The sequence below is a fragment of the Streptopelia decaocto genome (genome assembly GCF_964273445.1).
Source record: "Streptopelia decaocto genome assembly, chromosome: 4".
Lineage (NCBI taxonomy): Eukaryota > Metazoa > Chordata > Aves > Columbiformes > Columbidae > Streptopelia > Streptopelia decaocto.
Window position 1 is genome coordinate 62,431,748 of NC_138658.1, and position 144,179 is coordinate 62,575,926.

Below are 144,179 nucleotides of genomic sequence, written 5' to 3' on the forward strand. Positions count from 1 at the left end.
GGCAGTTTTGTCCAGACAAAAACAAGGCATTTGAACGAGTCTCAGCCCAGTTACCCAGTCTCAAAACTCATGTTTAAGTTCTAGTGGTTAGTCAGTATAGTAAAAGAGAATTGGATAAGAAAAGGCTGTAAACCTCCAATGAGGATAGGAATTGTACTGAATTAATGCAATGCATAACCAGGAAGACAAAAGTATTAAAGAAATACATATTTGCTTTGGTCTGAGGAGAAGAGTTTGTATGAATGGAGAAACTGAAAAAGTTGTGTACCTGTAGAGGAGCAGTTTTTATACATAATTCAAAAAATGCCCTGCCTTCCAAGCTGCCCAATGTGGCCCTCAGTCTGTGCATGTCTTGGGCAGAAAGGGCAGCTGCCAAGTGCAGCTTGGGGTTCACACCACGAGACCGCCAGCCAGCCAGTCTTCACAGCAATCTTCATAACCCAGCAAATACCAGCCTCGCACATGAGGCACCAGATGGTTCCCCCTGACTGCATGTACAGCTGGCTTGGGTTTGAAGAAGGCATTATCTGACACCTTCCTGCGAATGATTTGAGGGTTACTCCAGGATAAAATGGCAATTGCTCAAGAAAACTAAACACTACATATGGATACGCATGTATATTCATTTCTGCTGTTCCTTCTCTGGCTGGCTGATAGACTGTCCTTCCGGCTGCTAAACTGCTGTCAGAGGGTGGCACTTTTTTTCTTTTATGTTCTTTAGTTTAATGGAAAAAGGATTCTTTTAATTGTTAATTGACACCATGCCCCAAAGCTAAGACAAAACAAATGCAGGGAGGCAGAAGCTCAGTTAATTACAGATGGCACCGTTGTATGGCAGTGGAGCAGGATGGAGCCTGAGTTACCAGGAGACACCTAACTGCAAGGACTCGGCGTCAAAAGTAATTACTTAAGCTTGGCCTCTTTGGAAAGACTGGAAAGGTCCATACCATTATATTTCATAAAACTTTATTGTCTATGGTTGCCTTTCCAAGTGAGTAGGCTGTTGGCTATATGCATTTCCTGACCTATACATAAGTTCTCTGACACTAATGGTAACAAAACGTAGCTGGGAACAAAATATAGCTGGTAACTTTCTGAAATGAAACATCTGCTTCAGAACAAACAAATCACACTGTCACAATTAGCTTGACTCCTTAAACCTGCTGAGGTAGCGTAACAGCACTGACCAGAATGAGCAACTTATCTTAAAAAGATGGAACATTTCTTTTTGTTAGCAGAAAAACCTTTATTTCATGTATTCAGAGATGTATCAGAAAAGCCAGAAGTTTAAGTTAGGGACTTCAGCAGGCAGAGCTGAAGGTTTTAATGCTCATCCAAAATCTCCAGGGCATGCTGCCGTGATGGATGCCCACTGCTACCTTTGTGCAACTGAGTATTGTCACTAACAGAAGACTGGAGATCAGGTCGTTGGGGCCCATGAGTATCTGGGTTTCAAATATACAGGCGTTGGGGAACCAGCTGTCACATGGTGCCATCCCAAAGACAGCCTGAGTTTACCTAGTGGTTCCTTGCAATATGTGGTGTCCATGAGTTTTTGTTCTTGGTTTTTATTGGAGTTCCTCAAGCAGAAGGTGCTACAACCTTATGGTCTCTTCCATGGTGGTGTGGATCTCAGTATCCATCCCTGTGAGAGAGATGGCAGCTGCACAGCCTGGCTGCTGGGGCATTGCACCGGGAGGAAGAACTTGGAAACTCTGCTCCTTCCTGCCCCACTGCCTCCCAGCAGAGCTTGGTGCCTGGGTGGACACACAGTGTGGATGGAGAGAAGGTGCTGGTGCAGCAGTGGGGAGCAGCCCAGGACTGGCTGGTGGGATGATAAGGTTTCAGCCAGGCCATGGGGACGACAGCCTGTGTGCTTGGCCAGATAGTGTCAGTGGAAAAAGGAGTGGGAAGGAGAGGAGAGGAGCTTTCCTTGCTGCTGCTGGGAACAAGCATCTCTGCAGCTCCACCACCCCAGGATGTGAGACAGCCCCTGCCGGAGGCTGGGTCCCCCCTCTCCATCCCCTCCCAGCCCTCTGGCTCAGCCTTCACTGCTGGGAAATGGAGGAACAAAAGTAATACAAAGAGCAGGAAGGAATTTGGAAAATTGTGTGATAGGGTAGAAGTTGCAGTGTTAACAAGCTCAGAAAGCTGCAAAGATCATCCATGGCCCTGCCACATTCCCAGCCCAGGCAGGGGGTATTTAACCAGCTGCAAGGATGAGAATATGGACCCTGAGATGAAAAAACAGTCCTGCATTTGGATATGGAAGTCTAAAAAGAAAAATACAGTCTTATATACCCTTATTTTTTTTATCCTTTTGCGTGTGTTTCCTAAGGAATTGCTAATTTGGTCCATCTATAGCAAATAAACAGATCAGTATTCTGGAATCTGTTTTTAATTACAGTGTTGTTTCTTCTCAGTGTTGAAAAATTAGGATATCCTGTCCCATGTGACCTGTTTTCTATAGGGTAACTATTTAAAAAAATTTCAAATATCTTTCTTTTCTGGTTCCAAAATGTCTCAGTTCTCCACCCCTTATATTTCCTGGACAGCATTTTAACTCCACAGTAACTAATTGCACTGTGAATGTATTTATCCTTGCAGATTTGAGAGAGACCTCTAATTTCCATAGTGCTGTTTTCCAAAGTTTCTTAAAGCTTCCCAAGTGACTCCAGCCAAACAACGCAGGAGTAATAGTGCTGCAAGGCAAAAGAATTACATCATTAGGAATTGGTAAGAAATCAGACTTAGTCTCTTTTTTCACTAATGTCTCTTGTGCCTCTTTGTGGCATTTAAGAGGGCTCATTAAGGCTTGCTCTGCCAGGACAGAAGTACCTGAGTAGACTCACAAGTATGAGGCTCATCTTTGGGAGACAGAATTACTTTGGTTCCCAAATGGTTCTAAATGCAGAGAGCAGGACCACAGCTTTAATTATCATTCTTTGATACCCTCTGCCACTAAAATCCTGTCTTTAGTGTGAGAATGGAGCATCTGAAAATGGGAATGATTTTTTTTAGGGTATTTGGACTGTTTTTATAGAATCACAGAATGTTGGGGATTGAAACGGGCCTCAAAAGATCATCTAGTCCAATCCCCCTGCCGGAGCAGGAACACCTAGATGAGGTTACACAGGAAGGTGTCCGGGTGGGTTTTGAATGTTTCCAGAGTAGGAGACTCCACACCCACCCTGGGCAGCCTGTTCCAGTGCTCTGTCACCCTCACTGTGAAGTTTCTTCTCATATTTAAGTGGAACCTCCTGTGTTCCAGTTTGTACCCATTGCGCCCTATCCTATCATTGGTCGTCAATGAGAAGAGCCTGGCTCCATCCTCCTGATACTCACCCTTCATATATTTGTAAACATGAATGAGGTCACCCCTCAGTCTCCTCTTCTCCAAGCTAAAGAGACCCAGCTCCCTCAGCCTTTCCTCATAAGGGACATGCTCCACTCCCTTAATCATCTTCATGGCTTGGAGTTTTTAAGTAGGTATTTCTCTCCACTTTCTAAATCTCTTTTAAAGATCCTCCAAAATAATTTCTTCCAAGAAAGGAGGGTAAAATGCTTTTCTCACCTGCAGGTTAAACCCCTGGAGGTATGAAACTCTGAGCTGTCCTTTGGGATTTTAGGAAAACTCCTCTCTTGGCTACCACAAGCTGTCCCTGCAGAGGCTCTCAAATGCTGCAAACGACACACGTTTGAGGACACGTGGTGTCACAAAACTCACAGGGCTGTAGAAAGGCATCTGGCCCAAACTTTTGAGGGAAGCAAGGAGGGATCTACACGAGTCAGAGCCACTTTTGTGCTTCAGGAAACAGAGAAGAAGCAGAAGCAGCAAACATGGTGTTCACCTGGCCCATGTCCAGCTGCTGGTGAGGCCACCTGGGAGAGTCCCACCCACACCACGGGGATGAGAGCCTGGGGGGAGAAGCGCACCCCACATTCGCAACTGTGTGTTCCCCCCTGGGCTGGCTGGGTCCTCCAGAGCCAGCGCCACAGCCTGTGGTACCTGGCACTGCTCTGCCAAACCAAGGGCCATCATGCTGAGGGACCCCCACTCCGGGTCCCCTCCTGATGTCGGGTGCAGGAAGAAGTAACCATATTCAGAGGTGAGCTATCAAAGGGGTTTGAACATCACTTGCTAAGAAAAAGGTATTTTTTTTTTCTCAGAACTTCTTGGTTAAAATTAGTATTTTTCCCTCCAGCATGACACAAGGCGATGATTACAGATTAATGCACAGAGGAGCTCTATACATTTTGCTAATCACACCAAGAAATGGAGCATGTCTTGACCTTTCCCCTTGCATACCAGCGTATACATAAGAAGATAACTCTATGTGAACACTTCCCTGCATTTTCCACGTGAGATAGACTACTCTTTCCCTCTCTACGTTAGAATTTGTGTGTGTGTGTGATTATTACCCACAAACAAGGACTCTGCTGTTTTCAAACATCCCCATTTGAAGCCTTTCACTATTAGATTAAAAAGTCTAGATAATGTTTTTGCAGATCATGGATTTCTTAGATTCAGCTGCCAATCTGGAGAAGAATTGGGCTAGACTGCTTTGAAATATTTAATGTTGCTTTTCTCTTTTTTTTTTTTGAGCAAGAACAAATGCAAAAATGGAGGAGGAGTGAAGAACAGTTTTGAGTTGGAAAAATAGATTTAATTTTGAACACTGATATTGAAAGAAAATGAAACAAAGATGTGACTGTCATGGAGTGTAGGAGACCAACTCCTTCAGGGGATCTGAATCCATCCCTCCAGGAAAATATCCTGATGTCCAGCCGCGCGGATACTCTTGGGTGGATCCTCTGAGTCTCCCTGACGTAAGTTCGGCTTTACATAGGCTAGGTTAATATTTTCTCCGTTGAAGAGAAAATTATGTTATCATTGAGAGGGTGAGGGCACTCCCCAGTCATGGGGGAGGCTCCATTTCCCAGTCAGTCTTTCCATGATTCAAAGCAAAATCTCAGCATGAGTTCACAAATTGTCATCTGCTGCTTCAAAATGATTTTCTTTCAAGAGTAAGCAATTTGTTTCCCTGCCTCCTCCCCAAAGAAAAGACAAAGGAAACAGAATACTCTTCTTAAGTGTATTCCAGATAATCTATCTGTTAGCTCAGTGGCTACATTTATTTTAGGAAAAAAAAAAAAAAAGTGATCTAAAGGTGGGAACTGCTTTTCTCACATTTGAAATCCATGGGCAGAAATGGTCAAAGCAGCCTTCCCAGGCCATTCATGGAGGGAAGTGTTGGCCATGGAGCAATAAAGGCAAGTCCCTCCTTGCACAGATGCGTTGCATCCGAGAGGGAAGATCTGCACTGCTGTGCTTGGGGCAGGGACACTGTGGGACACAGGGAGATGGGGATGTGGAGAAGAAGGGATGTGGGGACCTGGGGATGCAGGGATGTGGGGAAGAAGAGAGTGTGAGGAGGTGAGAGCCTCCTTACTGACATGGAAAATCCTCCCAGGTCCACAGATATATCTGCACTGTGTGCCTGAGAATGAGTCCAGTTCCCTCTGCAGCATCAGTCTCCACAACAGCCACCTAACCAAGTTTTCCTTTGAACAAATTAAAGCCAACACCGTTAGGAAAAAAAAAAAAAAAGGCAACAAACTGGCAGCTGTGCTTTCTAGCAGCTTGTTTGCTGCAACAGACAAGAAGGGGTTAGGAACATGCCTCACCTCCATCCTTAAGGAAACTGGCAGCGAGTGAATCTGAAGGGCTGGACTCAGCCCCACTGCCTGCCCCGGCCGGCCCAGCCATGGGGCTACAGGGGGCTCTGGGTACCCCGGGAAAGAATGTTCTCCCTTTGCTGCCCAGGTGCAAAGCAGTCTTTACAAAGGCTTGAAATGTAAAGTCCTCCCGCGTTCCCATACAGGGTAAGCAAAGCAAATCAGGGATTTATTTTTTTTTCTCTAAGAGAAGCCAAAGTCCATTCCATCCCCTGGAGGTGAGATGAAAAAGCACCCTGTCCCAGAAAGCCCAAGATTAGCCCGTTTTCTGCCTATTATTGCCCTCTGGTGGCACTTTTGAAAAGTGAATACCATTATCTTGTTACTGGGACTGTCATTTAGCCCTCCACTGCTTTTATTCTTTACACTCTTCCTTACAGTTTGTCTCTAATGTATTTGTAACGACCAGCTTGGCCAACTAGTGATACTAAAACATAACTGTGTGTCTGCCAAGCTCGTCTAATAGCTCCTCCTTCAACAGTAGGGATTTAGGCACTGATGTTCACCGACCTAACTGACTCTGGGTGGAAACTCCTACTACACCAATCTGTACCAGCTCGGGACATGCCCTTTGTGGTTTTGCACACCCTCTAGTGCACTCTTTAGGCAGTGTATCCCACTGGACAGGCTTCAATGTTCCCCTCATCCTGTATACAAGACAAGAGCATAAGTTGGTTCTTATTCCAGAGGCAAGTTTTTGTCCAATAAAGTTTGTTTTTTTTTTTTTTTTTTTTCTGAAGCCAGGATAATAAAAAACTGGTTGCTCTGGTGCATCAGTGTAGCAGGAGAGTTACAGCCTCCCAGTCTCATAGACCCTTCCATGTCATGCAGAGTATGAGCTGTTTTGCCTCCTGTTAAAAAAGGCATCTTGGCTGTCAAATGTTCATTTCACCAGTCCTCTCCCGAGGCAGTGGCTTGGCCAGCTGAAATTTGAGGATGGTGTTGCCCTCTCTACCTTTGCACATAGCGTTGCTGCTGCTGGAGAGGGTGCAAAGCCTCCAGCAAGTTGTTTGATGAGACCTTGTCTCTAGAGTATTGTGATAAATACACTAGAGGTCCTGAAAAGTAGTAACCCCAGTAAACCAGCTGGCATGGGGTCCTCTCTTCCTGCAAGCAGGCAGCAGCTAGCAGCCAGGCTACCTTGATGCACCAACATTATCCTCTGCTCTTGTGGCTGCACAGCAGATCTGCTCTGTAACCGACACAAGAGAGAAGAGCATTAAAAGAATGATTTACACCTGGGTTTCCAGTCTGAACCATTCGACCCAGCTATTCCCAAACTCAGTTAAACTCTTTCATAAATATTTTTAAATATTTGTTGCATTCTCTGAAGGAGGGTTCAGACCTAACAACAACAACAACAACAACCCAATAGAAAAGCAGAGCTTGGATCTGAGCCCTGCGTTATGCCAGCACAGAGGTGAGACAGGAGCAAGGCCAACCTGGCATTTCAGAGTCTCCTGCTGTTGGCAGTATCTTCTACATTTACAGGTCTCTGCAATTCCTTCAGATCAGAGAGAGAAAAGCACATTAAGGTGCCTTTCTGGTGGGAAGCCTTCAACCCCTGGGGCTGCACAGAGAGGAGAGAATGGACCAGGGATCATACAAATGCCTTCAAGGAGCAAGAGGCATCTGCTGGGCTGGGAGAAGGAAGCAAAGCAAAGCTGCAGAGGAAAGAAAAGGGAGACTTTAAAAGGCATTTAATGCACAGCTAAAGCAGCAGAGCTGAACCCAGGCACTAAATCCTCTGCTGCACTAGTAAACCAGAAAGTACATCTGTCCGTAGTCCCTAACACTATAGACTAGCCTGGGAAATTAATTCCTCATTATCGAGATGAATAGGCCAACAGAATGAGCTTCAGCTAATAGTGATAAAGAATTGGTCTTAGCGAGAATGCACTGGCTGAGGGATGGTGCTGAGTGTGCCTTGGGATGCTCAGGCACTGGCTGGCCACGCTCTGGTTCCTTGCACATGGGTGAGGGGATGAGGGCTTTATCTTTTGTACTTCTGCCTGGGGCTTTGATGGTGGTTTTATCTGATGAACCACATGGCTGCGTTCAAAGTTTGGAACTGGGAATTTTATAATGTCATCTAGAAGTCGCCTTTTTTAGAAAAACAAGGTAGGAAGAAAGCCAGAGCCTTCTGTCTGTTTTCAAAGCCCTTGTGCTCAAAGGACTACATTCTTCTCTTGTTTTGTTAACATCTCCAGTTTAGCTTTTGGAGATCTGAGATGTTAATCCCCCCTGTTATTTTCAATAGCAGCTGTGTGGCACACCTCTCTCCTGACGATGAAGGCTGAAGATGTAATTTGGTTTTTCGTTTCACTACAAGAATGGTCTTAGTGTATAACAGAGTTTTCTGTTTATTTTGGGATATACAGTTATGTGAATACAGTACCTGCTCAAGGTCTCTGCCAGCACCTGTAAGTCTCCTGAGTAGGATCAAATACACATTTTACTTCAACAATATCAAGCTCCCAGTACTCTGTTACAGTTTCTTCTTACAAAAATGTGAATTAGTAACATAACACAGAAAATTCAATAATAAACTTATTTGTGGAAGCAGAATTTCAGTTTGCTATCGTAGCTAATCCCTGAAAAAAACTCCAACAATTTGACCTCAAGGTACATAATTTAAAAAAAAAAATCTTTAAATGTAGAACAAGAATTTTATCTGCTTCTGGGGATGAAAGCAGTAAGACGGAAAAAGCAATGTGGATATCAGTTTATTGCCCATTTGCCGGGGTCAGGCTCCGGGGGAAGACAATGGACAGCAGATGCAGAGGAGACTCGCTTTTAGTGGTGTGCAGGACTGAAGCAGCTGTGTGCAGGCTGGGGAATAACCGTTTGGGTGCTGACGGGCCCATCGCAGCACGCAAACACTTAATGGACGTTAATCTGTTTTTCCTCATGACATCCCCTTTGGGAGTACCATACTGTTACCCTTATTATACGAATGAGCAGCGGAGACAAGATGTTTCACCTGTGTGGTCTGGCTGCTCTCTCCATGGCCACCTCAGTGCAGGTCTGCTGTGGGGTGGCTGGTGTGGTGTCCTACCTACTACCCCTGGAGAGAGGCTGTGGAGGTGAGTGGGGCTGAGCACACAGCCTGATGGGCATGGCAGCCCTCTAACAGCCTGGAGCATCCAGCCAACGTTTGGGGATTTGGTAAGGCCACAGGTCTTCTTAGGTGTTGAGCCACCCTTTACTGCTGGGAGAGCTAAGACCACCAAGTGAGTGACATGAATCTTGTAGCACTTGGCATGAGCTGTAATAATGTCCAGGTTGACACCAGTTTCTTCCTTTCTTTACTTTGGCGTGGTGGTGGGGTTTTCCAAAGTGTTCCTTGTTGACCAAGCTCACCTGTTGGAATCTTCGATTGTGGCTTATCATGTCCAAGCCAGCTGAGGAGTTGGAGGTCACAAGTCCTTGAGGATGCACTGAGAAAGCAGTGGAGACAGTTTTCTCGTGGTTTTGGCAGGTGAAAAATACAATAGTTGTCGAACTATTATATGATCTCTCTCCGAGACAATGTAAAATTTGTGAAAATACAGCTATTTTAGCATTTAGCTTAAGATAGTGGTGGAATTAATTAGTACCTGTAAAAGTCAGTCAGTTAAAAGGTATAAAAAATATACCCCAAACGCATCCTCTATACATCCCCAAAGGATCTATTAATTACAGTGAAAGCAGTGTTCCAATACCTTTAATTTCTGGAGCTAACAGGCTATTTTATGTTCAAAATAGGTAAATCAAAACTAGAAGAGCGTTGCGCAAAGGCGAGAGCTCAGATTTTACAGCAGCAGCCCGAGGTGAGTGGCGTGACTGCAGACGCTCTGCATCTGCAGAGCCAAACACAGCTCAGAGCCTCGGAAAATTTAAGGATGTTGTTTCTATTGTGAATCATTCTTTTGTTTAGGCTTTGAAGTGCACATTACTCCAGCAAAAAGACAGGCATTTGTCAAAAGAGGTGTCTGATTTTCAGCAGTAGATGTGCAGACCAGTGCTGTGCGTTTCATTTTTGTATCGAGCAATTGCTTTGGTCGGACATGCCTGGAATATATGATCAAACTGTCTGCAGTACCAATTTAAATGTATTTTCTGTCATTTTATTGTCTCTCTCACTCATCTGGTCATTTGGAAAGCTTTCATTTGCACATTTACAAGTAATTTAATTTTTTTTTTCCTTGCCTAAGAACTCGCAAACCAGATTTCACTATTGCTACTTGCATTTAATTTAGTCCATGATTATAAAAGGAACACTTCCAAACATTCAAAATTCGTGAATTCAGCTTTCCCAACCCAGAATGATAAAATGTTAAATACAATGGATGTGGGAGTCTTCATTTTCCTTCTGGCTTTTGAATCTTTAGGATGAAATCAACCCATGTTTTCAACCTTTTCTGTATAGCCAGGAGAGTTAAAGGCTTTTTATCCCCCAGCCCATTTTTCCCTCAGTTTTTCAAGCACAAATGCACACAGTAAAGAGCAGGCTGGTCAAAAAGTTGTTAAAAATCCTTGTGAATCATCTACAATCTCCAAGTAGAGCAGGAAAATAACCCTGTAAAAACTGTTACTAAATAAGAGCAGATTAGAAGCTGTTTAAAAATATTCACATCCCAAAGCCAAACACACTAAACTCACTGTTTGGGCAGAGAAATTTTTGGCATCTTTACTGAAAAGCAGCTTTTCTACACCGAAAAAGAAAGAGAAAAAAAGGAAACTCATTTCCCTATTGGATTCTTTCCTGCTTGTTGGAAAATTACATGAGGATGTGCCTTGCAGGTGTTACAGCTACAGCTTTGGTAAATTAAACAAACTATTGGGTTAAAGCAAATTCATTCTGCAAAAACAGGAACTGCAGCGGTTTCTGTTTTTGTCTCACAAACCCAAAATGGGAGCACAAAAAATATTTTCTCAGACACCCAAAATGGGAACACAACATATTGTCACATGAAAGCTTGGAAATGCTGCATCCCACTGAAAGATGTGAGTGTAGTGTTGGGCTGGAGGATGGCATGAGGACAGGGGAGGGCACAATATGCCCCAATTTATTCTTGCTCCTCCAGGCTGGCTTTTAATATAAACATAATTTATGGTGACTAAGGATGAGCTTTAAAACAGACAGGCTGTTGAATCCTGAGACATTTCCACCCACTCTGTTTTCACTACATAAATCAAAGCCTGCCTTTGTTCGGCAGCAGTATTGTAACAATGTCTAGGAGTTCAGATGGGTGGCTGAGTTGTCTTTGAGCTAGCTGCCCTGCAAAATATAAAGACTAGAATCCTCCAGAGTGGAAAGATCGTGTGCCACGCAGTGGGTTTGATGGGCACCATCTAGAGCTGCAGACATGGCCAAAGCCCCAATTGTACCAAAACAAAATCGCTCCATCTGCAGCTCAAGAGAGGGAGAGACCAGTCCACAAACAACACACTCATCAGCAAGTTATAGTGGCTGTACATAATCTGTAGATAAAAAAATACATGGGAAAAAATGTGTGTCTATGTTCAGTACAGAATAATACCAAAGTGAGGGCTCTTTGCTAAATATGAAGCAAGACTGTTGGCTTGTAAGTGGCCAGTTAGATAGCTGGCACTTCTCATGGAGCATCACAGAAACATCAAGGTTTTGTGGAGGAGGCAAAATATCAGCCAGGAAGTTACAATGGGGGGCTGTTCCCTCCTTCCTTCCCGAACAGAAGAGGCTGCCTGGGGAAAAGATGAAGAGAGAAAAGTGAATAACTGGTAAGGAAGGTCAGCATTGCTGCAGGACCAGAGGCTGGGCTCAGTGCTGCGGGAAGGGCGTTGCAGGGAAAGCATCCAAGCCTGTCTGTGCTGCAAGGGATGCAGAGGCTCTTCGGGTCCCCTCCTGCCCCTCTGGTTTATCTCTGGGGGAAGGACATTACCTACGCTGGCCTGGGGAGCCATGCGGAGGCAGCACGTCCTGGCCATGCGCTTGAGCACATGGGTGATCAACAAGGCAGCGTTGTGCTCGGTCACACCTTGACAATACTCTTTGTGGGTCTGTGGGCTCATATGGAGTCTCCACCTTCATCCAAAGTTCTCACATGAGAGGTGCTTTCTCTGCAGTATTTTTCACACATCCTGTGCTCCCACATTTTCCTCCATCTTCCCCTAACTCTCCACCCCTCTGGGTTTACTGAGCACCTCCCAAAACATAAACCAAGGAGCTGTCTTTCCTTCTCAGGTTGACAGTCTCATTTCAACTCCCATGGAAAGCCGTGAAACAGCAGCTGTTAAGGAAAAAGTGGCAAAAGCAGAGCATGAGGATGAGATACAAAATAATGAACCATATAAAGCAGCTGTTTCTTTTTCCTCAGTTGTCACAAACAGAGAAGGGGAGCTCTGATAACACTTTCCTGCAGAGCTAATGACTACAAGATACCAGTGATGATAAAAGCTTCGGGGATCAGAATTTTCTGATCCCACATAGATAGGGGCAGAAATGATAGGCACAGTTACATCCCTATAGGAATAAGGACTGAGACTACTGTCCTTCTTAGTTGAGCACATACATCCAAGGAACTAATAAGAGAGCAAAAATATTCTCCATGTATGCAACAAATACCATTGTGCCCACTGTGAAGTAACCAGTGTTGCCTTCTGGAGCACCTCATCTTGGCTCTTTGTTGAAGCAAGATGCTCAAGAACCCCTCGCATGGCACTGGCATGATACTGTCTTGTTCTGACTCTGTCTTGGTCCTCGGGAAAACATGGTCAACAAGTTTGTATTTCTTCACCCAGATTAATTACTTTGGTGTGTCTGTAATATAACCCAGGGACATCTTTCTCTCAATAGCCTACAAGATGTATATTTCTGACTGAAGCCAAGATGTAAGCCTTATGTAAAGCAGAAGGAGCAACCAACTGTAGCATGGTCACAGAAATGAGCATAGACTTCTGAAATATTTATGAATAACTCAACATTGAGTGCAAGAAAGTATTTTCTTTGCAAGGGCAAGTAACCCAGGAACTGTAAGATGAATTACATGATGAACTGTGACAATTATTATGTTTGTAGTGCCCATTCTTGTGCTGTAGCTAAATTAATTGAGCTCTATGATATGAGCAGGGGGTCTCAGGAATTAACCTAATCATTGAGATGTGACCTCTCTCTCTAATTCTCAGAAATTAGCAATATATCATTTGTTCTTTGAAGATCTGTGGTATCTTCCTCTCTGCCCAGTGCTTACAAAAGCCATGGTAATTGTGCAAAATTAGCAAAAGGAATGGAAAACACTAATCAGATCAGAACTGCGGCATTGTCACTTGACTCTAAAGAGACTTTGGTGTTAACTGAAGAGCTGAAAAGCTCTGCTCTTTTTCTTTCCTCCCTCCTAAAATTCATCAGCTTCTCAGGCCTGCCAGCAAAACTGCATGTGCTAGCTAGCTCTCAAAATGACATACATCAGAAAAACTCTAGTGTTAAAAGTCACCCACTCAGATCCTTTTGCTGGGAACAGATCAGTGTGCTGGAAGATCTGAGGATGAGCAGCCACCCCGCAGCGACCTCGGCTCCAGCCCGGACACCCTGCTGTGGCTTTCAGAGGCGCAGACGCTCCTCTGCTGCTCCGTGTCGTGTGGGGACCAGCAGCAGTGCTGGGACCAACCTGTGTCTCACTGGGAGGGTTGTGCACTTCTTGTGGGCACAGCCCCGTGCCCGGGAGGTGGCTAGATGCAGTCAGGTATCAGAGCCACGCTGGTCTGGGGACATCAGCTGGTGACACCTGTGAGAGAGGACAGGGCAGATCAGGTGTTTTAGTGCCACAATGACACATCAAATTGCATTTCATCTCTCTGGAAGCCAGTGTGGTTGAAAAAAGAGATTTCTCAAATAGCCTGCTTGTTAGCAGGGATCTTGGAGCAGTGCTCTGAGAAACCCAGGCTGGCACATGAGAGGTGTTCACTCCTCGCAAGACAGTGCATGGAGGGAAGAGTCCCTGCAGGGTGCACATGGGGCACAAGGTGTGTGTGTGTGGCTCGAGCTGGGCACCACTCACCCTCCTCGGTGCCACATGCCCAAGCCCAGCTCCATGCCAGGGCTCGCCGTGCGGTGCTGGGGGACCCCACCAGCCCTTACCTGTACAACTTCTTCTCGGTGGTGTTGGGCTGACACTGCCCCAGCCCTGGAGCAGCCCCTCCTGCTGCAAAAAGGAGAGGCTGAAATACTGGGGTTCCTGAGGAGTGATATTGTCTCATCGAGGCACGAGTGCAACCCAACCTACAGCAGCAAACCAAAGAAAATCTGCTTTTCTCTGTGCTGGAATTTTCCTGAGCTAGAGATCTCAGTTTGGTTTTATAACCAGACAGATATCAATAACCTACATCTCGCTAAAGAAGGGATTTATCTTCTCTTTTAAAAGGTTCTCTATATTTTTATCCAGGGGCTAAAGTAGGCAGAAGGGAAACATTGAAAACAGCAAGACAGAGAAGGCAATTCTGGATAAGTGCTATAAGAGCCTTCCCTTAGCTCAAATCTGCTTTTTTCCTGCCCTTTTGCTTCTGTACCCAGTTGCCTGACTTCATCTCTTCTTGGTGTATTTCACCAGAAATAAAAGCTGTCACAATATTTCCTCTCCAAGTGCCACCGTGTGTCAGGTTTCAGCTCCTGACAGGTGTATGAAATACCAGCTCCATCAGATGCACGCGGACATGGAAGCTTTAAAATGGCTCCGTGTGCCACGGGTCCATTTCACCACGCTGCATCACTGAAAAGATGCCTTTTCGAACATTCACTTGCAAAAGGAGAGACTGATCCTGGTGGTGACATACTTAAAACTGCTGAGTGATGCTTTCAGGAGCGAGCGGGGAGCACTGCCTGCAACCTGCCTCTGCAAGGCAGGGGAAGGGGCCACAGCTCCTGCGTCTTGAACTGTGTCAAATCACTGGTATCTTGGCTGAACTCTATTTTCAAACACTTTTATAATCCCTTTCTTGGGGGGGAAAGTCAAAACTTCCCTCCCTGGCTTTGATCTCAGATCCTGACGCTGTATTTCTGGGGCATTAGCTGGGAAACAAGCAAAGGTACAGAGAGATGCCGACCCTGCGGCGGGGAGCTGGGGCAATCCAGGTTTTGAGTCAGGCTTGTGCCCTGCAGCACTGCACTGCTTTCCTGCATATGTTCCTGTCTGTATCTATAAAATCCTTTTACTCTTGCAAGAATTGTAATGTGAAAAAGAGTCATTAATCTTGATTAGTGCAAACCCACAGAACCTGCTTTTCTGCTGCAAATGTTGGTATGTTCGTCTCCAGGTAACACAATTTATCCATCTTGACCCACTGCATTTTCTAACATTGCCTTGGACTTTGATTGCACTTGAGGATTTTTCTAAACAACCCATTATATATAAAGGCTGAAAAGCTCACTGATGGGTCTGTAATTCTGACTGATACGTTGTTCCTGCCACAGAGGAGCTTCAGCAAAGATGTCATAAATGTTGATGGACAGCAAGGGGGTGGACCCTGCTCCCACCACAGGCCAGCGGGATTTTGCCCTTGGTTTCAGTGGAGAACGTCGGCTGCAGAGCATTTCTAAAATACATATAGTGCCTTTCCCTAACATGGCCATTTGAGTCTGTGGTTCTACAATGCCTGATGGAACAGAATTCCTGTAGCACACAGGCAGCCGGCAGGGCAGGCACAGGGCTATTGCACTGTCCACCAGGAGATGGCAGTGAGGATGCTGAATATGGCTTTTTTTTTCTTTCCTTTATTTCAGTTGTACATACCCCTGAGAGATAACGGGTCCTTTGAGGACAACTGAGCTGTAACGCTTTCATTTCTCTTTAGTTTTCTTTTTTCCATTGCTCATATTTACATCCTTCCCAGAACTCCTGCTCCAGCACAATGCCCCCTGCACGCAGCATCTACTACTTACCTTTTCAACATGAGTGGCTCACTCCTACAGATAGGTGCAAAGCAGCGTCACAGAAGCTGAACAACGATATTTGGGGATGAAAAAGAGGAGGGGGGGTGGCACATTTTGGAGGTGGCAGAGAGCGTGTGTGCAGGCTGCTGCGCTGAGTGCACAGCCTTGATCTGGGTGGTTTTTTCCCTGTGTTTGTTTCAAAGAAAAATATGCCCTTGTAGCAAAATTGAATTGACATTTAGCTGCTAGGTTTTATCCTCGATGTTCTCAGCTGGCCAGAGGATGGTGGGAGACACATTTCACTGTCTGCATGAAACTCTGGTGCCTTTGGGCTGTGTAACTCACGGTGGTGCAAGTTTCCTGCTAAAGACTCTGACATTTTCTGCTCCAATGTCTTCCATCAGAGGGCTTCCCAAAAGGGTACATTAACATATGAAGTCTCATAGATTTTGGGAGGATGGAAGAGGACAATAGCTCAGAAAGGGACAGTTTTCTGGACCTGCCCAGCCAGCAAATCTCATGGAGCAGCATCCTTGTGTTCTCCTTTCCCTCACCATTTTGGAGTGGACCCTCAGGAATTTTGTGCCTTCTGCACTTGGAGATGACAGGCAGATGGGGCTATTAAAGGAATTGCAAATAGATTCGAATGCCATGGCTGAAAACGTGGAGGTGTTTTTTTGTTGTTGGTGGTGGGGTTTTTTTAGGTAGTGCTCTGAGAACTTTCTCAGGGACACCTGAAATGCCCCAGTTTTTCGTTGCTTCTATCAAAACATTTTTCTAAATAATTACAGAGTGTTAAAAATGAATTGCTGTACCCAGGGGAATTTGTTCTTTGTTTGCCAGGAACAAATAGGCCAAGAGAATGAGTGCTCAGCATCACGAGTGGTGTTTGAAGGAAAGAGCAAAGTCAAAAGCCTGTAGACATCACCAGAGATGCTCTTTTTTCAAAGTGAATTTTTATTATACATTGTCAGGGTTGCAGGAGAAACTCCTGCATGTTGTGCTCCTAGGGGCTGCGGAATAAGGAGGAATCTCCTCATCTGAGAGTAATGCTTATGGTGCTGTTGACCCAGAGGAATTTTTATTATTCTTTTTGGAAGTGACCTCTTCAAAACCATTCCTTTGCTTCTTTAGGTGTTGCTTCCAACCAAGCACTGGGTTTTGATTACAACAGTCACCTTCATAGCAGTTGGCACTTCAATGGCATTACTGTGGCTCCTCTGAGAATCCCCAAGCCCTAAGCAAACACAAACCTGCAAATGTTGAAAGCATCCTGCTGCCATCAGTACCTCTGCAAATGGTTTTTCACTTTTAGAGTATCCTTCTTGAGCTGCGTGCCTGAACAATCTGTTTCTAACTGTAACTGCAATAGTGAGTGGCGGGAAGAAAGGAGATGGGCTCAGTACATCTAGTTTGCCTTAGAAGCTGGCCTAAAACCAGCCCCCTCCTCCTTATACGTGCAGGAGAGATCCAGGACGTGCTGATTCCCTGTGGGTTTGCCAGGCTGAACCTCCTCACCCACATGCGTGGTTAAGGCTTGCTGGAGCTGCCACCAGGTGGGGGATCTACAAAAGAGAAGGCAGTACAACAGTCATTCAGCAAGGCTTAAAAGAAACATTAATTTTTTTAAAAACGTAGAATGAAACAGATCCCTTTGCTGTGAATTTTGCTGTCACTCATTTTGCATCCCAGCTCGGCTGCAGCCATGCCCCAGGCGGCAAAGAGCACGTGACTGTGAAACACCCGCCTCATGCTTTGCTCCCGCTGGAAGGCCCAATATCTCCTTGACGGTTTCCCTCTCCTCCCGAGGGCACTGCTCACCAGGCCCTGCCGAGGAGGGTGGCCGAGGGCCTGAGGATCCCCCCCCGTGGCCAGTGGGCTGGTGTGTGTCCTGCTGGGTAGCCCTGCCGCTGGCCCGTCCTGCTTCCTGGGTGAGGCTCGCTCGCAGCACCGCTCGAGGCTGCTTTGCAGAGTCCTCGTATTCCTCCTGCACCCCACATCACAGCCATGAGGTCAACTGTATAGACTATGCATATTGAAAAACAAGAGAATTTTTAATTAGGGAAGTGGCTTGGTAAGAGAGCTGCTTATAGACCCCATAGCCATTTCTGGTATGAAAAAAAAGCTGAGTGAAGCCCACCCCTGTATGTCGCTTCCTTGGCAGAGCACAAGGCGGGTCTCTCCCATCCTCCAGCCCATGTGTGTATTTCTTCCATCAATTATTTCTGGATGTCTTATATTCAGGTTAAGTGGCTTCTAAAATCTCTGTGCACACATTAATCTGTATGTAGCATCTATGTGTACACACACAGGGACTCCAGGGACAAGTGCCTTCCACCATTTCCATCACCCTCTCCTTTCTAGTCTCTCTGGTTGCTTGTTACTTCCACTTGCTGTGCCTTGTCTTAAATTAAACCACAAGCCCATTCTCACAGGAGATGTCTTTTATTGTGGGTTGTTGGGAGGGGTTTTGCAGAGAAACTGGAGCAGCAGATAGAACTCTCCAGGCGCTACTGAAATAATAATGAAGTAGTTTCACCAAGGTGGGACCGGAGAGTGTTGTTGGCTGGGTCTGAATTCTGCTTGTCCCTGAAAATTGCTTAGGTAATAAGATAGCTGCTTTAAAATTGCTGGGAGTATCCCACAGGATTCTGCTTTGACTCTGATTTCCATTTGCAGCACATGTTCTGCCATTTGGCCGGCACCATCCACCCGTGTGAGCTAATTTAGGGTTGCTAAACAGATGACACAGAACATACATCTTTTATATTTGATCTCTGCACTGGTGAGTTATCTGACTGATAGTTAATCTCAACTTGTAATAGGATTTGCCTACACTCCACCAACAGTGAGATATTGGTCTTCTATAAAATGGCAGCTCAAGGGGAAGCATGCCTGGGGGAAAGGTGGGAGAGTTAATTTGTATTTTTTTGGCTTCTTGTTTTCGTAGATTGGATCTGGTGCTGCATGCCTCTATGGGGAAAAACAGGGTCATCATCTTGAAGAGCTCGGCTGTCAGAGGGGATGGCAGCTGCCAGCTCCGCTCTCACCCATGCAGTGCATGCAGCAGGGCGAGGAGGGGCTGCCCGCAGCTGGGGCCGGTCAGACTCTGTCTCCGTCCTGAGCTGGGTGACTGGCGATCCTTGTGCTTTGTTTTCTGCCTTTGTTTGCATACATCAGTGTGTTGACTTGGAGACTGTGTCTAGCCTGGGCTTTTTTTGTTGAGCCTGTACCCACTTCATCAAGGACAGGGCTCAGAAAGCCAACTATCAGGTATCGCAGACGACCTACTCTCAGAGCAAGCCCTGGTTTTCCAAAACGATGTACCCATCCTGTACCCCTGTCTGCCGGCCATCCTGCTGCATTTTTCTCCACTTAGACCCCCTGTGCCAGCTTGATCTCTTTCAGAGGCAGCATTGTCTGAATCCTCGCACGCTCCCTGCTGCAATGACAATGGCGGGGGTCCATCAAAACAAACAAGAAGAGCCATGGGCTCTGCCAGGAGGGAGAGTTTGGGGAAGCAATGAAGGAGCAGAAGGGAGAAGCAGCCTGGGGACCACGCTTTGCAAGGAGCTCACTCAGAGCAGCCCATCTTTACCTGCCCTGAGGTGGGAAAGGGTGGCCGCTGTTCCCCAGGAAGACAGGGCTCCTGGTGCTGGCACAGCTTGGTCCAGGCAGAGCGGGCGGGGGGGATGACAAACACCGGCTGCACCCCCGAGCTCCTCCCAGTGCACCCCAGGGGAAGCAAGGGCACTGCAACACCATGGAGACCATAAGAACTCATTGCTTCTGGTCGTATGACAATTTCTATTGAGACATTAATTGCTACAGTCACACAGTGCTTGACTCACAGGCACAAGTGAAGGGCTACAAAAAGAAGCCACAAACACGGATGTCCCCAATAAAAGTCTCACTCACACAGGCAAACCCATGTCTTTGTCCTGCAACAACAGCAAACAAGGACAGCAGAGCTCACAGGCAGCACAGGAGATTGCCCTGCAATGGTGCTGTGTTTTCTAGTCGATGTGGGTTTGAGGTAGGTGCTATTTACACGGTTTAGAAGGCTTGCCAAAGTTTTTAACAGCATAATACCACGCCAGTGTGAAATTTAAGATTTGTTGCTCTTGTGCACATCAGCAAATAACTTCTGATGTGTTTGACAAGAGCCAGCTGGTGCCAGTAACAGGGCAGTGAGGTCGGTGTCCCATCCCACCTCTCCTGAGGTGCTCCTTGCTCTGGTCAAAGGGTAAGGTGCCAGGCTGGGCTGAGGTACCGGCTGCTTGTCCTGGCTGTTCCCTGGGGCTGGGTGCTTGTTGTACATTAACTAACCTGTACTATGGAGGAAAGGTCATATACGCAACACGGAAAAACAGAACAAAAAAAAAAAACACGAAACAAACCAAAACAAAGCTTCCCCCCAGAAAAACCCAAACAAACAAAAACCCAAACACTCCACAACGACAACAACAAAACACACAAAAAAACCCCACTGAGTCATCTGTACTATGTGTTTCAGACCTTAAGACCTGGCTTGACCCAGTTTTCTATGGAATTGTGTTTCTGCACCGGGCAGGGTCAACCCACGAGGTGAATTGTTCGCACATTTGTACATTGGTACATTGTGCTACACGTGGGAGATTTATCAGCAAGATCCATGTTACAAGGCCTGGACCTTGCCATCATCTGATCCTTTGTGAACGTACTGTCAGGGCAGCTGATCTCAAACCTAGTGCTGTGCCTTTTGGGTTTGCTTTGGTGTAGTATGACATTCAGGATTCCTTTACAGGCAACTGTGCAGAGCAGGAAAATCTACGTGAAATGCTTCCTACTGGAGTCACCATCTGGCCAATATTCATCTTGTTTAGTGAAATACCGAGATAACCATAGAACGCAGGTGTTAATGCAGATCATAAGGCACAAGTGACCGCAGTAATAAACCAACATGCAATGAAATGTAATTAACGCACCTGGTGCTTGGGTTTGAAAAGAATTCCAGTGCCTTTTTATTTTCCCTAAATTTTAATAATTGGAACTTCAATCATAACTTTGCAACCAACCCTTTAATCATATTAATTTCCTTAAAAAGTGAACTATAATGTTTGCTAGTAAATAGTATTTCACAATTTAATTGGGATGGGGGGGAAGTGGAAGCACACATGAAACTATAATGCTGCTTAGTAGCATTTTTGTGGCATGAAAAAGACTATTGTCCTGTTTCTGTCGGTCTGGTTCTGCTGCTGGCAAAGGTTTGTTTTCAGTCGTGTAATCCTTGTTGATGCGTTCCAAGTGCTTTTGAACCAGCTGGAACAAGTGAAAGGATCCGAGGCAGGAAAATAAATGATTAAGCTTTCTATCACTGGATTTCACAGTGTGTTTTTCATCTCACCTCTGACCTGCATCAGTAACGAATGCATTTTTTGTAAGGCTAAACCCCCCCAGGATGACATTTATTCCAAGCAGACCAAAAAAAACCCGAACTGAACACGGGAAATGTAGATTTTGTGTGTGTGTTTTGTGTTCCAGAAAATCACATTGTTTTCAAATGTCAGTTCAGAGCAGAGATCTCACCCAGTCTCGTTAGTCAGCTGGCAAATCCTGAGCAGACAGGGCATGTGTGAGGGAAAGGGAGAGGTCGAAAAGTCAAAGCCAAGGGTCACGGGTAATTTTTGGCTTTGCATGGGTATTTCTCAAGGGTGGTCTGAAGGGCGTGACAAGCATAAATCTACATGGGGATACTTGCATGCTGACCAAGAGGGACAGTCCCAGCGAGTGACTATCCAATCCGGTGCTGTTTAATAGGGATTCAGAGCACGGTCAGCTCCCCAGAGAGGTGTGTACTGCAGACACTTGCATTGCTCGATCCCTTTCCCCAGCCCTGACATGGGTGCATATCCCTCTGTGTTTTGCCACCAGCAGCCAGTGCTAAGCCACCATAAATGAGGTGCTGACAAGCTGTGGCCATGGACAAGGAGCAACCACCACCAGCCAGGCATGGAGGGGCTACTCCACCATGTTTGTGGATGCTGTCTACATTTTCACATTCAGCAATGGAGCATCCCTGTAAAGCAGGCTTTGACTCTTGGTCAGCGAGACAGGCTGCTGATGGTCACTGCTGAGTGACAAAATACCCTGTGTCATGTGGCTGACATCAAGGACCTCTGCAGTGCCCCACCTTCAACAATCCAAAGGAAACCAGGAGAGGGATGGTCCACACTGCTGCATGCTGCTGCATTTTATTGTGTCCAGACACACACAAATAAATTTAGGAACATTTGCTGACCGCAGCTTCTCTTGCCAGTCTCCTTGCATTGTTGCTTTCTTGGCATGCCCTGGGAGGAGGGCACGGTCAGCGGTGTGGTGGGAACATGGGTCCCAGTGTCCCTCCAATCCCTTCAATGACCTGGCTCCATTTTAAGAGAGAAACTACTTAGGGTCATCCTTGATGCTTTCTGACCTTTCTTATAGCCACCTTATCCTACTAACAGGTGTCCTCAGGCACCTGTCTTTATTCTTAAATTAGCAACCTCATAACAGAGTACCTGTAGCAGACAAGAAACACGCAGCCCTCAAAGCAAACCCTCCCTGAGAGAACTGGGTGCTGTGAGCAGCACTAACCAGGCTGTCCTGAACCCCAGCACTCATAACGATTAAGACAAAATCACCAATCTAATTTTTCACTTCTTGACCTAAGTCAGTTTTTGAACCCAGGCCTGCAGAGGTGAAAGGTTAATGTATTAAGCTGTCTGCTCTTCAATTAATCCCTAAATCCTGGGCAGATTTACAAACTACTGGAATATTTTAAATCGTACCTGATTTATGAGACACCCTTTTTAAGTTCAGATTGGCCTTACAGATGGTCACCATACAGGGCAATAAGAATAATTACTATACAGATTTATTGTCAGGATGGAAATTTTAATTTTCAAAGTAATGTACACCTGTCTATCTTGACACTGTGGCCAGGCTGAGCATCTGCAATGTTAAATCCTGAAATCCCTCTGTTTCTTACATGCCTCAGAGAACAAATCAGTTGTACTGAGGACAGGTCATGAGCCTGACAAACTGAGGCAAAGAAACCTTTCTGCTGATGCAGCAATGCAAACAACCTTTTGAAAGCAAAGCAATACACTCGTGAAGAATCAAGCATTTCTTTCAGATACTACTGTATAAAGAAACCCTTGGGAGGAAGCTCATGTTCTTTAAGGGAAGACCTTGACGTTGGAGAGCTGTGAGGATGTGTGAAGGGGTGTCAGAAGCTGTGCGAGGAGGCAGGCTAGGCTATTTGCAAGTGGACTTTCTGTGTTGATTGGAATCACAGAACCATAGAATCTTTTAGGTCGGAAAAGACCTTGAAGATCATCAAGTCCAGCCGTCTAAACAATTAGAAAGGAAACCTGAAGCCTCAGGTACACAGTTTTTCCAAACTTCATTTTAGTGCATTAAAGAGTCGTCTGGTGCCCTGAGAAGCCCCTTGAAGCCCCAGCTTCTGTCAAGCTAAGCATAACTAGTGGTCAGGCCCAATAGCCCAGGAAAAGCCACAGTGCCATCACCACAAACACTGAAGAAAAGGCCAGGGAAGCTCCTCTTCTCCAGGGTGAATAATTAATCTGTTCAGCTCACAGAAAGCGCTGGGTTGGAGGCTGAAGGCTGCCAACCTGGTCAATTAAGTGAACGCAGGCATTCCACGTTACCCTGTGAAGAAAAGGGCCACTTGCCAATAAAAGACTCATTCTCCCAAGAGTTTTTACTGGTACAAAGCCATTTACCTGGCTGTCAGACAACGGACATGAATCACTCCCAGTGCTCGTGAGTCATGATTGCTGACTAGGCTGAGCCTTCCCAGGTATTTCAGGCTTGGTATCATACAGAGGTAGCAATTTTCGACGGCTTCCCACCCGTGTGGGTTTAAACCAGCAATGCAGAAGGGAAGAGTCTGTGTCCGGCTTTGGCCCCTGGCTCCTCAGAGCAGCTGTGCATCGTTATGGAGGAGACCTGTCCCAAAAGATGCAGGACAAACTTTGCTCACATTGCCTTTGCAGATATCTGTCAGGTCATTCTTTCTCATTGAATATGCTCTTTTTTACATAAAGTGTAATGCCTGGAAAGTACTTTCATCCATCACACTTTGAAACTTTGAAGAACAAGGAGTACTTTTTTTTTTTCTCAGCATATTTAGTCCTTTATGCACAAATATTGTATAATAGGTATTTGGAAGAAAGAAGGTGAGGAGCAGGAAGGAGAAATTGCCAGTATCGCAGCACCATCAATTGCTGTCAGCTCTGCTCTGGGAGTAGTGTGTAGCTGTTAATTGCTGCTGCAGATCTAGCAGATGGTGCGTAAGACATTGTATTTAATGGAGCCCCTCAAAAAGAGCGGCATCTGTTTGTTTAATTTCTTGGCAGCGAAACGGCAGATTTAAAAAACAAACAAACTAAATTGGACATTTAGCTATGGATGTCCCCCCAACAGATAATAAATGTTTTAAGATAAATAGGTCGAATGAAGGAAAATACCAATTGGCACATTTGAGAAGTAAGCCAAACTTCTAGATGTTGGCTCTTTTAAAGATTAGATTTTCAACATACGGCAATGAAACTCCTTTAAGAGGCTTTTAAATGAAATGTTGACACTATCCTTTTGAATATGAATTTGTCTAAGTGTTTGTAGGACTGTTACAAACACTAATTCAGGAACTAATCCATTCTGCCTGTCTCTTTCTCTCTCACACGCACCCTGAGGTTAAAACATGATCTCTAGATTTAGACACTTCTCTTTAATCATGTGCATCTCCTCCATTTTAAAAAAGCGACAGAAAACAAGGCAGAAAGCATCTGCAGTCCCTCACTTTACCAGCTGGGACAAGCAACTCAGAGGAGCTATTGCTATGGCTATTGCTGCTGCAGCTCCAGGATTAACACAACTCCCCATATTCCTGGAAATTCATTGTAGCAGAAATTGCCATAGCAGCATGTGCCATGAATCCATCCATAGCAAGGTATCATATTGCTTCTAACAATGGTCAGACCTGGAAGCTTTCAACAAGAATGTAAAAGCCCTCCTCATCTTTACTGTATATACAATGCTGCACCATGAGAAATCCTTCCTAGCCCCACTCGGTGGGCACACAGCCTCCAAAGCATGAGGGTGGGTGACTCTATGAATATCTGCTCTCTGTGTACCTTCTTGGGGATAGCTTCTGCACCATTTGTCAGATTTTAGACATGCTTCGCATTTTCCCTGTTTTGAAGCAGAGTTCGGATAGGATGCTCAAGCTGAGAAAGAGCCCAAGTGGCCTCTCTGTTTCCAGCTGCTGATCCAAAAAAGTGCTGCTGCTCACTTTTTCCTACCAGCTAACTCCCGTGTTCATTGCTGCAGGCTAGACGGAGTACGCCTGTCCATGCCAGGAAGTTTTTCCCTTGGATTTTTTGCCGGATCGCAGCTGCTGCGGCGCCGCACCACCCAGGCACGTGTCGACTTGGCCAGGCCGGGACCAGGCGCTGGCAGGAGCCGCGGGCAGCAGCCCACAGCCTGCAGCTGCCGACATTGCTGCGTTGCTCAAGTGTGTCCACTCTGGCGTGTTTTGCTGATGGCTGTATGTTGGCTGAAGTTATGCTGTGCTTTTTTTTCCAAGGGCTGATTTCATTTTGGGCAGTAGAGATGCATGTGTTGTTGACCGACATCAGGTCTGGGCATAGATGTGCAGAAATCTGTGCAGCCCTTGGAAGAGCTTTCTCAGGCAAACTGCACTTGACTTCTGCTGCAATCTCTCCATGTGAAAAGCCCACTGAAAAGGATTTGGTTTAATCTGCGTGGCTCTGTAACACTGGTGCAGGCTGACCTTGGGCCACCAGGAGTAAGTGGCTTCTCCCAAAGTTTCTTTGAGCAGGGAGAGCGTTACACCCCCACACTGAGCCCCTACCCTGGTACCTACCTGGACACATAATCCCCTCCTCAACCTGTCCCCAACTGTCCTCACCCAGATGCTTGTTTGCTCCGTTCTCCACACTTATGAATAAGGAAGTAAAAGGGAAATTGCAGCATCATAAACCAACCATTAATGTTTCACCCCGATGACTGCATTCTTCAGGGAGACATATATCTAAATATAGTCATAGGCTGTAATCTAACCAACATTTTTACAGCTCTTTATTGAGGGTACCTCAGATTTATCTTTCACTTTTTTTTTTATTTTATTTTTAATTACCATTCAAGGCATAGCTTTGCAAACATCACAGTTGTCAAAATAAAGAAGGGCTGAGTAGTTCACATGTTGTATACACCTTGATAATGTTTAGTCAGGTATGATGGAGCAAAACTTCCTCTGTTCCGTATCTGTGAACAGGGAACAGTAACATGCAGATAATAGTAACATCCATTTTTTTTCTCACTCACAGAGATAAAAACAAGAGCTATCCAGTCTTACTGTTATAATTTCACCACCTTATATTCTTACGCAGACAGAAGCCTAAGACTGTCAAAAATACAATAATACTTTTATTTCAGATGAGGTTTTTTGCTGATTAAAATTTTAATTAGGTGAATGGAAGATCACATATCTATGTGATAGAACATTACGTAAGGTCTGGGGTCCTTTTCCTGTCTTGCTCTTAATAGAACCTGTATAAGTCTCTTATTTTTAAAGGTTTTTGATTAGAAGCGGTGCTACGCAGACACTTCCCCAAATACTGAGTTGATACTTGATTTCACAAATGAGGTCAGTACCATCTTGATCAAACAGAGCCACTCCTCCGACAAGAAAAGCATCTGGTAGTGAATCAGGACATATGGAACAGACCCAATTCTATTGAACCTAAAATAAGCACAAAAAGGCCTCAAAAGAGATAATTTAAATGCCTCTCATGGCTCTCACAACATATCACATGTCTGGCCTATAAAAGATTAGACTGGAAAAATCTACTACTCTACCTACCTTGCAAATAGAAAACCAAACCAAACCAAAACAAAAAACCACCTCTGTAACATTCTTAATTAAAAGATAAGGAAATATTCCTCCTAAATACTCACACCTTACACTTATTTATGACATTTCTGCTAAGGAGCTGAAAAAAGCAGATGAGGACTGTTATCTCTCCTCTGCTCCAGCGAGCCCGTGTCAGAATGAGGACCGTAACCCAGTTCTCTGCCGTCCAGCTGTTCACCTTGCCCTGGCACCCACCCTGGCGAACCAGGACGGGGCAGCTCCTGCACCCCCAGCTCCTGCGCGGTGCTGCTGCCCTCCTGCCTGATGTAATCATTGCCCAAAAACATTTAATACTGAAAATTCTCCCATTACCTTTTATTTTCCGTAGCTCTTCTGCATAAAGAATATAGCCATTGGAATCTGGATTTCAAGGTTAGCTTAGAAAATATCAATGGTGAGTATTTAAAGGCAGACTTGAACATGTCAGTCACTTCAACTCTGTTTTGTAGTGCTTCTTTCCAGCATGACTGATTAACCTTGCAATTTAAATACAGGTTCTCACAAGCAAATATGTAGTGGAGTGAAAACGACAGAATTTCAAGTACCAAATATAACCTGTGCGTCACCACGGAGATGGGAACAGGTAGGCAATTTTCCCTGACAAACTGTCTAAGAGCTGCACTCTTCCAGTCAGCTTTCTGCCTATTTTCTACCTCAGCTTCAGTAGACTTGTCTTCTAATTTTTCCCTGAAGATGTCCTCCACAGTATTTGCATTTCCCATGCTGGCAGCCGTCCCTTTATATAGCTCGCTGCACTCATTCACAAAAGTCAAACAGGTAGAGAGGCCCCGTTTCCTATTTTAGGGCATGCTCCTGTTTTAATACTTTTGGTGAGGCTTGTGCTTCCATCCAGGATGAGACATTTTTTTTTTAATTATTATTTTTAAAAATTATTTTATTTTATTAATAGTTGTCCTTCCTTGTCTTATGAAAAGGGAAAACCAAGCCCTAAGACCATTCTTGATGACGTTTTTAATGTCTGGTCATTTATTGCCCCCTGTCAGGTGATTTCTTTTCCAGACTAGGTATTTTTGATATTTCTTTCTTCTTAAGGGAAGAAGATTAAAGAACTAATATTACTGCATTTGCTATTTTTTTTTTAAAGACAGCTGACTATCTCCAAACTGATGATTTTTTTTCAGTGCAGGTTGAAATTAATAGCACATGCTAGCTTCTTTTTATGTATCCCTCTGAGAATATTTTCTCCTATGACTGCTCACTTACTTTTCTGCTTTTGAAGTGCTCCGTACATGAGAACCACAGCACGGTGCAGGGGCAGCACAAGAGTGGAGAGCAGCATTGCACTTCTGCCCGAGGAGAAGCTGCTGGGCTCCAGGGCCTCCTGCACCAGCGGCAGCATCTTCTGGAGGCGTTTTCAGATGCTTCCTATAACATTGAACCTGACCTGCACCTCAGCAGCTGTAACTTTGGGGTCTGTGGCTGCAGCGGGAGGGATGTAACAAAGGAACTGCAGGCAGGGATAAGGCTGCAAGAGTCACACATGATGGCAGGGATCACTGGCGCCTGACTAACAACAGTATCTGCAACAGCAGAGAAAAAAAAGTTAAAATGTTATATAAATCTGTCTGTGTTATGGGAAAGAACAATAGGAATTTGGATAAGGGATCAAAGCAGGTGTTTGGTCATATGCAGGAGAAGTAACTTCCCAGGGGATTAGTATTTCTGTATACACGAAGTCTCAGACCCATTGAAATCAATATCCTCAAAGCTCTTTGCTGTCTCTGAAGTCCAAATCTTCAAATTGGTTTGACACATGTTGTCAGAGAGTAAAAAACACCAACCAGCCAAAGAAAGGTCAAGCCCCTGAGCCCACTATTTGGAGTTTGTCAACGCTTCACGCCAGCATTACTGATATGAGGTTCAGCAGTCTCAAGCTTTGCAGTATTTTTTAAAAATATGTCTTTTTGCACTTGAAATAAAGAAAAGTTGGTATATGAAAATCAAAGAACTGCACGCCTCAAAAGATAACAGAAGTTTATTACACTCTAAAGGCTTCCGGCATATGTGAACGCTTATTTTATCTGAACACATTAGCATAGTTATTAGTCATTCTAAGCGATTAAATTTCCCTCTCATCTACCTAATCTGCATTATAAATGAATATACTAAAGAGCAATGCACTTTGTTGATAAAGCACTGACTTGGCAGTCAGGAGACAGGGTTTGTTTCTGGGCCTGGCTTTGACCTCTCAAGTAGGCCCAGGCTGGTCACTTTGCCCTGAAATGTCTCAGCATTTCAGACTGGCCAATAATATTGACCTGTCTTAACAAATGTGTCAATATCCATTTCCTATCAATATCAATATGCAATCGATATCCATATCCATATCAACATCAATATCAGTGTCAATATCCTATCAATATCAATATCCTATCAACATCCAGCAATATCTTATCAGCATTTTAATCAGTTTCACAGTGTTTCAGTAACATCTTCCAAGTTTTAAAGTGTTTATTTTCATAGGAAACCTTGTTAATGATGTTTAAAGAAAACGGAGAAATCATCAGGCTGTGGATATTGATATGCTTTGGTATTCATGGAATGATAGTAAATTGTAGCAGCTTAAAAGCTGACACTCTCAAACTTATGGTATTAACATGCCTTTTTAAAGCATTTCTGAGTGAAGAAGGGCGGAGATCTCATTTGCAGCCATGGCAGCTCCTGTGAGTTAGGTCACTGTCTCTTCTACCTGCTGGTTGTCTGCTTCTCTTCAGCAGCAATAGCTAGGAAGGAAATAGTTCATAAAATGTTTGAAAGGAAGCCGAATAAAAATTAATTTTGAACTCTTCAACGTTTATTTGGTTACGGTCTTTAACAAAGACCACGTTGTGCTCTTCAGTCCTCTCCTTCCCATTTTTTAAGCATCGTGTCGTGTGTCCTGCTGCTGTGGCGATCTGTGGGAGCCTGGAGGTGAGCGTGGCTGCACAAAGGTAACGTCATTGTCCTTTTCCCAGCAGTGGCAGGATGGTCTCTAGATCTGCCTGTATACCTCAAGAAATCCATAAGCCTTTGTCACAAACCACCTGCGGAGGATGAAGAGTAGTGAAGTGCTCCCAGGGCTCCTTGGGCAGAGGGGCTGCTGCTGGGAGCTCTGCCTGCCCTTCCCAAGACAGCGGGTAAAATTGCCCACTAATAAAATTTCCCCCTGGGGCGTAAGGTCTCATTTTGCTTTTGTTTTTTCTGAGGCATGTAAAGGTGATTCTTGGTCTTTTTTGCATGTTACTTATTGTTTGGGGCCATACATATGATTTGTTTTTGATACCGACCAGCCAAACCTGTGCTACTAAATACAACAGAAACTGACGGCCTTCTTGACTGTGGTATGAAGGGCTAAAATAGGACTGTGTCAGTTTTGTAAGTAGAGTGGGGCTGGTACCAATAAATAGTTGAATTCCTCTGGGAGTCAACAGCATAGAGAATGAAAAAAATCTCACTGGATGATTGTGTAAGGATCACTTCTGATTTAGTCATATTTACATGAAGCTTTGCTCCAGTGAAGTAACGCTCCAGGACTTCTTCAGGCATTGAACAGAGATTTGTGTTTTACTGAGATAAAGCAGGATGTCATCTGTGAAAAGAGCAATTTATGTCCTTTGTCATGGATTGCGATGCCTCGAATCTCTGGAGACTTTCTGATAGCTAGTGCTAGCGGTTCAGTGGCCAGAGCAATCAGAGGAGGTGACAAAGGACACACTTGCCTCCTGCCTCTCTAAGGAAAAAGTCATTCAAATAAAGAAGTCTCCAAGAGTCATTCAAATAAATGAATGCACACCCTCTAGCTTTCTGTGGGCTTAATGAACCTTATTCACCAGAAGCAGAGCCTTGTTGTCAAGCCTCTGTCTGTGGCGGGAGAAGGAGAATGCCGAAGGAGGTTGGTCCGTCAGATTAGTTTTCTCTGAAGGAGCGGAAAGGCAATTTTCTGCCCTTGCCCGGGCCTGTGGGAGCTGCGCGCTCCCGGGGCTGCAGCGACCTACTTGCTCTGCTGGCTCAGGCGTCCCTTTTCTTCCTGGGATTCTGCTCTGATTTCAAACAAACATTTGCTTCTCTGCTGGCAAATGGGTTTCACGCAGTCCTGAGGCAATCATGATTTTAGGAGGGACTCTTTGCTTCTTCTCAGTATCTCTGCTTCTTCCTAGTATCTCTGCCTTGTGTTTTGTATGAGGTTAGCAATTTTGTGCGTGAAATAATTTTAAGAGCCAGCAAGTTCCAGAAGTATCTAAATTGTTATGTGCATATGAAGGCGTATCACACACTTGTGGTTTGTTTTTTTGGTTTTGCCTTTTTTTTTTTTTAAAAAAAACCAAACAGTTTACACTCCTCTCCGTAGGAAAAGAGACAGGGAAGCAAAGCAGCTACTCAGCTGCAGGCACCGAACTGCCCAGGGTGCCTTTAATATACAGTCCTCTTGCCAGTATGTGCAGTCGTGTGCTCACATAACTCTCCCTAACTGTGGGAAATGAAAAGGAAAATGCTAAATTTGGTAATATTTATCATAATCATTTTTCAAGAGCAAGAGAGAAACTACCGGTCTATTGAGAAATGTGGCCTTTTAATAGCCAACCAGGATTATCTATTTGTGTGCATAATACAAATCTCTTAGGCAGATAAAGTAGGGTAAAACTTTATAATGGGGTATCTGTTCTCCAGCAGAGATGATGACTGAAGGCCTTGGAGTTTGAAGAAATGCCAATTCATCAAAGTTTTGTCTGGTGTGTTTTTTTTTTTTTTTTAGCTCTGCATTTTGGGAATTGCATGGAAATAATTGAGTTTTCTACTGTTGGCCCAAGAGTCTGACATATGCATGACTTAAAAGAAAGAGATTATTAAATATCTCACCATTTAATATCTAGATAATTTTGTCCTATAAAATCCTGTGCAGCAAGTAATTTAAATTGGTACCCTATTTACAGCAGACAAAACTGCTCACTACCATCTGCTTTGCAGTTTTAATAGATGGAGTGTTAACTGCGTGTTGCCTGAAATTCATTGTGACTAGGTTAATTAAATGGCTGTGCTTCACTTCCTGCACTCTGGTAATAAGATGACAACCTCATCTGAATTTATTAACCCTTGCCACTTTCAGTGCTGTTATCACCCATTCAGCCACCTCTGGTCAACAAAAATGATATAAATCACAATAATAGGAGACATAACCATATTGGCTAACAAAGCAGATATTGATTAGCATCTTCTAAAGCAAGTATGTCAATATAGTCTGATTTTACTTTCGCAAAGGTCATTGAAATCTGTTGAAGTATTAGTAATGTGAGTAAATGATGATGCAGTAGGTTATTGGAAAACACCCCAAATCTAATCTTTGGCACTAAACAGCCTAAATGACGCCTTCACCATGGGAAGCTGAAGAGGCCTTCAAAGTCTACAGCTTTCTGTTCTAGAAAGCAGAGATAAAATACCTCTCTGCAGCAAAGGGCCTTACAAAGGGCTCGAAGCCAAATCTCCAAGCGTCCCTCCAGCCAGAGGCATTTTTGTCCTCTTCAGAGAGGTAGCACAGGGTAAACTGCCCCAGCTGTGACCATGCCCCAGCCAACCCAGCACTGGTCAAGCCTTAGTGACAGCAGAGGCAAACACACTTCTTAGCTATGACCACGGCAATGCAAACTATGTGCAGGTGGGACTGGGCTGGCTCATGGTGAGGAAGGTCCTGACAGAGCCACCTCCAGGTTCCAGTTCCTGGAATTTGTCTCTTCTCGACCATGTACGTTCTTTAGATATTTAGGAAAGTGCTTTTTAGGCATGTACACACAAAGCACTCTTGTTGGCTCTGCTGAGATTTGCCATGGGGGATCAAGGCTGTGCATCAAAGCCATAGTCATTCATCTCCCTCTTGCCCATCAGATATAGGCACTGAAGGCTTACCAGATACCATCATTAAAGATCCTTCACACTTCCCTCCGATCATCCCCACTGATCCCATCATTGTACCATGGCTGTAGGTTTTCCTCTTTGCCCTGTCACCCAGCTGCTGCTTCTGGAAACAGCTCCTCTGTTGTAGTCAGCCCCCCAGATTTAAGCAGGCTCCAGACACTGACTTTGAGGATGTTTTTATGTGGTATAGTGGGGAAAATCTTGTGATCGCCTCCTTCTATGCTTCAAAGTGGTGGGATGTGATCCAGCTCCGGTTCAGAAGTTCAGCTGCACCGAACTGGTTCAACCTGTCTGTGTGTTATCGAGCCGGCATTTGGCTTTGCCTTCCAGGGATGTAGATAGGACTTGTTTCTCTAAAACAACAGGGAAGTTTTTGTATATACTGAGGGTTGTAGTCAGAAATAAGTTCATGGAATAAATCAGAATTTACAACTGTATACACAAGAAAAACATATCTTTCTCAACTTGTCCCAGTAGTTGAGAGAGGCTGCCAAACTTCTCCCCTCTGCCCCCTACATCCAGCTCCCAAACCCCAGCCCTGACCCGGCCCCAGATTAAAACAGCAGAATCAAAGCAACTTGCCCTATTCAGTCTCACAGGTGTTGGGGTTCAGACAGCAAACAGGTCAACCGATTCACTTCCCAGGTGCTGTGCCTGAGCTCAGTGTCAGTGCAGCCAGGCTTCCCAGAGGCCCTGCCCCAGCGGGGTGCGCTGGGCTCCCCGCGCGGGCGGGAAGAGGCGCCACGGCAGCGCTCGGCAGGCACAGGGCAGCTGCAGTTTAATCCAGCTCTACCTGTGGCTGGGAATGGCCATTGCACAGTTAACCACTGGATACCGGCTCTGCATTTTTGACTTCCAGCCATTCATTTTGCCTGATTATTCTTATCATTGGATGTTAAATTATTTTAAAATAGTGAATGACAGCCTGCTTACCAATCTTTGCCTTTCGGTATTCATTTAGACTCCAATTTTTACTGAGGTAACTTTACAGACATAAAGTTTCCTGAAAGTATTATTGCAATGTTGTTCGATTTTGAATTCTACTTAAAGAAAACCCTTATCTTGTGCAAGGCAGTAACATTCAGGGAAGTACTATTCACATGCTTGAAATAACTTGATATAGAACTGCTGTAGTTCCTAGAATGGCTTTTCTCTCATGTGTGTCCATACACAGTCATGCCACACAATGCTCAAAATGTTTTCAAGTATGTACCATGTTGTGCAAAACGGGTACATTACACAGACAGTATCATGCTCACCCAGATTTAACCTTAAAGGGTGACATTCAGTTCTCAGTGGAAGGCCCACGCACCAGCCGAAGCTGCTTTAACCCCTATTTCGAGAACGTGTATAGGAAACGGCCTCTATGGGGCTTGCTCACCACAGTCGTTTCCTCACACAGTTGTGAAGCACAGACGAAATGTCATGTTTGACTCATCTACAGGCGCACTTTGTTGATTACAGCAGATAATGCGCATATTCCCCAGATAAATGTTCACATCTCTGCACATTTTCAAAGCAAAGTATTAAAATATTTTCCACCCCAGAGACAACTAGTCAGTTTGCTGGGGAACAGCCTCGCATCTTCACCGAGGTGTGGATGGGGCTGCTTCTGACAGTTTGACACCCCACTTTTGCTAAAACGTTGCCACCACAACAGTTAAATTATAATACCTCTTTTCTATTTTTTTTTTCCTCAGACCAGACACAATATTTTAGATGGTCTGTGTTTTGCACCTCCCAACATTGCTGGCAAGTTCCATACAGAAGGAAGAAACTTTTCAGAGGCAAGTATGAGATGCTCGATCTGAACTCAGGAGACAGACCTTGGGGGTTTCTGCTCTAGAAACAACAGACACGGTGCTTGAACTGCTCCAGGAGCACACAGAAGCTGTGTGTACCCTAGTAATGTTTTGACCCTGTAATTTCATGTTCTAGAGATTATGGGGCATTTACCAAACTCTCCTCTTTGTGGCTTTACCTCCACAGGAGGCCGCCCAGGGCCTGGGTGAGTGGAGGGCAACTTTCAACAGAGACAGATGAGTGAACCAAGCAGTCTTAATTCTGACAGAAAGGAATAACTAAGGAATTACTACCTTTGAAGAGCAAATGCTGGGTGATCAATGCATTCATCAAAACCTCAACAGGCTATTTCAAGTCCCTGGTCTGAATCAGGCTAGCTGAAAATATACTTAGATAAAAGTCCTATTAGCTCTTTATCTGTCCACAAGCTCCGGGTATATTGTACCACCATGGTGTCATGAACCTGAAGCTAAAGCAGATAGAAAGGAGATGAAGCTCCAAGACATCTGAACCTTTTAAAATGAGAGATGTGGAGAGACCACCCTGCCAGGCTGTGCCCTGTTCCACCCGCCCAGCCAGTCGGAACACCTGCCTTCTGCCGCCATGCAGCCGCACTCACAGGATCACAGAGTCACAGAATGCCAGGGGTTGGAAGGGACCTTGAAAGCTCATCCGGTCCAATCCCCCTGCTGGAGCAGGAGCACCCAGATGAGGTTACACAGGAATGTGTCCAGGAGGGTTTTGAATGTCTCCAGAGAAGGAGACTCCACAACCTCCCTGGGCAGCCTGTTCTAGGCTCTTGTCACCCTCACCGAGAAGTTTCTTCTCATATTTAAGTGGAACCTCCTGTGTTCCAGTTTGTACTCACTGCCCCTTGTCTTATAATTGGTTGTCACTGAGAAGAGCCTGGCTCCATCCTTGTGACACTCACCCTTTATATATTTATAAACATGAATGAGGTCACCCCTCAGTCTCCTCTCCTCCAGGCTAAAGAGACCCAGCTCCCTCAGCCTTTCCTCATACGGGAGATTCTATATGAAGCCCTTTAGGTACAGAGGGCAAAATCTCAGGCGAGGTATGCACAGAGCTTTTGCTGAAAGTCCCGTGAGAGACCCTGTGAGCCATGACAGAAGCAAGCTGTGGCTGGAATACTGACCCAGACCTCTTCGGTGTGGTGATTTCTATTTAAATAAAATAGAACAGCTTTGCATACCACCCTCCCCTCGCCCACTGTGCTTGTAGGTGGATCCTTCCTGCTTGTTTTTAAGTTCAGCTGGTGGCTTTCAGAGTTACAACAAACTCTGCTCAGTTCTTCTGTGCTGCTTCAGAAACTGTTCTTGCCAGCTCTGGGGCCGGCGGGCTCCCTGCTGTCGGCAGCCTTTGCTCTCACCAGCATGCTCAGCTGGTCTTTTATTTATATTTAACACAAGATGGATAACTTTAGTACCTGTGTTAAGCAAAAAGTAACACAGCCTTAACTTTGGAACAGCCACAGCTTCTTCAGAAGGCAAATGATGTAAAAGCCCTTCGCATCACAATGAGACAGGTGATTTGGCAGCTGAGCTCTGTGCCAGCAATTAAGTGCTGATGAAAGTGATGGCATATAAAAAATCCATCACTGACAATAAAAAATAAAACAAGCCAGAGCAATTACTGTCACTGTTTGTTTTAGTCTGTTCTTCCTGCGGAAAATAAATCTTTAACTCTTCCGACAGCACTAAAAATAGAAAGCTGGGTAATTGCCACTCATGCCTACCAAGTATGGTGCTGCTCCCCGTCCTCTTACCACTGAGGTGCTGTGATGGATTTAAGAGCTCCCCGGTGATAATTTAGGAACGCCGCACATAGGCCTGGTTAATACGATGTTAAATGTAACAACACATTGGATTTAACAGAAGATTTTCTAGAATAAAACCCAATAAATGAAAGGTACTAAGCAGTATTTTGGAAGATGAAACAGAGATCAGGCTAAGGGTGGGGGTGGTTGCTGTTGCGTATACACGCAACCCTGTGTCCCTGTACGGGGGGGTGGGACACCCATGGGTGGGCTCAGTGTGTTCTCAGCGTCACACTGGAGCTCCTTTCTGTTGGATCTCACAGGGAGGTTTCAGCATTCATCAGTCTCTGCATATCAGAGGAGGTTTGTCCCCGACCTGAAATACAGCACAGGCTTAACCAAGTCACTTCCAGACGAAGATGCAAGAGAGTTGGGATAATCTGCTTCTGCAAAGACCCATCAGTGGTGGGCAAGGTGTGTTACTGTGTAGAAGCCATTTATCTGCGAGTGCCTCGTGTCACCCAGAGCTGCGGTCCCTCTGCCCCAGGCACCGAAGCTGCACAGACCTGTGGAGGGGTTAGATTTTCAGCGGCAGGGTCGAACCCTCATCCTGGCTCTCGTGACTGGAAGGGTGTATGGGCTGGTTTTGAAGGGAGCAAGATGCTTCCAAGGAAATCCCCTAAAAATCTACAGGAGCAAATACATAAAGCCACAGCAGGGCAAGAAGAAGGAAAAGGAGAAATCGGGAGTGAGAGCTGTGCTGGGGAACGCAGCTGCTCCCATGGCACAGGCAAGAAACAACCTATGGTGACAACAACGAAACTTTGATTGCTGCAGTCAAAGGAACAGAGAAAAATGCCCGTATTTCCCATAATGAATCCACAGAGCTGGAAAAAGAGTATTTTCCATTAAAAACACCAGCAGTGAAGGATTACACAAAATGCAGTTCACCTGCACAGAGTGTGACCGGGCTGTGCTGTCCCTGAGCCGCGTCTTGGCCGGGTTTTCCCACCCGGCTCGGGGCTCTTTGCCCCACGGCTCAGCCAGGGGCCCAGAACCGCCCGCACGGAAAGGAAGTGTCTGGTGCGGCAAATCTGGTAGACGCAGATCTGTGTTGCCCAAATCCATAGAAACATGGTTGGAAAGGACGCAGTAGTGGCATTCAGGGGCAGGAGTGTGCGGGATGTAAAGCAGAGTAAATATCTGAACTGAATGAAACTCTCAGTGAAAACCAAGAGAGAATCCTGCTTGCAAAGCTGTAAGATACACTGTTCGTAGGGTTCAGAAGCTCCCTCACTCATCTGGGAGAGGAACAATAAATAACAGGACTTTAATTTGTTGGCCTTCACGTTCTTCCTCGTGAGACTGAGTAACTGCTCTTCCGTTTTCATAACGAACAGCGTTTCGTTAAAGAGTTGCACAAGACACAAAATTACAAAAGAAATGTGCCAATAACTTAATAGTTTATTAGTCAGTCAACAATATTACAAATATTTAAAAATTACTTAATATAAATAGTTGGCAGCAAACTATTCCATTACAGAGTTAAATTACCAGTACAACAGACAGACTGGAGATTTAGACACCTGGAAGATAACAGTAAAACAAACTAAAATATTTAACAAAAGAATTTTAAGCTGAAGGCGATTACCTAGTGTCCATAAAAGCATGGGCTCTCTTTTTATTTAGAAAAAAATAAAAAACTGCTTTAACACCCCATTAGGAATACAAAATAAAATCAACTGAAAATATTAATTTGCATATCAAAGAACCATTTATAATTACAATCCAAACACTCCATAAACCACTTGTGCGATTCTATACAGAAACTCGGAATTAGAAACTAGTTGCTTTAATATTACAAAGATTTCAGCTCCAAAAATAATTCAACATAAAATAAACTTTAGCAATTAGCGTCATAAAATTATATATTTCCACATAAAAATACAAAATAATATTAATGACAAGAATATGAAAAATTATTCCAAGTATTTTACTACTATTAAAATAAAATAAAAACCAAAAAAACAAAATAGAAATATGCATGAAAAAAGTCTCTCCTTTTGTTAGCAAAACACTATCCAAAATAACTACAATCATTTACATCAGTACAAAGATTTCTGGATTTAAAAAATAGTTGCAATGACAAAAGGGGTATCTTTTCTGACAGTAAAAAATGACACTGTGGATAAAATCTGCAAAATATGCAATGAAAAAAATAAATTTGCATTAAAAAGGTTTACACTGTTATTTTTTTATACAAACATTAGAAACAGTATTGCACATCACAACACAGAATCGAGGTTAGTCAGCCTTCCAAAATGTGTTATATTCAAGTTTTGTAGCATCTTTGAGGAGAGGCCTTGTGCAGCCAGATGCAACAGGGATAAAATATCAAGTGTTTTCCATACACAAATATATAAATGCTAAATGTTTCCTTCTTAACAAAAAGTGTGGATTTTTAAAGTTCTTTTTTTTTCCTCCACAGTCATACTCATGGGCAGCAATATGCACATCGGGGGAACAAAAGTGAAGAAGCTTTAAAAATACAAAAATACAATCAAACTAACTAGCAATCTTCTACAAAAATAGTAAAATAAATATGATCTGTAAAAAAAAAATCAAATACAGTGTTCAACAGCTAGAAAATAAGAACTTAGTATATAAAAAAAAACAAGAAAAAAAAAACCAAACGAGAAAAGAAACAAAGGAGGTGGTGCAGGGTACGACAACCATAAGTTGAATTGCTCCAGAAATGAAGTGACAAGTAAAATCAGACATTTCAGTTACTTTTACCCATGCCAAAAATGGGCATTCCCTGTTTGTCCCCCTGTGACTCACTTACGTAGTTTCACTTAAACAGGGAAAGCAATTTGCAACATCTCCAATTATTTCGAGTTTTTACTATTTTCATATTAGTGTTCATTATTTAATATATTTAAAGGCTCTTCAATTTTAAACATTAAGCAGAACATATGAAAATAAAGTTTAAAAAAATCTGCGGAATTAAATTATATCTAAATAATTAACATTGCAAAACTACTGATTTCTTTTCTAAATTCCAAAAATTGAGGTATAGCAACGGAGATGTCATCAGTCAAAAAAAGTGTGCCTTAAAATAGCTGACTGTTGGAAAAAATCTCTCACAGAGATATAAAAATAGTGCATAACAAATGTCAAAATGGATCAAGGTTTGGCAGGGTTAAGGTTAGAAAAGAATACTCCAAGAAATCTGGAGGATCATGGTTAGGTAACAAATAGGGAACATTGACAAATAAATTAGTAAAAAGCTCTTCTTAAAACAGCATCAACTTTAAACATTAAAAACTTGAACCACAACCACAATAAAACAGCAGAGTTAGACATGAACCACGTATTGTACAGTACAAAAAAGCACACCGTAGACAACCAAGAGAAGATCAACACTTTGCTTACACGAAGGATTGTCCCAAGGGCTTGCGAAGAACAACGCCCTTGTAATTACAGCTCTAGCATCAGGCTCTGAATTCTGCATTACAACATTTACCATTGAGTGCTTGCTTAGACTGCAGAATAATTGCTTGTTCCGGTAAAAAGCAGGGGCTAGTTGCACTAAAAATGCTCTGAGATAGACAAAAACACTGCTAGTGTTGAGTTAAATATTGCCTCTGTCCTAACTACATCTGTTTGTCAGAAGATGCAAGCAACGTCGTTACTAGAACTCCTTCATTAAAATAAAAACACTATCCTTGACGGTCAAGTAGCTACTTTTCATGCAACAGTGACCCCGGTTTGACAGAAGACCACAACGCACACAGGTCAAACATGTAAGCAAGATTTCTTTAAGCCAAATTTCACTGTTGTCTTAAAGGTAAAATTGAGTTCGTTATGCAACTAGCCGTCCGTATGGTTTACACCTTCTCCATTTTGACTTTACTTAGACTGAATTTCTAAAGCGTTACGCATTCTCGTATAAGTCTCTTTTTGTATGCATTTGCCATGGGTTTCACATTTGGTGACTGGTTAGCAGTGTGCTGGCCATCTTTGGTTTGTAGAGGAAATCTTAACCATGAACAACCAAGGGGGCTGAAAAGAACTCTTGAAACGCTAGCTTTTTACTCAAACTTGTCTCTATACTACGCCACGCCACATTAAGTAGAAGCACACATCACAAAATTGCACAGGGATTACAATATTACATCCAGTCTGCATAAAATTGAATTCCACTACTGACCAGGTCACAAAATGGCTGCACTTTCTAGTCTAAAACTAATTTGCATATTGTACACAGGTAGGACATTTTTTTACTTCAGTCACAATAATGCATGCAAGTTCTGTTTTTTGTAACAAATCTTGTAAATTTGCTCATGCTACCTAGTTTCAAGAGAGCCTTTTTTGAACATCTGCAATAACTCACCTCTTGTTAATTAATAGTTCTAGTGCATGCATATGGTGTATACAGGTAAGTAAACATGCAATTTTTTCACATTCTAAAACTATGGCAGTTTAGGCCATATTGTGCTGCCTGCATTTAATCTGTAATGCAGTGTGTCTTAAACGTTTCAATCCCGTATTAATAGGTGGCATTACACATAACACCTATATAGCAGCAAAGCTAATACAGCTTGTGATTAAAAATGTTTAAAAATAGCTAATAAATCAGATTATCTTGAGGTATTATTTCTTGCAAGTCAAAATGGAGAGCAAAAAATCAACCCTAATTTTTAGTTTATGTATACACTGAAAATAGCAACAACAATAAAAATAAGCTTTTTGTAGCAGACATATTCCATCTTCACTATTTTGCTACCTTTGGTAAATTACTGGGGCAGATCTTGAAGTTAAAAACCCATGTTTAGAAATAAGTGCACGCTTCACCCACTAAATATAGCAGCAGACTGTGTGCCCCTACGCAAAAACATTCTCATATCTAGTTTTAACTTTACATATAAAAATAACTTGGAGAAAATACAAAAAAACATTTTATTTTAACATGAAAATATCACAAAAATTAGTAAGCCTGAGATGTAGGGTTTTGGTGAAAAACAAGAGGCTTGTAGTGTTTTGGCTGCTGATAAAGATGCATGTATTGATAGCTGGGGTGAAAAGCAGAAGAATGCACTTATTTCTTCTGCATGTCAGTATCTTCAAACACAGTAAGCCACATGCACCCTTCTTTCCTTGTGGAGATGCTGGTTCACCATGTTCAATTCCAGCGGAAGTGGATCTGACGTGGGCGGTCAGCCCCCTCCTTTACCAATGGCTTATGGAACTCACGTCCTGCACGAGAGTGGATATTTGCCCAACAAAACTCACAGTAATACTGCAGGCAAGTGACATTGGCACAAAAGAAAGGAGCAAACTTCCCACCGCATCGCGCGCCCTGGCACTCGTCACACATCTGGTCATCCAACACGTATGGCTTTACCTCCACCTGTTGGAGTAAAACAGAAACAATTCTAGTTAACGCTTACTCCTACTTAAAAGTTAAATGAGAGCATTCCGGCTTTTTCTGTTTTAAAAACCAAAACACAAGTCTGAAATCAGACCTATTAACGCCTTTATCTAACTAACTGGTTATTACTCTTTATCATTTATCAGCTACTGATCTATCCATACACTGAGCAGAACACTTGAAGCCAGATCTTTAGAAGTATACTGTACATGTGACAAATAGCTACATCGGAACCTCCCCTTAATTTATTCTGGAAGGATGTTCTTGGCAAATGATAACATGGAAGTACGTGTAGAAAACACACAAACAAGCCCAAAGGTCTCCCAACCAACCTCATCAGCGCCTCCATGTATCCCAACATGACATCCAATTCTATACTGTTTAGCAAAAAGAATTGGACATACAAGAATGTAAGCATTGATACATTAACTTTTTTTAAAAAATTAAGTCTCTGCACATTCTACTTCTGTGTGCAAATCAAAAGTACTTTCGGCAGGCTGGAATACAGGTCTTGTAGCACCCCTGTTCCCTTTAAATTGACGTCCTATTACTGAAATATGGCCAAATCTGGAGCTACAGATTTTGGTCATCTATTACTTTCCCTTCTTGTGGCTTTGAGCTGCACAGAAATTTGCATTCCATTTCTGAAAATATTTTTAAAGACCCTTTTGCAAGTCTACAGGACTGCTAGAAACACCTGTCCTACACAGCTTCTTTCTCCACAACTCATCTGACCGCCAGAGTGGAAAAAAGGCAGGAGTCCAGCGCTAAATTTGCATTATGTCTTTGCGTAACTCAACTGTTACAGACTGTGGTCAGACAGGAAGAACTTCATAATAAAACACAAAATGAGTTGACTACATCATTAAGGAATGTATTGTCTTCCACAATTTCTTCGCTTTTAAAGACAGTATTTTCTGCCTTTTGTTAGCAAAAAACTTATTCCAGTTCATACTAAAACTCACTGCTGTAAGAGATTTTTTTTCTGACATATCATTACCTGAGAAGAATGTTACATATAGGTATTGACTTTATGTACTATACTCAAGCAGAGTATGTTTGAAATAATAAGAACCTTAAAATGCTCTTTTTTCCATTGTGTCTCCAGAGGAAACAATTTACACATAGAGCTGCACACCCAGAAGTTCTACAGAAGAGAAGCCTTCATGTTTTTAGCTTTAGAAGGAGAGGTCACACCTGATGTGTCAAACACATCCACATCTGAGACAGAGTCTGGTTCTTCCAGTAATCTATATTCAGTATAAGCTCTACTTCTTATTTCACTACAATAACCTGTCTTATCACAAATTACACTCAAACTTTCCAACAAACAGGTACCTTATGTGGTAACTGTTTGTGTTTCAAAGTTACTGAAAGCACAAAGAAGCAGATACTTCAAGCCTCAGCGCACTAATGCACCAAGGTCGGTGGGAAGATTATTTCAAATGTATTAGGGAAACACTTTGGGGAATGGAAGTATTACATGATGTGGATGCAGACTGCTGGCATGTGAAAGTTAACTTTTAAAGAATAGTTTGGAGCTGAAACTCCAAATAAGTTTCAAGGAAATGTTTGGAGCTGAGCTTTCATCTATGATAAACCAGGATGAGGAGCACTTTACTGAAGAAAAACATCTGTTAGAGAAACTAAACACATCTACACATCAAAAGAACTGGAGAGAAGCTCAGAGCACTTCAGCAAGGAAGAAGTTAAGATCCCAGACAATGTTTGTTAAGTGACTGTGACACTAAGATTTCCAATTAAGGTAGGAAAAGGTATGTGCAAAAAAAAAAAAAATGCTATAAATACTTAGAACTAAAGATCGGAAGGATAAGCAGGTGAACTGCAAAATTTAGCAATGAAAAAAGACTTTTGTACAGACAAAACTGGTTGCGAGAAGAATGTGAAAGGACAGCAGATCTACAGAAACTGTATATCACTGGTATATAAAGGTAAAGGGCAGAAGAACAGGCTGCCCCCAAGATTTCAGTGAAATATGTAATATATTGTTCCACTGGCCAGCTTACATACATATCTCAGATGAAGGCAGTACCCGAAGCTGGACTATCTTCCTTATTTACAAAAAGGTGGTTTACAGATTTATACAAATTGCTTGCTCATCTATAAAGGAACAGTAATACTGATTTCAGAATATTTTCAGAGCCTGAAAAGGCATTAGTGTATAAACTCCATGAAGCAAAAAAATATTTCTGAAAATAGCTTTTTTCATACTTTTAGAAACAGCTCAGACTTAAGGCGTTCCCTAAAAAGGGGCTGTTCTCTATTACTCCTCAGTAAGGCCGAGTTTTATAAATACATCTATATACTTATATAAGTAACAAGGACTGACCATGTGATTTAATTAGGTAGGATAATTTAAAAAATAAAGATTAAAACACCTTTGAAATAAACAAAGAAGTTCATAACCTCCCCCAGTTAAAGGTTTAAAGAGAAATTTATTAAAATACTTAGATTGGGCGGTGCTAGATTTTGCAAGTGAAATACCCCAGGGTACAACTCAAATGCTGTGCTTCTGAAATCTAGGATGTAGGGTAGATTTCCCCCCCGCTGCCCTGTTCAAGCTCCAAGAAGCCTGCAGTACATGGCTGCTGTTTTACTGGAGATTTACTGCCCATCCACCTTTAGGTATTTCAGTGTTATATCACACATTAACAAGTTATATCCCTTTCTCTGCAAACAGAAAGCACTGCCACTTCAGATGCCTGCTCAGCATCCAAAGAGCCCTTAAAACCTCTGGTGACCCATCATAAAAAAACCCCAAACCCAGAAAAAACCCAAAACCCACATGGAAGTGCAGCCTTTCAAGGCAGGTTCATGCCTTCCTTTCTCCTAGGAGATGGCACTGCCAGTCTGCCACACACTCCTCCACTGCAAAGGGCACCCCCATGGGAAGAGGAAGACCAAGATAAAAGTGTTCCCAAGTTTACAGGGGTTAAGTCCATGTCTCCCACCTTTGAGGGAAAACTAGTTTAGATGGGACCCAACTGCACACCTCTAAAGTTAGGTCACTTCACAGCCAAAAGCACTGTAAATGGTTCCTCAAGCACACCTGATTCTGAAGCTTACTGACCCATTTAGCACTTTAGAACAGGTTCTGGTCCTTATTCCCATTTTGCCCAAATACAAGATGACTAATAGTTTTATATCCCCTCACAGTGTCAAAGCCATTTTTCCTGTTACGCAACTAGCCAAAAGGTAGAGCTATTAGTCAAAGTCAGCTGCAAGTCACAAGGACAGCAATCCCACCAGTGACATGTAGCCATCTCATCGCAATGTGAAGCCCAGTTCACTACCCACATTCAGATCCCCTCAGCCTCTGGAAAGGACCATGTTTGGGGACTTCCAGCTCACTAGGCAACTGGTATCTGAGAGACAGATGTAAAGCTGTATTACTCTATTTGAAAGGAGAGAAGTACATGCTACCTCCCTGCAGCAGACTTCTGTTAACTGTACTACTTTCTTTTCCCCATGTCTTTGATCTGTAGAGGAGACTGGACCTTGAACTACTTTACCTAACTCCATCCTTCTTCCTCTAACACTGTGTTTTTTTTTTTTTTAAGAACATCTATTAATACTAGTGAGATCTGCAGCTCTTGACATCAAAACAAGTGACATGTAAAACTGACATAATTTAGATGCCAGTTTTCTTTGCTACTCTTATACTTCCAATTAGGAGTAATTAAGTTGCCTAGTCTTCTTAATAAAAAGTTAGTTTTGCTTTAGCTAGCAATAAGCATCAGATGCAACCAGAAATGTACAATGGTAAATACTAGGAAGACTCTCGAACAGAAAGGACAAGAACATTTTGTAGTTTAGGTGTTGAGCTTGACTGACGTTCTGAAGTGCTGAGCACTGACAATTAGGGCTTAAATTAAGGGCAGCTGCAAATATAAAGCTCATCTGAAACCAATGAATACTAGAGTTTCCTATGAATGACAGAGGAATTATCATAGTATTTAGTTTCATTAGAACAAGGGAGAGAAAAAGATTTTTCAAGTCCTTTGCCCAAACACAACAAAACTAGGAACTTCGGGATGGAAAGAACATATGGTCTAACATATGTCCAAGCAACAAACTGCTGCTCTGTGGAATGTGTGTTGTTCGTTTGGAGGCATTCACGGTTTCACTCTTAGAACTAGTGAAGTTACAGGAATACTAAAAGAAATGGAGAAGCTGGCATGAAAGCCAAACAAATGGAATATTATCACACCCTGAGAAGTACCTTTATAGGTCAGCGCTATATATGTATTTTTAAATTTCTGTGTAACTTACTCGTTTATCAATATCGCCATGCTGAAGTTGAACAAACCGAGCACTGATGGCAGCAATGTAACTCTGCTGATTGGAAAAAGCAACACGTCCAGCACCTTTTGGGTATTTCAGCTCAGGGTCAGTATCAATTCCTGCGTAACAAACTCCACCATAGAGACGGTCCATGATCATAGCCAATTCCACTATTAAGAAACAAAATAATGCTCATTTAAACTGTTCTTACAGTACAAACTTTACATAATATGCCTGTATTTAAAAACACTAGTAAAGTTACTTTTAATAATTAATTTTGCAACAGCCAATGTAACAGTAATAACAAGAAATATAAAAACATATTAAATAAGATATGAAATACTCAGCAGACGGAGCCTTCACGCTGCAGGTACATACATCCAAGGAACAACAGAACTGTAAGTCCTCGCAGTCCTTGATAACCTGGAACTGAAATTCCAGGGCAGTTTTCTTCAGAGGATTACAGCAAAAGGCTTCGGGCAGGCATGGAATGTAAGCTTTATAAAATAGATCCACGTGCCACAAATTCCTTGGTACATGTTCTCTGGCTGTCCTAAGGCTCTATGTCCTACTTGAATTTAAAGATGTAGTTAGCATCTTTCCACCAGCCACACAGAGCTTCCTTATCTCTACAGTGCTACAGAAGTTCATAGAAACAATCTCAGATTTTACAGGTCTAGTATTTTAGCAATTCTCTAGTATTATTTCTTTCTGAATTTAGTTTTGCAATTCGTTTAGGTGGAAAATACTGGTTTTTTTTTCCAGAATTAGTATCCTCTGTATTAGGGTATAAAGTTGTCAGCAGTCATTCATGTTCAATAGCTGTTTGAAAAATCTGCTAAAGTTTTGCTGCTTTTGTGAAGTCATGATTTTTATTTCACAATGCCACAGAAGTTTCATTTTCACATATACAGGGCATTTTAAAGCTAAGCATAAGAATGCATCCATCAAATCTATCACAGGCATTCAGCATGGTAATCCAGAGTATCTGGACTGAATTTAAAGAAAAATTAATCTGCAGTTGGAACGTCCTGAGATTATGCTCCTTTATAGAGCTTGTACCACAGTCCGAAGTACAGTCTTAAAAGTAAAATAACAGAAAAGATTAAGCATTGCATGTCCAAGACAGAAAAAATTAACACTCTTTATACCCCAAATTTGCACTATCACTTGGTTCTCTTACATCTTCCATCTGAAAGCTTATTACGTACTATGGAAGACTAATGAAGTTAACCAGGAGTCATTCCAACAGAAAACGTGATTTGAACCACTGTATGTTATGCTGCTTCTTCCAATATTCACTTCAACCTACTTACTAGAATGCCACCATAAAATATTGTAAAAGGTGACTGCAGTCAGTCTCACAAAGCAGACTGTCCAGGTTGTAGATCAACCATTCCACAGCTACAGAAATATGTAATTTTTCCTTCATGTACTCTGACAATAGCCTAGAAAGAGTCCTGCAATGTGATTTAGCATTGTACCATACAGACTGCACCACCTCTCTTGAGTATCTTCCTTTTCTCCTCTACTCCTACTCCTTCATCACTGTGGTTTTGCTTTGTCGATATTGCCAAGAATAACTGCGACTTGAGAGCAGTAGAGTAGTAAATGCGCAATGACAAACAAGTACAAATAGAGCTCCACAAACTCATGCAGCATGGCAGAGAGGCTTCCATAGCATTATTTTAAAAACAAACTCTTTCATGACATAGTTTACACTACAGTTTTGCTAATATGATCAAAATCTTTTCTATAGCTTTAGACATGCCACAGTTTCCAGTCAATCTCAATGATGAACAGTGATTTATGGCCAAATCCAGATAAAAGCAGTTACTAGAGAAACGTAGGAATACATGAATATTGTTACAGTGGTTATAACTATCACGACAGTCTTCTATATGTATTTATCTCTATCTATCCATACATAGCTATACACAACAGTATGCATGGTTCAAATTATTTCCAATAATGTCCTACTTTTAAAAATAATAGCCACAGATTATACTCACCAGCTCTTAACGGTCTAGGGACTCCTCCAACAAAAATTGTTTTTCGAGGATCAAGCGGCTGGGAACCATCCATCACAAAGTCACTGTCACTTAGATTCCAGGGACGGATCTGAACCTATTAAATTGGGAAAGGAAACAGTATGCTACTTTAAATTTCACTACATCATGGATATTCATCAGCCTATATAAACTGTCAAACAGTCATAACTCCATTAGCTTTGCATGTCTAGGTGTTCTGTTTTAATCCTATTAATTCAAAACACTACAATTTCAAAATCATCCAACTGTTCCAGATGTTGAGCTCTGCCAATGGTAGTTTGCTTTTGATTATTTTCATTGTCATCACTTCAAGTGCAGCTTTAGACAGATGGCAGCTATAGCCTGCAGGCCATCTACTGTTTACTTACTGGCTTGTCCTTGATAGTAGGACTGGAAACACACAGATAGAGCTTTCCGTCTTCTTCGATGCAGGCGTCAATCAGGGCCTGAACAGAGCTCTCTTCTTGGAACAGGAGGAATGCATAACCTGGAAAAAAAACCAAACCAACTGATTATTTTTCTTATTTTTTTTATTTTTCTTAATCATCTTTGCCAGTGACTTTTCCATACAAACATGTTTTGTCCAAAAGTAAGAAAAAGTCAAACCAGTTCTTTGTTATTAGTTGTTATCTTTGTCCTACCTTGCCATGATCAAGAGAACTTCTATCCTTAAAATAATTCTCAAGAGAGACTAATAACCAAATGAAAGCAAACACGTCTGCTCTGTCATGTACTGGAAGTCTAGGCTGAGCATAATTCGTTGGCAGCAACGGACATTATACAATGAAAATCCGACTTGGCACAAGGGACTAATCTCTATTCTAGAGATTACATCAAAGTACTTTGTTACGTAAGTGACCCAGCAAACCTCCCAAACACTACGAAAATAGGAATTAAAATGCTTATTTAATGCTGCAGTAAAAACAGTCAGACAAGCACAGAATCTCACACATTAGAATATCTCCACAGTTACGGTATAATGATATACACAAAATTTGTTACTTTGCAGGTGCCTTATAGCACGATTAGGGTTGTATTCTAAAATGAACTTCAAGAGTACCATAAGTCCATGTTTCTTTCCAAGATTACTACTAAGTGTGGAATTTGGACACAAAGTTATGTGTTATTACTTGGAAGAGTAAATGCTGAAGCAGCTGCTCTAGGGTGGGCTTGGCAAGAGGGAGCACGGCTGCTTTACCAAGCCTTTTGGGAACAATGCTGTATTTCTGAGAGAAGCTGTTTAACCACTGGCAATTACTTACTGCAAACAGACCATGTAGCTCATCGAGGCAAAGATGGCAGGGTGCATCTTCAAGAGCATTAAAGAATCAACGTGTTACGAAGAACAGAAGATTAGAGAAATAAATGCACGACTGATTTTAGATACATGGGAGCCAAAGTAGAATTGAAAGAAAAAGCCATAAGGCCTATACTGGTCTTTCTAAGAACTTGTACCTCATTTCTTACCCCTCATACCATGGTCCTATCACAGCTTCCTACATGAGACACAGAACAAGGTTTTATGTATTCTGTATTTTTATCTAAATCTTATTTAGCTTCTTAACAAATACGCCATAGGGCATCTTTGGGCTTGGCCGGAGACATTTCCTTGTGAAGTCCATTTTTCATTACTGAACAATATTTTTAGTGACCATTAGGTTTAACTTAAACCTAATTAGCAATTATTTAGATTAAATATCTGTTTTAATAGGGCTATCTTTCAGTATTTATCTTCAAATTTAAAATCCACATATTACCCATGCAACTGGCCTTACTTGTGTGGCAGCGAGGCACACACATTCCTGTCTGAACCCAGAGCTCAGTACAAGAATGCAAAAACTTGATTAATCAAAAGGAGGGCTGAATGCACGCAATACCAACTAAGGGATCAGAGATACAGATGAAGACTCACAGCCAGAAGTAAGAAAAATATTCTGCCAGATGCTGATTTTCCATCAGTTCTTATCCTAAAGCAAATGAAGGGTATCGCCACATAGCTCCCAATACATGAAGACAGTCAGTGTCTCCATGTGATCCATGACTTGTATGTCTGGAGCTATTAATATGCATAACTGTGGCAGCTTGTAAAAAGGTAGGAAATTCAGATATCAGAACTTGATGAGGCCACAACTAGTCTTACTATATCCTACTACAACTGATGTGCATAAGTATGATGATAAAAATCAATGTCTAACTAGTCTTTTTGCAGTAATACTGAACTACAATTATTAATACATGTGTGACAGAAAGTACATGTCACAGTGAAACATGGTGGGGAAGCAGTGTGAAGAGTAAGGGGTGTTTTACTGTGCTACAATACAGCTTAACTTGCTAGTTTCTTGAGTTTTTTTTGGTGTACCATATCAGTCAAGTCTGTTCACAACAGAAAAGCAAAGCTACTCCAATAGTTTTCTTTGAAGGAAGCTGCTTTATACCTTTGGGTCGTAAGTACATCAACAGTAGCAGGTCATGATCAGATATTACTTGCCAAGAGACAAGGCTTGTATGTTTTGTATATATTTCATAAGGTGAAAAGTATTAGATGAAACACAGTTTCATACAAATTTCTAGTTCATGTGCACCTGTACCAGAATTTATACCTCCTGTAGGAGACAAAATTTAGGTATTCCGTATCAGTGTTGATCACCTGACTGAATCCCTCTGCATAACAGGTGAACTATTACTAATACTCCTATTTTCAAAGGCAACCAGTGTGGGTGACTTTGATAATATCTGTCTTCAGAAAATTACCTTAAGTAATAAACAAACCTTTCTAGAGATGACAATTGGCTTCAAAACTACATTCCCTGATATCCAAAGATACTGCACAGTTTACAGCTCTTACTCTAAGCTGACGTCTCTCTTAATGAAATGACCAAGAAATTATTTTTTTTTTCTTTTTCATGTATTGGGTCAGCACTGGAAACAAAAAGCCCATCAGATAAGTTTGAAGAGTCCCAGCTGTATCACCAAATAAAACTTTCATTTTTTGTATTTGCTAGATAAAGGACAATCAAAAGCAATGCATTCTAGACTAGATTCACACTGGTAGCTAACACGATTTCCTGAGCAATGTATAATTTATTTCATAGTAATATGGAAGTTTACTAGAAGGATGATGTTTCTGCTATGCATGCTCTGTGTAGAAATCGGAGAGCAGCTTTAAGTTCTATCCAACTCTAGCTAATTCCTATCTCTAGTGGCTTTGAAAAGCAGTCAAGAGAATCAGTCCAAGCCAGCAAAGCACTGTCCGTGACAGAAATCACAGCTGGATTTTGTTTTGGGGTTGGCTCCTCTAATGTTTTCACAGACTCTCCCCAGAGGAGACTAAATGGCCTCAGTGCAGTTCTTGCCCACAGAATGTTGTGCCTTAGATCAGAAAGAATCAGTGTAAACTGCAACTTAATACAATGGATCTACATTTGATGATGTGAGTAATTCACACTTGGGAAGGACATACAACATTTTATCTGTTCCTCTTTAAAGAGATCTCATCATATTAATTAATCTTTAAAACATAAATCTTTCACTTATTCAGTTTAGTAATTTTTGATGGAGAATTAACTCCAAAATACACTTGAGTTACAATAGTACAATAGTACAATAGATACAATAGTAATGTAGCTGTTTGCTGAGGCACTTCTGAGTAGGGTAGAGTAGGATTTACTTCCAGATCCAACAACCTATTTCCATATTTCTGCAGTGACTGTGTTTAAGGTCCCTCTGTAGAGCAGAGACAGTTCCCCGGCTGACCGAGTGGGACACGGAGGTGTCTACCACTATCTACCCTCTGCAGGACTGTCCCCAGTCTTCAGCTGCTGCTCCAGAATGGTGTGGGTCTTCAACAGGTGTCACACCACATTTGCAAGACCTGTGTACATCTTTCAGATATCCTCATTTTGGGTAAATGAATCGAGCTCAAGGTGCCCACATTATGGTGACCTGAATAGCGCTCCATACTACACTGACTGTGTTGGCCAGATTCCTGTTGATTAAAGAAAGCTTAGACACTAATCACACATGAAGACACCTACAGTCACTTGCCTGAATCCAGAGTTCATCCCTACCCAGTATCATCAAATAAGGTGGTAATAAGTTAAACAGATATTGGATGGACCTGGAGTTTTGCTTCTTGAACTAGAAAAAGAACATTTTCAACCCAAATTTTTCAGTCAGTTCTAAATTATCAGTTAAGAACCCTGGATAAACAAAGCTACTACACAACTGCTGTGATAGAAGGCAATAGAAACACCCAGACAATCAGAAAAGCTGGGGATACTGTCCTGTTTAAATCAGATTATCCTCTGTTGGATACAGACTATATATAGCACAGAGCGCACAAACAACGGGGCATATTTTGAAAGGCCTTCTTTGTATTTGCATATCCTCACGCCACCACTTTTTTGAGAGCTTCATCATCATAAGAATGACTCCTCACCTCAGCAAGTTGCTCTGGACATGTGTATTGTTTCATAAATAAGTGTATTTGCCAACTATGTAATAACAGGAGTTATGACAAACAGTGGCAATCCAGAAAGGAAGGAATTATTCATTACAGTTGGTAGATCACTTACAGACCTTGTACTTCTGTCTCAAGAGAATAACTTTTTTGTGCTTCAGAACAGAGTTTCCTTCTAAGATCAGTGTGAAGTTTTAAAAATGCCTGTTTTCTTTGGGTCTAATTTTGTGGTGAATCAATAGAAAATGTAATTAGTTAAGAACAAGCAGTTGGTGTTTCTCAGGAGGCAGCTAGCCTTGATGGATCAGGACACTTTTTGCATTTCTTCAAGCAAGGAAATATTTATTATGAACTTGGCCTTCCCTGTGTAAGCAGAGAGCCTGGAACAAACCACAGCCTGGAAAAATGAATAAGAGTAGAAAAAAGGCAGGCTGTATCTCTTCACCATGGAGAAGACTATTACGTAAATCAGCCCAGAACTTGGTAATCCTGAAATGTCTTTGGAAAGTAAAACTACACAAATCTCTCATGAGATTGAACAAACAAAAATATATACACTGAACTGATTCCATGCAGAATAACCTATAAGAAATCGGACATTAAAAGTAAAACAAAAAAACCAAACCAAACAAAAAAAAAACCAAACCAAACCAACCAACCAAAACCCCAAACACCACCCCCCCCCAACTCTTTGGGCTCATACAGTATATATTTCTAAATTGCTAATTAATGATCAGTCTCAAAGCTTTCTTAGTATTTAGCCTATCTTCAGCAGTTCCAGACATCTTAAATATATGAATACACGGTTCTTGCCTGCACACACAAGCAACGCTTAACAAAGACAATTGTTAAAGACATTTTTCTACAAAATAATCATGCGCCATATCTATTGCACTGAAAAAAACAGACACAAACACAGTAATATTCAGCAGTTAACAGTAAGCTATAGTTCCAGAATATCTACAAAGAGAAACCTACACTGTATTTTAAATGTGTTAGGCTACATTACACAACAATATTGAATAATGTAGTAAACTGAAAATGAGAATAAAGTTTTAAGATTAAAGAACAGTAAGTGCTATTAAATTTCAAATAAGGATGAACTAATCATGGGAAATCAACACTTATTCTGCAAGTGTTTCCTGAATTTATTAGATGAACAGACTAAAGTTCTGTTTGTATTCTCTGCTTTTAAGAAGCTCTGCTTACATTACAGGTTTTTTTTTTCCCCTGTGGTAATTATGAATATTCCAACTATATCAAAAAGCTTAATTAAATGAGGAGTCTGGAAATATATCCTTAAGATGTTCAAATGCTGAGACAGGACTGTCTCACTGGAAATGAACACCAGAATCCATTCCTTTCAGGTAAGAATATATTACATTTTCCCTCTTCTAAATATTCATCACAGACTCTGTGAGATGCATCTTCCTCAAAGAGTTCCTCAAGAATTTCTCTTGGCAATTTAGGAAGAGAGATGCACTCCTTAGGATAATCAAATGTAACCACACAGTAGCTTGGTGTACCAGGCTGACAATCAAAAAAGCCGAAACCTCTTTGTTTGTCTTCGAATTTCCATGTAATGTTCATAAATACTATTCAAATACTTTTAATTCCATTTCCCACTGTTTAGAGGATCCATCTGGGATAATAATTCTGTTTTTTTCCCAGTATAGATGATTAGATAAATAAATGATGAATTAGTTTATAAAGGCACTATACCTACTTTTGTCACTTCCAGGGAAGAAAGGAATTGCTGCATTATTTACTAAATAAATAATCTCTGCATTGCTCTCCTATCTGGATCAGATTTTTGCACTTATTTTATATGTACCAATACATGATTGCACACGTACAGATATGCTACTAATTGATAACTTAATGCACCAAATGGCTTTACCAACATTTTGTGATAATAAAAAAATCTAGTCTAACAGCAACACTAGAAATAGTTAAAAATCATAATTAATAATTTATCAAAAAAGATAATTAGTGCTTCGATAGGAGGTTCACATCCTAAATCTGAAATAAACATAACATTGATTATCTTGATCAGATATGAAAAAACATCCTTCTGAATCCTGCCTGTAACCTCCTATGAACATTTTTATCTGAGATTCAGTCCTAAAAATTTGACCAAATTTCGGTTTTGGAAACCACATAGAAATGCAAACACAGCACTTAGGATTGATGACCCATACAACTATAATAACACTGATGTGATATATTGGAAATCAGAATATGGAAGATCCTTCAGGAGTCCAGCACTGAACCAGGCACAAAGCTAAAAGAACACTCTCAGGTTTTACACTTGGTATGTAAAGGAGCCATGTCTGAACCTGCATTGAAACTGTAGAATTATCTGTTCACAGGGACTGCAAATCATACCCTTTGGAAAAAGATGAGACAGTTTCCCAGAGTAAGACTTGTGCTCAAGTCAGAACCTTCCAACTTTCTTACCTTTTGGTGGGAAATAGGACTTGCTTTCTGCTTTGTGAGGCCAGTCTACTACCAAAGGCCCAAATCGTCTGAAGCTTGCAGTAATTTCATCTAAAACCAGACAGATGCAATTAAAATAAATTAATGACATAACTCGATTAAAAAGTACTGTCAAGCAAAGAACTTGGTTTCTAGCGAAGGCTGACATTTCATGGAAAAAAAAAAAAAGAAAAAAATCCAACTTTCATGAACAAAAAACTTAAATAACATCATAACATCTTCTAAAGCGTTAATATTTACGCAATATATTTGTAGCGATTTTAAGCTTATGTTTGTTTTTTATTGCTTAATAACAGGAGCATTTCAGAAGTGTACAGGCAACCAAAGGCAGTGATGAAAATTGGTGTGGTGCTTCCTTAAAGTCACGATCTGGTTTGAACGCAATGGAAACGATTTACTGTTTAGTGATGTATAGTTCAGAGCTTTGTAGGTAGATACTGATACAAGTACCACCACGATGAGCATTTTAGCAGTTTCCAGCAGGTACCATGCACAGATCAGGCACAGAAACTTAAAACTGTCTATTCAGAGGTGTTTCTAACATAACCACGAGCCGGCCTGTTTCAAGATCTACCATGCCTTTTGCACAACTTCCTGATTCTTTCTATCCCAGCCACTTTTTCCTGTCATGGACTGTAAGAACGTTGACCATGAGGAAAAAATTAAACCAGCTAAACTCTACAATAACAATAGCTCATCAAACACAAATATGCTCCATTTCTCTCAGTCACATCCTGCTATCAGCATACAAACAGGCAGGAAAGAAAGAAAGAAAGAAAACATATTTCTATGTGTCTTTGTTTAGCATTTGTATTAAAGGCAGCAGTGCACACTTGAATTCAAAGCTAAAGTGCATTAAAAAAAGCTAAAGTGTATTAAAAGAAATCCCTCCGTACATTGCGGGATAGCATCGCAATGAAGATTAAACCAAAAGATGGTCTTTCCATGTCTGAAAGTTAATTAACCACAGTCAGCTTATTTGGTTTGCAAGTTACTGTAGGATTACAATAAACCTTGCAAAGGGACTTCTGTTTACATTACAAAGCTAGCATGTAATTTACACTTATCTTCACAGGAGAAACCTAATATTAAACAGTACAATTACTTCACATCAACACTATTTTACACAGAGCAATTCCAACTGCATCGCATAACAATCTGAGCTGCTGTGGTACATTCTGTTTTCAACGCATCACAGAGTGCTCTGCCACTTGACCTTCCTCTGCCTTAGTTTCTCTATTTATGAACAGGAAAAATATTAACCTTTCTAAACCACTTCTGAGATCTTCAGGTAATAGTAAAATAGAATTTGAAATTCAATTACTAATAGAAGTTTTCTATGAATAGAGAATAAAGTAGGCACAGATAGAGGACACTAAGAAGCGCTAAGGTGTATTTGAAAGGAATATGCACTGCAAGATAAGCACAAGCACAGATTCCAGGCATCACATGCAACTCTACAATCTGCCAAGTGCAGAATCAGAGACAACTGAACCACCTCAAAAGAGATGGATGACATCAAGTGATATTAAGCTCAGCATCACCAACAACTCCCATAAAATTATACATATAGTACTAGCCTTTTACACTACAATGTTATTCTGCTGGGTGGATTATTGCTACTACTTCATTCTGGTTTTTCAACATCCATCTTTCTCCCTCCAAACTTGGTTTGCTTAGTTTTCAGGCAGCTCACCTTCATCAATATCTGGTGGAAGACCTCCAACAAACACCTTCCGAGAAAAACGCTCAATTCGTTCTCCATTCTGATGCGCTGAATAGCAGGTAGGTGAATTCAAGACTCCAACTTGATCACTATGACCATCGTCCAGCAAACCATCATCTATTGGGAAGAGGGAAGAACGGCCTTAAAAAGAAAAGATAATATACATTAAAATAATTCTGTGGTGGTTCATGGTTATGTAATTTTAGTGAATGAAGGAGTAGCAGTCTGAAAAGTAAAAATGAAAATAACAATATATTAGAAAAGTACACATTAGTTTAAAAAAAAATGAGAAATATATTAAACTTCAAAGAAGGAAATTCAAGATTGCAAGCTGTCATCACTGTAAGCATAGTAATTCATACTACATCGTATTGTAGTTACTCTGCTGCATCCAGTAGACAAGTAGTAATTTGTTTTTAAATAAAGGGTCTTATTTATGAAGAGGACATATAAAAGCGCTGCTGAAGTGAGTTTCATTAGTCTATATTTGGTTTAGCTTGAACTTAAATTGATAATTTCCATCATCTGACTACTGCATGTCTATAAATCTTACATTTTAATTGAACAGAGGGAAATGGAAAAAACATGTACACCATAAGAACTTTCAAACAGGTATGTTTTCTCCTCTAAAGGTATCTGATGCTCAGAACACAAGAACAGATTTCATTTCTAAGAAAGAAAAAGAGAATTTTAATAAATGTGCAAAATGTAACACTTAAAATATGAGTCACAGTGCTGATTTATCCTTCTTGCTCTCAAATTTACCACCATTCTGGAAGGAAGCCTTGTGGTGGTTCCTAACACGTAGCAAGCTGCAGTAAGATTACAGTTACCCTGAAAAGCAAGTGTAATATCTGAGAAGTCCACAGGATGGCTTTGCAAATGCAAAGTGATCAAAACAGGTGTACAGATGGCAGAGGGGAGTGAAAATGTGGTAATTCTGTCCTACTTATTTCCTCCTATTTCATATTTACAATTTCTAGAGAACTCCAAAACGAAGACTCCAAAGGCCAGGATATGCATCTTAGCTTATTCGAACTTTTGCTGCTTTAGATTAGCAACAGAAAGATTAATTACAGTTTCAAATTCAGAAGTCAGTCTTTTAACTGCAAAGTGCCCTAAAAGTATCACTTTTGTGAAGCAAAATAAATACCCCACATCTCTATTTCTTCTAAGTGCAACATTTCCTGTCTCTCACTCATTTTCAAAATAACTATTAATTAATTCAACTGCTTTCCAAAAAACAAGCAAACAAACAAACGCAAAAACCACCTAACACACTTTTGGGAAGCAAGTTAATTTTCCATGACATATATCCAACTTCTTCCAGATCCACCCACTGCAAACCCGTATCAGGAGCAGGTGGCTGGCAGGTGACTGCAGCCCCTCAGCTGCCAGCCAGCCCGCAGTCTGGAGCTTCTCTCCCCTCTCCGAGAAGCACTGCCAGGAAAGCCCCACAGGAACACCTGCACACATCGTGCTGGCCAGCCAGGGGTGAGGGCACTATGAAAGCCATTCACCTCCAGAAGACCACTTGAGAATCACATGCTTAAAGACAAGGCTGGAGAACAGACAGCAAACATCATGACCAATGAGCTATGTTGCGGTAATGCCTAATGACCCTAATTTGGTATCTAAATCCATAATAAAAACACAGTACATCAGAAAATACTGATAGAAAACAACCCCAAGCATCGTAAAATGTCACAAGGATCACAAAATAAAAGCAGAACCACAGGACTACAACATCTTTATGGTGGCTCTTCATGTTTACGTCTTGAGTAGGCACCTGATGGAGAGGAGCACAGCAAAAGCAGAGAGCTGCAGCAGGTTCCTCCACCCCATCAGGAATGGTGACGTGCCTGCTTGAGAATATCGCTAGTGTGGAGCCAGTGATGGCATCCTGGCTTGCTGTCCTAAGGATGCATTCAACAGCCAGATAAGGGATCAGCAGAGTGTCTTTAAAGGTGGATGCACATAGCTGGTGCTCAGTGGGGCAGAAAAGAGAGGAAGCAAGGGAGAAACAGAAAGTTAACACAGTTGGAAGAAGCAGCCAGGAAGATTCTTCTGTTTAGACACAAGAGGAGCAAGATCACGCTATGACGACTGCAGCAGGCAAGTTATGCGGATATGAGTTTCAGTTATGAAGACTAATAAGAACGATCGGGTCTTAGAGATGTATACAAAGACGTGGTAAGATTCAGTTACACAATCATGAAAGAGTGATTTAACAATGGATTTCTGAATTACTGATGTGAATGATGGAGAAGATGGAGGTGTTATCATAGGGACAGTGAAATGAAAAAGTGGCTAAAGGAAGAAACGGGGCAAATTAGAGGAATTCGCAGGGAACTGCAAAAGTGGAAATTTTACGAGTTTTGACTAACATACGAGAGTTATTTTTAACATCTGAAATCTAAAATGACTGTAATTTAGCTGGGTTAGCTTTATAAAAAGCACATTGATTTGCTCTTTACCTCTGCAAATTTCTATACTGCAGGAAAAAAAGAAACTTCAGTGACTTAAAAACATGCCAATTTAAATAAACTTTTTGCCATTAGAATATTGTCACAAAAGCATTTAAGTTCATTTTATTTTTCCAGTTTTTGTTCTGTTTTTTAAAAAACAACACAAAATTTCTAGTTAAGGAAGGTGTCTCTTCCGACTATGAAAATTACGTTTTTGTGTTTCTCTAAAAGAAGTACTTAGATAATTCCAACTTACAATATACACAAGTACGTAGAGGGAAAAAAATAATCAAAGAATAATCCTCAGAATAATTTATTTTTTACTCACAGACCACTGTTCAAATCTAAGAACTCTTTCTGGTATAAATTAAACCATCAGAATGTGTTTTGAAGCGATACCAGAGAGATCAGTTTTACTTTAATGTGGGTAAAGGTTTGCCAAAAGCACTGCAGCTCCTCAGAGAGCTAAGATGACATAGAGGACATGGGATTAACACATTTATAGTAACGTGCTGTATATGACTGCTAATACTTTGTTCGTCCTCTTTACTTTTTAAATGCCTCTCAGATGAACAGAGCAAAAAGGTAATTTGCTAGGCTTTCACATTTCTCCCAATGACTGTGAATTAAAAGGATAGGCCCTTTTAAACATTTGCTTTTGTTTTATGATAGTGAAAACAGTTAACAGAATCTGCCCGGAATCATCAAAAGGTTATTGTACTGTTACATAAATTGAATTTGATGTAGCTCTTCATTCCTCTCTGCATAAGGGCAACCAAGCAATCAGTTGTGAACCGACACAGATCAGGAGTGAGACACATGAACTTACGTGTACGATGTGAATACTGGAAGCTATCAAAGACCTTCATGTTTTTGCTGCACACTTTACAAGGTCTTTATAACGGCAGGTCACATCATCATCTAGTTAATTCAGTACAGCTTGTCCAAGGTCAGTGAGCATATAGTGGCTTATACTACAAAAATGTTTACTACTTCTAAGGATTGTCTACTAGATTTTGTGCCGAGTTTATGAAAGGCTTTTAGTTTTTACTCTCTGTACACTATCACTTCTACAGAAGCAAAAGAAGATGAGTTAGTAAAACAACTAGCAAGCTGTATACTTTTAAAGGGGGCAACGACTGCAAGCAGTAGCCATTAGCATGAGCTAAATTATTATTAGAACGGCAGTGTTTTAACTGATTAAAGGATTTGTAATTCAAACCCTAAAAGAGCTGAACGATCGTAACAATCCAGACTGCATCACTCCTTCCCTCACCCCCTCCATCTTCCCCAAACTAAGGCAACATGCAGATAAGCATTTGCAATCAATCTGGATTAATTAATCATAATGATCAGTAAAAGCTCAATCAGAATTAATTGTACTGTAACAAACAGAAGTGAAATTACCTCGTCTTCGCCCATAACTCCTCGCTGCATGCAAATAAAGGACAAATTGTAAAATGTCAAGTAACTGTATCATGCCCACATATTAAAATATTTAAGTTTCAAAAAACTATGTGGGTAAGAGGTAAGTAAAAATCCGCGTCGGTACTTGCTACAGATAATTGTAGATGAAAATGCATCAAACTGAAGTCTCACTTAAATACCATACTATTTTATTACTAAATTGACGTTAGCACCATCTGTAAAGAACATACTTTAAAATATTTCAACGTGTCTTTATACTTGATCTTAATTCCATGTTAATTATGGATGCATAAATTATGGTAACTTTGTAATTCATCCTTCCAAATGTGCTTCATCTCTTACACAAGTGTCTAAATAACACACGGTACTGAAATTGTAAAAAGGAAAATATTACTTTAAAAAGCATGTAGCAAATGTTAAATTAATCACAGAAACATCCTGGTCCATGGAACAGTTTGTACAGTCCTTTGCAGTGACAATACAAATGCTATAAGCCGTGACCTTCCTTTTTCATGAAAAGACCTAGCAGAAAATTAACCACAAGGTTTTGTTTGAAACAAAAGACTCCTTGTGGTAGCAAACAAAATCAGGGCACAAGTCACAAGAAATAGCATTGTACCAAAAAAACACTGCACAAAGGCAAAGCAACAGTTTCTGACAGACTGCAAGTAAATGCAAGATTTTTCTAACTTTCGAGTTTTGCAAGATACTTAAAGAGATCATGGTTATAGCTACAGTTCCGAAGACCATACTGATTGCTCCTCTGCCTGAAGGCTAAGAAACTAAAAATAGACAGATTACTAATACAAAAACTATTAAGCTGTGTGTAATTTCTTAGTTACGTTTCCACAAACTATTTTCAATTCCTGTTTCACAGACTATGTATTTGAGAAAGATTACTTTAATCATTACAGTATTGTAGTTAAATATCCAAACAGAAAACATTACTATAAACCATAACGTTATACCAGCATTTATGAAGAAAGATTACTGTATCTTGGCATTATTGTTTTGATTTTACTAGGACTTCACACATACATCTCTCCCAAAAAGCAACTGTGGTTCTGGGACATCAAAATCCGTGCAGCCTCACAAATTCGTAAATGTCATTCACTGTTCTGTGCTCGAATTCTTAAATACTTACATCCCGGTACTTCCCATTTGCACAGCATTTTTCAAAATTTTTAGTAAGTACGATTTTTTTTCTTTGTATCTTGATCCCTTCCTACTATGAATTCAGTGGATTGCTTATGAAATTCTGAAAATCTGTTTTTTCTCCCTTAAAACTGTTGATTCATTACACAGTCACCATATTCCTATCCAGCCTGCATTGAATGCACTTTCAAATTTCTTTTCTTTCATCTGCAAGAGTTACTATTGATGAGCAGAGTCTTTTGCTTAAAGATTTTCAGATTCTCCATGTCCTGCTAGGAAGCCAAAACCAGAAAAGCCCACTTTCTGAAAGCGACTTCAGTATCTGAGTGGAAACACCTAAATTCCCAATTTCCCACATCAAAATAGAATCCACTAAACATAAGGGATTCTTCTGTGTGATGAGCGCTCTCATTCCGTGCTGCTGCACGGCAGATGAAGGCTGAACTCCAGACCTGTTCCCCTCCCAAGCCAAGTGCTGATGCTCAGGTCGGTGTCAGCGCTGCAGCCCGTACGAACCTTTTCTGACTCTCGGCCAAAGCGACCCCCACATCGCATTAGCAGCGGTGTCACCAAGTCCTCGGCTAACCCCCCATATGCCTTTTTCTTCCACAAATAAAACTAGAGCAACCAGGGAAAAATCAAGTACATCCCATCCATAGCAATGACTGCAGTGCCATGTTCGCTCTCAAAGAATAAAAATGCATATCAATAAGCAACTTTTGGCACAAGCCTTAGTAATTTTTCTTATCTTCTGCCACTTCTGCTCCTTTCTGCCCATCAAAACAGCTCAACTATTTTCTTATATTTTCACAGTTAAGACAAGCTGATATGCATAAAATGTTTTGTTACAGAACACCTGAAATGTTCTTCTTTGTGCATTTAAAAATAAACAACAATAATTTTAAGGGGAAGTAAAAAGGGTTACTAAAATGCTAAAAAAACCCCAGTGCAACTCAACTTAAAAGGATAGTTGCTACAGTGTTTTATATATATGGAAATTACAATGATGTACCAAACTTAGCTGTGTATTCTTTGCTTCAGCAAAATAGTGAAATCGGAGAACACAGGAAAATAACTGTACTTGATGTTGTCACATTATTTACTTTCTTTGCACAGCAAACTCCCTTCCCTGATATTTATCTGGTTTGTCCATTTAGACTGCAAACTAGTTTGGGCTGGGCAGAGATTTTCTGCCACTTTGAGTCTAGAAACATGTGATCCCATTCTTAAGACAATCTGTAAGCACTGCTGCAATAAATGTGATCATTAACATTCAAATGTATGGTTTTGCAAAACTCGTTATTTTGTCCTATTTTTACCCAGACTTTAAAATCACAGTGATTATAAGTAAGTTTTTTTTTGTAACAGTAAGTACAAAGTGCTACTGTTACTAAAAATATGACGTTAAAGCAAGCATATCCTATCTTCATGGAACTTCACTATTTTAATCTCTCCACTTTATACATGTATAAAACCCTTTCCTTCAAAGGCCAGATACTACTCATGAAAACAGCTCCATGGAATAAAACTTTTAGTACATTGTAAGCGATGAGATGATTATTTCTGATGATATTATATTCAACCAGAAAAATTTCTGTATCTATTAAAATTCCATGCACATAACATTTTACATCTGTCAGAGCACACATGCTTATAGACTATGTGGTCTGTGTAAGTATACACATTATATATATGTGATTATAGACTTAGCTATACATACAACTTCATAGATATGTTTAATATCTACATCTACATGATCAGTGCATATATTTAGATAAACAGCTGCAGAGAGGACAGCCCTTTGGGGAAGGCCAGACACTGTAGGTAAATAATTGGTTTACAACAACAAAAAAGGAGAAATTAAACTTCTTCCTTCTTCCTGAACTTGTACAAAGAATAAGGCACACAGAAATATTTTTTGTATCTTTTTGTCTATAAAGCTGAATACCTTAATTAGCCAAAAACTCTAAAAGATTTCAAGTGAGTGAGAAAGTGCAAGGGATACACTTTTATTCTAGAAAATATTAATTAGGAAATACATGCAGGAGGTATAATAATGTCCAATAAAAACGAAGTTAAAAAATCTTGGCACCTCCCAACATTAAGAGTTCTGTATATACAAAAAAGGTATCCCCATATGGCTAAAACTTTCTCTTCCTATATCCCTCTTTCTACAACTTAAATCAGCTTGGGGATAGAAATATGAGATGCTTATCTAACATCAAGACAATATAGCTTTGGACATTATGTGAGCAATGCTATTACTTAGATAGTGAATGTATAACTTCTGTTTTATTCAGATGTATTTCAAGCATACATAAGAGATCAAATATGTATGTATTTAAATAACTGAACAACTGAGTTGAATTCAAAATATTATGTTGGGTAACAGGAAAAACAAATAGGCAAGCTTCCTATATTTAAACACGACTGTGAAATCTATGATAGAAAGCAAGATAAAATACTGTTTGTCCCTAACATTCCTGATTTAATGATCAAATGGTAACGGTGAAGTAATGAAGACTTTTTCATTCATACTTCTTTGTCATTTACAGAAATCCATAAACAATTGTGGCAAAAATTTCCCAGGAGTTTAGACTAAAGGAGGTAGGTTCCTAGTTCCCATTTTATTCTATTGGATTTGGGTGCCTAAATTCTATTAAGATTTCTTCAGAAATCACATCTTTATAGATTTTAAGGCTGAAAGAGATCATTATGACCTCTCAAGTTCGGCATACCTAACAGACTACAAAAGCTCCTTTAGCAATTCCTATATAGGAAGTTTAATAACTTCTGTTTGAAGTAAAACACCTTTCTTGGAAGCACAACCAGCTACAGTATCTTTAAGATGGAAAGTCTAATACCCCCTTGGATAAAATAATCAAATGGTGAATTAGGTTTCAATTGCCATTAAAAAAAATCAATGCATTGAAACTGTAAAAGAGAGCAAGCCTATAATGGGTAAAAAAACCCCTACACCAGAACAAATTGGACTCCTGCATTATTACTTGCTACAGAAAGCTTCTCTCTGAAATGAAGTCGACAATTAAAGATGTACTCGGGTAAACCCATTCCAAAGTATCTTTTAGACTTTGAGATAACAGTTATTAAAAATCCATTGCCTTTTTTTTACAGCTTGAGCTGAAACAGATATATAATTATCAGATATATAATTTATTAAAACACATAAATCAGCTTTCTTGTGGTTCATTTCATTAATTTAAATAATGAAAACCGTAAATATTAATATTAGGTACAGTTCAGTAAGTAGACTTTAAATGAGCTGGAAAAGATCTATAATTTAAGAGTTAAAAATAGCTAAAGATGGGTTTTATCTAGAAGTGCTTAGTCTTGAAGAGGTTGAGAAATTCCAGCCTGGTTCATGTCAGAACCTGACCAGGATCCAGAGATCCCAGTCCACTAAAATCAAATACGATCCAGTGAGGGTCATGATCTAGTGTTAAGTATCAGTGTACACATACATGGGCCCCAGATCCTTAAAAATGTTGGTGCTTTTCTGTCATGAAGGTCTGGTATTCCTGCTCCTACTTGTGCTGACTACAACACTTAGATAAAGTAAGGGACAAATATAAGCGTCTGGATTACCAACTCTCCTCTTCCTTGTTCCTCCCTCCGGGGCACCAGTTACATGATACAGGGAAATGTCAGCTTGAATCCACTTAAGCAGAGAAGGAAACTCAAGTCTGTAACTCTTATCAGCAAGTTTTTGAGCTCTAATTCTCATTACCGCACATTTGGAGGAAGCCCCTCAATCTGTGCTACGAAAGAAAGTTTGTGCAGAGCCAGAGCAGCTGGAGCTGCCCAGAAACTGCTCCTGGTGCTTCTTTCTGGAGCTGTGAGGAGCTGCAGCTCAGACACCCCAACCTGAGCTGGCTCTGAATGGCACAAGTGATTGTGCAGGACTGCACTGAGGGGCACATCAGGCTCTCCAGGTACATGGTAGAGAGCTTAGGTATCTAAACCAAGGCTTTGAATTAAATTCTAAAGGACACACCTAAAAATTAGGTGCTGCTCACCTGTCTTTTACGACACTCAAATTGTTATTTTTACCTCACCTATTGAAGGCTGGAAATAATATTGCAGCTTTTAAAGTGGACAGCAGTCACATTAAGTGCTAGCTTCCAAACTACAGTGGAAACCCCACCAGAACTAATAACAAAACAAGATATTCTTCAGTGCATGCTCTAGCTCCGTGGTAAGGTTTCCAGGATCGACTAGTACCACTGAGATGCATTATTCCAGTGCCTGTGATAACAGCAAAAACCTTTTTTCCTAGATAATCCATAGAGTAACAATGCTTTTCATGTCCTCTTTTAACACGCAAAACTATAAAAAGAGAAGTTCACCATTCTAAGTATTACAAAAAAATGGATTTAAAAATACGAATTTCTTACAGTGATTGCATTGAAATTTCTCACAGTTATGAGCTCATAAGATTGCTTAGTTTTTAATACCTTCCCATCTAACACTTCATCATAAATCACCAGATAATGACAATTGCACACACACTCCCTCCACAAACCAGCTTGGCAGAATAGGTTTTACAGTTGCAGTTAAAAACAGAATGTTAATGGTTATAAATGTTCTAACATCAAGCATAGCAATATGTAATGTAATCTCTGACCAGGAATCAGGATTATGGTCTTTGTGGGTTAAACACATATTTTATTTCAAAAGTAGCTATTTTCACTTTTAAAAATACTCCATTATCTTAAAGAACTATTCTAGATGAAAGAACCTAATTCTTCAAATGTCTGTTGTGCAATATTTACTGGGTATAAAGCTAAACCTGAATTTCCTGAAAATTTTAAACATTTACTCAGTGTTACACAAGGCATACTGGATATTTTTTACATCTTCTATCCATTTGCACAAGTGTAAATGACTGTGCAGAAGGGCCAAGTAATTTAAAAAAGCTCCACAGGACCACAACCCTGAAAGATATACTCTGACTGTATTTTTAAAAAATTATGTCTTTACTGGTAATGTTTAGACCCATCAAGTCAACAACAAAAGTGTACTTGCATTGTCTACAACAGCTTTGACTTTTTCTAGTCCAGAGAAGCTCTGGCATTATAGCTCTATTTTTTCCCAATGTAGAAAACATTTGTGTGCAAAAACCCTGATTTATTATTGACTTAGATGGATCACTAAGCTCTGCTTCCTTCTTTAGCTTTGAACAAAGGCTAAAGTTCATGCCTTCACTGAGTAGCAGATGTTCATGAAGTTTGACCTACTGGGAGAGGAACGTGAACGTGAACTCTAACTTCAGCACATTTCACACTTAGAAACACATTTGACAAAAGCAGTCCCAAAAGAACCCAATAAAAATAAAATGATATTTCACATAAGTGTAGTAGAAAGTAATCAGTCTGCCTTTTATTTACACAAGGTAGAAAACCATGCCTTTCCGGCCTTCTTCTTTTCCTAATTCGTGTTTCTGTATAATAGATTTCTAGCAGATCTCTGGAGAACATACCACTGGTTTGCTTGAGAACAAAAGAGAATAGTGCGCCGTTACGAGCATTTCAGATTTCAAGTAAGCTAGATATAATGAAAGGCTGTTGCAAGATTAGCTCTTGCCATTCAACTCTGAAAAATGGCAACAGTCCCATCAGTGTTGAAGACTAGAGGCAAGTAATTCAATAACAGAATATAATAGTATAATTTTATACCAACATGTCAGATTTAAGCTAAGCTAGAGATAATTAGAAACTGTTACACGATTAGCACTTACCATTTAACATCAGAAGATTGTCAGTCCCTGGATGTGGATAACTCAAGCGACCTTAAAAGAAAACAAAAACCAAAGAACAAACAAAACAAATGCAGAGGTTTTAGCTATTATGCTAGAGAAAATAATGAAGAAAAATTACTGTTTAGAATTTAAATATAAACTATATTCCCAGTTTGCCTAAGGGAAATAAAGAGCTAATATTTAACTCCAAGCACATTAACCAACAATACCCTTGACCCAAGTTAAAGCTGACAAGAACAGACTTCTTAACCTTAATTCTCTGGTCATAAGATCTGCAATGTGCTTTGGGATCAGCTCCAATAGGATAAAGCCACTTTTTGTTTCATGACACCCAGAAATAGTGCTGACTGCTTTAGTCCGCTCTTTCATAGTGACTGTGAATGACTGCACTATGCACGCTCCTTAACAGAGTGGCATTTCTATGGTTTAGTGCTTCTCTACTGAATCAATTTAAGAAAAATCATGTTAATAGGAATTAAGGCATTAAAATTTTATTAACCATTTTATGACTGTATCTTGGTGTATTATATATAACTATCATATGTAATATTTTTCAGTAGTCTAGAACTGGTTTATCTACAGAATTAACAAAATTAAAAAATATGATAGATAACATTTTCAACATTTTATATCGAATAAAAAATACATGAAAGCCACATATCCTGACTTCAGAATTTTTTAAGCATTGCATTTTAGTACATTGGTGGCATATTATACTTGAATAGCTAAATGACTGGTTTAAATTGCACAGCTGAACTGTCTTTTCACTACAAACTCCTTTTTATTAAAGGAGACATTTTCTGTTTACAGGAAGCTGCAAACATACCAGTAGTGCACACTGACCTAGAGAGACATTTACAATAGCTGCTGTGTTTGGCAGAAGTGTGCTTTAATTTGCAAAAAACTACTTTTCCATCTATCTTGCTATTAAAACATACTTGCTTACTTATAATCCGTAAGCATATATAAAATATACCATAACTTAAACATGTAAATCTTTTGGTGGAAATAAGATGTTTGTGGAGGCAGAAAGAAGAATCCAACCTGGAAGCAAGGGGTGTTTAAAACACACATGGATTTAGTTTAAAGGGGAATATATGTGCAGATGGCTTGCAAGATGTTTAGTAAGACACTCTCATAGCCTAATAAGGCTCACTCGTTCTAAACAGAAACACTGGGGAAAAAAGGAAAAATTAAGGAAAAAAACAAAATCAGCAACCCATATATTAAGGTTGTCTGACAATTCCTATGTTACACTTCTCCCTTCCCCCTGTTGGTAAACTCATGTGATTAACAGCAAGGCTGGAAATTTCTCAAAATAGTAGTTCCGTGTCCCAAGGGTCACCTTTGGGATTAAATTTTAAAAAAAACCCCTTTTGCTGAAAATCTCTAAGTAACTGGCTTTAAGTTTTACTCTCCTGCTTCAGGAAACCAACATGATAATTTTCCATCCAAAACTACAGAAAAAACCCATACATTATCAGTTCTTCCATTCAAAACTTTAAAATAGCACGATTAAGCTAATTTAGGATATTTTATTCAGCCTTATTATTTACAGGCATTGCAGCAAAAAACAATTATACAGCCAAGTATAATTTCTCTTCCCACAGATTTCATTATTATGAGAATGGATGGTATCAGAACACCCACAGATAAAGTAGGAACTGTTTACTTCGGAATTTGAAAGTGGTGAAGGGCAAGGGCAGCCTCCTGGAAAACAGCAGATGAATGGCATCCAAAAGGCCTCTGCTGTCATCTCTAACTTCTACAGAATTTTTGAGCAGGCTTAGACAACATACTAAACAAAAAACTTTGCAGGAGCCTGACTTCATGTTCCTTATTTCCAGGGTGTTCAGTTTTAACATAAAAGCAATTTTTAGCATCATGCTGAACACTTACAGCTATACCAAATGTTTCTTGGAACTATAAATATTCTGCCTTTCTAGCAATGCATACTGGTATAATAGGTGAAGAATTAGGATTCGGACATCCTTAAACTGCAGTCTGGGAGCTGCCACTGGTTTGCTCAGCCTGGCGTATAACAAGTGACTCTGCTTTGCTTCTTAGACCTTTGGTCTATAAAGGTAATACTCAAATGCCTAACACCAAGGATTTTACCAGATTTACAGTCACCATCATGTTTATATATGGTGGTGCTGTAGAAATATTTACAACAACATGAGGTGTTTCTTGCAAATCAGAATACTGTATCTATCTACAATAACAATAGGAGTTGTGAGAAATTATTATGTCATCTTGAACCTCCTCGAGTCTGTGGTGACAGCCTTTCTGTCTCTATACATTTATCTTCCTTTCCTATTCAGCAAGGGAGACACAGATTTTTCTTTTTTCCTGTAATTACTACAGAAAAAGAGGTCAGATTTAAGGCCTAGCAGGAGAGAGAAGCCCACTACTATCAACACCTGGAGAGGAAAACTGTTTCAGAAGGTAGTAAATTCTGGGTTTACAACTCTGGTTTTGCATTCTTCTGCATTTTTCCCTTACAGCTTCACAAATAAGCTGCATCAGAGACACTGGTGCCAAACTGAAAAGCTTGAAATAATGAAGCACTCCTCATGAAGCAGTGGGGAGAGAGTGCACCAAGGAGTTGAGCCCAGTACTGCAGCATAAAACCCACAAATCATACAAAGAAACCCAATCCTGCTGTGTTAGCAAGGTGAATTTGCTGGCTCAGATAATGAGTGATTTGAGGGTTAGAAAAGAAAGTAAGTAATACAGAATTCAGTACATGTATGGCTGTACTGATGGCTTCCTTTAACTCTTTTACAAGGTTATTTCAATGAAATCATACTTTGTATTACTATGTTCTGGTGAACTTAATACTTGTGTTTACTACCTTGTCTAGTACTTGGACTTACAACCTTGAAAACATTTTTAACATAGGTTTTCGTACATTTAGAAAATATAATCACTGCTATTTGATACATTAACTTAGGTTCTTATCCTTCAGATTAATTTGTTGAAGCAAAATGCAGAGTTTCTAGGGTGTCCACCTGAATTTAATGATATACATAAATTCAGAACACTTCATGCATGGAACTGGGTGCAAGATCAGTCTTATTCGGAGCTCAGATTACACTATTTTTAACAGATTATTCTAGCTAAATGGACATATACAATATTAAACCTCACTTAAAATATTACTATAAAAATACAGACAATGAGAGCACCATCTTAGAACAATTTACTTTGCTTGTATCATATCCTTCTTTTTTTCAGCTATTTTCACTGCATGTCATTTGATGGGTTTTAAAAAAAGTACCATTTTAAGACCTGCCCTCACCACAAATCCTATCTAATCTCATCCTACTTCAATGTCAGTAACCTAGAATTGTATAAGCTGTTCAATAGATATTCTAGAAATTCCAGTGGCCTCTGCCTACTTAAAAAAGAAATTTAAATAAAATATAAAGATGTTTTACCAACTACAAATTAGAGAATATAATATTTAAATAATAGACATATTCGGTTTCTGAGAAATGAAAAGTAATCTCTTCACTGTCTACAGAAGTTAGTGCTACAGCATCCAAAATTTGTAATGTGCTGCTATATGGAACAAATACAATGCCTAACAGTACAGTACTGTATCATAAAGTATCATGTTATAGAAATTTACGTTACAGAAATTTTCTCTGTGCAAGTCTGAACTTGCAACTTCATCATACTACTGCTAATTAATAATTCTCATGTATCATGGCTAAATTCAAAATAGTATTGCTATGGATAAGCAGGTATGTTTGACATTCTTTATGTAACTAGAGTTCTATTACATTTAGCCCTCCTTTCTTTATCTAAATGTGATTAATGTTAACAGAACTGCTTGGTATATATTTCTCACAATGTATTCTTCTGTAGGGACAGGGGAAAAAAAAAAAGCTTGCAAATAAATTTTGGTGGGCCAGTTTATCCACTAGATCTAGTTAAAAGTCTTGCTAAACCAAACCATGAGGAACGAGTAACAAATTTATTTTTAGCTACATTTCAGTAATCTCATGTTACTAATATGGGCAACAGAATTTTTTTTTTTTTGGTACGCTGCTTCTGAGCACACAGATGTAGCTGTGCTTTCTCACTGCTCATTTTAATGCAAATTCATATCTACTTTTAGAAATGCATACTTTCTATTCCTATTTAACTAAACTGTTGGAGGAATCTCCCTATATTAAAACATTTGGGATAGATCTAAGTATAATGACTGCTTTAAACATTGCTGACTCACAGTTTCCCAAGTTTGATATTTCACCCCTACTCCCCCATCTCCTTTAAGTCTTTAATGGTTGAATGAAGAGACAGAGAATCACAAATTCCTTATCCATCTTCCTCTTTTCAAGAGATCTCCTGACCAGAAGAGAAAAAGCTTCCAAGTTAAGCTCTTTGCAAACGACTTTAACAGACCACGCTGAGGATTGCAGCACTTGCAGCCATTTTTTGAATCAGCGTAGTTAAGACAACAGCACAAAACCGTGTTTGGACAACACCTAGTTACAGAAAGCCTAGATACTACAATTTCAAATGCTTGTGTAAGAATTATGTAAGTCATAATGAGGCCAAATGTGTTGCCTCTGACAGTCGATCTCTTTAGGCAAATCAGTCTATCAGTCTTAAATAGTCTTTTACCATAAAATGTTTCTGTGACATAAAGAGGAAACCATCAGTATGTACAATTTCAAAGCTTTTTATATGACTAGGAGCTAAGCTTTTCCTTCCATACTTTTTTTGTTCATCCTCCGAAACTCTTTTCTGAGAGCAATACGAATTACTCTAGGAAGCAATTGTATAGCTGTAAACCTGGGAGCTTCATAACTCAAAATATAAACCAAAAATGTCTTCGAAAACAAAAGTTACCATATGCAATGAGGGAAAATGTTCTCTACTGTGTTGCTGAGTCACCAATGCTTTTTTTTTTACTTCACTGAGCATGCATCAGAAGGTTGCTTTTAAAGAAAGATGTCTAACAGATGAAGAGCTCAACTAAACCTACTTAAAGGGAAAATAAAACCAAGAAAAAGCAATACAGACTTCTAAGTGCTTTGAGTTATTTTTCCCCACAGATAAGCCAAATAATAGTGTTTTATTATTTATTGTGAGCTATAAAAAAATATATATTTGTGTAACTTTACTTCAAAAAATTGTATTGTCCCTCACAAAGAAACAGAAGTTAATACTGCTTCTTGTTACTCCTGCTAATATAGCTATGGCTAATTCATCTTTACATCTAGTTCGCAGAACTGTAAGAAGGTTGGTCAAGAAAAAGAAATTAACTGAGTACAGTACCAGTACTTGCTTTACAAACACAAACCCTTAAATTACATGAAAATACCGTAGTCTTTACTAGAAAAGTGTTTAAAACAGTAGATAAGTAATTCCATTAAATCATTTGCTCCTCAACTCTAATACATACTCCACACAAAATATAACAACTTCCTCCGAGTTTTTTCCATAATCTGTTTTATCCCAAATGTATTTGCTTTCCTGTTTCCGAAACATCTCAAATCCAAGTTGTCTGCATTGTGACATGAAGAAGCATTGGTATTTGGGCGAGGAGAAGGGTAAAAAAATGCAAGTACATTTATTTTAACTGTTATTAATTTTAGCTTCAGTTTATATTCCATTGATAGAATAGGGTAATCTTAAACATTGCTTGATGTCTTATTATGAATTTCAAGAAAGCTGCATGGGAAAGATTAGTTTTAATATGATCAGTATTTCTGCTGCAATGACTAGTGAAGTCAAGTATCTATTCCCTATTAACCTACTTTGAAAAAATGTCTTATTGAAAGCTAAAAATTACTTCTTTCTTTTGATCGTGTCTGTAGTAATGACTAAACTTCGTCTAAGGGAAGCCAAAGTCTGCATCTGTAAACAATTTTTTGGCAGGCATAAACTTAGCTTTCAGTGAATCATATTTGAAATAAAGTTTTTTCAAGTTCATGAAAGTAGAAGTGGTGAAATTTAACTTCCTTCTAAAATGGATCTCGAAATGCAAAACTTAAAGCTGTGAGCTAGTACACGGTGTCTGTTCTGCATTGTGCAAAATCTGAGACAAGATGCTTAGTCATACTCCAGATATTGAAAGCAGCTAAATCCAAAACACGTGCTTAAAATTCCAGGGACTTTCATTTTACTGCTGCAGTCAAATATAAAAGATGCATTGTTTTAGTGTGCTTAGATTTATTTAAAAACTTGTCATAAAAACATTATCTAATTACAAAATATTCTTTAGTTACAATAAGGTACATTATCTATCAATAAGAACAACAAATAAACAACAATATTCTTAATCCTGTGCATTCTGCAAGCAAATATGACGGGTTCTTAAGTAAATGTCAGATTCTCTGTGGTGAAAAGCCACAGAGACTGAAATAACAAAATCAGTGTTTCAGGGTGTGCAGAAGAAAAAAAGTTGGTAGGAAATTACAGAAATGCCAACTAATGGTGACTAAACAGAAGAGGGGTAGAGAGGAACTAAAAGATTATTCTAGGACGTGATCTCTTATTCCCTTTTTCAGTCAGTAATGAAATTTATTGTGTCCTACTGTTAATAATGTCGTTGTTTCAGCTGAAATAATAACTTCCAAAGAGGAAAAAAAATATCTTAACCAATTTAAAGAACAGAACACAATTACTCTAGTTAAATTCAGTTGACATGTGCATTGTTCTCTGGCATTCAAAAAAATTATTTCCTTTGAATTCATCACTATCTATGGCTTCCATCTGTTTTAGTTCAAACATAAAACTTAGCAGAATTTTCACTGCAAGAGTGTATGATGGTGAAACTGGTAAAAAAAGTCTTAACTGTAGACTGAAACCATATACTCCTGTCCCTGGAAAACACAGAATAATGATGGAAACTTTACTGAGTTTTTCAAAAGTATGAACCCAATTCACTTTAAAATCTAAAAGCTTTTTCTTGTCTTAATTTCACTGCAAAATTTTCATCTTTTGCATCATAATGAAATAGGAAGAGAGAAGATAAAAATGTGTCTTTCCTGTGCTCACTGTGCCTCTGAAAACTCCTCGGCATTATAAAGTCAAAATGAAAACAGCGAGATGTCAGAGGAAAAGAGCAAACACTTGCATTTGTCATGTCAGCATGCACAGAAAAAAGTGAAAACTGATTTTCAGGAATGTGAGAGGTACTAATGACAGTATATTGCAATAGAAGATCCGCATTCTCTTATTTTATGCCGAAGAGTAGCTTTACCTTTTAGTAGATTTCCTGATGGTAGATTTGGGCTCAGATAACCATAGAAATATTAGTCACCACTTGAGTGTGGCAAATTGAAACAACAATGCTTTGCAACAGGGACAATCTACCTAGTTACCTTGTCTTCGATGAATATGCACGTTGTTCTCAGTCCACAGCAGTTACCACTGGGCTGACTGTTCACAGGTTTTAACCCCTTTGTGTTACTTAGTAATGTTTTGTAAACATGCAGAATAGACAGAAACTGAATTTAATAATGGATTTAAATTATAAACTGGTTAAAACTGGAATCAATTCTCTGTAGGCAGTAAGGAACAAGAGATCAGACTTCAGAAGATCTAAGAAAAATTCATTTCAGCTTCCACTCTGAAGAGGAAAATTAACTGGCCAACTAAATGCTACCTACTTACTGATGATTTGTAGAGATTATCAGCTTGACAAAAAAATCCCCAAACTTTTGGCTTTACATTGTAGATCTTAGAACACTATTACATCCTAACTGAATACTACAGGTTTTCCAATTGATTACAGATCTTAAGAGAACCATGAGCAGACTCTAGCAAAGCATCTTTCAAATTAGGACGACACAGGCCCTTATGTGCTAATATAATCTATATTAAGTCTAGGAGCCCCTAGAAATGGAGAATGGATGGGCGTAAATAACAATGTGAAAATAAATAATTTTTAAATTTTTTTTCAATTGCTTCAATCCTGAGACTTCATTTCTGCAGGGCAAGTGTATCTTGGATAATACTAAAGTTAGACTGTGTTAGCCTAATTAGAACATCAACAAATGAAGTAACATTTGATCAGGCCAAATAAAACGGCTTGGGCTTCCCATCCCAAAGATCAATGGTAAATGCCACCTAAGTATGGAAAAATAGAATTTGAAAAGACTGAGTTAATGTGAAGTGAATAGGGCAGTCAAAATGGAAGCCCACAAATATTAGCTATATGCTTACTGCATATTTGATTTGAACAGAGCCCAGAAGGGTAAGAAGAACCAGCATTCTAAAGCCAAGTGTATTTCTGCACTTCTTCAAACAGAAACTGAACAATTAGATGCATTATTACTTTCCAGGAGCTGTGAAAAAATATTTGAAAGGACAAAACCTGAAATTATCAGTGGACTTAATTTTCTTTTCAGCTTCTACTGCAAAGAAAGGGAAAATTACCCAGCTAACACTGGTAGCGGTTTGATTCCCCACCTACCCTCTTTCGGCTACCTCTAGCAACAGTATCTCCACAAACTGAGGTAGAATTTCCTACAGCAGACAAGCAAATTCCAAATAAAGCCACACATTTCTTGGGGGAAAGGAGGGAAAGACAGAGGGTTGAGGGAGAAAAACTTATGAAGATATTAAAGTTTAAGTTTTAAACACCTGTAAAACAATGTCTTCAATAGAATACAGCTTGAGATTGACCTTTCAGGCAAGTTCAGAAAATAATTCATTTGCTATTTTAATATGAACCTATAATCTAAATTAGCAATCAGTACTAATTCAAATATGCAGAATGATGACCCTTTTTTCTTTATTTAACGTAATAACATACCTTTAAGTGGATCATGCTCTGCTCTCATAATGTCAATAAGGGAGTTTTCCAAAGAGTGCATATTCAGACTGTCATACATTCTATTTCGATCCTAAAAGAGAACAAAATCCTTAGTATTGGAATACAAATTCTGTACTTTTTAACAGGAAACATGATAGGAATACAAAGGTGCCTTCTAAAGGCCGTACACTCAGACACTCTTGAGATGGACAATGATACAAAAACTTAACATACCTGAATTTATTAACAGTAAGACCGGATTTTATTAACGGTAAGTTTAATAGCTTCCAAATATAAAGCTAGAGATGCACAGTGAAGAACTCTTGTGTGTATACACTTTGACAGCCTGTGATCACCTGTTTCCTTCAGAAAAGCTGCTTGAATCAGTCCTGGTGATCCACAGCAGTGTTAAGCATTAGGCTGTTTAATGAAGGAGAATAATGTCTGTAGGAGCTCAGTTTCATTTCATGCAGAAGTTAAATAGTGAAGGTGGGGAACCACAAGACAAGAAGGACAGTCACCTCCTATGAAAGCAAGTATTTTCTTGGTGCTTGGCTAAGGACCTGGCATGGGCCCTCGGCCACTGCCCAGACTGCACTTCTGGGCCATTAATCTGAGACTCTTCGTACACAAAGACTTGAGTTACAAACAGTCAGCGCTAAATGGTTAAAGGTTGGAAAATTAAAGCCAAACTATGAGAAGAAAATGTCACAAAGCTTACTAATGTTAATAGATTATCAGCCTTATAGGGAACTTTTTTTTTTTTTGCACATGAAGATTAAGAAGAGTTACAATAATGTCTTACAAACTGTTTTCCCTGATGGTAATAAAAGTTATTGTAAAAAATGATAAATGTTTTCACTGATTTTACGCTCAACTAGGATATTTTCTGCCATGTTTTCTAATGCACTCAAGTTACAGAGACAGAAAAAAGATGACTTCTAACTCCTTTGGTCTTTCTGGGATACCTGAAGGGTATTTCTGGGATACTGAAAATAGTTTGCATAAAACCTTAATCTCTCCTACTTGCACAGCTTCTGGCTGGACTGTATTGCACTTGAAGGAATCCTGTAATCATGCTTTAATTTTGACTGTTGTTTTCTCTCTGGTTGTACTAGAGTAATTGAACAGAGTAAGATGAAATACACCACGCATGTCCCATGACCATTAAAATTCACTGAAGATGCAACTATCCACTTAGTACATATAATGGGGACAGAAGATGTCTGACCCACACTCACTGTGACTTTCCATGACAGTTCAGCAGAATATAGATGAATTTCAAACCTACATGAAACTACAGGTATTCTTCATATTTGGGGAGTGAGTAAGCAAGCTTTGAAATAAACGTTTTCTATGAGTCAGAAACTGTGACTTGTCAATAGCTTTGCAAAACAAGACATGATGAAACTAAGATTTTACTTTCATCTTTCTTAGAAACTTTAGTCAACTTGGTACAATATTGGGATGATGAGGGAAAAGCCTTTTTTTAACCTTTCTTTCCCTCAAAAACCTACGAAGAATAACAGCTTCCTGCTGGGTAAGCAATCTGCTATGTTCACTTGATTGGATCTTTTATTTTCTTTTTGGAAGCCGCGAGATAACTTTAATGATAAATTTTAAAAGTATGTTTGTCTTGCCTCCCACCATGTCCCAGACCAAACGCCACTGACACTCCGTGAGGTGATCTTCAACCTGGTCTGAGCGCCAACAAGTCACCAGTACTATTTTAGTTCATGGCAGCCTTATTTTGGGACTGGCTGGCTTTCATTCAGTTCTCTAGCTGTCCCGAGAAGCAGCAGAATGAAACTGGAGTGACTAATCTGTTTCCATACCCTTGCAGGTTTGCTTCTCAGTCACACAATGAAAAGAACCTGCTTACCACAGCAAATTTGCTTTCTACAGAAGGTGTAAGCAGTGACAAAGCTGGATCTGTTCCCTACTGTCCCCTAGCATTCAGGTCTCTCATCAGGATTTTTAATGAAGCCTTAAATCCAGTTGAAGCCAGTACTCGGTAGGCAGGTAAACGCTCTTGCGAAAACCAGTGCTGAGTAAACAGAAAGCATGCTTTGCTACCTCTGTAGCTGTCAGGGGAAAAGAACTAGTATTGGTAAAAACCGGACTGAACTGTGTGTGCAACACTTCATCTTTGTTACAGGCTCACTAAATCAGATTTTCTTATTTGTTTTCTGATCATTGCTATATACAGATATGTTGGGATAACACATGACTACCTACTGCAGACTGTGCTCTGGAGAGCAGAAGCCTTAAGAAAGATAAGGGAATTGAGTGCACTGTCTGCAAGTTTGCTGATGACACCAAGCTGGGAGGAGTGGCTGACACACCAGAAGGCTGTGCTGCCATCCAGCGAGACCTGGACAGGCTGGAGAACTGGGCAGGGAAAAATTTAATGAAATATAACAAGGGCAAGTGTAGAGTCTCGCATGTGGTTAAGAACAATCCCAGGCACCAGTATAAGTTGTGGAACAACATGTTGGAGTGCAGTATAGGGGAAAGGGACCTGGGGGTCCTCGTGGACAGCAGGATGACCATGAGCCAGCACTGTGCCCTTGTGGCCAGGAAGGTCAATGGCATCCGGGGGTGTATTAGGTGGTTAGTAGGTCGAGAGAGGTTCTCCTTCCCCTCTACTCTGCCTTGGTGAGGCCACACCTGGAATATTGTGTCCGGTTCTGGGCCTCTCAGTTCAAGAAGGACAGGGAGCTGCTGGAGAGAGTCCAGCGCAGGGCAACAAAGATGATGAAGGGAGTGGAGCATCTCCCTTATGAGGAAAGGCTGAGAGAGCTGGGTCTTTTTAGCTTGGAGGAGACTGAGGGGTGACCTCATTAATGTTTATAAATATGTAAAGGGTGAGTGTCATGAGGATGGAGCCAGGCTCTTCTCGGTAACAACCAATGATAGGACAAGGGGCACTGGGTACAAACTGGAACACAAGAGGTTCCACTTAAATATGAGAAGCAGCTTCTTCACAGTGAGGGTGACAGAGCACAGGAACAGGCTGCCCAGGGAGGTTGTGGAGTCTCCTTCTCTGGAAACATTCAAAACCCGCCTGGACACCTTCCTGTGTAACCTCATCTAGGTGTTCCTGCTGTGGCAGGGGGACTGGACTAGATGATCTTTTGAGGTCCCTTCCATTCCCTAACATTCTGTGACTCTGTGAAAGGGCTCCACCATAGTTAATTCCTAAAACCAGTCATGGATATTACAGAGAAATGGAAAAGTGAAGCATATAACATGTTTGTGATTCATCTGTAAACTTCTCCACTGGCTGACATTGTAACTTCACCCCTGCATCATTCTGTTTTGCAAGTTCTGTGTACCCAAAGTGGAAAGGTCCTGTGCTGTTAGAAGCAGAAGACAAATTTCCATCATCCTCTTTAGACCTCAGAAAGTTCATGTCTATACAGCTCAAAAAGGTGTGTTTCTTTGGATTGTATTACTTCATTTCTGGCAGTGGAAACATGCAACAGGCATGCACGATACAATATAAAAATGGTGTGAATACACTCAAGTAAAGCAGGATTTAAAGTGGGAATTGTATTCTGCCATCTCACTACGCACACCACACCACCCACTTGTGAGTCAGGGTAATATCTAGGTGATCAGTGCTTCAAACTTTTAACATTATTCCAATTCACACTGATGAACTTCATACTGTAGAGCAACATTATCTGAAATATAGCTATCTCAAAGGGAATAAGCCATTCTTTGGGTACAGGGTTCATTTTAAGCCATTGTGCAACTAGGCTTTATTATGCTACAACACTGCTTTGTGCTCCCCAACTATGTACATCACATCTTTAAAAAGCACAGTTATCATCTACACAAATTCGAAGCTTTCATTTCAAAGCAGAACGTAAAAGTTCTTAGGTCACATCAGCAAAGACTTTCTATAAAGTTCTGCTGTAGAAAATAAATCCACAAAGGTTTGAAAGGGGACTGTTCTATTACAGCATGCTCTGCTCAGTCAGAAAACTTCCGTTGTAATTTGTTTTAATCTTTGGGACAAACATGGAAAGCACTGTCATAGCACACGACTGTTCTAGATAGTTTTCCATGCATGTAGAAATACACCTAATTCTTGAGACTATCTTTAGTTTCATTATTTCAACAGAGCTGATAAGCAGTTATCATCTTAAATAACCTGGAACTACCTTTAAAACAACATGGAAGTAGTCCCAAGAATTAGAACTATTTCCCTGTTATTATTTCACTGTTTCCCAGTTGTTTTAGAAGATAACTGCTTATCAACGGCGTTGAAATAATGAAACTAAAGATAATCAGTAGTACAAAGGGACTGATACATAAGCATACATATTAATACAAGCCATGTATCATCCTGACTCCAAAAGCTCCTTTTGTCAAGGACGAATTCCTGCAAAATACTTTGCATTTCCCCCACTGCAGTGGCCTCTCAGTCCTGAGCTAAGAACAAGTGAACTCTTGCTGTGTCAGAAGGTCCATCTCAGTGGAATGTCACAACGTAATGCCAGCTTTTTTTTCCCAGAGCAGATAGTTAAGCTCTCCCAAACACCACAGATGCTCACACTAGCTTTTTATTTCTTTGTATAAACATTTGAATTCTGCTTTAACTACCTTTCCAACACCAGAATCACAACTGTGTTCATAGACAGCAGAACTGAAAATGTGGTTTTGGTGTAACTGCCTCCAGATTCAGAGGTACATGGCTAAGTGACAAGTTGTCACTTCTCAAGTTAAAACTATGTAAGAAAGTTTACAGAGAACTGATAATTATTCCTGAATTTTTACAAATTTACGCAATACAGGAGAAGTATCCTACCCATAGGATAGTTAGTCTAAAAGACTTTTTGACAGTGTAATGGAAACTAGATCTTCAAAGTGTGCATTTCAGAAGTCCTCCCCCCATATGTCTAGTTGTGGAATGAATGGGAGGAGGACAGCTTTCTCTGAAGAGCAAGTCTCAACATTAAATTGTTGGGCAATTCATTTTTCTTCACACAGTTTATTTAGGACTTCTAAATATATCCATGAAATTTATGCAAAGATTATCCTGTTTGAGCATTCGCAGAAACCCAGTGCAGTTATATCTCAAAGCTTATCTATTGTCCTTTACCTATTAAACAGTGAACACAATTTTGCTAATCTTTAACCACAAATACTGCAAATAGAGGTTCATAGTTAAAAAGTTAAACAACTTTGAATTTTGGACACATGCTTTAAACTACTTATCTGTAGGATTACTTGAAGTAAAAAATTAGACCTTTAACATTAAATTCAGTAAATGCAAGTATATTTTAAAATATATTATTGTACATGTCCCTTCATAGTCTAAAGAAATGTATCACCATCCAATGGGGGCTGGAAACAATTTAAAAGTCATAAAGCTCCTAGTCAGATTTGAGTATGGTCTTAGCAGGCTGCAAAAAAGACTCTGTAACTTTGATTTTGACAAATTAACTGGTTGGTTTTTTTTTTAAGTTCAATTAAAGAAACTTTTAAAAAAATCACTTCCAAATTAAAATGTTAATGAGTTCCATTTTTTCACCTTAAAACTGACCTGAATAAAAATGTATTCTAAGACTAGAAAGTGACAACTGATTGAAGTAACTATTCACAGACTTGGAGTACCTGGATATCGTATTCACTGTTTATGTTAAAAGTAATAACCTAACAATTAAGTACATTATATATTCTAAACTATCATCTTTGCTAACATCTGAAGTTCAAGTAATTCTCATTTCAGTGAAGATATACTATAATCATAAGTCTCTTGTTGAAACCATAAGTAGCATAAATGAAAAACTTAATATGAAAACCTATGACTTAACTACAATTTTAACTCTATAAAAAAGCAAGGAGGAAGGCTTAAAGTAGACACATGAAATTGCTTGGTTACTTTCCATACTGTCATTAGTGGTAAAGATGAACTATAGTATCTGGTAGACATCTGTGAACGGTCAACCTGACAACAAAAGTGTTTTAAAGTTTAAATGACGCAATCAGCTATGTAAGCTAGTTAAATCCAGTCCAAAATTCACCAAAAACAGGTTCTGTGGCAAAGACACACCTACTTCTCAACTACATAAGCATTTAAAAACAAACCAAAAAATCCCAACACCATGTACTGTATCCACACTGGAGTACTTCAGATCAAGAATATACATTTATAAACTGGAAACAAACCAGACACATTATGGAGATGATTAAAGGCTTGGCAAGACTGACAAGGCAAATCTAGAAGATTTGTATATTAATGGCTTCAACAAAATAATTAAAGGAACAATTAGACTTTGAAGAGGAAGATGTTATTCAAGTTTTGGGTGTGTTTTTTTTTTTTACCCATTCCCCCTCATCTAGAAATATCTATACAATCTTGAGTATTTAAATGCAAACACATCAGACCATATGGTAAATGTACTTCTGGATAGATCTGAGGTAAGAACGTACGCATTTTAACTCAGAGAGCAACCCTGCTTTGGCAGACAGAATGAGGCAAGATATGCTACACTGTGTACGCATCAATGCTATACTATCACAGCTGCTAAATATTTTGATGAATTTTCCTAACTCTGATTTTGACTTGCATTAATAGAATGAACTGTGTAACTGAAGCGAATTCTAACAGTAGAAAGAATTCTTAGTTCATAAAAAGTCACAAAAACATCATGGTTATGTATGATAAGCCACACAAAATTTCTGCAATTTATAGCTTTGAATCATTCATCTGTGCAGCTCACAATACTATTTATTCAAAGGTCTTGATCCTGAATTTAAAAGTATGGTAGGAGTACATTTTCAGCAGTTAGAGATATCCCCAGTATGGTCCTCAGACACAAGTATCTGGTTTTGTATGTTATTTAATCAGCCCTGGGTAATCTATCTACTGCATCAAAAATCCTGAAGACACTGTACTGTTGCAGGTATTGCCTTAGTAAAAAAAAGCTTGTAAAGCCTGGCTTACAAATGAGTGTTTGGACAATTACACCACTCTGAAGATTAAGAGAATTTAGCAGTGAGATACTCCTGATCTCTTCAAGTTTAACATGAGCTGCCAAACACTCAGCACTGCTGAAGAAACAGGCCACCTATTTAAGAGTCTAAATACGGCATTAAGAACCCAAGTTTAGCAACTTGCTCTTCATCTAGCATTGACTGGTGTATGTATCATCTAGACTTGTCATTTAAACTGTTAAGCTACATTTGTTAAACTGTACTAAAGCTGTCATATTGAGAATCTGAAATCATCGGAATGCAAGTGATTTTAAGGCCAAAGTAACATTGCAGCAGTTTTAATTTTATATCTAAAACTAACACCTGCTGTGACACACAATCTTAAAATTCATTTTGCTTTGCATATGTTTTGTTTTCTTTGAAAACTTTAGCACATTTCAAAAATAAGAAGAAAAATCTGCATTTGTCAGAGAAGGTATCTTACCATACAAATCCCCAGCTGGAAAGCTACATTCAAATGTAGAGTAATACAGCTCAGCTTTTAGGACCATGAACATTGCATGTACTTTTTGTTTGAACAAACAGGAAGGACAAATCAAGGTGAAAAAACACCCGGACAGGCAGTGTGCTTCGTTAACTCCAAAGAGACACAAAACCTAAATTCATATTAATAAAATGCAGTGGTTTTAATAGAATGAAAATAGTTAAATGTGTATAACACTGAACTGTATTATTGAATTGTTGTAACAGGTTTTAGCAAGCTTATTTGAAAGTTAAGAAACGTTAAGCTTGCAATCAAAGTAGACGTAGTCAACACTGCAATTAAAAAAAAAATCAAAATGGTTATTTATTTTCCTCATCCAAGGGACATAAATTAAAAAAAAATTAAATATACAAAACACTAATTTATTTCCCTGCATTTTGGCCACAGAAACACCTGAAGCATGTTTTGGGGGTGAAAACAACAGTATCTGGGATTAGAAATATATTTTTAGTTTTACACCCTATATTCTTTTTCTTGTACTTTAGATCAGGAAATAACAGAGAATATTCATATTGTCTGACTTCTTGACATAGAGTAGAAGTGCCTGAACTGGAATCCCAGTGGCTGTACATGGTTAAAGGTGCCAGGTATGTTCTTCTAGAGAATTAGATTAGCTAAATAAGGAGCCTAGATTCTCTCCAAGGAGAAACAGGCTCCTCAATTATATGCTTAAGTTAGATAGTGTGAATACCTGACAAGATTTCTAATTGTTCCTTAATGATTCTGGTACAAGGCAACAATTCCTTCCCTATACGAAGTATCTCTAATGGTGCAAGCATTATGGCAGTACTTAAAGTTGTAGATAGACTTTTGTCTAGGAAAGAACTTTAATTTATGTAGTTTGTTTTGTCTTAAAAACCTGAGGGAGAAAAAAAAAAAGCTTCTTACAGTGAGAAAACTTGGCTATAGGCATATTTTGCTCACATTTAAATCAACGTTGCCATAATGTTTAACTACTTTTATTTAAAAGTAAAACAAAAACTCTTGAACTTTGGAAAATTTCTCTGAAATGTCCTTCAAAACCACTGAAGGAAAAGCAGCTTTGCTGTAAGTAAAGTGCCCACTGTGAATTCAACTTCACGTGGGATATGTTTCAGTTTTAACTATGAAGTACAGAAAACCTACTTTCATTCCTTTAAATAATACACATAATTACTTATCCAGTTATCAGTAATGACATTCATTGTCACTGGTATATTAAATGCCAAGAAACATTATTTTCATCAGAATGGATGTCAGTTCTATACTGGGGACCATCCATCAACACAGACACCAAGCAATAAAGAAGTTTCATTGAAGGGAAAAGCTTTCAATTTGGACACAATTCCTCTGTGGCTTATCTTATTTGCATCAGGTACATGTTTACAGAAACTGGATGAGCAGCTGACACTGCCGAATGCCATTTGGACTTTGCCAAAAATATACAGCATTTTTTTTAAATGGTAGAAGAAGATTAATGACATACAGAAAGTTAGTCAGTGAGGACACTGACTTCTCTAAGTTGTTTTCATTTGCTAAGCTCAAGCTAGCTAAAGTTCAGAGGAGATGTGTTTTGTCCTCTGCCATACAAAATTATTCCTACAGCTAAAACAGATGCATGATCATGTGGAAAAGTACTCTGCAAAACTGTCAATGATGCAGTTATGTATTCAACACGTTCTAAGGTGTGTTTGCTCTGTGGAATCTTAGAAGAAACAGGTTACTTCTTACACATAAATGCTTTTGTGCAAGACTATCCAAATGGCACAAAATTTAATTACAGCTATTTTTTAGTATCTTCTGAAATGGCTACTGTATCTTTAAGAATCCTCAATCTAAATACCTCAGCCTTTTATGGAAGGAGACAAGCACAGTACAAATTAGCAAGATGGGTGTTTGACAGCATCGCAATTGCCAACACAAGTCCTGATGAAAAGAAGCATGAGTTCCAAGCTCTATTTAACTTTTTCATTATGACTTGCAAAATGTAATAGTCATCACAAGGAGTTAGCCATGTAACAATAGTATAATAACTGAAAAATAAGAGCATGATTTTAGTGTAGCAAAGTAATTTATGGAAACATCTAGTGTTTCCACAATAGCAGCAGATAGCACGGAAAACCTTCAAAGAGGATTATTGTTACTGTGTTCTGCAACTATGACTTTATACACATTAAGCGACATTTAAGCATAAACAGATCAACAGCATAAATATGGCCAGACAAATAGGTCTATTTAGCTGGTGGTTCTGGTGCTCACAGTAAAACCAGCAACAATTAAGTGTGCCCAATTTCTCACTTAGATCCTATCTCTTAAAAAAAAAACCCAAAAAACAACAAACCAAACCAAAACCAACCACCAAACCAACCCCAAACAAAAACATTAATGTAATTTATTAAAAACTAAATTGCAAGCATTTTTTTCTACCCTAGACATGATTTAGATTATCGTTTGAATGCACAAGACTTGTTTAAACATCGAGTGAGTTCATCTATATTAGATGACCACTGTGGAAGCTTCTGAAAGTTCAAAGTAAAGTCATACTGACTTTTAAGGCATATTGAATGAGTAAATATATTCCCAACTTGTGCTTAGCTGCATATGAATTCCAATGTATATGTCACTGCAGTTTCAATGTATGACGGCATTAATATTTTTAAACCTGTTCCTTAGGCTAACATCTTTGGGAGACAGTTCAATGTTTACTTTCAACCTCCACTGCAGAGCATTACCTATCTGTAATCTGTTTTCCTTAACAGAACAAGTTGACTACATTAAGAATGGCACCTTTTTCCCATCTTTCCACCCACACAAAAATTATTCAACTGTGATATTCCAGCTCTCAAGGCTAATGAAACAAGTCCTCACAGTGTAGGCAAATCCTCTTAACTTTTCAGGTCCAGTGCCACCTGGGGCAGAATTTAGGTATGTCAAAAAATCACCATTAGCCTCAAGGTTGCTCCAAGTATCAGAGCTCACCTGGACAGAGTTGGGACACGGCCTCTTGTGCAAAATGGAACTCCACCAGCAAAGTGGTAAGAAAAATAGGAACTGCAATGGGAAATCTGGTCCCAGGGAGCACCCTTTTGCTGCTATCGCAGCTACGTATGGATTAGCTTGCTAACTGATGGAAATACAGCTGTGCAGAGTCAAACATGGTCACAGTGATGAAAAATGAAACTCCAGGTTACTCTGTGTGAAACCTAACAAAAACAACTGCAACAGCCTTATGTGGACGGTAAAGAAATGTTCTAACTGTTTTCTCTGCATATTATCTTTTTTACTTCTGCTGGAATATAGTAGCTCTACGTGAGACAAAAGCCAAAGCTGACACAGGCATAACAAAAATTAAAGAAGGTATAGAATTAATGGAATAATCTGCTTTCTATTTTGAAATGGATAATTTCTAAAATAAGTTGCCCAAGCTTTTTTTAGAACAAAAAACATGCAAAAACTATACATTGTTAGAATGGCAACTGAGATTGGGATCCACAATAATAAAGGTCTCCACTAACAAGAAGTGTCATGACTAAACGAATATAGGCAGGAATGAGGAAAATAACATTTTACCAACGGGTAACTGAGGCTGGAGTGAAGAGACTTACCTAACATCACATAATATGTCACTGGCAAAATTCAGGAGGTGAACCCAGATCTTTTAGTTTTAAGACACATCCTCCTGTTTAACAGTTCTAAATCACAGAACTTCCAGCCAAAACATAACACAAAAGTTGCTAGAGTGTGGAGGAAAAAAAAAAAAATCTCACTAACATGCAAACATCAGCCTAGAATATCAGTAAAAGACAAACATGACAAAGACTCAGAGCCATCTACAGAAGTGAGAAAACCAGTACAGGACAAGCAAATTAAAAAAATCTGAGTTTTAAAGGGATGTATAATAATATGAGCATTAACATTAGTAAAAATACTTCCTGGATGAAACCTATTTTGCTCTGTGGCTGCATCAGCGGGTACAGTTTCTATCTTTCTTGACAGTCAATATTCTTAATTAACTGTGAGAATCATATCTTGCTAAACACAGTGAATATGTTTGGGTTAGTTGCAATTGAGGATTAAAAATAATATAGAAGTATACAATTTTCAAACCAAGTATCAGGGCTGTAACTACTCTTCAGTGCTCCTTTAAAAGGAAGGAAGTCAAAATGCTATGCATGACTATGAACACACCAGTTACATGACATCCTTACCTGCAAAGGAAGGAGAGTATTACTGTTGTTGTCAGTTCGGAAAACATTATCTTCAATCCACGATTTTGGTGTCAGTGATGGAGTGGAGCGAGTAAATTTAGGAGGAGCTATGACATTACCAGAAAAGGGCTTCTTCAAAGGAGAGATCTGGTTCATAGTTCCTGGAATTCCCATGTTTCCAGTTCTACGATGGTCTCTGCCATGCATTCCTCCCCAGGATATATTTCCTGTGCTCCAGCCGCTACTCTGATTGCTCCAGGGCGACTGCTTCAGAAGAGGCTAAAAAGAAAAATTCATATATATTATTTTGAAGGTACTAGAAATTTTTTTTCTACTTCAAAAAAAACCCCGAATGACAAAAAAAAGAGAAACAAACAAAACACCCAACCAACTACCAAGTAATCAATGTGCAGAGATTTCTATAAACCACACTTTCCTGATAACATGTAAATTAATTACTGAAGCAAGGAAGAAAACACAGCATCATAGAAAAACCTGTTAATTCCCACTCGCCCATAAACTTCCCAAAACCACCTGCAGTACCTGTGAAAGTAATTTAGATTATAATTTTAGTAATTGGTAGCATTCTTTAAAGCTATGCAATAGAACAACTTCAGGGTATAAAACCATATTACAAAAAACCCCAGACTACTTTAGCATATGTTAGTTGGTATCATAGAGTGAGATCTGTGCAAAACACAATGATTTCTAATAGGTAACTTTAAAAATTATAATAATAAAGATAACTTCTATTCAGTGACTAGTAGTGTATCACTACAGTGAGTAGAAATTTGAAAATTAAAATTCAGATTGCAGATTTTTTTCTCCCAGTATTTTGAGTGTTATTGTCTCAGTATTACCATATGAGAGCAAAAAGAGCACTGATTACTGTACAGAGAAACCATTTGAATGAGCTTTCTTAACATTTCCACATTAGAATGCATTATTCTGAAGCTCAAGGATTTCTGGAGTAGGGAATGGGACTGTGGAATTCTGCAGGGTGGAATCTGGGGGGTTTTTTTGAGGATTTTTTTTTTTCCCTATTTGGATGTGGTATCAAGTATTATTGCATCTAACAAGAGCACTATATTCCTCATTATGAAAATGTAAGTACTAAACTTCAGAGGGGAGATTTTACAAGATGACAAGTTTTTATTCCTAAGCCACAACTTGTAATAAAAAGTGACCTATAGTGGTTGTCATACTACCAAGAGGTGGACCCACTGAGTCTGACTGACAGTGAAGAACAGTATTTATCTTTAGTGTTCTCAAATCTGATTGCTCTTGGAAAAGCTTTTTCTCAAACATAGGAATGGTGTCTCTGTGATATTCTAAATTCAGTTCTGTGAAGTTAAAACACAGTACTTTTATCTCTAAGCTTAGCTGCAAGCAACCCTCAGCTTGCAATTCTAATAACTTAAAAATTTAAAGCATGTCAATATGTTATGTATTAGATAAAACAGAAATTTCTGAAGACAAAAAGATAAAATTATAAGAATACCCCCTACAGACCCAGAAAAGAATTAAAAAAACCATTAAAGCCATTTTTTGTCGAATAATCAGGAAAACATCCGATTCTATATAATGATAGATAATTATGTTGTAAAACTTGAATACTTTGGTTGGAATTTTGGGAGAGGCAGGCATTCTATTGTGAAACAAACCTTAAGAGATAATGCCAAACGTTAACGAGCCTCTAATATTGCTAGCTATGCTGTCATGGTACTTTTTAAGTTTGCCTACAACTTGTAACTGAGAAAAAAAATCCTGTACATCTCACTGTTGGAGAACTGCTTTGGAATTTGTTCGAAGAGGGTTATTATAGATGTTAAGGACAACTAGCTCCTAATAATGATGCATCCAAATCAATTATTGTACAGGCACACTTAATGTGAGATTCCAGTTCTGACAGAAATGCTTCACAAATCCAGCTCTACCGATTAAAACTGAGGGGATTTAATAGCAGAATGAAAGAAAAATTGAGGCCTATATAACTTTGGCCTTTCATAACCAAGCAGATGATCAGAGCAAGATGTGGCTATAACGCACTAGCAGGTAATATTAATGGGGATCTGCTATTTTCTGATTTCTTACAATAAATATTTCGTTCCAGGAAGAAAGATAAACTTCCATTTTCATAGGTAAACTTCCATTTTAACACGGGATTGTTATGCCGCTTGATTAAAACCCGTAACAGAACTATAATAACCGAAACACAGCTCTGTCTTTGGATACAAATTCAAGTACTTTCGGTCAAACCCCCAGAAAAGGCAACATTGACAGCTTTCCCCTCTCAATCTACTTTCGGTGACCGGTCCCCATCCAAGCGAAAACGCCCGGAGGGTGTCAGGGCAGGTCTGAGGCCGGGGAAGGGGCTCCCCGGGGAGCAGGCACCGCCGGAGCTGTCAGGCGCATTGTTCGGGGACACCGCGCTCGCTACGGGTGACTGCGGGGGGACAAGGGGGATATTTTCACGGTGAAAACTCCTTGACACGAAAAGGAGCGTTTGCCCTCTTTTATAAGAGGAAACCCGCTCCTCTCATCCCGAAAAGAAACGGCGTCCCTGGGCAGCCGACGGCGGCCCGAAGAGGGCCGGTCACAGACCAGGGGACGCGGCCGCCCCGCCACCTGCCACCCGGAACGGGCGGGGAGCAGCGGCCGGGCGCGGGGCGGGCCGCTGCCAACTGCCTGCGGCCCGAGCCGCACGGCCTGCCAGCACCGCCCGTGGGGCGCAGGTGATCTCCCACCGGCCGGCAGCTCCCCGAGCGCGGCGGGTTGCAGCGGCCGGGCCCCGCCCTGCCTCCGCGGTCTCGCCGGGCTGTCACCGCCGCGCAGCCTCGCCGGGCGTCGGCAGCGGGAAGAGGGGAAACCTCCCGGCTGCCTCGACGAGCCAAACGAGGGGAGCGGAGAACCCCTCATGTCCCTGCGTCCTCCTCCCGGCCCTCTCCCCGCCCCGGGTCTCCCTGCCGCCAGGGGCTCCCCCTTCCGCCCCGGGCTCCCTTCCGGAGCCGTCTCGCCCGGGCTCCCTGCCGCCGCGCCGCGGCTGCCCGGCCCTCCCGCCGCCGCCCGGTACCTGGTGGTGGTTGTAGGAGTTTCTCTGCTGCAGGAAGGCGGCGGCGGCGGCCGCTGCCTGGTGTTGGTGCTGGAGCTGGGGGCTCACTGGGGATCTCCGGTTCTGCTGTTGCTGCTGCTGCTGAGGTAAATTCATCTGCGGTGGCGGCGGGGGGGCGGCGGCCGAAAAGGGGCTGCTGAAGGGCCCGGCGCAGGGGTTGTGAGGAGACACCGGTGAGAAGCTCTGGAAGAAAGCGGGGTTGATCGATGACGGGATCCCCGGGTAGAAGCTGGTCTCGGATTCCGGGCTCGGGGGCGGCATCGCGCTGATCTGTCCGCCGCCGCTGCCGCTGGAGACCGGAGGCTGCTGCGTCTGCTGCGGAGGCGGCGACGAGGTCTGCACCGACCAGGGGGTGCCGAAGCCGGGCAGCGGCGGAGGAGGAGGGGAAGCCGCCGAGGAGGAGCCGCCCCCGCTCTGGTGATGGGGGCTGGGGATCTCCGGGCTCTGCAGGCTGCTGAAGCCAGAGCCGAGCCCGCCGGGCAGGAGGTTCCCGGGGCTGCCCAGCAAGTGGCTGTTCGGGGGGGACTCCATGGGGGGCAGCTTGGCTCTCGCCTGCAGATGCGGAGGAGACGGAGGCGGATTCACGCAGGAGGCGGCGGCCACCCCCACATTGGGGTCCGCGGACACTGATCCCCCCGGGCAGGAAGGGGCGAGCCGCTCCGAGCCCCCGCTGTCCGCGCCGCCCTTGTGCTCGGCGGGGCTGAGGGGCCGGAGGTGCGGGTAGTCCCCCGTCCGCGGCGGCTCCGGGGGGTGAGCGCTGAGGAGCTGGAACTGCTGCTGTAGCCTGTGCTCCTGCTGCTGGTACTTGTCAGTGGGGTGGCTGAACTGCTGCTGCTGCTGCTGAGGGGGGTGGTGATGATAGTCTGGGGGGTGGTGGTTATTCAGGGGGTGGCTGCTGCCGAGCTGGGCTGGGCTGCTGAGCTGCTGCTGCTTAAACTCTTTCCTCTTCTGGCTCAGCTGAGGAGGCGGCGGCTGTTGCTGCTGCGGTTGCTGCTTGTTTAAATCCTGGTGGGGGCTGAGACTGGGTTTAAAGTCAGAGGAGGGGTGGCCGAGAGGGGGGTGTCCTGATGCGGGGCTGCTGCCCAGCCTCTCGCTGCCTGGCTGCTGCTGCTGTGTCACCCCCAGGAGCAGCTCATCCTGCATGGTTTGATGATGCGCAGCAGCGGCCGCCAAGGGGAACAGAGAGGGCGGCGGCGACCCGCCGGACACGCCGCCGCTGCCGGAGGAACCGGTTATAGCGGGTGAGAAGGGGCAGGAGGAGGAATGAGAGGCGGCTGCAGCCGCTGCCGGGGAGGGGAAGGACCCGATGGAGCCAGCGCCTCCTACACCCAAGGGTGGGCTGGGGCTGCGGCGGGAGGCCGCCGTCTGCTGGAGCCCGAGGCTGCGATCCCCCATGCAACGGAGGGGGCTGCCCTGACACCGGCTCGGCCGAGGGGCAAGCTCCCCGCCCCGGGAGGCTGAAGAGACAAAGATAATTAATAATCCTCGGGGCGGGGGGGGACTGAACACCCGCTTATCACAAACCACTATACAAGCCTCAAAATAGACACTTTCTAGAATAAAGCCCTCTTCAATGCCGTAACATCCCCTCTACTGGTTCTAAAAATACCGGAGCCTTTTGATAATAAATAATCCTATTTTTATCAGGCCTTTTTTTTTCTATTCTAATGTATCGGGACCCCCAGCAGGGCGGCCCTTCCCGCCTACACTCGCACCCACAGCAACCCACTCGATCGCCACAAACGCCCCCGGACAGGTCATTCCCCCCTGACAGCCCCCGCTAACTCCGCCGTCCGCCCCCCCGCCGCTACACCGTGGCGCAGGGGGAAAGCGGGGCGTTTCCAGGCTTGGCACTGGCGGGGAAGGAGCGAGGGCGCCAGGCCGCCGGTACCCGCGCACGCCAGGCCGCCCCGATCCCCCCTGCGCTGCCGCGCTCGGCCCCCGGCCACCTCCCCGCCCCCACTGCCGGCTCCGAGCCGGCTGCAACGCCCTTAAGAATGCCGGAACATTCGTCATAGCACGTCACGACCTCCACCCTCTTGCCCGCCCAGCCGACCTTGGTAATGAGCCGGCGGCTCCGCCCCACCATGAATAATGCATTACATCGGGAGCCCCTCCCCCTTCGCCCGTCCTTGGCGCGGCTCCGGGAGGGGTGGGCGCTCGCGCTGACCGCCGCCCGCGCGGACGACAGCGGCGAGCCCCGTGAGCGCTACCACTCAAGCGGGGGAGATGACAGCCTTTTAGTAACGCCCTGGAGATCTGCCGGCCTTCCGGGTGGGGAAGGCACGCAACGGGCTTCCACACCGTGTATGCCCTCATGCGGGATATACCTGAAATGAAATGGTTTTATTTCGTTTTGCGGCAGCGGGTGCGATCGCTTTTTATCTCGGCTGGGACAGTGGTTTGTTCCGCTGCCTGCCAACCCGCCAGGCGCTGGTTCAGGGAGGCGGGCCGCCCCGCCCCTCCGCCTCGCGCGCTGCTCATTTGCATTGACGCAGGGCCGCGTGCCGCGGGTGGGTAGGAGGGGGGCGAGGCGCGAGCGCGGCGACACGAGACGGGCGGGTGTCGAGGCCCAGCCGCGGGAGCCCCGCCCGTGGCCCCGCCCCTGCGCGCGAGGTTCCCTCAGCGGCCGCCCCGCTCGGCCCGGGGGAGCGGCCGGGCTGGGGTGGCGGTGCCGTGGCCTCCTGTGCCCCCGGTGGCAGGGCTGCTGGCGTGGGGTCTCACTGCACGACTCGGGCACACGAGGCCCCGCGGTGCAGGGGAGTGTCGGAGCTCCCAGTCGGAGCTGCGTGGTCACCCCTTCCTCTCCACCCAGATCCTGCCATCTAACCTTGCCACTCATTTGTTGGTCTCTTCAGAGACCCACATGAGCTTAGACCAAGCCCACAATGAGGTGCCGTGGAGCCTTTTGAGATATTTCCTGGACAGTGTTGAAGGTGGGGTTTTCCCCTTTCCATGTAGTGGAAGCACAGCTCTTGACGACTAATGCAAACAAATAGTTTAGCAAATGCAGATGTAACGCTGGAAAGACTGAAGCAAGTGAGCTCCCTTTGTGCTCTGGGAAAGCTGTAGTTCAGCAGCGAGAGAATTAATACATGGCTATTGAATGTCAGAGTACGTTGGGGAAGTGTCATTATATGCTTGACCTATTGTACTTTTCTCTAGGCGTCCATTAGTGGCCACAGTCAAAGACTGGATGGCTGCTTTCCATTTGGCCGATGGACCTTTGATCTGACCCGGTGTAACAATTCTTATTTGTTAAATCTGTACGTGTTTTTTATACACATATAAAATGTAGAGGAAAAAAATTGGTTCAGCATCTGCAGGCATCTCTGATGTGATCGTGAACCTATGTGGGCGTGTGTGTTTGAGTATCCATGCCATCTTGCAGGGTTAAGATGAAAGTACATTTGCAGCATAGAAGAATAATTGATCCATGTTTATCTTTGCTGTCTTATTGCTTAGTGCTCCAGAATTATTCATTAGATTGGCATCTGTTTTGAGAGCTCTGCAGCCATCTGCCTTATGAGTGGTAAAAAATAGAGTGCAGACCACAGCCCTACAGATGATCACATGCTGAGTAAAGGTTGCCGGCCAAGTAGTGGTTCCTCTCTGAATAGCAAGTTGCTTCACAGCACAGTCCTCATAAACATTAGTTTTGTGAGCCACAGAACTGGTAGCGTCTGGCTTCCCTTTGCGCTCATGTCGTACGCCTGACGTTGGGCTATGCGCAAGCCTTCTGGGGTGCCTAGCAAGGGTGGGAGTGATGCTGCACTGTGTCGCTCCTGTGATCAGCTGCCTATTTCTACAAAGTTTGCAGGGACTCAGTTATTTTTTTCTTGTGAGCAGTTGGCTTCTCTGCTCCTCACCTTTAAATCAAGTCCAAATTCTTGTGATTCTTCCTTCAAAACAGTTGTTGTGACATTTGTGAATAGTGTTTTTAAATTGACTGAAAGACGAGAGTACTCACATGCTCTATGACAGCTTCTCTCTACCATGGTAGCCACCTACCCCAATCATACACGTTTATTAAAACAACATCCATGGGGTGAATCTCAGCTACTTTTAACCATGTCAAAAGTAAGCATCCGCTCTGCATTAGCTGCCTAATCTTCTACAAACATGAGACAGGTGCTACCAAAGGATGATTCAGCCCATGTTAATGCAGGTACCTTTAGAGAGAGAAACCTGTTCTCTGTGTTTTTGAGGAAAGCTTCTGGCTATATCTTGCTGCAGAATCCAGGAGGTCTTTGGTCCTGTGGCATATGCTTTTTGACGGTTACGAGCAAGAACAGCTGTACCAAGTCAAACCAACAATCTTTCAGGCTGTGTATCCTGTTTCTTCTACCTCTGATAAAAGACCCCTTGGTGTCTGCTACGGTTGCAAATTCTGTCTTCTCCTTCACCAAATCAAGCGTCTTAACTGGCACTTTGGTGCCATCTAGAAGTGCCGAGTCCTGTCCTTGGCCCCGTTTTTTTTTGCTTTCCAGTTCCTAGTTTCTTGATTTTTGACCATTTGGCCTTTGCACTCTCTTCCTTTAATGTTTTTTGTTTGTTTTTTTCTCCCTCATAGTCCCTTGATTTCTTCCTGATTTATCTTAGCTGCCTCTTTCCAGGGAAGGTTTGAGAGCTTTTTTGGATTGGGCTACTAGGAAGGTAATAGTGTCTGACAATAGATGCCTAAACAAATATGTAAGAACAGGCTAAGCATGTATGATGCTTCCTTCAGTTACTTCAACCATTTGTAGCTCAGGATCTTCCTAGATTTGCCTTCCCAGACCTTAGGTAGTGGGATGCTTGGACTTCACATTCCCTGGTTGTCACTGGAAAGTGACAGTGTGTTTGGGCCTGAAGAAGAGGGGACACTGGCAGAGCCCCTCATCTGAGCGACTTGGAGAAGAGAGAGTCACCCAGCTGGGGTGGGTTGCTTAGACTAGAGAACAGACATTACAAGAAGTGAATGCCAAGCCATATGCAATATCGCTGTACGTAATACGTAAATCAAAAAAAAACCCTGTTGCAAACCAAGCTGTCAGTATGGTAAACCCAAATATACCGAAGCTCTTTTGGCCATTAATCAACCTGCTTCTGTGTATTTATTGCAACAAAAGTGCAAGGCATCAACTTCACCTAGGAGACCTATGGCAGAGCTGGGGCTGACAACTCTCCTGGGTTTGTCAGTGCCTGAAAGACAATGATCATCTTATTTGTCTGGTGTTCTGCACCATCCACTGTGCTAAATTTTGTGTGGCAAATTGAACCAGCAATACTATAGAAGAAAAAATATAAAGACAAATCACAATAAACTGTATAAAATAACACTGTATAAGGACAAATCAAATAAACTGCAAGGATTACAAAGCAGCTCTTCTGGCTGCCATTTCGGTGACGTGAAAGGGATCATCAAGGCAGCAGCTTCTGAATTTTGCCCCTGACTGGTTATAATCTCTTCTAGAAATTACCATGCACAGCTTAAGTTATTTTCTTTTTATAAACCTAGGGGAATAACATCTGTGATTTGCCAATGTTAGTGACAGGATATTATATATGAGAAAGGATTTTGGCCCACCATTCTATTTTTCTGCTTGAACGAAGAAAAACTTTTAGCAGTTAAAAGAACTGAAAGGGATTGTGCTGAGATGCTGCCTGCTTCAAAGCACTCTATGGGCTTAGCTTATTTAAAAAGTGTATGTTCTTGGGGATAGGGTCCATACTGTTTCCTTATCAGACACGACTAAACAATTGCTACAGTTTTTGGGAGCTAAAATAAATCACAAAACAGATAAAAATTTAGATACAGTACATAGACTTCTATGTACATGCAGAGTTACTTCAGTACTTCCTTATTTTGCAAATTAACATGAATGCCAGAATATCAGGAGCCTAAAGTATACAAAGGAAAATAACTCTGCTGCTAGAATCTGCTATTTCCCTCCTATTAGCTAGTTGGAAAAGCACTGTGGCAGTGATTTTGAATATGGGCTGCAAATAACATGTGTAGATGAAAATGATCTTTGCTTCCATTCCAATACTAATAGCAGCTTTTCTGGTGATTTTTTGCATGTTATAGTTAAAAGTGAATGTGGCTGCAAATAGTACTGACTTAGAAAAAACCTTTTTATTGTGGAGTGGCTCAGTGCAGAGACTCATCCACTGCTTGTAATGCAACAAATTGTTCTTTCCACAGCCCACAATATTTATAGGCCTTTCACCATTTACAGTGATTTACTACTCTCTTTGACCCCTCTTCCAAGGCTCTACAGCTACAAGAAAAGCAGGGGGTTTTATATCAGTTTCTTGTTTTCTCTTTACTGTTTCATCTTTCCTTCTCTCTTTCCCACATCTTCTCATCCTCTTGGGCTCTTTTTCAGGACTCTGTAGGTAGCTCTGTCTGTCCTGAGGGCTCTGCTAAGAGTTCCGTTTCCATCTCCCCTGTGATCAGGCTGTTTAGGGAAGTTCAGAGTCAGCTGTCCCATGGGCTGTGACGTGTCGGCTTCATTCCTCAGTTTAAGTTTCGAAACGGGCTTGTGTATGCATTCCAGGAACAGCACATTGTTCTAACTGGCAACAAAAATATACTATTCATGTAATTTTGCTAGAACTGCTTCCTCTTAACCTTAAAGCTGGTTTTTGTTAATGACTCTTTCCTCCCGTGGAAATGTGGAAAACAGTCTGGGACTGCAGGTTATTCATAGAGAGAAACAGATGATGAGTCTTGACATTTCACAGGAAAAAGAGGTCTGAAGATTTTTATCAATGTGTTTCATTTACTGTTTATTCTTGATTTTCTTAAACTCTGATAATATTAATAATGCATTCTTAGGAAGGAGATAGGTGAGTCTTTTTCTGCAGTGAGTGGTCAGTTGAGTCACAGTAGGTTTCTTTTTTTTTTTTTTTCCCATGGTGTATTTTCTCATTAAAAGAAAAAATATTAATTGTCCAGATATAACAAAATTGGGAGAGAAACCTTTGATCATTGTTTGTTGGAATTAAATTAAAAGCAGTGGGAAAATTTAACACCAGGGATTGAGATTGGTTTATTCTGTTCTTCCCATGCCCATGTTATGTTTTTGTTTGTTTGTTTTTAAAGCTAAAAATCTTAAAAATCTTAAAATTCACAGGAGATGGGCAGCTTTCTTCCTTTATTCAGAGCCTGACTTACGTTATGAGAGCTATGCTGCCTGCTGGACTTGACGGATATGGGTTCTGGTCACAAGAATGCAAAGCAGTGATTTATTCTGGGTTTTTTTCTCCTTTTTGCCCTGGAGTTTAACCAGTACATTAGACTAACATTTTCTTGCTTGCTAGTGGCAGTTTCTGTTTCTTTTTTGTTTTGGGGTTTTTTTGGTAGTGGAAGTCATTAGAGTTTCTCCCAAGAGAGTAACTGCCAAAGTAAACAAACATCTTCATGAAGGGAAAATAATGTCTGTGGAGTATTCAGAATTCCGTGCTTTACAGAAGAGTATTTATGGCAACCAACTAGTGAATTAAAGTGAATGAAATCCTATTTCTAGTTTGCTGCTTCTGCTGTGCTAATTGAATGTGGCAATTTCTGCTAGTTTCTCAGCTATGCAGTGCAAGTTCTGGATGTTAGTTGTAATTTAGCATGAAGGAAAATACGAGTTGAAACTCAGTTTAGAAAAAACTATATATATTTTTTTATTGTAGGGAATTGAATAGTGCATGTAAACCTCTGGGGAATTGCTATTGTCTCCAAAATGTTCTGCATCTGGTTGGCAAGAACAACAAGGACAGAAGAAAGTTCAGCTAAAAAATTCATAAAGGCTGTCTGGTGGAATGCATTACAGTCAGCTGGACACCTCTGTGCTCTTATCCCTCTGAACTGATAATTTTTAGCTGAGATGAAACATTCTGAGGAACCGGAGGCTGGCAGATTTGCAGCATAGATTGTTTGAAGGTTTAAATACTGTGACTATCTCATCTCACTGTACGTCTGTAGATATAATGTAAGCTGGAGTTGTTGAAAAGTGATAGAATGGCTCTGTGTGTACAGCCTACAAAACTGTGAAGAGCTTCTGTTCTGTGTGCCGCAGCATCCTGCACACTTTCCACCTCCTGTCCAGGATAGCAATAACTCACCAGTGGAGCAAATACCCTTCAAATTTTTTGAGGATGAGACCATACCTAGTACTTTGTTTAAGCAGTGGCTTTTATAAAGAGGACCAGTGCTAACTGGGTGCTGCTGCCAACACCATCATATGTTTCATGACAAATGTGAAGTGTTCAAAAAGTTGGCACTACGAAATAGAGACATTGTCAATCTCTGTTTAATTCTCAAAATGGCTTGTAGGATTGTAAAACTTGTGTTGTTGCTGGTGCACTCATGTATCAGATAGCGGTTTTTAACAGCCCTTGTAATATGACTGCTTAATTTGGTTATGTTACTAGCACATAAACCAAAACTATTCCAAGGACAGAGAATACTAAAGTTTTACTGCTGATTTTTTTCCTATGTGCTGTGTGCAGAAGAAGAGTTTGTCCAGCAGTGTGTGCTGCTATAGTCAGAACACGGTATTTTCTCCTTTTCTATGTACAGTTCAGATGCAGCTGCCACTATTTACCAAACACGAAGGCATTGTTCACAGCTCTGAGAGTAAGTTTGGCTTCTGCCCTAAAGAATGCATGAGACATTTATATTAACGGCACCAATGTTCAGTGTATATTAATGTACCTGAATGTTGTGATGTAGGTGGCACCTGGGAGTTTTGAGAAATGATCTTGGTGATCATTGTATAGGTCTCCAAAAACTCATGTAACAGACCCGTGCTAAGAATAACTGCATGATGCTTCCAGCATTGGAATAATCTGATCGGAAGGGTTGTGTACTGTAGTCTGACTACATTTAGGAGACGAGGTAGAAGACCCAAGGAGAGTCTGGAAATTTTTGAGCAAGGAGGCTTTGAAGTGGAGTTCATTGAATCCTGCAGGAAGCCCTTATTGCAGATGTAGCAGGAGGAAGCAACCCATGTCTGTAGCTAGGTCTACCCCTCTGCAGGATTGTATGAACCACGTAGCAAGTAAAACAGAAGGAATGTATGTTTGTACTTCAGCTGGCTGTTAAAGTAAGTGCTTTAAATTGCTACAAGAAGATTGATTAAAGTTTACCTATTAAACCTCTGAGAGGTGATAGAGGAGCAGGTTCCCCTTCTGAGCCATGGCATCTGTGTTGTACTAAAAGCAAATATATGTGAAAATACATTATTTTGTACTTGACCTTATTTGCTCTTTGAATGCAAGATGGATGTTCACTAATTTTACACCACCACCCACTGTTTCAATAAAATTGTTTTCAACAGATTTTCTAAGAAATTTGCTGCTTTAATTAATATGGAATTATCTCAGAAATTATCAGTACAGACCCTTCAGATTCATCATAGAACTAAAATTAATCAAACTTTTATGTACAGGCTCGAATTGAAGAAATTCAGATTAAACTAAGAAGACCATTAACCAAATAATTGTGGCTAATTCTGACTGTATATCCAGTAACCAAGGTGGGCTATTGCAATATCTGGACTCAGGCAGCAAGGAGCAGCTAGGTGTCTGGAGGGTAGGATGCTCTCCTTCCCATTTTGTGTGGGCGTGCAGCAGCTTTTGCAAAATATTCCAGCATCCATGGCAGCAATGATGCAGCTGGCCTGGCGATGAGGCTGTGCCTTGGGCAGGTGGAAGGGGCAGACCTGGAGGCAACGCGGAATCATAGAATCATTTCAGTTGGAAGAGACCCTCAGGATCATCAAGTCCAATCATAACCTCACTCCAGCACTAAACCATGTCCCTACGAACCTCCTTTGAAAGCCTTTTAAACACCTCCAGGGGTGGTGACGCCACCACTTCCCTGGGCAGCCTGTTCCAATGCCTGACAACCCTTTCTGTGAAGAATTTTTTCCTAATACCCAATCTAAACCTCCCCTGGTGCAACTTGACACCATATCCTCTTGTCCTATCACTTGCTACTTGGGAGAAGAGACCAACCCCCGCCATGCTACAACCTCCTTTCAGGTAGTTGCAAACAGCGATCAGGTCTCCCCTCAGCCTCCTTTTCTCCAGGCCAAACAGCCCCAGCTCCCTCAGCCGCTCCTCATCACACTTGTGCTCCAGGCCCCTCACCAGCTTCGTCGCCTCCTCTGCACTCTCTCTAGTACCTCAGTGTCCTTCTTATGATGAGGGGCCCAAAGCTGAACACAGGATTCAAGGTGGGGCCTCACCAGGAATTGAACTCAGCTCTGCCATACAGCGAATGATGCTCCCTCAACACTTGGCTTTTGGTTAGCCATGGCCCAGCGATCGTACCCACCCCTGGCTTTTATTTTTTTTTTTTTAACTTGCTAAGTTGAATTTCTGAGCAGTGTAGTGTGGCTGATACTGAAGCTTTCACTTATTTTCCTGTTGTACTCCCTTCTCCTTCTAAATATGTCCAGCTTTAGCTGGGACTCAGAAACAAGAAGCCTTGAGTTGTCTCAAAATAATTTACATCTCTGATCTAACGAACAATTGTAAATCAGTGTTAAACTTCATCACTTTTGACCATTCATGCTATTATGATGATTCAAAGACACTGAAAAATAATATGCCAGTTTTGCCCTGTATATTTTGATTACTACCCTGATTCTCAGAAAATAAGACAGGGTCTTATATTAATTTTTGCTCCAAAAAATTAGTTAGGGCTTATTTTCAGAGGATGTCTTATTTTTCCATTAACAACAATCTACATTTATTTTTGAACAAAAAATCAACATTTATTAAAGTATTGTCATGTCATCACATTCTGGAACATCATCATAACTCTCCAAACCCTGAATTCCATCGTGAATTTCTTGTGTCTCCACTTCCTTTAGAACCATTGGCCCCAATTTCTCCTGTCTAGCAATAGTGCTTTCCTTAAATGAGCACCTCTCTCCATGTAGCCTGCTTGTAGCATATTGGCAACGCAAATGTCAGTTGTCTGTCAGGTGTCTGCTTCTTTTGGTGAAGGGTCTATCTGTCCTGCTGCATTCTATTGCCAATTAGTTTTACTTTTTTACATGTATAGCTGCCTGGATGCTATTTAAATTCACTTTTTTTTTTTTTTTTTTTTTTTTTAATGAACTGTAACTAGGGCTTATATTTTGAGCATCCTCAAAAATCCTGAAAAGTCATGCTAGGGCTTATTTTTGGGGTAGGTCTTGGGGAAACAATGTAAAACCATATAATCTGTGTCATTCTTTTTTAGTGCTCGTGGATAACTTTTTTAATAATTGTAAAGAAAATAAATATAAGAAAAATCCCTGCCAAGAAACATATGTAAAATTTGAATGCATTAAAATATTCATGTGAAAGTATCTTAGAAGTAAATTAGCTATAGAAAAGAACAAGTGAAACCTAGGATACGTAGGGAGAATATTGCACTTCAATAAAGTAAAATATATTAAAAAAGAAAACACACAGTTAAAGTCATCCAGACAACCTTAATTTTCATCTATAATGAGAACCTGAGGGAAATGTGGAGTTAAATTTAGTTTATTTCTGCAGACTATAAAATTTTAACCCTTTATTCACAGTTTTACTTAAAAGAATTATAGTTGCTTGGATGCCCAAATTGTTGACTCCTCCACCTTCATATGTTTAGCTTTTTTATAAGTTTAACTCTGAGCCCTGGAAGTTGTGCCTTCTAACCACAGAGCTACAAGGTGAAGGAACTAGTGTAAGATCAGACCTATTATGTCCATCTTTTATATGGAGAATACAAAGTCTACTGTAATTCTGTCATTTCCTTTCTCATTATGGCATTGAGAGCTCAGATTCATTTCTATGCAGTGGCACAAAACAGTTTGCTACTTAAGTATCGCTTACAGGAGGTACTTTGCAAAATTGATGATCCCATATGCCACAAATCAATTGTACCCGTGCTATTAAAATGGAAAATTGCCTAGATCTTTAAAAATTCCTAAACCTTGGTAAATATCCTTGAGTAATTGTCCTATCATTTTGGGTCAATGTGCTTTGACCATAGGTTAGTCAAAATGAACCATCTGAGGAACCTTTGTTTTCATCTTTGTAACAATTTTTTTTGTGCATGCTTATGTTGTAACTGAAGAGCAGAAAACCTCATAAAACTTCTACATTAGGAAATCAAAGGGTGCTTTTTTTTTCTTTTTTCTTTTTTTTTTTTTTTTTTCCCCTCTCCCAAATAACCTCTCTTTTCAACGTTGAAAGGTCTTCTTTATATGAGGAGTTTACCAGGGAATATAGTAGTATAATTATGCCTTCTGGATGCTTTTTAATCTTGCATGAATGCCTGTAGAATTCAAGCATCCACATGGGGAGTTGTACCATCAGAACTATAGGGGCGTAATTATGCTGGTGAATTCTGTATGAAGACAAATCCTTTATGAAAGGGAATTTTATTTTGGCTCTTCACTTTTCATTTCATTCATGTTCTGAAATAAAACGAGTTGATAAAATCAATGAAAGTAATGAAAATTCAATGGTTATCAAGTAGACTGTCAAGTGCTGGGGAAATTGGAAAGTAATAAATATATACATTTCCTGATAACATTCATGTGCAGTTTCATTCTTATTCTCTCACCAGTGTTGAGTTTGTGAGAGGTTTAGTGAAAGGTTAACAAACAGGGTCTGTTCTTTGCTGAGACTCACAAGCTAATACACCCAATAGCTAAACACTGGTAGAATATTAGAGATTCTTAGTTCTCATAAAAAGCAGCTGGGGTTTCAGGCAAATATGACACTGGGGAATTACCTGAATACTTTTAGTCTCTGTAAGACCTGTGAAGCCATCACTGAGCAGATCAGCCATTGAATTTCTATGTATGCATCCCCATATCCCAGTTAAATTGTAATTCCTTAAATATGTGAGTCCAACAACAGTGGTCAAAATGTTCTTTACAGAAATAGACCATTTACATGAAAATATTTTTCCATATGTCCATAAGGGAGTAGTAACACTTTAACAATTATTTATAAAATGTGCTTAGAGTGAATTAAAAGTATATCTCAATGTAATTGCTGCATAGACATTAGGACACGGAGACCCTGATCATTTTGGTGATGTAATCTAGGCCAACCTTAGCACTGACCACAGAGCATCACGCTGTAAGTCTTGCTTGAGACCATTATTTCACAGTGAACTTCATTAGAAAGACATCTGTTTCATATTTAAAGAGTTCAAAGAGTCCACCACATCTGTGCCAACACTCACTGCTCAGGTGAAGTGTTTTATTTGTGGTCTGAATTTAGCTTTGACTTAACTTGTTGACTCTTCACTGGTTTAAAACAGCCTTTAGCACTGGACATTATTCAATGAAAATGCTTAAAGGCTGGGATCAAGGCATCTCAGCTCTCTTTTGTTAAACAAATCTCATTGAGGTGCTTTAGTTTCTAACTGTAAGGCAAGATTTCTGTATCACCAGTTTTTCCTGTAGTTTCTTTCAAGTTTTCAAACATCCTTCTTAAGTAAGGACGTCAGGGCTGTCAGCAACGCTATTACTAATGAGAGAATTAGTAATGCACAAAAGCGTGCTCTGCCATTTCTGTTTTTGAAGCATGGAGGAAGACATAAGGGCAAATATATCGCTTCTACCAAAATTTTAGTTTTTCATGTTTTTTGTCACAAGCCTTTTATGAAAGATGACGTCTAAGGGCTTCCATTGGATATTGGGCTTTTCTAAGGCAGGTTTAGTAGAGGAACACAGCAAGGTGATATCTTGCTGTGATAACCAGAATATTTGGGTTTGCCTGGGGCAGTGTTGTGTACAAGGGCAGTACTTCTCTCCTGCTTCATATTCTTTTTATCTGCTAAGCTTTCTTTTAAAGTTGAAAATACAGTCTCCATTTTTGTAAATATTGTTTGCTTTTTGTTCCTACATGTATCACCACATTTTTTTATCATTAATAAAGTATACATTTGTCACATGAGCATGGATTAAAGTGAAGTGGGTTACAAGATAGCATGGCTATGCCATTTTCTCTGTTCTCAGCCAGTTTTTCACCTGTAAAATTTCCTGGTCCTGATTTTTGTTTTCATCAAAGCATGGCCATGTATCTTCACCCAATATATTCACCCAAGTTAGTGAGAAGAAATAGGCCAAAAAGTCTTTTCCTGTGAGCTCACTGTTGAAATGTTGCAAATGGAAGATGGGTCTGGTTTTGGCTATCAGCAGAAGTTTGTGGGTTATCTATTTTGTAATTAATGTAGAATACAAAGCATAGTGCTTGCATGGTAATCACTGTCATGCTATGGTTAGGTAGGTCTTTTATAAGCATTTGGGTGTGTGGTTTTGCAGTTGTATCCCATTACTCTGAAGCTGTTTCAGGCCTACTGTGTAGGCAAACTGAAACAAAATATTTAAATGTTCTTTTACTTAGCAATAGTTTCCAGTTTTGAACTCTCCTCTGCAGAGCAGGCTGTGTGCTAGTCATGGTAATGCCTTAGCTAGAATTTTTTTGACGGCCTGAAAAGAATGGGATCAGTTTGATTGTGGTTGTGTGGGTCTGTGTGTGGGGCAGGAGCACTACAGAAATGCACAGGAAAGGGGTCAAGGAAGCCCACCAGCCTCAGGACCGCTAGCAATGTGACCCTGAGAAAGAGATGCTTGAAATTGTAAGTAAAGAAACGGACTCCGCTGTTTGCTTCCTACTGTGTTTGGGGAAACAGCGTATAGTATATATGGTTTGTAAATAAATAGGATTGCATTGAATAACGCCTATCAACAATTCAAGGCATAAGATGCAGGAGATCAAATATTAGTTAATTGTTTCTATCTATGTTTACTGACAAAGTTTATAGCAGTATCTTAGAAAGTCCTCAGTGAAGGTAAATGTAGAGATAAGACATTGATGAAACGGAACTAAAACTACACGGCAAGTCTGCTTTTCAGTCTAGTAGCACTGAGCATTCTTGTTTGGTTTTTGTTTTCTAGTCAGAACAAAACCTTGATAGTTGCCTAATCATATAGAAAAGCCTGGGTTAGAAGGGAGCTCTGGAGATCATCTGCCCCAAGCTCATGTTGAAAGAAGCACCTTAGATGAGATCATATGTGGCCCATCAAGCTCAGTGGTTTCCAGGTAGTGTTCCCACTTTTCTTGCCAACCTGTTCAAAGTTTGCTTGCTCTCATGGTGAATAATTTCTTCTTATACTTGGATGCATTTCCCCAGATGGCTTGTGCCTATAGCCTCTTGCCACTGGGCATCTTTCTGAAGAGAATCTCCATCATCTCTGTAACAACCATTTAAGGGTTGAAAGACTGTTTCAACACCCAGCTGTTTCTTCTCCGTGGTCAACAAACCTAATTCTTTCAAACTTTTTTCATCTGTGAAATTCTCCAGTTGTCTAATAATCTTAATGGTCCTCTGCTAGACCGTCTTCAATTTTTAAACTTTTATTTTGAGCTAGAAGGACCAAGACTGGACACAGTATTCCAGATGTGGCCTAATAAATGCTGAGGAGAGTGGAATCACCGCAGCCTTTGGTCTCGTGGCTGCAGACTCACCAAGGCAGACCACAACACCATCTGCCTTCATTGCCCCAACGACCACCAGGCGGTTCATGTTCAGCTTGTGATCCACCAGTACTCTTAGGTCCTTTTAACCCCAATAATACAGTTTCATTTTTGACTACATATAATGAAACCAGAGCACAGAAGTTCACAAAGCCTCAGGAAGAAAAGGGAGGTGCTCTCCTTATTTTCCCCTAAAGCCTTCAGCACTCACCCATAGTCTAGGAGATCTGCGTTCAGCTCTTTCCTTCTTTTGAAGAGCTGGACCTGTGTTGCTCACACCCCTGAGCGCCCCCCTCGGGAGGAGGCTGTAACAAGCCGCAACATATTCTGGGGTTCCTTCAAACTCCCCTGTTGCAGTGGTGATATTTTTTGTTTAATATACTTCTGGTGTTTCTTAGACTAGGGACTCCAGGTGTCATACCTCCTCAGGGATTGTCATTTGTGCACTCTCTTCTCATTCTGGTTCAGAAATGCAAAAGTCCAGAGAAATTCTCCAAAACTTTAGAGAAAAAACTGTGTTTGCCCAGCTCCAGTGTGATCCTTACGACATACTAGGTCTTTGTGTTTGGTTTCTTTCCTTTGATGTGAATGAACTTGCCTGGAGTTAAGTGATTTGTCATGACTTGAATGGCTCTGTCTTGGTAGTGCTGGTGAGTAAGTAGGGGCTACCTGGATTTATTTAGGTTTTTTAAAGGTACTTATTGTAATATTTTTTGCTTTGAACATGATGATTCTCTTTGTACCTCATATAGCTTTATTTATACTATACAGTATAGTAACTTGTGGTGGGATAAAAAAATCTATTTGCTTTATTTTAGAGGAGCCAGGAAATACCTAAAAATATTTTCAAGTAGCACAGGATAATTTAAATTTAATTAGTATGTTAGAGGGAAATAATATTTCCATAGTACTTTTTAAAGATAATTCTTTAAAAAGTCCGTTCAAAATACTAAATTATATTTAATTTGGAATTTCTAGTGCAGCATGAAAATGGCATGAATTTCCATCCATTTTACTAGCAGCAAAACAGAACGTGTGACTGGTGGGCATTTGTTACAGGATAAATTCTTTTGCAATGGAGAGCACCACTTCTAGGACTTGTCCACAATGTATGAGGAAAAGATGTGTTGCCATGAGGACTTCTTCTGAACATCATTAGGCAAAAGAATGCATTAAATTTTCTAAAGATCTAATCTCAGGAAAATCTCAAGGATACCATAAGATGGAAACGTCTGCATGGAGCATGAGATAAATCAGTGTTGCACTTTCTGATGATTGAGCAGTGTCAGCCGCTGATTACCAAAACCTCATGGGTACTGCAGTACCCTCTACTTTGTGGAAACAAACTTTGGTACAAGGTGTTATTATGTGAAACATAAAATAGACTGGTTCTTCAGAATAACTTGTTTCCCTAACTGAGTGCTAAAAGGAGAAGTTTTAATGGAAAATGGGACTTCTCAAGGAAATCCTGCTGGGTATTCTAAAGGCTATGCTTTAATGAGCACACAAGTAAGTTACCTTGGAGAGGAAAGCTAGCCTAGTCAAGAATGCACAAAAGTGATAATTAAACAAGAAATCAATATGTTAAGTGTGGAAAAGGAGGGCATAACTGGGAATGAAAATTGAATCTACAAAATGCAAATCGCTTGTAGAGAAGATAAAGGTAATAAGAAATTATTACTGGGCAGTAGAGCTTAAGACAATAAGAAGGAATTATCAATGTATTAGGAACAAAAGAACGACTAAATCAAGTATAGAGTTTGGTCTTGCAGAAAAAGACAGAACAGATCCAATGGCTGCAAATCAAAGCTTGAAAAATTCAATCACTATAAAGATGCAGTGGGGGTGATTACACACAGGAATAATTTCCCAGTGTAGGTAGGTGGTAAGCTTGCCATTGCTAGGAATTTAATCCAATTGGATACACTTTAATCTGACTCTGGGAACAGACTTGTGAGCATCTCTGTGGATGGCTGTGGAGGTCATTTCTTCTCTGCAATCTGTACATCTGCGAATTTATATTTGTCCTTTGTCACTCCCTTCTTTCGTAAGCTGTGGAGGAGAACAGAAAGCTCTCATTGCCCTCAACGTGTTCCACACACTCAGCTCTGTGTTAAGACAAGGACTGAAAAAAAATCTTGTGCTTCAGGGCTACAGCTGGCTGCCTGCAGAAGGTGAGAGGCTGATTCCCTGGGTTAATTCTGCATTTTTAAATTTCATTTTTCTCTGCAGCTGTAGCGTTGGGCATAGCTGGTCATAAAACCTTGGAGAGCTGAGGCCAATTCTCTGCAGTGTGTCCTCTCTTTGAGATGGCTGCTGTCTTCCAGATGGCTGGGGAATCAGACGGTTTCCTCCCTAAGTCATGTAGCAAGGACTTGGAGGTCTTTTTGCGTTCCCTTTCCTTATGACATCTATGCATATCTGAGATCATAATTATGATCATTTGGGCATATCTCATATAATAAACTCACTATCATTACTGGAGCCTGGGGCAGAGGCATCACAGCCTTTTTTGGTGTCCATATTACCTTGATTTCTTCAAGACTGATTTTTTTTTTCTTTTTTAAATAACCCCGCTTACTTGGGAAAGCAGCAGTAAATAGGTGAAGCAGTATGTCACATACAAGACAGTAGGTTGCCTGTTCTGGTTTAAATTCTACTGATTTCTGGAGATCTTGCCGGGTTAATTTTGCTGCAGTAAGAGTTACAGGTGACAAATACTGTTCCTTTTTTCAAAAGAGGCTGATGCCAACTGTGCTGCCTGATGGGGTTGCAGAGCTGCCTGGGTGCCAGTTTGCTGGGTTTGCTGCCTGCGTGCAGCAGCTGACAAAGGGTTTGTTGTGCTTGCAGCAGCATTGCCTCCGAGTCTGTCTTTCCTTCTGCAGCCATCCCTGCCTTTTGTTTAAAAAACCTGCCCCTCTAAAATGAAAATAAGAAACCTTGCTAATGTTACAGTGCTGGAGAGGGAGGATGCAATAGCTTTTCTGATTGTTTTGGTTCTGTTGAATTGCAAGTGGCAGCGAGTGAAAGGAGGGATGTCAGGAGTTACTGGCAGCCAGGTTACCTGTTGCCATCTCCTAAGAGAACAGGTCTGGCAGGGCTCTGCTTGGTGGCTGTGCTGGCTGGTGGCTCTGCCCTTACACTGCTCTCTGTGGCACACATGTGAAAGTACTCACATGCTTCATGATGATCCTGCTCTCCATATGGAAAGCTGAGGTTCTCAACAGACACCTATTATCATCCTGCAAAGCTGTGAAAAGAGACCTGCTGTTTCGTCAATGTCACTGTTTTCTTCTTAAGCATGTGACAGAAAGGCTGCCTCCATCTTACATGAGGCATTAGGTATTCTTTTTGTGGCTGCAATGGATGGACATGTTTTCAATTACTACTTGTGTGCAAGTGGATTTGGCACTTGCTTATGTAAATAGACATACTGGCTTATCACGTAAGTCACCTTACATATCGTCTGTTGTATGGTTTATCATATCTCATTGGTTTGCATCAGGTATAACATTGGCTTACGACATATATATTGTTAATCATATATCATGGGCTTATCTTGTATCCATCATCTAACAGATGACTGAATACCTCCTGTCTGTAGCTCTTTGTTCTTGTACAGAGGTTTGTACAAAGGAGCTGCCAGCAAAGGTGAGTCCAGCTGGAAAACTGGAGGTAGACAGATTGAGAGAGATGAAGGGAAAAACCCAACAGATACAGATTATTCCACGAATGGCGGAACTAATGAGAACTGATTTGCTCCTGCTTTGTATCTCTTGAGGTGCGACACATCATGTTCGTCACACTGAAGTGCCCTGTACCATGGTACCTTCCAATCTTTCTGTGTCCTCATAGTGAGATTCCTTACTTCCCCTTAGCTCCTCTGCCATGGTGTCACACTTTGTTTTTTCCATGGCTTCCAGCTACCATTGCTTGGCCTAATGACTGGGAATGGCCCAGCAGATGCTGTTCTGGAGCTGCATGCATTCAATGTGGCCAACCTGTACATGTCTAGCATGGTCAGCAGCTGCTACCATTGGAACCTAATTGACTGCCCTTCTCTGCTAGCAATAAAATTAATGGCTTTGGGAGCTGCCTTCCATGATGTGCTGAATGTTGTACAGGTCTGTTGTAAGAACTTACTGGTTTAAAAATATCTCTCTGTTCAATTTGGTTGAAGCTGAACAGACTTGACAGAGAGACAGTGTGATGCACGCAAGCTTCATTTCCTCAGGAAGCCAAGCTGAAAAAAAAAATCTGCCTAGGAAAATTTTCAGCCAACATTTGAAAAGCTTGCTGCTAATTATCAAAATGAAGAAGCAGAGTGTGCTCACGTAGTGTTGATCCAAACCATCGGAATCAATCTCTCAATAAACAGACCTGCTGAAAATAATATGTAAAACACATCAAACTTGTGTGCTGCGTGACTTTCCTTTTTAGCTTCAGTATCTGACCTCGTCACAATAATTTCTAACCCTAAAAATCACCCTCCCTTACCCAAACTCTACAGGATATACACAAGTTAAAAGGAGCATTTTATTCCTAAGGCATCAGAGAACCTCTCTCTTCAAGATTGTTTATTCAGAGTGAGGAAATCAAACCAGGTCAGCCTGAATTAGGGTGACGTGCTTCGGAGTGCCCGTGTTCCTGGAGCTCGTGGGGCTCAGCATCTCTGGAGGCCTCTTGCTCCGCAAGGTCTCCTGCTGCCAACCCCTCCTCTTGGCCTTTGCTGCTCACGGACCTTCTGCCCTGTGTCAGACTATCTGCACGTGATTTGCAAAGTGCTTTTGGATCCACTGGTGCGAAAAGATGAAGAAGTAAAATACATGTTTCTTGTATCACTGTTTCTGTTGCTGTAAAGTCAGTATTTTAAAGGCTCTAAAGTTTCTGGAAATGGAATTTTGATTTATTCTGAGAACCAGCCTTCTGGTGTTTATTCGCTTGCCGTCTACCTCCTGAAGGTCAGTGGAACTACAGCTTTTACAAATCATCCCTTGTATTTTGGGTTAATCCAGGCCTTCCTGCACTTTACTCTGTTGTTGTAAATGCAGTTTATAATTTATACAGAATGTGGCTCATCTACCCTGTGACTAGGAAGTGTTCAAATAAAGCATTCAGTCATAGTTTATGCATCTGGTGATGCAGACTGGGGTTTTTAAAAGAACCCAGAAGAATTAGGCATTCAAATTTCATTAAAATGCTGTGGAAGTGAAGCATAGAAACTCTATTAAAAAGCTCAGTCATTTTCTGTGACTCTTGTTTTTAATCCAGTTTAATTTGTGCATAAGCTTGCTTGGGGGAGCGAAGTGGACGAGGCTGGTTTTGCACACGTTGCCTTCTTGTTTGTGCTGAGGAGCAGCTCTGCCTTAGAGCTTGAGCACGCTGCTGCTGTCTCACCTCCTCCAGTTTTAAATGCAGCTTCATCTACCTATTTAACTATTTGTTTTATAATTAAAACATTATTTTTATAACCATTTCAATTAATACAAATTTCTGATCAATAAAACTGTTCATATAAATAGTCTGGTGAATATGATTTTAAAAATGTATTATCTATCTATCTATCTATCTATCTATCTATCTATCTATCTATCTATCTATCTATATTACATCCTGGGAATGATTTGTACCTTTTCATGCTTTGAAATGTTCAGGGAGACAAAACTGAAAAAAAGTCACTTCAGAAAATAAAATTGTACGGTGGAATGTAGAATCATTGCATATATTGCTTTTAAATGCAATGCAACGTGACTGAAGATTACATGTAATATACTGTCAGATGTCTAAAAGAACACAAAAGCTTCCTCTATATGCAAGAATCAATAAAGTACAGTATGATAAATACAATAAAGGACAAGATGAGAAGTCAGTTGTGTACACAGTCACATGAAGAAGAGTAAGTAGAGAGTGGAGTTGGGCTGAAGGGATTGCTGCAGCAGTGCACAATATGCTTGCTGGAGGAAGGAGTTAATAATTGTTCCAGCAATGTGCAGCCCCTATTTATTGCAAGAGAGAATTAATGGCTTTCCTGACTGGAGCTGAAAATAGAAGCCAAATTTGAGTTGTTTCTTGAAGGCAGATGTAATTAGATCATGAAACTTCTGGCTTTTGGGTCTAAATAATAGGATAAGAGTGGCCACACTAAATCAGAGCAGGGTATGGTCTCTTAACTGTTTCTCAGGGGTGAGAACAGGACAAGCATGATCTGATACTTTCCCAAATTTCAGCTGAGCATAACGCACATACTACTTAAACTGTAGATTTAAGTGCATGATATATTTATCAGCCCTTGCTGAATACTTTCTCTGTAGATTGTTCTAATTATTTATTAAACTCACTTATTTTTTTCTTAGCCACAACGTACTTGTAGCAATGAACTATACAGTGTAGTTATGAATTGTGTGAAAAAATATTTCTGTGTGATTTAAATGGGATTGTTTGGTGCCTGCTAAATCTTGCGATATGAGAAATAGTGAACAATTGTTCCCTACATGCTATCCATGCTATTCTCAATTTTATATACAGCTATTTCCTCTTAGTAGTCTGTTTTCCAAGTTGAAAAGTACTTTTATCCATCCTCATACAGTTATAGTGATATACTGCTATTCGTCTATGTTGTCCAGCATATGCCATTCCTACTTCTAATAAACCTTTGGATATGGGTCAGTCAGACCGAGGTGAATTATTTTGGATGTGAATGCAGTCTGGGTTTATACCATGGTGTAATATTTTTTCATTTGACTTTTCATTCTCACATAACGATTTGTAACATTTAGTTTGCTTTTTCTGTTTGCCAGTGAGCACTGGACAAATCTTTTCAGAGAGGTCTCAAGAAGGAGTCTGAGATTCTTTCTGAAGTGGTAATAAAGAATTCATTTTTTGTTTATCACTGTGTATGTGGAGTTAGATTTTTTAGTTTGTTTTGTTTTGTTTTCTCCTCATCTGTATTACTTTGCATCTATTGATATTAAATAATGTCTACATTTTTGCTGCCGAATCACTCAGTGTTCAGCATAGCGACACCTTTTGCAGTATTGACTGTTCTGAGTAATTTGTATCGTCAGCGAACTTTGCCATCTCATTAGATCATTTATTAATATACTGAAGAGGACAAGTGCAGATCCCTGATCACTTCTCTCCCATGGTGAAAACAAATTATTACTATGCTCCAACACATCATTAATCTACTAAAGAATTTTCATCCTTCTGATAACTTAGTTGCTTTAAGAGCCTTTAGAGAGAGATCTTGTCAAAACACTTTGACTTCTGGAAATCCAAGAACATTATAGCAATCCACATTCCCAAGCTGGCTGACTTCTTTAAAGAACTATTAATATAATAAGTTTCATCAACAGTAAATTGAAAAACCCAAGTTTAGTTAGGTTTCTCCTTCTGCAAATATTCCATTATTTGTATACTAAGAATATCCACATGCATTTTCTTTATTAGTTCCAAGGCTTCTAGCAGTTAGTGACAATTTCTGCAGAAAAGTTATTACTAAGCTGCCAGAAACTCCGGAGCGAGGCGCAGATTTTCATTGACCCCGAATGGCGCATGGTTTCTTTGCGATAGAAGTCTTCTATTTATTTTCTCTAAATGACACATCCCTGAAGCAACAGCAAGGGAATGAAAGTTACATTTTATCACGGTAGCATTTGCAGAAAAGTGAACTGCTAAAGTCCCTATTCGTAATGAAACTTGGGCCAGCCACGAGTTCCTAAAAAGCTTACCTGCAGGTGCTTAATTTTTTTATTTAAAAATTTATATCTGAGCTTTATGAACTTCTGATTAAACTTTTAAAATAAATTAAGGGTGAGAGGATTAGACAGGGAATTGGAAATGAACCGTGGTATCTTTTGCCTCTAGCTCAGCATTTTGAAGGCAACCCAAATGAGATGTGACAAAGTGCAGCGTGCTCTTTTCTTTTTGCTGACCTACATGTAAGTGGAGTTTGGTCTCTGCCAAGTTCTTTGTGTGTGAATGGCCACGTCACTATCCCTGCTACTGTAATTAGCACTAATTAGCCCTTTACTGGAATTGGAAATAAATAGGCCATGATTTAGATATCACAGAGACTAAATTATCCGCTTAGGTGATCCATCGGGACTAGATGAACAGCCTGCTCCTCCCAGCCCTCCCCTTTTCCACCATTTTACAGGGGTTACGAAGATATGTTTTAAGTGGCTGATATGTCCAGCTACCATGTTGTGGCCTATTTGAAATTTAAACTACAAAATCCTGTTTAAGGACAGTTTCTGAGTGTGAGTTGAATGAAGCTGTGTTTTAGTCTGTTATGGGTGTTAGTTGCTGTTGGACATTTCCTTCCTGGCCTCTGGAGATATGAACACCTTCAGAGGAGTTCCTCAGTAGATTTTCAGAGAGATGCTCCTACTTCTTCAGGCCCCAGCCTAAACTACACACTGCTCCTTCTCTAGAGAATATAGTTAACCTAGATTGGCCCTTGCTTATCATGACTCCGAGGCTGTGATGACCCAGGAAGCTGTCACTGCTCTTTTGGGGCAGTTGTCATTATCCAAATAGCCTCTGCATTGTGGTAATGCGAAAAATATTGATGACCACGATGTCTGTTTCATTGGATTATTTCTGAAGCGATTTGTGTTGGTGCTAAAGTCAATGACATGGGATGGAGTACTTTAAAAATCCTACAGGTTGTGCCAGCAGCGTGCAGGTCCTCAGTGTTCCAGCAGATGCAGGCCTTCAAACCACACAAACGCTACATGTTATTCTGGAAACAGAGAGAAATATTGTGAATCTGATTTTCCCATGTTTTCAACAAGTTATTGGTTATTTTAGGTCTTCAGTTAAAATAACTATTTGGACTTAGTTTCAGAACAGCAAAAACCTGCTGGTTCTTTAAATGCAGACAAAACCTTAAGCTGTCAATATGCAATTCATGAAACAAATGGAATTTCAGCAACCAAGTGCGAGACATTTCTTGTTTCCCACACTAGGTCAGCACTTTCTTGTAGAGATAGTTCGTGTCATCAAGATGTGCTCTGTGAAGCTGACTCATTTGTGCATTTTGGAGTTCAGACAAAGTCTGTTAACTGTCTCTGCTCTGTTACCTTCCTCATGTATTCACTGCGTTCTTAACAGCATGATTCTGCCTGCTGTCTGCCAGTGAAACACCTTCCTTACAGATAAAGTGGCTTATAAATGTAGCAGCGTATGGCTGAGAAACCTAGATTACATGCCACCTGAAAACTATCACTGATTGTTCCAAAATGATTTTGCTTAATAGTGATTTTTTTTTTTTTTTTTTTTGGTGCTAGTCCAGCTATTTTGACAACTGCTACAGCTCATAAACATGGATATAGCTACACGGAGCTGAAGATCCCTAATAGTAATGAAGTGGTAGTCCTTCTTCTGTATAGCAGTATTTATGCCAGTATTGCTACACTAATATCAGCATAGCTGCAACACACAAACCCAGATGTACCATTTGAACTATCTCGGTGGCATTAAAATGGGCAGTGTAATATTTATGTGCATATAAAGCCTCAGAGCAGAGAAATGCTCCATACGTTCTCCCTTTTGGAAAAGTATCTCTTACCTTAAGAAGACTGTAGTCACCCTGAGAATGTGAAACTTTGCTCAAACTCTATCAATCAGTTCAATTCTCTATGTAGTCAGACATGAAATTGAGTTACAGGGGCTTAATGGGTTACCCCATGTTAGTGGAGATGAATCTGTGTGCAGTCCAGCAGCCCATCACCAGCACAAGGCAGAAATCATTAGATGAAACAATTCAGTTTTGCAGAGGTCTACATGATTTTTTTCCTTGTGTTTTCTTGTAGTCTAAGAATGTGCGTACAGTCTGTTACTATGCTAAGCTGAAGCCTAGTAAGTCATTAAATAGTAGTAAGTTGATCTTGTGACTGATCTCACAATTAGAATTTTGAAATAATTTAATTAAGTTAGTTTTAAATAGGTGATTTGGGACTAAGAATTTGTATATAAGAAATGAGTCTGTTGTATAAGACCTTTAGTGACTGCATTTGCCTTGCTTGTGTACTGATGACTGAATATTTTCAGAGGTAGCTCAGAGTCCACAATTTCCATTTGAAATGTTTTCAGGTGTGCTTAGCCAGCTTTTTCCCATTTATCCCTAGAATTTCATGTGTGTACTTGTTTCTAGAAAATTACATGATTGTTTGGATGTCAGACAATTTTACCTTCATAATGAATCTTCTTTTCTATTTTACTCAAACTGTCACAGATCTAGTGGTGTGTAAAGAAGCCCCTTTGGAGAGCCAAACCACAACATTATGGAACAGACAGCTATGTTTGGGTTTGATTCTGAACAAAACCTTTCTCTTCGTTGCATAAGCTTTATTAAAAGAGATAAAATAATTACTGTACAAATGTTAAATGGATATCTCCTCTCTTGATGACAATTATGCTTATGGCAAGAATATTAGCGTCAATTGTAATGCCTGAAAATGTTATGAGAACTTCAAGAAGTCAAAATCTGTCTACACATTGTGAGCTAATGCCTCCGGGGTAATGTGTGGAAGAAAAAGAGGGTTCAGCTCTTTCAGAAGTAAGAAAGATTGTGGTAATATTAAAGTTTATGTTAGCTTCATCTTAGTTGATATTGAAGACCAGTATAATTTGCAAGAGAAATTTGAATGTAAATATTGTCAGCATTTCTTCACACTTTTTCATCGTGAAACAGAAACCATTGAATGTAATGAGAAGGAAGTTAAGAAACTCCCTCTCAGGATACCATGAGTTTCTTACATATCACCACACCCTGTCAGCAATAAACAGATCTCTTAATTGCATATAATCTGGATTTCTTTAAATATTGTACTGCAAGCACCTGGCCAAATTCTGTTGAGCAGCAATGTTCACAGTTGCTCCTTGGATCCAAAACCTCCTGAGGTCAGAATTTTATTATCGTTTCTTTAGCTTAGTAGCAGATTTTCCCCTCTCAGTTTTGAGGGCTGTTGGGTTTTTTACTTGCTTAAAGAAAAGGAAGAGGAGAGAAAAGAGAAATAAATAACAGCTCTAAACATTGAGGTGTTAGCTATAGACCTGACTTATGATGGCAGTGGAAATTTCCCTATACTTCCGTCCTTGAAGAGAGCAACATTTAGGGGATAAGAATAGGCCCAGTATTACGTTAATTGCCGTTCAATCTCTTCTTGGAGCCATGAGCAAAAGCACCAATACTCTTTTTTGGAATAAAATGGACTTTGAGACTGATTTCTCATTGATCTTTAAATACCCTGTCAGTAGTAACTTCTGGTTTACCTGAATTGGACTAGGACCGACAAGGTGGAACTGGGACACTTTGCTGGAAATCTGGCTCCCATGAAATCAGTTTGCCAGTACGTTGTTGAAAAGTTTTATCAAGTTGGTTTTTATCTCAATCTTTTTGCGAGATTTATTTGCATAATTCATTCCTTACTGAAAATTTTATTTCTCAGCAACTCTATTGCTTTTTGTAACTCTGCTGTGAATGAAGCAAGCCTCCGAATTATTCTTCTGTTTTTATTTTCTTTGCAGATTCCTATTTATAGGTAGGGATGGGCCCAACTGCCCACCTTTTGATAAGTAAAGAATAAAACAGTTGAATTCTATCAGATCTGTCAGAGTAAATCTAAGAGAACATGTTATTTTTAGTCCTACTTACTTTTTGGATAAAAGCTGCTTCAACGGAAAAAGATCAACATATAACTGAAATTAAGCCCTTCACAATCCCTACTCTGCCATGTAATTCATAAATTAATGGATCATGAAAAGACCTTAAAAGAGTTTTATCCATCAGAAATAATACCTTTATATGTGCAGTGCCTATATCCTAGAAAACCTTGTGTTGAATTTGCCTGGAATCCTTTTGAGAAAGGATGAAAGAACCATAAAATAATTTTATGTTGCTTAGTGCCCAAATGTTATAAATGACTAACACAGTCTGAGCAAAATAGTAAATCTAATCTTTTGCAACATGTATATTTAACAGTCATAAAATCTGCTTCTGAGTTTGTTGATATCAGACTTTTCTTTTAGATGCTGTATGCCATATATCTGAATTACTTAGACCTCTGAGTAAAGCTAATTTTTCTTCCTAGAACCAAATGTATAATTTCCAAGGTGACAAGAAATCTCCCACAGAAATTGTAGAATAATAGAATCAAGCAAATGCTTGCTATTCAAAATGGATTTACCACCACAGTATCTGAAAACCTTATCGTAAGGGTAATAAGCAAAGCGTGACTGTTCATCTGTCTTTTTTTTTTTAATCCACTCTGCGGAGGAAGAAATGTGCGTATTAGAATAACGTGGGTTTATTTTGATGAGTTTTTTCCAATAACATGTATTGTGATATGCAAATATGTATGTAAATGAAGAAATATGCTTTGCATTTGGGATAGAAGGAAGTCAAGACCTTTTCTGATTTTTATAATATCTTCAGAACTGAACCTTAGGAAATCCCTAAAATTCTTTTCCCACAATGAGTTCTAATTTTACTGTCTAGCTTTCATTGTGTGAGTCTTGACTATCGTCTCTTCTCTGGAAATTCATTGATATTGGTCCCAGGCCACGGAATGCCTTACAGAGCGAGACTTGGCACATTCATAATTCTGTGGAGAGCTGGGTAGAAATCCAAAGCCCAGTGAGCTGTGGTTGCGATGGCTTCTCTTGCAGAGGTGATCTGCTGTGCTCCTGGCTCGCCAGACTCGCCGAGCTGCTGCAAAGTCCCTTGCGCAGGGTAAGTCCTGTAGCTGGGGTCAAGGTGAGCTCTGACATGAATAACCACGTCAGGTCATTGTCTGTCAACCCAGCAGGGAGTCTCAGACACGGCTGGAGTTGGGGTGGATGTTGCCACGTGAGAGCTTCCCAGCTCTGAGGAATGCAGCAGTGATCCTGGAGTATGGACGGAGCTGGCAAATCACACCACCATAGATTTTGTGTTTAGTTATGCTTCATCTCATGTAAAAATGTAATTGACTGAAAAAAAAAAAAAAAAAAGAGTACATCCTGTTTTTATAGGACTGAAATTGTAAACTCTGAACAAAAGCTTTGGAAACACAAACTTGTGCCATTAAACTCCTTCTATGTGGCATTTGTGTTCTTGCTGAATTATATTTAGAATTAGTTTTGGACTTGTTTTTTTTCTTCCTTTTGGGTGATACATCTAGAGTGCTATGAGATTGCAACTTGGCTGTCCTCTTATGCACTTGCAAATGGGATCAAAATCAGGGAAGGAAACACAGGCTGCAGTGGTTTCATCCTACAGATGCATCCCTCCTTCCCACCCCGCATACAACTGATGTGGTTGAACAAAGAAGGCGAGCTCCAGGCATCACGGTGCTTTTGGCACGATTGGTTTTGACCTCACTGATCCTCAAGACTCTACCTCCTACCCCACTGCTGTTTAGTGGAAGCTGGCTCTACCTTTTGGCATTGACTGCCAGCTGGTTTGACCTCTATAGCCCTATCTTGCTGGCAGTGGACTGCAGAAGCTGTTTTCCCCTCCCTATATAAAGTACATTCAGCCTCAGGCCTTTTAATTTGCTAAGTAGAAGCACCACATTTTTGAAGCTTTCATTTCCTTCACCAAGCCTGAAATAATTAGAGTTAGCTGATTGCCAGGACAAAGTTAGATCGTTGTCTGTTGTAATGAGTTTTAAGAGATGAGCTGTGATGTGTACTCCATCTGAAAATGAGCTGGTTTTGTTTCATTAGTATAAGCTTTGCCATGTGATATGGAAAAAAGTGAATTGTGGGCATCTTCTTCCAAGAACTGTATTTTTATGGCACAGGTACCAAGAGCACCAGATTGTTGCACTTGGGCTGTGTATAAATCCAAATAGATAAAACCTAAGTGCTGTATTTATTATGTGTAGATTTAAAGATCTTATGTGTTTGTATTAGTTAGATGTAACTTGCACCAAGGTAAGTTTTAAAACAAAGTCATGTCCGGATGCATATTCTACATAATTTTTAGTTTGTAATTATTGCCTAACACATTTAATAATTCTGTGCCCATCAACTCTGTAACGCTGTCTCATGGGAAGTAAATGATTAATTCTCTTACTTCATCCCAAAAGGCAAAAGTGGTTTTTGTCATTCCTTAATTGTACACTTGCATATATCATAGAACAAAGTACTGCACTTTTCTGCCTATTCTATATAGTGTCATGCAGAACATAAGACACGCAAATCTGGAATTGCAGACAAAACACTTTACAAGTTGTTGCCTATGTTGCATCAAACCTTCCTACAGCCACAAGAGGAATTCACTTGGGAAAAACTCCAGTAAACACGTGGCAGATCCCTCCAAGATAACAAGTCATCCAGTAAACTTCCACTTCACAGCAGCACAGCGTTTACCTCCACAAGGTCAGTCTCTTCTAAGGAAGGGAAGAGAGTTCCAGCTTACTTTACAAACAGACTGGCACTGGTATCAGCCGCGTCCCAGAGCTGCATGGCTCTGTGAAGGCTCTTTCTAAACTCTGAAGGTGAACACGCTTGTATGTTGTAAGAGTTGGTTATGTACTTTCAGCAGAAGCTTTTCTTTATGGCACTTGGTGTGTGCTGCTGTGACAGTCCTTAGGATTATTTAAATGCAAGGAATAGGCAATAGGAGTACCTTGGTGACCCTTCCCACTGGTCTCACCAGCTAACAGTGCTGTTCATATCTGCTGCCACATATTGATGATGTTACAGCCTGAATCTGTTCTACATCTACAGAGCTGCAGGATGCTATATCCCTACCGGCATTATCATCCCAGCTTTCTTGCTAGTGATGCTTATGCATCTTCAGTACAAGGCTGGGACTTAAAAATAAAGTTAGGGCTTTATTTCACCTGTTGATCACACAGCACACTGAGTGATTCAGGCAAAATACAAAATGTCTGAAGCTTCTGTCAAAATGCAAAGTGGAAATGAATACTTGAGGTTTTACACATCCAAGCTTCCCCTTTTTCTCAATTTTTGGTACTTAGTGCACTTGGCAGCTTTTGAAAGGGTCATGGAGGGCAAAAACTAAAATCTGTTGGGCCATTTCAGTTTCAGCTATCATCTGCCCAACAATGGAAATCTCAAAACAACCTCAATCAATCTCAAAACAACTTCTTAACCTGAGAGGAAATGGCTGAGAACTTGATACAAGTTTTCATATACTTTAGTGATGGTATTGTAATTTGGAGGATGGCCAAAGCAATACAGAGCAGGAGGCGCTGACTGATCAGAGAAGAGCTGTATAAATAATGCATGTTCTATGTGCCTGGGTGGTGACAGTGCTTTACGAGTGCACCAAGGAGCAGTGGTTAACTGGGTGGACCAGGAGCCACCTAAGAACAAATAAGGTAGCTGGGAAAAATTAAAGTCAAGAACTTTCCCACATCTACCCACTAAACCAATCTAAATAAACTCCCAGCAACAAAACAGTTGATGAAAATATTACAGCAGCAAGTTTCAGGTTGACTTGCTAAAGAGATTTTTGGCAAACAAGGTAGCTGCAGAAATCATTTAATGTGTCTCCACACGTTGGTGTTTGAACAGAAGAGGACAGGGCTCTTGTGGTGGGGCAGTTATGATAGATTTTTCCCTTGCAGAGTTTCAGCAAAATAGGATTTTAGCCTGATAATATGGACAGGAATGTCATCCTTATTCCTCACCCCAGTGCAAGAACCCATGTGTCTCCTCTTTTGAGTGACAGGCAGGTGTCTAGCAGGCAGATGCCACTGTGCGAAAAAGATGGGAGGTGTTTGCCTTCACTAATTTGCCTGGTTGTCAGGCTCAGTTAATACCCACCACAGGGTCCCAGAGCAAGGAGTGAATGCTTTGCTGAGGTTTACTGGTCTTCGTGCCAACCTCTCTCCAGTGATGCACTATTGAAAGTGCAAATCATGAAGCTATCAGGGCAGGGACTATAACATGTACTAGAAATGTGACAATTCACACTTCATAATTAAATTGACAGAGACATTAAAGAAGGGTTGCTTTCATAACATGAAAATGAGGAAAGCAGCATGGCAAGAGGCAATCTGCCTTTTACTAGAAATAAAAGACCTGAAACATGAATTCTTGTCCTTGTACTGGATAAGATCCTATCCAATGCTTATGATGTAATGTGTGGATGTTGGATGGAAATAAGATGATTTACATTTATTGTATGCCACTTAGTGTAATGATCATCTAAAAAATCTTTCCTTTGTTGTGATTTACAAGGAGACTGTATCATGCCAGGGAAAAAAAGGAAATAGCAGATTTTGTGAACACTGGGTGTGTGCATATATATTTTCTTCTAATGCTTACAAGTTATGAGGACATAGAGAGATATTTATTCTTAAGATGACTTTAAAGTATTAATTGTTTGGAATGCTCTTTAATAAAATTGGTACTTCCAAAGAATTTAACTTAGAAAAATAAGAGTTTTCTAAAACAACCACCATTTCTTTTGGGGCTTCTTTTTGAGCTAGTTATGCATACTTAGATGAGAGTAGAACTTGCTCTCAGAATTGTTAAAACTATGTTTGTTTTGGATAGTAGATACTTTCTAACAGCATCTATAAACCATATTATTTACATTCCTGATACATATATTTGCTCACATATCTGACTATATTAGAAACAAAAACCACAAAAGAAAACAGAAGAGTCACAGAGGCAAAGTATCATCCATATCTGTAGATATACACCATAAACTTTTTATAAAAAATGGGTGGGTTTTTTCCCCTAATGCTGGTATTTTCCATGCTTTGTTTTTCTAACTCAGAATGCTTTAGATCAGGATCCCGGTATCTGATGGTGGAACAGCTCCATGAAGAGAGATTGCAAGCAATGCTTCCTAAACTAGACAAGAACCTGTGGGGCAGAACAGTAATTTGGGTATGAGATAATATCACCATCGAGTCTTAAATAGGAGTCTCCAACATCAGAGTCTTCACCACCACGCTACTTGCTATTAAATCTTTGTGGTCTGTTTGGTGTTTTCCTGAGTGTATTAAATATTTCACATCAAGGTGTTCTCAAGAACTAGTATGGTCTTGATATGATTCATTTGACAGTATTTCCAGATTTCTTAAAAAAAACCCAAAACCAAAACAAAAACCAAACAAAAACTTGAGTAACTCTAGACCATTTCAGTAACATATCACACATTGCCATTCTAAATAAACTTGATAAACTGTGAGTATATATGTGTCTCATGATCACCATCATAATTCTGTTATCCCGTTAAAAACTATGCTTTGAAAAGCATGAAATAGGCTTAAAATGGTTGTAAAAATGAAAAAAGTTGTGCCTTTTTCATTTGTTTACTGTTCTTTGCAACCATGCAGTTGTATCACACTTTTAAGCTTTAACTTTTACACCTGTGATAGCTTGAAATGTACTTGATTTTTGTTAATGAAAGGTGGGAATTTCTTCTATTCCCTTGTCTCTAGGAATTGTGGCTCTAAGATAGCATGCTGACTCATTAGAATATTAAGAAAGATAGTGATATTGCTCAAAAGAAAGTGGTACCAAATGATGTGAAGAGGTCTCTTGATGCTACCCTGTCATGGTGTCATTAGTGGGAAATTCTTCAGTGAAATAGATTAAAATGAGAATTTCTTACGGAAACACTTTTTTTTTTTTTTAACATTTATTATATTGCTGAACTTGAAGTTTTTACTGTGTTGCAAATTTTAATGTCACCAGTTCAAAGTAGATAAATATAAATGATACTTTGGAAAAAAGCAATCTTAACTATCTGTGTAGAGGGATGGTCTCTGAATGGAACGTTACCACTTAGGAATGAAATCTTGGAATTATAATGAATAGTTATTATGAAAGCATCAGTTTAATGCTCAGTAGCAATAAAAATGTAAATTGAATGATAGGAATTATTAGAAAAGAAATAGAGAACAAAAGAGACTGCATAAATCCCTACAGGGTTCGTGTCCCCTCTTCTTAAAAGGGCAGTGGAGAACCTGAGAAAGTTCAGAGGAAGGAAATAAGAAGAGTATGGAAATGCTCTCACATAAAGAGTGACTTGTAAGACTCTTCTGTTTTGTGGAAAAAAAATAGACTGATTGTTCCTTATCTCTTTCCAACAAGATCTAGGTGTTTATGAGCCCAGCATGTAAGCAGTTCAAAAGTACCTTACGTTTTCCCTTGTGCAGCGTGTGTTTAGGTGTGGAACTTGTTGGTGCATGTTATACATGCTGGGAGTTAGCACAGGCTAACCAAAAAAAAAATCCATGGAAGAAGATCCCACTGTGGAAAACTACATACAAAGATGTTACTGCTGGCACGGGAGATCCCAAACACATCTTCTGGGAAAACCATCACTGTGTGTTTTCAGACCCTTTCCTTGGCATCTGATGTTGGTTACTGTTGGAGATGGGCTCCTGGGCCAGGTAGGCCTTTGGGCTGAGTATGACCATTCCTACAATATGGAGCAGCACTGGAAGAATTTCTCAGTGGAGGACCTAGGCTGTTTAGATAGTTTTACTGAGAGCAGATGATGCTTTTGAGTTTGAAGAGTTTGCAACTGTAGGATAAGCTTATATCTGTTGAGATGTTGATGCTTGATGTGAACTAAATCTGAAGAACTGAGGATGAACAAGGGATGAAAGGAAGAACCTGTGCTTCTCAGGGTTATTGCCGCAGGCTGGCTGAACAGAAAACAAACTGGGGGCATGGGCAAAACAGTAACGTGAATAAACCTCTCTGAGACAGATGATAACTGCTGGCTTCAAACTCTGTTGTAGCCTGCAGTGAATGGACATGATTTTAGTCCCCTGCTCTTAACTTGATAATCAGGGGCTTTGAAAAAGCACATAAAGAGCAATGGCTACACCATTGTGAATTGATATGAAACATAAACGAATCATGTCTTTTACTTGTCAGCTGACAAAGCTGATATAGATAGATGCATGTTTCTCATACCATTCTGTTTTGATGGGTGAAGAAGGCCTGGAGCATGGACGTAGCCATCCTGCGGAGCCCCAAGGCCAGTGAGTGTGCCCGAGCCTGCTGACTGTCAGTGCGGGTGTAACCACAGCGTCTTTTGGGTGTGTTTTTAGCCCCTTTCACGCAGTGGATCTGAGTGGGAAAAAGTGTAAGTGTACACTAGCTTATTTTGCAGAAAAGCAATAACTGTGATTCTGGATTATATCAGAGCAGCTGGGAAAGTTTCCAGTGCCATGCCCTGACAGCCCTATAGACTTCATGTCCAAACTTTTATCACATATATACAAACTTATATCACTACACAGGCAGTTGTTCACTTCAAGTAAACCCGTATGCTGCTGGGCACATGTATATCAGCATTTGTCAAAATTCAACATTTATGTTCTTTAAGAAATACCAACTTTTTTTTTTTTTTTTACTCAAACTTGAACAAAACCCCGAAATTTCAAAATTTACTGAGAAATGACATTTGGGAATTTTTTTACTTGAAATAATAAAAAAATCTGTTATCAAAGACTTTGATTTCAATCAAACTAGTTTGTTTTGGCTTTATTATTCCGATTTTCAAGTGATAACACTTTCAAAACATTAACTTTTATAGTATATAGTGATTGAAGCAATGAAGTCCAAATGACATTATTTAACCTTTTAGAAGAAAAAATAAATAATTTTCTTTAAATTTTTTTTTATGAACTCAATACACTTCTTCGGATCGTTGAGTCAGCACTTGCTAATGAAAAGCAGCTCTTCTGGAACTGCTTCAAACAGTCCTTACAGGATATAAGACATTTAAAATTCCAGCATGTAGATAAAAGCTCTCTTCCTAAAAAAAATAACCCTTTTACTCTAAAAAGCAAAATTACACAAACCAAACAAATGTTTATGTTTTGTGCCTGCATGTCACACATGAGTGCTTGTGAATATAGTCTAACACATTTGACAGTTCTGCTAGTCTGACTTAGTACTTAATTCTGCTCCCCTCCCCTAAATTTTTGCACTATATCTGCTTTCATCTTTACTTATTAATACTGGCTATAATCTCTGTTATATTCCACCCCATACAGCAATTCTTACAGGAGTGTTTTGAAGTGAAAATAATTTTCTAGCATTGATTTTATGCTCTGAAGTATTATAAGAACTCTTTCATCTTTACTTTTAAATGCTATTTTGAAAACCACAGATACTCAGACTTCATACCTTGCTCGCAAAAGGAACAAAGGCTGAACGCCATTTAGCTCCAAGTGTCAATCAGGACATAACAAGTTAAATAGCAGCCAACACATTGGCAGATGAGTAACACAGAGTGGTTACTAAGCAGTGCCGAGTGCTGTTTGTCCTAGCCTACCTCAGCAGCTTAATGTGTTTACTTATTCATCTGCATCTGTTAGGGTGTAGCCATTGTCAGTAATGGGTAATTTTCCTGGTAGAGACAAGGTTTTGGGGCTTGTCTTACAAACCCATCCAGATCTGGAGGATATTACTATGATTAAACTAATTGATTTCAATAGGTGCTAATCATGCAGGCTCTGGCAATGCACAGTGATGAAAAACTTCAATGTGCCATGTCCTTTACACAACTAATGCTTATTGCACTTCACCCGAATTCTCATATCAAGATGAGATTTTTTTTTTCCATCCCGACTTGGATATGTATTTGGCTTTTGTGTAGCTGTACCCCACACTGAGGAGATTCACTTTATCAGCTTCAATTTCCTATTAGGAAATAACCTGTGGATAAGGCAGGTTCTCAGCACTGTAAGGAGACATTACTATTTAACGCCTATTACAGGATCTGATTAAGCAAATGGAAATTACCTGACAAGTTGCCCCACATGTCTGCGTAAATGCTTACTCCAGTGGTAGTAGTTACTGTGCCCTAACTGGTAGAGCTGGCTGTGGAGAGAGCAGCTTGCTCTTGCATGGCTGGGTTTTTATTGAGGTTGGTTTAGAGGCAGGGAGACTCACTCCTCCCCTCTTTGTGCCACCAGTGGGGAGCAGGTGAGTGAAGGGGAGCACCGTGGTGGGACTGGTAAGGAGCGAGGGATCACAGCAGCATGGAAAAGAAGAGGCTTGGGGAGCTGGGCAGGACAGAAACCCATCAGCCCATGCTCACCCACCTCAAGTTCTTGCCCCAGGTTTTATTGCCTCTGAAAGACAGTGTGAGCCTCCCAAGAACCATCTCACAACCTTTCCTCCCTTCCCATCTTCTGTGCAAACAAATCACCTGCAGCTTGTCAGCCTAGGCCATGTGTCCTATAGGCTGAATATAACTTTTAAATAAATGACTTAGCTTGAGTTGAGGGTTGCACCTGTGCCTGTGTGAGGGAAGAGGTCCCCCAGAGATGCCTTATCTTGAGAAAATGCTCAAGAGCATAATGTAGCATTGCTGCTCCGTCTCATTTGGAGTAGCCTTTGTTTCACCACAGCTTTCATTTCAGGCTGTGCTGGCAGATGAGAGATGCAATAAGCCTGATTAAATTTCCATGATTTATATATCTGCAGCACATTGAGTCCATAATTAAGACAATGGGGTACAGAGGCCCCGGCTGTGATGTACAAATGGAGACTTTCACACATCAGATGAGAGAGATGTGTAAGGGAGAGAATACAAGTTAAAATCAAGACAGTATTGATCAGCATGTTGGGCATATATATTACTATCTTCTTACATCTTTTGTAGTTACATCAGAAGAGAAGAGGATTAGAGTGGGTCCTCTGGTAACTTAAACTTGATTACTTTACTGAATTACAGAGGGATGTTTAACAAGAAAGAATCTGTTGGGAGAAAGATGGTTTAAATATAGGTGCCTGTGGTGGTGGAGGCTGGTGTTGTGAATCTGGAAAAAGAGAATGGGACCATGGTGAGGACGTGCTGGCACCTCCATGGAAAACTGGAGGAGGAGTCAGGAAGATCCTCTGAATGACCCAGTTAGGGCAGAGGAAGGACCAAATGACCAAACCGGGTAAATGAAGGCAAGATTGCAAAATGAAGAAGAGAGTTAATTGTCTTGAACGCAGCTGACAGATCATGGGGGATGGGGAAATAGCAATGCTCTGTTTTGGCTGAACACAGTTCTGGAGAGAATAATTTGAAAGTAATGAGAGCAGGAAGCTCATCTTTTACAAATAACAGATGCATACCAGATTGCAAGTAAAATATATTAATATCTATAAGGTACATTTGTACACAATGAATACACCATAGACATTTTCTATAACTTTGGGATAAGCCGAAGAAAGAATTTAGGAGTATGCGAATTTGGTACCTACAACAGAAAAATATGAAGGCAAACTTACAAAATAGCCATTTGCTATCTGACAGCAACTGAAGCCATTAAAGCAGCATCAAGTGAATCACCCTTTAAATACTGGAACATGGTGATAAGGTCTCCCCTAAGCTTTCTTTTCTCAAGGCTGAGCAAACCCAGTTCTCTCAGCCTTTCCTCATATGGCAGCTTCCCAGTCCTTTGATCACCTCTGTGGCCCTTCTCTGGACCCTCTCCAGCCTGTCCATATCTTTTTTGTATAGTGGGGACCACAACTGAACACACTATCCCAGGTGTGCCCTGACAAGTGCTGAGTAGAGCCAGATAATGACTTCTTTGTTTAAGATGAATACTTCTCTTCAGCAGTTGAGGAGGAGCCTGGTAATACCAGACAGCAGCGTGCTGAGAAATGGGTGGCTTTCCTCTAGGTTTTAGGAAGGGGAAAATCTCCAAAGAAATGGTGAGCTCCTCTGTCAGGGAAAGCAAAATATGTCTTAATTTTTCCCCACTTCTTTGTGAACTGGGGACCCTATCTTGGGGTGCAAACAGGCAGGCAGTTTGGTCATGCTGGACTCTGCAGCAGGAGCAGAGCATGGCTGCTTAGTTGTCTTTTGGAGGTGAATGGTCCTGTTGAGTTCTGTGTGCTGGGCAGGCTTCTCCTATGAGGCCTATGAAAGGCACATCCCTCCCACATGGCCAAGGTCCTCACACCATGTGTGCTATGCAGTCCTGAAGGTCAGATGGCCAGGCTTGTTGGCATGGCGTGTGTGACAGCCCATCCTAAGCACTGGCAGGTCCACAGAAGGAAGCGGGCATCAATCACGTTGTTATAGCAAGATATGGGCCCCACAATGCCTCCTGTGACACGAATGCCTTTCGTGCTGACACTCAGTAATCCCAGCTCAGATGTCCCCAGTGCATCTGTGATGACAACACGATCCTAGATTAGTACCTAGATTATCACTTCTGGTTTTGCTCTCCTGGGGTGTTTCTCCACTCTGCCCCAGGCAGGTGGGTATCAGGACCTGGGGACACACCGGTGTTGGTGTCCTGTCCTCCTGGCCTTCCTCCACCATAGCACGGCACGCTTTGAGGGTGCTGAGAGGCCAAGCATCTTTGCACAGTGTTTTGGGTGGCACAGCTGGAAGCCAGGCAGCAATGTGAGCGATGAAGGGGCAGCAGGGATGTCATCTCCGCCTGCTCCTCAGGGTAGGGCCCTCCAGCAGCTGAGCACTCCCAGCTCGCCGTGTGTTACTGGGGAGATTGGCTGTGGCAGAAAGATGGTGGCCATTCTCCTCTTCTGTGGAGCAGAGTGTGGTAAGGGCGATGGGTTCCTTTCTCGCCGCTCTGCTGCGAGATGTGCGGATGTCCTTCTCCATGGCACGGTGTTCCTTATTCATTGCCATCTTCTTACCTCCACACCTGTTTGATTACATATTCAGTTTGGAAATACTGTCCTTTTTGTCCCCTTTTCCACCATCTGTTGACACAAAACCGTGTGTGTGTCTGAGTAAGATCCAGCTGGCACATGCAGGAGGTGAATGCATTTACATCTCCCGAAATTGCTGATTCAGGGAGAGAAGGTAGGTGGGGGCTCGAGGGGGGGGTGGGACAACGGGACACAGGACTCAAAAGACCCGCACCCTGATAGCGCCGCAGCTGAGAAGCCTATCATTGCCCTCGGTGATAGTGCCAGGCGTTATCAATGCACAGCCATCCTTTCACCCCCGCCTGCCCTCCCCACAGCCCGACGTGCCTGTTGTAATCGGGGGAACAATGGCAGAGGCAGAGTGCCCGGCACAAAGACAACAGCTGCACTCCCGGGTCAGGCTTTGCAGCCTCCCCACACAATGGCGATGTGTAACCCCATCCCACCGCCCGCCTCGGAATAATTTATTTATAGATGCAATATCTCTTTCTCTGGCCTATTTAAGAATGTCTTTTCATAAATGCATGGAAATTGAAATCATTTTCTGCTTTTTTCCCCCAAAGATTAAGGTATCTGCTCTGTACAGATAAATAGCGTAATTTTGGAAGGGAAGAGAGAGAAAAGCCATTGGAATATACGTAATAAAAGATGGGGAGAAGTTGATTCACTGTGATGAGTGCATTTGTTTTTGTTTTTTATTTTTTTTAATTAAATATATTTCATTATTGGTGTCTTTGTAATAATAGGCACATGTTTAAAAAAGGAAAAGAAATATTGAAGTAGGGAAAAAAAAGCCCTCTTAGGCAATGAATGCCAGCCTCTCCTCTGCCAGAGATGACTGGTTGCCTCTTTGGTAATAAAACCTCTTTCATGCGAACAAACTGTAAGCATGAGCATCTGCTCAGCATGGAGAATTTTCTACTATCCAGGAGACTGTGAGTCATCTCTCACATGAAAATATGGTCAGTTCAGCCCACTGCTTACTTTCCTAAATACAGTGTGTGCAGCTTATATATTGTGTAAATGTGTGCTTTAACACAAGTTCAGAAATGAGGATGATCACCTAGATCCCTAAAAAGAACTGAAATCAGTAAAATTATTTATTCTGATAACTTCTTAATGCCGGTAGTTTCAATACTCCCATCATATTTTTTAAGAGGAGCTCTTTAATAAAAATTTAGGTTTTTCTATACTTTCAGTACAACTAAGTTTGATTTTCTTTATCTAAATCCTGTCTCTGAATGCAGACAACTAGCAGCTTAGTGACAACACTTTCCTGTGCTAACCCAGTTGGTTTAGTGGTTGTGAAACCGGAGCCCTTCGCCCATGCACATTTCGTGTGCTTGTGAACATGTCTGCATAAGGAAAGCATGATTTCCAAATAGGAAAAAGCCTTGTTGCTGCTAAACGGCTTACAAACACCTCCAACAGATTTAGCAACCAACTGAAAGCTCCTGTATGCCCATGGGATGTGAAAAACAATTTATCAGTCACTCTGGTATAAAAAGGATTTTTTTTTTTTCTTTTTTCAGTTATCAAACACCATATATAACATTATCAGCGGTTCTGTATAAATGCACGGCCTCTTTATATTGTCCTCTCTTCCATCTCCTGCAGTCCACAGGAAAAGCCTCATGACTGGCAGCTGGTTGGCTGCCCTATTATCTGAGCCTGCGTCCAGTCTGGCTAATTACAGTCACTGATTACTAAACACTGAGCAGCACTGTCACCTGCCTTAGCCTGACAGGATTATACCATCTGTGCCAGTATGGAAAGCTGGTGAAAGGTCACAAAAAGGGGCAAATAGCCCTTAATGGGAGGTAAATGTATGTTTACAGACGTGACAGCTGACTGTCATTAGGGCATATATACATATTCACAGCTGAAGATACTTCCCAAGGAAAAATAAGGGGCATAGGAAGTGTGACTTTGTCAGACAGTTGTTTTTTTTCTACCCCCAAAATAGGTGTCATTCACTGGAAAGAGACTAAATATGTTGCTGCCAGATACACTGAGGTAACATAAGAGCAGACGTTTTCCCTCCTTACCTCCTCAGATCTTGTTGGCGCAGGAGCAGCCTAACTAAAATGTTTGTTAAACCTGATCTAATGAAACTGGTGCAAACCCTTGTGCAGGCAAGACTCTCTCCTTTAGAGAAACTGGTTGGATCTGTTCAGTTTGTGCTTGCAAAGGTACCACAATTAACGCAACTAGGTAATTGAGGACCAGGCCTGTTCTCCAGAGCAGGTAGCAGTGCAGGACCCATAAGCTGAGGGTTTCCCCGCTCCAGCGCCCTGCTCCAGGGCAGGTCATGCCTCCTCTTACCTGCAGTAACACTGCTCCTTTCTACACCTCTTCTCTCATCAACTCCTACGCGCTGGTACCTGCCCTCTGCTCCACCCAAGCCTCTCTTATGGTGCTATTCCTCCCCTGCATGCTAGCAGAAGTCTCCTCCTCTCTTTTCCCAAGTGCATGTGGCAGGGCAGCACTTTCATGGAAAACATCTTGTGTTTCCCTTGTTTGCTTTATGTCCTTGTGTATTTAAGTTTTGATTCTCCAAAGGGAATTTTGCAACTTTTTCTATGTATCTGGGCTGAGCCCTTGTGAGGTCAGAGAGGCGAAACATTTATTCGCTCCATCTTGTTGGATCATCCCAGCTCAAATCTGATACATCCTACACCTTGGAGGATTATCTAAGTTATCATGAAATCACCATAATTTGTTGGCTTGGAAAGTTCCCATTGCTTACAACAGACTCTGTGTAATTTTGTAGGCAGTATACACCCAAGAGTATCCACAGAGTGGCCTAACTTGGTGTCTAACCCTGGGCCCCCTGGCATGACTTAGGACACTTATACACTCCCCTGCCCAGTTGCTGCCCCATGTGTGGATTTTTCAAAGCCTCTAGGACATAAGCTTGGGTATACAGCTTTCATTGACAATTAAGAAGGCTTGAGCTGTCACCTCAGGAGCTGGCATGACACTCGATCCTCCTGGGAGGAGACCTGCATCTTCCTGGTCGTGTGGAAGACTACAGATGTCACCATGACATCACCAAGGTCTTCTGCCATGGGTGCCTGAGTGTATTTGTTGCTAATCAGATTTCATTGCAACTGTCAGTCAGTGCTCTATTAAAGTCATTAGATTGAAGGAAGCTCAAAGCAAGGAAAACTGTCTGGCACAACAAGTCTGCAAGACAGTAAGGGTAAGAAGCCACCATGGTGCCTCCCCTTCTCCTCCTTCTCCTTCTCCTTCTCCTTCTCCTTCTCCTTCTCCTTCTCCTTCTCCTTCTCCTTCTCCTTCTCCTTCTCCTTCTCCTTCTCCTTCTCCTTCTCCTTCTCCTTCTCCTTCTCCTTCTCCTTCTCCTTCTCCTCTTCTCGAGTATGTCTGGAGATGCCTGTCCAAGAGGATGGTGACACAGTCAGGCGTGGTCACAGGTTTGTCTGTCTCCTTTCTTCATCCACAGAGTGGAGACCACCACCATTTGCTAGGGCCACTCAACCAGGCTTAGATTGTTGTCTAGTGGCAATGGTGGCTTCTGCATAGGTCCCCAAACCACGTTCCCCTCTGCATGGTTCTGCCATTGACTCCTGTGTAGGGAGCATCCTCTTTCTCACCGTATTCTGGCTGAAGTATGCAGAATTTTCAGCTGGAAAAGCAAGCAGTCTGTGCAACAAGGGGATGATTTATTTCAGCTAAGTCATGGTGTCACACACTCACTGCCTTGGTTTTATTCTTCCTTGGATTTCTTGTCTAAACTTTTTCTTTTGCTGTCAAATGTGTATTATATTTCCCCAGTTGCATTCAATTTGTCTGGTCATTATTTACCAGGTATTTTAGTGTGTGAATGTAAGATACATGTTTTACTGAAAAAAAGATGACTATAAATTGTTTTGCATACATCAAATCACAGTTTAAAGAAAAACACGTGAATCCCCAAAAGGTGCGTATATAAGTCATAGCTGAAGCGGTCTTACTTTCAATGATGAGTGTAATCTTCTCAGAACTGAAAATGTAATTTATTTCATGTCAAATGGGTGACCAGCATTTGTCAGCCACTGAGTACAGGAATTTTTCAAAAGATATGAAATCAAGGTGTCTAATATTCTGAGTTCTCATACCTGACCTATATGCTTTCTTAACAGTTGTTCTGGGTTGTTTTTTTTTTTTTTTTTTTTTTTTTGTTTTTTTTTTGTTGTTGTTGTTGTTGTTTGATTGATTGGTTCATTTTTCTGTTTTGTTTTGTTTTGTATTGTTTTGTTCTGTTTTGTATTGTTTTGTTCTGTTTTGTATTGTTTTGTTTTTGTTTTTCTGTTTGGTTCTTTAAAATTGATCTTGGGAGCAGGCATGTCCAAAAAGCTACTTCATATACACATGTCTACATATATACATTCACTAGTCTGCCAGTGAAGTGGTATGGGCAGCATCTCCATCACAGGTCATGGCTGGGTACTGGAGCAGAGATTTATGGTGATGATCTGGAGGACTGGGAGGAGAGAAACAAGGTGAATTTCAGTGGCACAGAGCACATGCATTTTTTTAAATCAAAGCTGAGAATTTCTACTGGAAACCAAAAAGGAGCAAAATTGGGTTGTGCTGATAGACTGCAGTCATTGGGGTGCTACTAATGTGATGTAGCTGTGCAAATCAGAGGCTGGTTCTAAGACACACCATTTCCAGGACAGACGGAGAAGCATTTGTAACTCCTTTATTTGTGACCAGCTACCATGTCACCACTTGAGCCTCCTCTGGGTGAAGGCACACAGGGCTGGTGCTGCCTTCCAGCCGTGCTCAGGGCAGATATGCGCAAGCTGGAGCAGGTATGGAAAGCAGCGAGCAAGGGACCTGGCAGCTTAATTTGAGAGAGAGCTTAGGGAGTGTAGCTCATTTAGCTCCTCAAGACAAATGCAGAAAAAAAAATGTGATTGCTCTCTCTAAATTTATCAGTGGAGGCAAATGCCAGAGAGGCAGAGGAACTATTTAAGGTGAAGGACAATGTTGGCATAAGAACAAATGAGTGTAATCTGGCTATGAATAAATTTAGGCTGAAAATTAGAAAATGGTTTCTAACTAGCAGAGGAGTGAGTTCTCAGCTTTTTAATAGGTACTCAAGAAACCCAATTCCTATTCAGTCCAATTTGAGAAGATTATTAAAAAGCTGCCTGTGATAGGAGAGGACTAGTCTACAGCTTAGGTCTTTGTCCCTGAGCACTGATGGATGCAGGTTGACTCAATGGGAATCCTGCCTCGAATATGCATTATATGAATATTTTTCATTATATGAAGAAGTTTCAAAAGTTAGGACACAAATTGTCAAAGGGGTGACCCAAATTTTTTATTCTTTGGACTTCAAATGTCTCTTTCTGCTTATTCTATGCACCTGTAAAATACAGAGGATAATTCCACCCTTTCTCCCAATTTAATCACACTGGGGTATTGTGAAAAGACCCTCACTGCGGTATTATGAAAATATAATATTTACTGTTTGTGTAGCACTCAGGAGTGCTGTGAGGATGAGTACCAAAGGAAAAAAGCTGTGCTGAAATTAATAATTTTGGCTGAACAGTGAGGTTTGAATTACATGTAGTAAATCATGCCTAGGGCAACACACGGAGTGAGAAGAAAATAAAATATTGAATAGTTGCTCATTAAGTGAACACCATCTATTCCGTGAACTGAATGAAGCAGGGTCCCACAGAAAATACGGTGTGCGATTTTGTAATTGGATTAGAAGAGGGCTGACTTAAGGTTGCACAAGCCTTTTCTTATGCCTTTCCAGCATCAAGGATCTAGGATTTATATATTTTTTTATGTGCAGCTGACCAATTAGCTGTCTACATCTGCACACAGCCCAGCTCGCACCCCATTTACAACAGGGGGGACTTTGTGCATGGTGCGGAGGTGGTTGTCAGACTGCGCAGGTTCTAGCATGATCTTTCTGCCAGAAGATGGGAGGGACTGCCTGGGCATACTTGAATATCCACCCGTCCTCTTCTCTCAGCAGCCTGGGTGCAGGGAGATGCTCCCAAACATGCCGTGTGAATAACCCCCACAGTGCTCTGCCCTTGGCACAAGCAGACAGAGAAGAATGGGAGGGTTGCACGAGTTCACCCACAATCAGCCTCTCAGAGCTGGGCAGAGAATAGTGTTCTGTCTTGCAGAGAAACTGGAAATTTATTTCATCCCAGCTTGGGACTAACTCCACCTCTAGAAATTCTCTATAAATGCAAGTTGGAGGAGTGATTAAAATGTTGACTGTTGAGCCAAGAAGCTTGGGTGGCCTGGATGAACTACCTTCCCTGAGAATTTGGAGGTGTAAGTGGCTGTGTGTGTGAAGTCGAGGCTTTAGGTGTGAAGCTGAGGCTTTGGGTGCCATCTCAGGACCAGCACACAGGCCACCAAGGAGGAGCGGGTATGGTCCCAGGAACCCCTGCCCATTTCAAACCTTGCGCTTTTCTTGAAAACAAGAGCTTGGAACAAAACCTGAAGACATCAGCAAGGCAACAAGTATTTTGTCAATATTTTTCAAACTAGTTGCAGGACTATGGGCTATATGCTGAGCAGGTGTGAACAGAGCTGCATGGTCATTGCGAGTTATGACCATGCCAAGAAGAGCTGTGGCTGAACAGGTGCCTTGCGAGAGCTCACCCCTGGCCACATCAAAACCTGATACCAATACCTGTAGCTTTGTTCTAGCTGGAGGGTTTGGTATGCCACCACCAAATGCTGAAAACAAAAAATCTTGCTATTTTTAAAATGGCTTTGATGCAGAGGACAAACTTCTAGCACCTGACTTTTCCCTCAGCTGAAATCTGATTGCCAGAATGGGGATGCTCGGCTCTTTCTGAACACCCTGTGTTTTCAAAGCAGGCACTAACAAAGGAAGCAAAAGCCTTAGCCAGTTCTGAGAATCTTGACTCAAACTCTTCAAAAATTATCCAAGAGGCAAGTGTTTCTCAGCCTTGGGAAACAAGGATTATTTATAGGCTCACCCGGAATACTTGGCTGGATGTTTTTTGTGTGAGTTGGTACAAAGGAGTCTGGTGTGACTGTACGTTCTATACAAAGGCAGACACACCCTGCATTTAAAAGATTCCTGTTTTTTTGCAGTCAATCAAATTTCCATGTTCGTTTGTTGTAGTATGTATGTCTCTCATTACGTGCCGATGGCACATTCTTACCAACCAAAAATATTATCAAAAAACACAGAGCTATCTCTAGATCGAGACCTCGTTTTTGACAGCAGTGTTTACTATTGAATCACAAACCACAGAAAACAGTGATTTGCACAAGAACGACTAATGCATAAGAAGTGTGCTGAACACTACTTTGGCACAGGAAGAGGGAAGGAAGAAAAACATATTTATCTCAGTAGTGGTTAAACGATAGTGCAAACCAGTAATTATGTGTAAATTATGACCTTGCCCCCTTGCAGTCAGCTCCTCAGTAAACATGACTGCATTTAATTTCTATCCCCTCAGCAATAAACATCATTGTGTTCGGAGCGAGTTCAGTGCTTCTCCTCACATATTTTTTCAATGAAAATCTGTGTTTTTAGAGATCAAAACCTTAAATGAAATGCTGGGCTTTTTCAGATTTTGCGGATTTTCATTTAAATATAACACTGGTGGTAAAATATTAGCTTTATAAATTCTGCTATCTTCCTTTACACTTTTTATCACTAAAGGCATTACATACAAGGTTAAACTTTAGAGGTGTTTTTAAATATACATATTTTTCATTTTCATTTGACATTCTGTAACATTTCCAAACCTGGAGAAGTGCTGAAAAGTTGAAGAAAATAAAGTGATAGAAGAAAGCCCTAACTTGAATATCATGTAATATACATGGAAATAAAAGGAAAATATAGAAAGAAAGTGGGAGGAAAAAATAGGAGAGAAGCTCACAAAATTACATTTTAAGAAGTACGAGTAAAGAGCACAATTTTTTTTAAATAGTAGAGAATCTCACTGAAGTGGAAATGACCTAATTAATGGAACTAATTTCAGCTTTTGAATATTTATGTTTTTTTCCATTTATTTAAACAATAACAGCTAAATAAGAATTGAGCCTCAGCGCTTACATATTGTCATGCATTTCAGTGTGACAAACTGTAGCTACACACAATTATCCTGTGCTATCGGTTGCCGAAGTGGTTTTCATTATTTCCTACCTTAAGCTGTCCTGTAAATTTGCTCTGCACTGTTAAGCAGATATCAGGTTGTGCCTAGACATAGAAAAGCTGATGATGAGCAAAGGGGATCTTAATAGCTAAGTTTGTTGATGTTTATATTAAACTTTAGAAACATTTTGAATAAAAGACAGAAATCATTCTTCCGTGAACAGTCACATTGCATTTCTTCAGCGTTTCCTCTCTAACATCCTCACGAAGCAGAGAGACGTTTTCTTGGTTTCAGTTCCCTGGCTTGGGTTAATGCAGAGCATGTTTTGATGCAGAATTACCTGGAGCTAATCCCCTTGTGTTGGGCAAGCCTAGGAGTGATCGTGGTGTCTCTCGGGGAACCCAAGTGCCTTGGTGTCTGTACCTGCACCGCACATTCCTGAGGTTTCTCGTGGCATGTCCCGTGGTGGCTGAAGCAGCTCCTGCCTGACCCATCACGTTAATTCTTCCCAGGAAACTCCTCTGGGATCTCTTGTGGTCTCAGCAGATGCCACGGTGGCATCAGGCCGTGCCAGAGGATGTGCTACCATGTTCTCGTGGACCTGCTGCCTGTCCACAGAGGCGACCCCCTGTCCCACCAGGCAGCGTGAGCCAGCAGCTCCACCACAGCAGGACTGGAGGCTTTTGTGGGTAGATGGGATTTAAATAATTGGCAGGGCCAGGAATGAAACCTGACTTAACTTGATTAAAGAGGAAATCTAGCTCGACTCCACACATGTGAAATGCTGCTCACTGATGTTTCTCTGCTGCAATCAGAAATGGGTTTACTCCTATGACCTACCTGGAGTTTGAACACACTTTTTCCTACTAAGACACACCTTTAAATGCTTTGCAAATATCAGCAAGCTCAGTTTCACAATGGGAGTTTCTGCTGGCAGCCGGGCTGCATCATCAGTTTTTGGATGAGGAAATTAGGCAGCACTGGTGAGTGGCTCCAGGCCACATTGCCGTGTCTGCGTGGCACTGGGAAGTGCTGCAGAAAGATAGCGAGGCTAGCACGGATTTATATCAGAGCGGGGCTCCACCCTGACTAATTAGTTTGCTGGGGAGCGAGGTCTGTTCGGCAGTCTCTCTGCTAATGCAATCCTGCCTCCAGATGCCTCGTGTGGGGATCCCATGGCTGGTCTGCAAAGTGCTTCACATCCCCACGGACACTTTGCAGCCTCCAAGGACTTCATGAGGAGTGAAATATATTTTGTGGCATGAGGATAGCTTTCCTGAGAACAGGCTTCCTGCAGCGGGTTCAGAGCCAGGAGCTTAGGACTCCTTCATTTTTATTTTTAGTATTCATATATTTGTTTATTATTATTTCTTTATTGAGCGGCTACACACAAAAAATGGGGGGTAATTTAAAGGAACCAAACACTAAAAATATGCTGCTGTAGTTCATTAAATAGTGAAGTCAGGTATTTTCTGTGACTCAGTGGCTGATTGTAAACTACCACGTAGGGAGGGAGGGAGGGAGGACAGGCCTGACTCAGCAAATGCCGGGGCCTTCAAAGGCATTAGAGCCACTGCCAAAGTGTTCCACCCTTTTTTCCTTCTTTAGATGAGTCTTAAATATCTTAGTCTTGCATTACATTATATATAAAAAGCATGTATGCTAGTGAATTGGCACATACAGAATAGAGAGAACTTAAACATCAGATTTTCCTGAAGGATTACAATTTGATTAGATCTGCATGTGCGCACCATTTCATCACCATGCAAGCAGCAAAATCCCTTCAGTACAATTAAAACTCCTCAAGCTTTATTAACATGGTAGCTACAAACATTTCAAAATAAGAACTCTAAAAACACCCCTACCTGACTCTTAATAAAAAAAGTGTTTAGAACCCAAAAACACCCTTCGGACCACAACTTCCAGTCTCCCAGCATGCCTCCAGAGCTGATGTGTCACTGTGATTCCTCAAGGAAATTGTCCTTGTGGGACTACTTCACTGCAGGACAAAGTACTTTCTAAGTGGCCAAGACAGTTCCCCATGCCTGCTGCCAACTCATTTCATAATTCTGCCTCTGTGTAATCTTTTTAACTGAAAAGATAAAAATGTAGGGAGTTGGTCTGTGCTTAAAAAGTTTTGCTGGCATGGCAATGGTATAATTACAACAGCAAAATCCCTACTGTGAGTTCAATCCTACCATCAAAAGGCCTTTTTGTTGTTATAATATAATCTGTTCAGTGAACTGGTTTAATTCCTACCAGCAAAACAACTTTTTTTTTTGCTGGTATAAGCTGTTTCTCGGTTCAGGGTGTTGGCTGTTGCAGGACTAGTGCCGATGTGCCTGGGGACAAGCCGCCATGTTCCCCCTCGCAGGTGAGGACTGAGGCGCTCTGCACACCAAAGGGATTAGGAAGTGTGTGGTGACTGCTGGGTCCAAAGGGAGTTCCAATCCACCTTTCAGTCTGGCTCCTTTCCGTGAGCCCTGTGTTTTAAAATCTGTGCTTTCACTCTGTGGATTTTCTGGCTAGGACTGAGCTGGGCTGCTGGCACACAGCAGCACTTTTTCTGACATTGAAGGTATTTTTGGACTGTAATTGTGAAAAGTGATGATTTTTTTACAGGACTATGAATTAAAACATTAGGTTCTCATCTCAGAGCAGGAATATGTCCTCCCAGCCCGTCAGTTTTGCAGGCAATATTGTTTTAATCCAGCTGTGGCCTCCAATATATGTCAATATACTGCATTTCACCTGCCTGTCTGTGGTGGCTTGGTGGGTCCCAATGCAAGGTGCTACTTGAGAAATGCAGATGCTCAAAATCGGGCTTTTCCTCTCGCTCACACCATCTCCACCCCTCGGTCCCTCCCTGCTGTTTTTGTGAGGGAGGGTGCATGTGTTTGCACTTGGCAGATCAGGGATGGGGTTTTTTTTGCCTTTCTCAGTCGCACTGTTGCCATCCATTCCCCTGTCTCCCCAGGGATGGGAACTGGGCAGTGAGTGGTCCACAGGACAGTGGTGGACCAGGCCATGGATAACATCTTTCCGAAATCATTGCTTACCCTGTGAGGAAAGGTACAGCCCCACCCAGACAGGATTTATGGCTTTTTCGTAAATGCATGTGGCATGCTTGTTTTTATGCATATTTCCTCAGTTTTTCTTTTAACATAATTTCACTATTCTGTGCAACTGAAACCAGAAATAATAAATGCAGCAATGAGGGTTATATCCTCTTAGCCAGCACAACCATCACCTATTTTTTTTCCTTGAGAAACAAATGCTTCAACCTGTTTTAGCAAACCTCCTGGCCCTCCCACAGCAGATCACTGGAGCCATTTTCAGGGTATAGTATGCCAAAAAAAAGCAGGGACAATCTGGAAGGAACAGGTGTATTGGCTCCTGTTGCTGCTTGAAGAGGTAAACACCTAATTTGCTGCTGCCACAGAGGAGGTAAACATTTAGCACACAGAAAGTTTCATTCCCTCTGAGAAAGTCTCACTGGTGTCGACCTAAATAGATTTCAATAGTCAATTTTTTTTTTTTTTTTTTTTTTTTTTTGTAAATGACAAGCTTCCTCACCTCCATGGCACTGATTTTGTATTGCAACTCCTTGCAAAAAGAAACTTTTTTTGTAAGAGGGTTGGACATTTTACTCCACGAGGTGGTTTTGGCTGGAAGGAACGGTGCTGAGGAGTGCCTGTTTGGGCTGACCTTCTTCACGCTGGTGGTGGGCTTCAGGCTTGCTGTTCTCAGCTGGTGCTTTCCAGGAGATGGATTTCAGTCCAAACTTTTCTCAGGATGAGGGAAGATAAAAAAGCATAGAAAGTAATTTTTGTTCCTGATAAAAAAGGAATATTTGAAGAGGTATCTTTTGAAGACTCCGGAAATTGCAGTGTTTTGGAAGACTAAACAGACTTGGTGGAAATTTATGCAAAGCTAGTCCTGCCCACCTCATGGCCCACTCTGCACTCACTTCAGGCCCTTGGCGTGGGGCAACTGCTTAGGAAGACTGAAGAAGAGACAAGATTTGGATCTGGGGATGTCAAGACTGTGTTGGAACAAACCCAATAAAAATGGCACCATTAGTATATTGCTCTTTTGTTTTACTTATTTAGTGCAATAAACCTGACTATTTCCGTCCTGGTTACTCTTTGTTTTCCTTAGGTTTCTTGGTCTCCAAAGAAGCTTCATTCATACTTTTACAGTACCTGCCTATGGCATCTCAGAGTTAACCATGTTCATGACTTTAAATATATTTTTTTGTTTCTTTTCAGATAATGAAATGAAAATTGGGCCAAAAGCCCTAAACTCTGTCTACAGGGTTGTGCCTTTAGCAGTAGCTCTCAAAATCACAGTTCTCATTAAATGTAACCTGCAGCGGTTGTTGTTTTTGTTCTGATTGATATCTAGCTCTTGTCTTTTCTCTACAGCATTTTTCTAATTCCTTAGAGCGTGTCTGCAACAACTGAGTCTTTCTGAGGTTTGCATTCAATTTGCAAACTGTACATCTGAAGCTGAAAAATAAACTCCATATTTTTGTGGTAACGAGAGGTCTGCCAGTCCCCTTCAGAAACGACAGCAATGTTTTGTGGTTTGTTTCAGTTAACACGGGCTGCAGTCAATGTGTGAACCTTTTGGTGCCCTCATTGAGTGCACAGCCTCCCTCCCTAGATGAGTGTATCAGTGCAAGGCATTTATTTTTTTTTAATAACACCTGCAGAGAAGTGGAGAGCTCTCTGGTTTCTAGTTATGGCTATGTGTTTGTAAGACAACCATCCTTCAGAACATCTGTGAACAACTGTGTTTTCCACCCCCTGTTGTAGCTGCTCAGGTTTAGAGCTCCGTATTCTGTTAAAACTCATCAAAGTCTTCTTATGTCATGTCCACTGGGCACTTTTCACAAGCTTTTTGCTTTAGACAGCCAGTTTGTGGATTGGATTTTTTTCATAGTCCAGCATCCCAAGGAGTTGGACTCGTCTCATGCATGTTGGAGAAGGTGAACTATAGATTGCTGTATCATTGCTGTGGTCAGCCTGTGCGCATTTTATCGCATTTTTTTCTTTCTTTCTTTTCCCTTCTTTTTTTCTCTCTGAGGGATGATTTTTTTTTTTTTTTTAAGCTTTATCCTACCACCCGTTTCCAAAGCTGCTTAGACTCCTAAGCTTCTCTCTGTTCCCCAAATCACACATCTCTTTACACCATCCAAATTTCTTTCATTTTTCAAGCTAAATACTTGTTTGCCAAGTAAGAGTTTGCAGAGCCAGGGTGCCCCTTTGGGAGTGTTGAACATGTACAAATGTCAGTATGTTTACCAAGGAGCACCTGCCAGAGTCCTGCTGGTGCTCTGCTGCATCGGGCCAGGGCCTGGCACCAGACTCTCTCCAGGTGTCCTCTGGCCGGGGCGGGGGGGTGGATTTACTTTTTGAGAGTATATCTATTTACTTCTAAGCAGTTCTGTTTCTCTTGCAGTGATTCCAAATGAAAAATTGTTTTTTTTCTCTTCCCTTCATCTATTTAGCACCATCCTCCTACTTTGGCCTGGAAGAAGGAGAAGTTGTCAGAGGGTGAATTGCCAACTGACTGCTCTTCCAGTTCTGTCGAGATCTGAAGTCCTTGTCCTGGGAAGATATTTTCAAACTCCTTCTCACCAACTCTTCACTGAACTTATGCTCCCTTTCATTTATATACCACTGATGATTCCCTTTCCTTTCAAAAATGGTTATTTATCTGCACCTTTATCTGCATAGTCCTTTACTGAGGAATGGTTACTTCACATCTCTGTTAGACAATGTTCTTCTAATACTCATGTCATTTATCTGAAATTAGTTTACCTTTCTTTCATTTTCTAAAATATTAAATGGCCCAGAGCTATGACCTAGTCCCAGAGAAAACTCACTAGAAACATCACTGTCTCTCTGTTTCAATTTATCTTT

General features: G+C 40.9%; 1 protein-coding gene across 3 annotated transcripts; it reads right to left on the reverse strand.

Annotated features, from left to right (window-relative positions):
• Positions 1-37,540: 37,540 nt before the first annotated feature.
• Positions 37,541-92,687, reverse strand: CPEB2 (cytoplasmic polyadenylation element binding protein 2). 3 transcript variants are annotated; one of them, XM_082052025.1, is made up of 11 exons: positions 90,938-92,687; positions 87,865-88,143; positions 76,183-76,273; positions 67,380-67,430; positions 60,446-60,469; positions 56,541-56,687; positions 54,806-54,895; positions 48,255-48,373; positions 47,848-47,962; positions 45,824-46,005; positions 37,541-41,509 (listed from the first exon to the last, which is right to left on the reverse strand). In XM_082052025.1, exons 1-11 carry the CDS (start codon positions 92,369-92,371, stop codon positions 41,282-41,284), a joined length of 2,760 nt encoding a protein of 919 aa, XP_081908151.1. In that variant the 5' UTR covers positions 92,372-92,687; the 3' UTR covers positions 37,541-41,281. The 3 variants fall into 3 exon arrangements, with proteins under 3 accessions (XP_081908151.1, XP_081908149.1, XP_081908150.1); XM_082052023.1 differs by having other exon boundaries at positions 56,541-56,711; XM_082052024.1 differs by lacking the exon at positions 60,446-60,469 and having other exon boundaries at positions 56,541-56,711.
• Between the last annotated feature and the right edge of the window lie 51,492 nt (positions 92,688-144,179).

What these genes read in the sequence shown, in the direction of transcription:
- CPEB2 (XM_082052023.1), bottom strand. Translation starts at nt 92,371, where the DNA reads ATGGGGGATCGCAGCCTCGGGCTCCAGCAGACGGCGGCCTCCCGCCGC. An exon ending in CAATCTTCTGATGTTAAATG is followed by an intron (nt 60,470 to 67,379) that starts GTAAGTGCTAAT and finishes ATTTGCATGCAG; the next exon opens with CGAGGAGTTATGGGCGAAGA. An exon ending in CCCTAGACCGTTAAGAGCTG is followed by an intron (nt 46,006 to 47,847) that starts GTGAGTATAATC and finishes GTTTCTTAATAG; the next exon opens with TGGAATTGGCTATGATCATG.